Source organism: Microcaecilia unicolor, chromosome 2 (assembly GCF_901765095.1).
Source record: "Microcaecilia unicolor chromosome 2, aMicUni1.1, whole genome shotgun sequence".
Classification (NCBI taxonomy): Eukaryota; Metazoa; Chordata; class Amphibia; order Gymnophiona; family Siphonopidae; genus Microcaecilia; species Microcaecilia unicolor.
In genome coordinates this window covers 586,965,408-587,109,586 of record NC_044032.1, presented here as the reverse complement: position 1 = coordinate 587,109,586, position 144,179 = coordinate 586,965,408, and the positions used below count along the sequence as shown (strand labels likewise).

At 42.8% G+C, this 144,179-nt stretch overlaps 1 protein-coding gene across 1 annotated transcript; it reads left to right on the top strand.

Moving 5' to 3' along the window:
• Positions 1–28,903: 28,903 nt before the first annotated feature.
• Positions 28,904–130,388, top strand: LOC115462204 (15-hydroxyprostaglandin dehydrogenase [NAD(+)]-like). Its single transcript, XM_030192219.1, has 8 exons — positions 28,904–29,060; positions 42,973–43,127; positions 43,340–43,463; positions 52,754–52,860; positions 73,266–73,362; positions 99,819–99,895; positions 122,284–122,447; positions 129,824–130,388. The coding sequence occupies exons 1-8, from the start codon at positions 28,904–28,906 to the stop codon at positions 129,954–129,956; spliced, it is 1,014 nt and encodes a 337-aa protein (XP_030048079.1). The 3' UTR covers positions 129,957–130,388.
• Positions 130,389–144,179: the final 13,791 nt, after the last annotated feature.

Sequence of the window (144,179 nt, the reverse complement as noted above, 5' to 3'; positions counted from 1 at the left end):
AACGATGCCGCCTCGATACTGCAGTCCGGCGATCCAACGTCGGAGCTGGCCTTCGTGTGTGTCTGCAGCTCGATTCTCTGTACTCCACAACTCTCGAGTGTCAGCTGCCGGGGAGTAGAGCTTACGGGAGCTGAGGAGGTTAGCATCGCCGTCTTCCCTTTCCTCTTACCCATGATGTCCGTCGGGTAGGGAAATCTCAACCTAGAGCTTAACGAGAGTCAGGAGCTCAGAGACCAACATCCTCCTCGGACGCCATCTTGCCACTCTCCCATCTCTGGACCCTTTTTTTTCACGAATAAGTCCCAAAAAAGTGCCCCAACTGCCCAGACAACCACCGGAAGAAATCGGGGATGACCTCCCCTGACTCCCCCAGTGGTCATTAAGCCCCTCCCACCCCAAAAAAAGAACTTTATAAACTTTTTTTTTCCAGCCTGTATGCCAGCCTCAAATGTCATACCCAGCTCCTAGACAGCAGTATGCAGGTCCCTGGAGCAGTTGTTAGTGGGTGCAGTGGACTTCAGCCAGGTGGATCCAGGCCCATTCCCCCCCCCCCCCCCACCTGTTACACTTGTGGTGGTAAATGGGAGCGCTCCAAACCACCCCCAAAACCCACTATACCCACATCTAGGTGCCCCCCTTCAGCCATAAGTGCTATGGTAATGGTGTAGAGTTGTGGGCAGTGGGTTTTGGGGGGATTTGGGGGGCTTAGCACCCAAGGGAAGGGAGCTATGGACTTGGGAGGTATTTTAAATTTTTTTTTTAATTGTTACAAGTGCCCCCTAGGGTGCCTGGTTGGTGTCCTGGCATGTGAGGGGGACCAATGCACTACGAATCCTGGCCCCTTCCATGACCAAATGCCTTGGATTTGTTCGTTTTTGAGCTGGGCGCCTTCGGTTTCCATTATCGCTGAAAACCGATACAGCCCAATTCAAATCCGCCCAAATGCGATGTGTTGCATCATAGAGGGTGAGAGGACCGGAAGAGCTGTCAGCGCTGCCATGCGGAGCTCTATGGTTCCGTGCACAGTGTTTGTTTGCCGATGGATGGCCACTGAATCGGAGAGGCAGCGGTTTTGGCGGCAGGGCAGCATGGAAGGGAAGTTCCAGCTTCTTTATCTTTTTGCGGCTAGCCGCTAGGGGAAAGAAAAAAGAGAGAGAAGATAATGCTGGAGGCAGGAAATGGGAGGAAACAGAGAGGATAATGGGAAGAGGCAGAGGCACAATGTTGGATATGGGAGGGGGCAGACAGAGAAGCAAGGCTAGATGTTTTGGGGGAGAAGAGGCAGATGGGCAAAGCTGGATATTAGGGGGAGAGAAGAAACAGAGGAGCAAAAAGCTGGATATTGGGGGGGGGGGAGAGACAGAGGAGCAAAGCTGGATAGTGAAAAGAAAAACAGGCAGTGGAAGAAGAGAGGCTGAGGTGTAAAGTGAAGAGAGTGAGGGAGGAGCAATGCTGGAAGGTGGGGGAGAGACAGAGGTGCATTGTACGGGGAGAAAGAGAGAGAGACAGAGAAGAGATCTGTATGGTATATGAGGTAGGGTGAGGTGGGAGAGAGGAGATCCTGGGTGCCTGGGGCAGGGGAAGAAAGAGAAGCGATGCTGCATGGCAGGGAGGGGGAAGAAAGTTAGATGGAGGGAGAGAAACCTAGGAGATTATGGCAGGCAGGGAGAGAGAGACACACACACACACAAGATCCTGGATGGTGGGGTGGGAGAGAGAGAAACAGATCTGTTATGGCTGAGGGGGAGTTCAGACACACACACACACACCCCCTGGGTGAGGGAAAAAGATGGAAAACAGGGAAAATGAAGCATGGATAAGTCTGAGTGGTCAGAGCGGCAGAAAAATGGAAGAAAGCAGAAAAGAAAGTATCAGTGTCGGAGATGGATGTAGTAGAAGATGTGAAGAAGACATGCGAAGAGAAAAAAATGATAAATGGATAAGAGACATGGAAAGAGTTAAAAGACAGAAAGGCAGTAACCAGAGACTGCAACCTCCACAATTAGAAAAATTAGATGCCAGATAGCAAAGGTAAAATTATTTTTAATGTAGAATGAAGTAGCCATGTTAGTCCACTTTACAGGTTAATAAATAAAAATAAAACAAAAAAATGTAAAATAAGATGACAACTTTTTATTGGACTAAATACATTTTTGACTTGCTTCCAGAGGTCTAAATCTCCTTCCTCAGGTTAGTAAACTCCAAAAAGCTAGTCAAAAAATTTATTAAATTAGTTAAATAAAAAGGTATCACCTTATTATACATTTTTGTTTCAAATATGTATTCAATTTTTAATTTAGTGAGTGGAATGTGTCAGTTTCTGAAATTTAAATCTGTTGGTCTGACTCAGTATGGCTATTCTTATGTTACAGTCAATTTGCTTTATAGGTCCTGAGTGACTTTTTTAAGGTTTTGCATTACTTTTCAATATGCCTAATATTAGAATTTGGACTTAATTTAGCTCATAGCATTCTCAGTAGTAGCTCAACTTTCACTTGCTAACCTTGAATCTCACTAATTGGGATGGTACTTTTCACATTTGGGATGGGACACCCTTGGTATCTCTGCACTCTGGAAATTGGACCTTAGCTCTGGTGCTTTTGTGTTATCAAAAGTTCTGACTGCCTATTCTATAGAAATGCACTTTCCTTCCAACTATACTGTTCAGCCATCAAGCTCTCAGACAGTTTGAGCAACCACTTTATTCTTTGACATATGATACATATCTAATATCTACATTTAATAAAAGGTATTACTTGTTACTATTTTACTTTTACTTATTTTTTTCTGTGTTGTCGGATAATTATGGATGTAAGCCCCACCCATGACCCCGCCCCCTTTATCCTCCCCAAACAGTTGGGCCACCGACCGCCTATGCCTATCTCCCTCATTCTCACAAAGTATTTTCATACATATGGGACAAGGGATTACTGTGGGCTTTTACCTATCATTAAAAAAAAATTAATTACTTTTCCCTGCAAAGTTTCCTGTTCTCTTACTTGTTTCTTAAACTAAAGGAGCTAGGTTGCTTCTTGGAGTGTCTCAACCCACACATACCACCTTACTCACTCACTGAGCCCTCACTACCCTCTTTTGGTGCTGGCTTGTCAAAGCTTATCCAGCAGTTTATTCAGGCTTTTATTTTACCACTCAGAACCAGTATTTCTAGGATGGGTGAGACAAATTGCTTGTTCTTTTGGCATCTGTCGGTGACAGGATTTTGGGCTCGATGGACCCTTGGTCTGTCCCAGCATGGCGATGCTTATGTACTTATTATGTACTTATGTAGTCACAGCAGAAACGGAGCCAGGTTGACGGCGCGGGGGGAGCAAAAGCGGACTTCCGCCAGTGCTGGCACACATTTTCAATGCAACACATTGAGAAAAAAAAAGGCGCTGGAGCTGGCAGAACTCCGTTTGGGGGAGCAGCCGCTCCCCTGGCACCCCCCCTGGCTACGCCACTGAGTCACAGGCTCAGCCTCAGCCTCCTCCCCATTGTGGGAAGCCAGAGGTCAGTTATTAGTTCTCATAACTGGAGCTGACACCTACCAGGCCCAGCCACCACACTCAACCTCTAGTGAGGGAAACATGCTCTGCCACCGGTCAGAATTTGGGACCCTCTGCTCCAAGAGCTGTTCTCATACACATCACACTTTATTTTAAAATGCCCAAGCCCAGATAACACAGAGCTTTAACATTCAAGTCAGCTTTAAATTAATTAACAGTTCCTTTAAAGAAACTGTCTCCCTCAACCTCATGCTATTCAGGAAACCATATGCTCAATTTTCTCAAACCACTTTCCCTGGTTTCACACTTCTGTCACTTCTCTAAAACCCTCAAGCCACAGAAACAGGCACATATGCTTACAGTCTCCCTGATATCCAGGGCTCCTCTGACAACAGTTACAACTGTGGTTGCTTAGGTGATCAGGTTTTGGTTTGGGTCACCTGACCCTCCACAGCCAATCAGACACATGTACATGGAATGTTCAATTTTTTTTTACTCTTTAGAATCTGGTGGAAATTTCCATTTTGAAACTCACTTTCCCCATTGATTTTAATGGGGAAAATGGATTTCTTCATAAAACAAAGTCCAAATTACACAGAATTTAAATAAAAACTATACCATCATCCATGTCCCTTCAAGCTAAAATTCAACGAAAATTTACCAAATTTTCCACATGGGTCAAAATAAATTTACTCGTGTGGAAGCCACCATTGATTTCTGAAACTCCATGCCTCATATGGCATAAGGCACGCTGCACTGAAACTGAGAAAAATAGCCACTAAAAATATATTCAAAAATTTTTAAACACCACAGCACACCTAAAAGGAACCTCAGGACCACTTAGAAGGCCCAAAAAATAATCCTTCAATACCTCTAAATAAAATACAATAAAATTAAAGCAAGGCCCGAAAGCCTCCTACCTTATACTCCACATGCCCATCTGGTGGTCAAATCTGTCATCGGGGCCCCAGAAGACCCCCAATGTCAGCAATGTTCCAGCACAAAAGTTCCTGACACTAAGTGCTATTATATAAACAGCACCTAACTTTTAGTACTTTTTATAGAGTAGTACTAAGCGCTATTTTGGGGGGGGCATTGAATTTTTAGGCACTATTTATAGTATTTAGTCCTTTTTGGTTACATATGAATTAGTCAATTATCCTATTATCAATTTTTATATTGAGTTTCATTGGGGGGGGGTTCATATTTTGTTTTATTAAATCTGTCAAGTGTATTCTTTTTTTTTTTTTTTGCTGTTGTTTTAGTTGTTTGCTGTTTCCTGTCTTAAGCCATTCTGTAGAAAGGCTGGTTATATATTGTTAAGTTATGTTATTCCAGTTCTTGTATTCCACCTATGCCTATTCAGTTCAAGGATGGATTACAGTTAAACAAGAGCTGAACTAATCAATCAATCCAAGAATTACAGATGGATATAACAACTAATGATATAATCTTAACTTCAGATGAATCTTCAATTAGTAGTTCTTAGGTTAGGCATTTGATAGACCAGCCTTACGGAATAAAAAAGGGTTTTAGAAACTTTCTGAATTGAAGATAATGTGTACACAGTCTCAAAAATACTGGAAGTTGATTCCACAGTTTTGCTAGCTGATATGGAACAAACATAGTAAGAGGTGTAGTTGACTTTAGGTTCTTATACATTGGGAATTTAAGCTGGAGGAAGTTGTGGGTGTTATGTCTAGAAAAAGAATTGTGTAATAAAGATACAAGATTCAACATGTAGTCAAAACTTCCCCATTAAGAATTTTGAAGATAGCAATACCTAGTTTAAACTGTATTCTCTCACTAAATGGTAACCAGAGAAATTTAGAAACGTAAGGTTGAAGTGATATATTGAAATAAACAAATATTCTACACTGTGTTATAGTGCTTTAGCTAGATCTAAAATTAACATGATGTAAGATGAGTGACAGCCTGTACTGCTTGATGATTTTTCCCTGTAGCAAGAAACTCTTTAAATATCTTTGCACTGATAAAATGTGTGAAGCACACTGATATCAAGGAAATGCCTATTAGAGCAAGACATTATGTATAAGAAATTCAGTTGGAAAACAAATTTCCTTTTTATGTGAAAAGGCTCATTTTTAGGCACATTTCATGCCTGTCCATCTGTCTGTCTGTATGGATTTGGGTGTCCTATGACTGGTGTGGCCTGGGTATGGACAGCTTTCTATGCAAACAGAAACACTTAGGCAAAGCACAACATAGCAGGCAGGAAATCCAGCCCCCCCCCCCCCCAAACACACCTACTTAAAGAAGATAAGGTCAGAGACAGTGATGTAACAGTATAGTAGGTAGAGCCCAATTAGGAGGTGGCCCAAAATATCAGCAATAAAGTGCTGCAAGATTAGACCATGCCTACCAAAAAGATTGTGGCCCAAACAGTGATCTTACAATCGCGCTCTTTAGATCCGAGTGCTCTGAAGATTTTTTTTTTATTTCTTTTTGGCCTTTCAATTCAAATCATACTGAAAGTTTTGTGGGGAAGGAGTTTGTTAAGAATTGTGTAAAATGCGGAGCAGTGAAACCAGTGCTAAAGAAGGGCTCCTTGGATCCTCATCAAGTTGTGAATTATAGGCCTATTTCAAATCATTCCTTTATTTCCAAGAGTGTTGAAAAAGCAGTTCATGTTCACATGAATACATTTCTCTATAAACTTCAATCCCTTCACTCGTTACAGTTTGGCTTTCAAATTTTTCATAGTGCCAAGGCACTTTTACTGTACTGATCACCATGGGTGCCCTCTGGATTCAACTTGATCTGGCTTCTGCTTTTGATATGCTTGACCACAATCCCCTACACAAGCACTGAGAGAATCTTTTACAAAGCCATGGTAGCATTTTTAGATTGCAGTAAAAAGCAGCTGTCGGTAAACGCTGAGACGCCCATTATATTCCTATGAGCATCTCAGCATTTACTGCCAGCTGATTTTTACCATGAGCTAAAAACACTAGCGTGGCTTTGTAAAAGGCCCCATAAGTTTTGTTGGTCTGGTGTTATTATGATTCAAATCTTTGTTTAGGAGATAGAATGCAAAAGGTTTGCTGAGCTGGAAATATTTCTCAAGAATATTTGATCAATAAGGAGTCCCACAGAGTTCCACCCTGTTTCTTGTTCTTTTTAATTTATTTATCTCACTATTACTCTTTGTTTAGAATACAGAAGGTTTTCTGGGCTGCATATATTTGTCAAGAATGTTTGATTAATTATGAGTCCCATAGAGTTCCATCCTGCTTTTGTTCTTTTTAATTTGTTTTTCTCACCGACATTAGCTATTAGATTGGATTTTATTGTTTTAAATATGCAGATGATATAAAGTTGGTAGCCTTTCATAATTCTAATGTCTAAGGTTATAGTAAAGTTAGATCAATATCTAGAGGCAGTATCGTTTTGGTTGTCTAATTATAGGCTCAAGTTAAATAAAAGGGGGTCAATATTCAAAGGGGTTTGATAGAGTAAGTGACACCATTCACATAAATGGCAGCTTAGAGGCTTTGCTCTTGAGCCATCTGAGTCCATCAGACACCCTACTCTCTTCATCTAGCATTGTTCCACCTTGCTATGGTCCATCGTAAGCTGTGGTGTTAGAGGGCAGTGGATGATGGCAACCAGAAAGAGGCAAACTAATAAAAAAACTTACTCCAATACAAGCACTCCCTAGATCACGCGGCTTGACACAAAGATTGCGGCAGTGGAAGTGGAGCATCAGGCTTCCAGTGAGCTATATGATCTGGAAATTGCTACTCCCTGAGCACAGATGCATAATTAGTTCCAGGAGCTCCACTCAGACTTGATTACTACTCGCACAGAGATCTAGGAGGTTATTGAGGAGCTCAAAAAGGACATTATATTAGAGACATTAGAAGTCGCATTGAGGAGGTGGAAGTCCAACTGGAATCTCACACAGAGCACATTGATAAACTGTAGGAGCTGGTGGGCCAGTTGGAGTGCTTGTAAGAAGAGACCATGCTCAATTAGAAGACTTAGGAAATTGCTGTCCTAACTTTAGCTGCCAAGTTAACCAGACATTGGTTTGAATATTAGCTGGTGTTTAGTTAACTTTGGGTTGCTACACTAACCTAGATATTCAAAGTCAGAGACCAGACATGCTTCAGCACTGAATATCCAGGGTTAATTCAGCCTGCAGCTATGAGTGGTTTACAAGCTGCTTACCGCCGCAGTCTGTACTTCGGGTTCAAGAAAATCAGATGCCTCTTTGGTGTTCAAAAGGAAAAGATCCCTAAATGTGTTACTATAGACCAAAGGGTATGAATTAATGTCACTTTTTTCAGGGTTCAGATAAATATGGATTTGTCAATTTCCAGTCAGATATCTTTGATTGCTCCATTGGTTTTTGGTTATTTGTGTTTTTGATATGTATGTCCTTTTTTAAGAGACTTCTGATTTTGCTACAGATGTTCATTCATTGGTTAGAAGCAACTTGGATTATTTTAATTCATTGTATGTTGGTCTGTCATGTGCTAATTTAAGAACATTCTAGATGTCACAAAATACAGCTGCTAGACCTTTGTCCAATAAAAAGAGATATAATCATGTTACCCCAGTAGAAATGTCTGTACACTACTCTTTGAAAAGAAAATGTTTTTGCTTGCTTGGCATGCAAATTGCTTTCTTAGAGTGTTGTGAAGTCTTTGGCAGATTTGATACCACCATATCTGTGAAAAATAAAATTGTCTGTTAGCAGGAAACTGGATTTATGTTGGCCCAAATATTTAGAATGAGCTTCCCATGAATGTTCACTCGTTACTTTTGTGTATTCTTTTAAGAAAAGTGCTGAAGATGTGGTTTTTCACTTAGGAATTTTCTGTTGGGACGGGTCACTGGTGAGCTCCGAGAAGCATGGCAGCTTAACTTCACAGCTCCCAGTATCCATCGACAGAATCCTGTGAATTTCAACCTTCTGGACTCTTTTTTTTTCTGCTCCTTTTGGTGCCGCAAATATTTACACTTCAACTGCATCCATGGCTGGACACCAATCTAAAATAGATCCTAGTTCTATCCCATTGCCTGCATTGAAAAGGCCTAAACAGGATCCCTGGTCCCCATCCAAGATGGCATCAGATCAGGAACCTGAGGTCTCGTTACACACACTAATTGGTGAGATCCTCCTAATTAAGGGTCTCCTTCAAGACAACCAAGTGTCTTTGTTGGAGATAAAAGAAGAATTAGTGGATGTGAAATCACAACTTACCAGCATAGATGGTCGCACTTCCTGGTGGAAAATAAATGTATAATGCATGCAGAGCTCATACAGGATCTCCAGAAAAAAGCAAAGATAATTGTCACACTAAAGCAGGGTTTAGTGTATTTTGCTGTGGAGTATGTATAGTTTATTTGCATTTACTATACCACCCAAGCTAACTTGTAGATCTAGGTGGTTTACAGGCTAAAAACAGAAAATTCAGAAAAGAACTACAATATTTGATAGGATAGACAGTATCACTCAGCAGTAGCACAATCAGTCAAAGATGAAGGATAAATAGAGGAGATAAGGGGAAGGCAAGGAGGACAGTATATAGAGCAAGGACTGGGGAGAGAGGAGGATTTAATAGTGAGATATGACAACCCAACTCTTCCAATCTTTAATTAATTGAAAGACTGTTTGAAAAGCCAGGTTTTCAGAGCTTTTTTAAAATTCTTAAAGTAAAGTTCAGACCATATAAGTAAGAGCCTCAGTTCCAATGGGCAGGAGCTACAAGAAAGAATGCATGATGGTAGGTGGATTCAATTTGAGCTGTTTTAGGATGTGGAAGGACAGAACAATAGTTGTTTACTACTACTACTAATCATTTCTATAGCACTACTAGACAATAGTCAGCACTGTACACATTATATGCAGGTACTTCTTCTGTCCCTAGAGGGCTCACAATCTAAGTTTTTGTACCTGGGGCAATGGAGGGTTAAGTGACTTGCCCAAGGTCCTGCAGTGGGAACTGAACCTAGGTTGGTAGGATCAAAACCCACTACACTAACCATTAGGCTACTCCTCCCAACTATGAGTGAGTGAAGGAGTCGTACTGGGGAATAGTGAATTGTGAGAGTAAAGAAATCATCAGGAAGACCGACTCTATGAGTCTTGAAAACAAGTGTGAGGAGTTTGAATGAAATGCTTTTTTCTATTGCAAGACAGTGGAGTTTTCGAAACAGTGGAGAAACATGGTCAAACTTTCATACATGACATGAGTTTCATAGCTGTGTTTTGTTTCAAATGAAGCTTCATCAAATTTGAGTGACAGCAACCTAAGTAGACAATGTTATAAGAAGCCCTTGCTTTTTATCCTGTCTGGTTTTGGAGAGAATATAGGATACTATGAATTTTAATACTGTTCATAATTTATAATTTATGTTGTATATGTTATTTTCCTAGTTATTTTATTGTTCCCTGCTTAGCTGCCTTTGCGTGATGAAAGGGTAATCACATCTTAATAAACATAAACCATAAACATGCAAAAGAAGGTGGTGGCCTGACATATCAGCAGTGCAGTGTGATAGGTAAGGAGCGTAGGCCTTGCCTGCCAAAATAAGAAGAGGAAGGATAGAAATATGTGGTGGTGGTGGTAGTGGTGATGGGGGTGGGAGGGGCTTTATTTTGTTTGCTATTGTATATTCTATAATTTGTTCTAAAATACAATTTCAGTTTTGAAATGTAAGCTGCTCAGTCTGCCATGATGAGTGGTATGTGAAATAAACTAGGAACTTGAAAGAAGGAGAAGGATGAAGAAAAGAAAGGTGTTAAGAAGACACTGAGGTCAAGGAGGATATAGACCATCCCAAGTGGACAATGCAAATGTGAGAGTACACCATCACGTTAACCTCTTCAGACCATCCCATACATAACCAATAACCATCCACCCACTTATACAAACAGATGCACCATCCCACATGCCCACACTTATGCACCACATACGCATATATTAAAAATAAGTGTCCACTCAAACCCAAGCACCCCTTCTATTTATGATCCCCCAATCCACTTGCTACCTACATGATCACACACATATTCAAACCTCAACCACACAATGAACAAGCACACCTATGTGCAAGCTTCTAGCATTCACTTTATAACTTGTTTTTCTTTCAAAGTGTTCTTTACACATACTATTACAGAAACATAATGTACAATATGTGTCATTTCTGTTGAGAATCAATGGACCTGAAATGAAATTTTGTTTACTCAATTTGAACTAGATCTGCAATTGAACATTAAACATTTTGAGTTTAAGTAAATGATTGTTTAATTCTTATCCAAATAACACATTACAAGATATTTACTTAGGCAACCATTAGAAAGGTTAAAGCTTTCTCTGTGCCAATCATAAATCTTTAAAGGTGAAATGTAGTTATCAACTATTTATTGTACTTTTAGAACCTGATAGACACATATTTCAGGTTATAGGAATACCTGAAAAATTATGTCTGTGTGAACATAAGAGTATAAGAATAGCCATACTGTTTCAGACTAGTGGTCCAACTAGCCCAGTATCCTGTTTTGCAAACAGTGGCCAAGCCAGGTCACAAGTACCTGGCAGAAACCCAATCGTGGCAGCAATCCATACTACAAATTCCCGGGCAAGAAGTTGTTTCCCATGTCTGCCTCAATAGCAGACTACAGATTTTTCCTCTAGGAATTTGTCCAAAACTTTTAAAACCCAGATACGCTAACCGTCATTACCACATCCTCCGGCAAAGAGTTCCAGAGCTTAACTATTCGTTGAGTGAAAAAATATTTCCTCCTGTGCTATAATCAATGATCCTGCTAAGTATCGCACTTTTACTGGTGTCTTGCTACATGGGGCTGCTACAGAAGTCTGGGGTGGTGGTGGGGGGGGGGGGGTGAGAGAGGGGAGGAAAGGTTAGGGCTCAGCACCTCTCAAGCCATGAGACTGCTGGAATAGTCATGCAGCAGAAGATCCAAAGACATTTATCATTTAGTGGGAACACTCAGTCCAAGAAACCTTACTTATTCTGAGTCTATGTCTAGGACAGGGATTCTCAACCCAGTCCTCAGGCCAACCCCAGACAATCAGATTTTCAGGATACCCGCAATGAATATACATGAGCTAGATTTGCATACAAAGGAGGCAGTGTATGCAAATCTACCTCATGTATATTCATCTTGAAAATCAGAATTGCTTGCAGTACCTGAAGATTGGTGAGAACCTCTGGTCTAGAAAAATAGGTTGGTGACACAAAGTTTGTAGTAAAAGCAAAATACTAAGACTTTCTGCCTTTTTTTAATTCACTTTTTTCCCAAGCCCTCGGGTCATGGGCCAGAAGTCATGATCAGTATTCACTCTTGCACTTAAGTCATGGGTTCAGTTATGGGTTCTTGGTGAAGGTTACATCAAGTTGACTATTGAACTTTTTTTTTTTAATTTCAAGTGGAAAACTAAATGTTATCGCATGCGCACACTAACAAGATTATCAACAGACAACAGGTGAAGTACCATGATTCACTCTCAGGACTGTATGTAGTTAAAATATAATTATTTGTACATTAATGTACAGTGGTAGTAGGTACAAGGGTTGTAAATGTATTTTGAACTAACTTGAGTGCAATCTGAAGAGATTTTCAGCTAGACTTACAAACTTAGGGATAAAGTAGTAAAGGGTATTAAAAATGGCTAAGTCACAATTTTTGAAATAGCAAGGTTTTAATTTTCAGTAACTTCAGGAAAAAAATTATTGTACAGAATCTGATACCATGGCATTTTTGAAACTCAAGGTTGCATTTAAGGATCATGCAAACGCTCTACGATTCTAAGAATACTGTATATCAGTCAGTGATGTACTTGTTGACAGCCTTTTTGTCACGGTCCCAGGCTTTAAACAAACAGTCACAAACTCTGGAACAACGTGAGCCTTTGGCCCACTTTCATTGAGCAGCAGCAGGAGGCAAAACCACACAAGCAGGACTGGACTAACAAGCTAGACTTGGCTGGAACCGGATGCTGGGATGGACTTGGCTTGACAGGAACCGGATGCAGGACCGGACTTGGCTTGACTGGAACAGGATTCAGGATACTGGAACAAGCTTGGCAGGAACAGGATTCAGGATACTCAAGCAGGATTCAGGATTTTCAAACAAGCTTGGCTGGAACAGAAGCTGAAAGCAAACAGGGCAGACACAAGCAGGAAGGGAACTGGAGCTGAAGACAAACAGGGCAGACACAAGCAGGATACAAAGCTGACCCACACAGACAAACAACAGAACTAAGGCTGAAGATAAAGGATAGAGGGGACTAGAACAAGCAAGGTAGACTAGGCAGGACATAGACAAACAAAGAAGAACAGAAGCAGAAGTGCACACAGGCACCCTAAACAAGGAATCAAGACAGAAGTGCCCACGGGCACACAGACAATGAACAAGACAGAAGTGCACACATGCACAAAGACTATGAACAAGGCAACAAGAAATCAAGACAGAAGTGCCCACAAGCACACAGACAATGAACAAGGCAGAAGTGCACACAGGCACACAGACTAGCCTGGAGACCTTTGGCACTGCAAAGGCCTTGAATGAAAGTGCACCATTTCCTTATAAACAGGACAGAGGCCAGAAATACACTGAACACCAAAGGGAGGCTTGAAACACGCAGGAAGTGGAACCCTACAGGACAGAGGCAGGAAATACACTGAACACCAAAGGGAGGCTTGAAACACGCAGGAAGTGGAACCCTACAGGACAGAGGCAGGAAATACACTGAACCCAAAGTGAGGCTTGAAACACACAGGAAAGAAACACTGCAGACAGTAGCCAGCTCAGCAGCTGACCATCGGGACATAAGGTGAGTCAGAGAGGGATCAAGACCACAGTCGTGACACTTTTAAAACTAATTTCCCAATTAATATTGTGCAACAGCTTTTTCACTGCTTTTTATTTACTGTATTTTCTATAATAGTGAGAACATAGTAACATAGTAGATGACGGCAGAAAAAGACCTGCATGGTCCATCTAGTCTGCCCAAGATAAACTCATATGTGTATACCTTACCTTGAATTTGTACCTGTCTTTTTCAGGGCACAGACCGTATAAGTCTGCCCAGCAGTATTTCCCGCCTCCCAACCACCAGTCCCGCCTCCCATCACCGGCTCTGGTACAGACCGTATAAGTCTGCCCTCCCCTATCCTAGCCTCCCAACCACCAACCCCTCTTCCCCCCACCTGCTCTGCCACCCAATTTCAGCTAAGCTTCTGAGGATCCATTCCTTCTGCACAGGATCCCTTTATGCATATCCCACGCATGTTTGAATTCCGTTACCGTTTTCATCTCCACCACCTCCCGAGGGAGGAGTTCTATAAATGGGCTGTCCAAAGAAGTAGTGAAGGGATGTAGGACATCCAATCCAAACAGGATTCCAGAAGCAGATGGATAAAAGATATATTTATTATCAAAGACCAGATACAATAGACTAGACACAGTTCCATGTTTTGGCAGTAATATGTCTGCTTCAGGAGTCAGAGTGTCTGTATAAACAGTAAATATCTTTCCACAAACAAGATGTGGCATGCAGCTACAAGTGCTAAGGTCAATTCAAAGGAACACAAACAGTACCAAATTTCTGCTCAAACTTTTGCCTCTGGAGTCCTGTTTGGATTGGTTGTCCTATGTCCCTTCCCTACTCTCTTTGGACAGTACTTTATTTCATAGGGAATCCTTCCTTGTTCTGTCTGGTGTTGGCTGAAAAAGGGGTGCCAGAAAAGATTGGTGCTAAGCGCTATTCTATAAAGGGCAGTGCATTTTGTCTAGCAAAAAAGGTGCCGGTACTCAAATGCCAGGCCACCCTTCAGGGGTGGAGTGATCATTGAGGGACTCACCCCACAATAGCCAGGACCCCTGCAACCAGTCATAGAATCTATGACAAGGTAGAATTTGTATGTAGAACCTGAGCTCTTTCATTAAAATACGAGAACCATGGATCAAGTTTAACAGACAGTGTAAAAGGTGCCGGTACTCAGTACCCCCATGTACCCCCTCAAAAAAAGCCCTGATAAAGGGTATGTCTGCTGAAACCTGGTGTACATTCTGTTGCCCAAGATGAGTGCGGAGACCCATCAAGAAACTTCAAACAGCCCAAAACACTGCAGCCAGACTCATATTTGGAAAAACAAAATGCGAAAGTGCCACACTCCTAAGAGAAAAGCTACACTGGCTTCCACTTAAAGAACATATTACATTCAAGGTCTGCACTCTGGCTCATAAAATCATTCACGGAAATGCCCCTGCCTACATGTTAGACCTTATTGATTTGCCACCCAGGAATGTTAAAAGATCAGCATGCACATTCCTAAATCTTCACTTCCCCAGCTGTAAAGGACTAAAATACAGACTAACACTTGCGTCCAGCTTTTCCTACATGAGCACGCAGCTGTGGAATGCACTGCCACTTGACCTGAAAACAATTTACGACCTAACCAACTTTCGTAAATCACTGAAGACTTATCTGTTCAACAAGGCATACCACAATGATCAATAATAGGAACTGTAACACATCACCACTTACCTGATATTCTGAATGTTTTCTTTCTATACCTGATTGCTTAATTCTATTATGTCATCCATGCTCTTTATGTAATACCAATTGTATCTTTTACTCTGGAATGGCGAATGCCTGCCCATGACGGAACATTGTAAGCCACATTGAGCCTGCAAATAGGTGGGAAAATGTGGGATACAAATGCAACAAATAAATAAATAATTCTATAACACAGTGTACAACCTTTTGGAATGCTCATGACCTGGCATTGCCCTCCCATGGCCATGCCTCCTTTGGGTTGTACACTATCAGACTTATTTTCGAAAGAGAAGTGCGCTCATCTTTCAACACAAATCGGGAGATGGGCGTCCTTCTCCCAGGATCGCCCAAATCGGCATAATCAAAAGCCGATTTTGGGCATCCTCAACTGCTTTCCATCGCGGGGACGACCAAAGTTCACGGGGGCGTGTCGGCAGTGTACCGAAGGTGGGGTGGGGGCGTGGTTAAGAGATGGGCATCCTCGTCCGATAATGGAAAAAAGAAGGGTGTCCCTGACGAGCATTTGGCCGACTTTTTTGATGACCAAGCCTCGAAAAGGTGTCCAAACTGACCAGATGACCACCGGAGGGAATCGGGGATGATCTCCCCTTACTCCCCCATTTAGGGGTGGTATATAGAATACGCTTAGTTGATATTTATTTATTTATGAACATTTATACCCCACTTCTTTTCACATGAAGCAGACTCAAAGTGGCTTACAATGCACAGGTGAATCAATTACAATTACATTAAATAGGGGAGAAGGAACAGGGTAAGAAGGAAAAGAGAAGAGAGACTAAGATATCCCAGCACCTAACACTATGTGCCTCCATTTATACCAACAAAAATGTGTTGTAAATCCCTGCACATAGATTTACGCACACTGGGCCATATTCTATAATTATGCGTGCAAATTTTGTAATGCCCACAAAATGCCTATTTCCTTGCGCATAGCCATACCCATTTTGAACTGCATGAATTAGAATGTAGGTGCAGTTAATTACAGAATACTTGTATATTCTAATTATTGCTCATTATTGCATGTTAAGAGCTGTTAACACTGATTTGCTTGTTAAGCTAATTAAGTTACACAAATTGTTAAAGGATATGCCTGGATTTCAGCACGGATCTCTATAGAGAATACAACAGTATGTGACATCATGGGGTGAAATTATTTATTGATTTATTTAAAAACTTATATTCCGGGGGCTATCAAGATGGTGTCAAAAGCAGACGCTAGGATTCTCAGCTCCTGAACTCCCATAAGTGATCTGTCGGGCGAATATTTTCCCCATCTTAAAATGGGGAAAAGAAAAGGGAAAATGGCGATAACTACCTCCAAAGTACCGCCGTCAACTCCTGTCCTTCACCAGATAACTTTGCAGGGTTTTCGGACTGGAACCCCTGGAGCGCAGATGTCCACTTCGATTGGCTCAGCGCTTTCTAGCACCGAACGCAGCACTGAGGGAGCGACGCTCAGCCCCCCGTCTCTCACTGCACCTCCACAACCCGGAAGCGATTTGCTAGCTACAGGAGAACAGCGTCTGAAGGCTTTAGAGCAGCATAGAGCCTCGGCGCTAGTTGAAGGAGGCCTCATAACTACATCAACCCCGGGCAAGGAATCATCACTGCAGGAACCCCTTCAGGGAAGCATGCAGATTGCCTTGGCGATCGGAACCGTGAGTAGCGGAGGATTATTAAGACCAAATGTAGTGACTATGGATTCGCTATGGGAAGCTAACCAGGACGTGAACAGCACATTACTTTTGATTAATGCTTCCTTTCAGAAAGAAATAACGGATCTAAAAAATGTAAATCAGATATTGAACGCTCAATTTCAAGAACAGAGTGTCAAGAATTTGAAAACTCAAGAAGATATTACTAAACTTCAGCATATAACGGAAGCTTTGATCAAAGAGCGAGAAGTTCAGGAAAAAAAGATAGAATATCTAGAAAATAATGCTCGCAGAAATAATCTGAGATTTCTTAATTTTCCGAAATCTCCATTGATTAACGCTTCAGAGATGCTTAAGAAGTACTTTAAGGATGTTTTGGGGATCCCAGAGGAGGCGTACCCCCCTATAACACGGACATAATACATAACGGGTGTATTCAGCGGATTTCAAGATAAAAAGCAACCAACTACATCTCAAGATTTAAATTTAACTGAATTTTTGGAGTCTTCTCTGGAGCTGATCTCTGAACGGACGACATTATTGGTCACATTTGTATTTGAATATGATCGTAACAATATCTTAAAGTCTTACTTTAGACATATTAACAAATTATTTTTAGGACAAAAAATTCAAGTATTTCCGGATTTAGTGCGAACTACCCAAAAGAAAAGGAAGGAATTCTTAACTTACAAATCTAGAATTCTGAAGTTGGGAGGTTCCTTTAATTTAAAATTTCCTTGTCGATGTATTTCTTTGCAATCGGTTAATTATCTTTTCTTTAGTCCTAAAAAATTACTCGAATTTATTGAGTCAAAAGAAAAGGCTGTACCGCAAATAGAGATAGCCCCATAGTTAGGAGAGTGCTGTAAAATTGGCTGTGGATGTTTTGCTCTCTTCTGCTGTTTAAATTTATGTAATTTTTTCCATTTGCTTTATATTTCTTAGCTCTCGATTCGACATATTGTGGACAAAATGAAAAAAGTTATTTCTTTAGTTACGGGTGGTATTTTGTAATACCATATGTTATTTCTGATATTTCCATACATTTATGTTCTGTTATTAATATAAATGTGAAATGAATAAAGAATTTAAAAAAAGCTTATATTCCATGCAATCCAATTGATCTTGGCTAATAACAATATATACCTTCATATCTAAAACCAACCACATATAATTACACATAAAAAGTCCCCATACATACTCATCACATAAATCAAACATTTACATATCTGAACATTGCAGCAAATTAAATACCCGTTTAACAGTTCCTGCCCACTTAATTCAATTCTCTCACCTCTTCATATGCTTGTATGAAAAGAAATATCTTTAAATTCCTCTTAAACTGTTTTTCATCTTGAGTTTTTCTTAACCTCAATGGTAGACTGTTACACAATTAAGGACCTGCTACATAGAAAAGTATGATGGAATGTTGACTGGTGAAGACATGTCAGATTCTTTTAACAAAAAATTGTTAGCCCATTTGAGAGACTTCTGTTGTGGTAAATGAAATATTGAAGTTGGATATGTTGAACTTGGGAAGGAAAATATAAATGAATATAACATTTAGGCTGTTTTTAGAAACTGATTAGAATCCTTTCAAAAAAGTTAATTATTGAATGTGTGACAGGTGCTGTCTGTATAGAGATATTTGATATTAGGGCATACCAGGGATGAGGTTGCTGTAATATGACAAAGTGTAAAATGGTTACTAGTTTAGTACTAGTAAGGAGTAGGAACTTTTTCAGCGCTGTTACCCTGGTTACCCAGTTGGTTAAGTATTGGGGGTCGCTGCTTGCTGTTTTTCTTTTTAATAAATTGATGTAATAAAATAGGAAGCTACAGAAGCTTCAGAGGCAGATGATTAGTATGTTTAAAAGTGCTATAGATTTGAAATTGCTGTGGGCTATAAGAGATCCAATAGCTAATATCACTGCTTTATGATGCCTCTTTGCTTCATATGAAGAGTATAGTAAACACTGAATATAAAATAAAAGAGAAAAAAAAGATACTTTCTATAGTAGCAATGTACATTATTTAGAGTAGAGTGCCATTGACAGCTTATGGGTTACTGCTGTAATTTTGTATGACTAATTAGGTTTCTGCCAGGTACTTGTGACCTGGATCTTCTAGAACATGATGGACCAGGATTAATGACTCTCCCTGCCCAGTTAAGTATTTTACTCCACCCTAGCTCTAAATAAAGTACCTTGGTGAGGTTCACTCTGGCGTGTATAATAGATAACAGTCACTTATCTGTGTGCTCTGTTGACTGGACTTTGACCTTGCTTGCATGGGGGCCTGTGAACACCTGCACTCTCAGAGGCTGAAATACCTGTGCTCTATTTAGGGGATTTTCTTCCATTTTATTTATTTAAAAAACCAGTACATGTACTGGGTTACAACACTGTTTGCACACTTTCTAATTGCAAATTTAAAATAATTGTTTATCGCTGAAGAGGCTTCCTTTTCTTTCACTGTAGGTCCTATAATATAAGAGCTTTGGTCTGCTGGTAACTTGGCCCACTCATGCAATGCCGTAGGCAGTCATCAGACTTCACACTCTCTAACCCCGGCTTACTCAATTGCCCAGCAAAATCTTTGAGAGTTGCAAACTACTGAAAACTAGGCCCACTCAATTAGTGCTGCAGGCAGCTACCACACTTCTCACTCCCTAGCCCTGACTCACTCAACTTCCCAGTCAGGCCTTTTTTTGAGAATTTTTTAAACCTCAGCCAGGAACTTTTTCCAACACACACACAGAGTTGGCTAATCTGCTCTCAGCCTTAATCTGTCTCTTTATCACAGCGGACTTTGCCCACTTCTAGCACAGAAGTAAATGGAACAAGTTACAGGTTACTGTGTGTTTTTTGTTCCCCCAAAACAATTATTTCCCAGACAATTCCCTGCCACTTCCTATTTTCTAAGTCTTTTTTAAAGAAAACTCTTTCAGCACTTTTAAACTGTTTTTCCTGTCTACACACAGCAGAGATATAAACATGCATCCACTCTCTTCAGGTTCCTGGGCTCCACTGGCAACTGTTACACAGTGGTGTAACCAGAAGGCAATTTTGGGGAGCACCAGGTGGGATGGGTGGGCACTAGAGTTGCCAACTTTTTGAAAGAGAAAAAAACCCAGTTACCTCATGCATCCATGCTCTGTCCCTATTACACCCCATGCGCCATCTCTACCTCACTCCCAATTACTTCAGTGAGGGTAGCAGTGCAGGCTTCAGTGGCCAATACTCTTCTTCAGCCCCCATTGAGCCATGGTCCTCCAACACACATATGGTATTGAAGCCAAATATATTCCACATGCAGAGAACCTCCTGGCCTTCCACCATCAATGGACGCAGAGCAGAACAAGGACATTTCCCCATAAAACTCACCATACAAAGAAATTTTGGTAATCTTAATAATAGACATATTGTAAAGTAATTTTTAAAAATCTATAAACAAAAAGTCACTCCATGCCAGCACTAACTTCCAAAACAAAGATCCTACCTATGAAAAGGTAGTGCCCTAAATATTACAGTGGGGGCCCTAAAATATTGATACATCTATCGTGAAAACTGAACAAGCCAAACTACTACAGAATGCTACATAGAAATTTCATGGTGACAGAATACCTCGGGGTCACACACACAGAACACAATTGCCAAATACAGAATAAGCGACCACAAACTCTATAAATATAAATTAAACTGAAACACCAAGAAGGTCAGGCCTTGCATGTAGTACAACGCTAGAGAAACAAGAAAGAAAACAAGACCTGATCAACCCTAGCTGTCACAGTTTAAAGAAGGCACTCTTCCAAAGTTGATTTACTTGAGTGTCAAAAGTCAATGAATAAACTAAGACCACACCTAGGATCCTAGATTTGTCTTCAACTGGCAAAGTCTTACCATAAGGTAGTTCTATTACATTAGGGGTGATAATCCCAGGATTTTTAAAGCAAAAAACTTTAGTCTTGTTAGAATTAAACTTCAGTCTATTATCTAAGGCCCATTTTTGAATCTTATCTATATAGAAAGCAATACTTTTAAAAGCGTCATTCAGATCCACAGACACAGGTAACAATATAAAAATATCATTTGCATAAGACAGTAGTAATTCATTAAGGTTCAATTTCATATTTCCCAATGAGGCCATAAAAAAGCAAACAAGCAGTGGAGACAAAGGTAAGCCTTGGGGCACACAGCCACAGCCTGGAGTCAAAATAAATTGTTTTTTCCAAACACAATAACTGCTGTTGCCCAAGAACTTTTGAAACCAATTGAGAAATGAAGTTGCAAGGCTGATCTCACTTAGGGGCCCTTTTACCAAGCTGCAGGAAAAAGGGCCCTGTGCTAGCAGCAGGGGCCATTTTTACCATACACCAAGGCCATGCAGTGAGATAACTTTTACCGCAGGGCCATGCGGCGAGGAGCACTTTGGACTTACTGCCGCTCTGTAATAGGGCCCCTAAATGTTCCAACCAACAAGTTATGATATGCTGCATCAAATACGGCCAAAATATCAAATTACTACTACTACTTAACATTTCTAAAGCGCTACTAGGGTTACGCAGTGCTGTACAATTTAACATAGAGGGACGGTCCCTGCTCAAGGAGCTTACAATCTAAGAGTTGAAGTAATATAGGGGTCCTTTTACTAAGGTTTGCTGAAAAATGACTTACGGTAGTGTAGGCGTGGGTTTTGGGTGCACGTCGATCCATTTTTCAGCGTGCCTCTAAAAAAGGCATTTTTAAAATTTTTGCCGAAAATGGACATGCGGCAAAATCAAAACTGCCACGCGTCCATTCTGGGTCTGTGATCTTACCACCAGCCATTGAACTAGCGGTAAAGTCTCACGGGGTAACCAGGAGGTAATGACCTATGTGCGTCAAATGCCATTTGGCACGTGTCCAATACGCGCATCCGAAAATAAAAATTATTTTTTGGCCACGTGTATCGGATGCACACCGAAAATGAAATTACCATAACAGCCACACAGTAACTGGGTGGTAATTCCATTTTGGCACATGGGCGCATGTAGACGCTTACGTGGCTTAGTAAAAGGACCCCATAGAGGGACATAATTGAATGGGGCTGCCCATCTATAAGGGCGGCCATCTCTGAGGATGGCGCCGCGAAGGGGTGGGGCATCCCGTATAATCGAAAAAGATGGGCGGCCATCTTTCGCTTCGATAATACGATTGGGGCCGGCCAAATGCCTTAGATTTAGCCGGGTTTGAGATGGCCGGCCTTGGTTTTCGCCGATAATGGAAACCGAGACCGGCCATCTCAAACCCGGCCAAATCCAAGGCATTTGGTCATGGGAGGAGCCAGCATTCGTAGTGCACTGGTCCCACTAATTGAATGGAAAAAGCCCTTCTCTTACAGATCCGGAAGGGAACGGGCATGCAAGAAGGAAATTGCATGCAAATGAGCTGCTTGCTGTTAGCTCATTTGAACATGATTTCCTTCCTAAGAAGGGGAAGCAATGACAGTTGAGGACGTCCTTCCCTGTGATGGCAGTCAGGGCCGCCGAGAGACTAGGCCGGGCCCGGGGCTAGGCTGCCCTGCCTCCGCCCCCCCACCTCTGCCCCACCGCTGCCCCGCCCTCCACTGCCGCCCCCCCGCCGCCCCCATGTCGCTCCCCCCGCCGCTGTAGTCCGCGGTCTCACCTACCTGCCTCCACAGCTCCAGGCCCCCTTCATTCAAAGTGGCAGTCGCAGATCGCCTCTCTTCTGGCCTTCCCTCCCTGTGTCCCGCCCTTATCTGATGTAAATTCCGGTTTCCACGAGGGCGGGACACAGGGAGGAAAGGCCAGAAGAGACGCGATCTGCGACTGCCGCTTTGAATGAAGGGGGCCCGGAGTCATGGAGGCAGGCAGGTGAGACCGGGGACTGCAGTGCCGGCGGCCTGACCCTGGTGCTGGGCCCCCCTTGGAGGCCCGGGCCCGGGCCATTTTGCAGGGACGGAGGCATAACGAAGGACATACTCTAAAAAAAAAAAAAAAGACAAAAGTTTTTGAAGTTGTTTTTTTTTTTCAGGGTGGGAGGTGGTTAGTGACCACTGGGGAAGTCAGGGGAGGTCTTCTCTGATTTCCTCCGGTGGTCATCTGGTCAGTTCGGGCACCTTTTTGATGATTGGTCGTGAAAAAAATGGACCAATTAAAGCCAGCCAAATGCTTGTCAGGGCCGGCTTTCTTTTTTCCATTATCAGCCGAAGCCGGCCATCTCTTAACCATGCCCTTGTTCCGCCTTCGCTACCCTGCTGACATGTCCCCTTGAACTTACGCCGGCTCTGATGGCGTCCAAAATCGGCTTTCGATTATACTGATTTGGTCGGCTTTAGGAAAAGGCCGGCCATCTCCCGATTTGTGTCGGAAGATGGCCAGCCTTGTCGTTCGAAAATAAGCAGGATTGTCTGCTTTCTCAAACTTAACTGTCTTTTATCATGTGAAGTTAATACTAATAAAAGAGTTTCTGTACTATGGGTTGGTCTAAACCCAAATTGCGAAAAATGTAAACAATAATACTTGTCCAGATACTCAAAAAATAGTCTATTCACACAAGACTCAATACGTTTAGTGAAACGAGGAACACTCATTACAGAGTGAAAATTAGATGGTACAGATAAATCCAACAACAAACCAAAAAAGTACAAGGAGCCTTCATAGTAGGGGTGTCAACTCAGTGTTTTATTGGTAAGACCTGACACAATCTGTGTTTCAGCAAAACCACCTGCATCAGGTCACAAGTGGTCACAAAGTCCAATTATGTCTAACAATCAATGAAGAATGCCATAGCTCAGATAATCCAAAAAGGCATTGACAAAGGGTACAATTATGAATGTAGTAAAACTCTTGCGCAGTAATCTCTCTGCTGCAGTTGCAAAGATTCGCTATGTGAAGTTAATACTAATAAAAGAGTTTCTGTACTATAGGCTGGTCTAAACCCAAATTGCAAAAAATGTAAACAAGAAATCTTGTCCAGATATGCAGTAAATAGTGTCTACAGGACCACCGTAGAGTGACAGCTTCTCTTTGATCCTGCAAAATTTATAGAGTCTTTAAACATAAGTGCTTTTTGTTTGTGCATTATCAAGGTTTAATAATATATGGACAAAAATTGCCAGAGAACAATACAATGAGAAGTATTATAAAAAGTTCTTTTGGAAGGTTTTTGCCAATGATGAATAAATAAGAGATCATTTGGATCCTTTTAGCTCTTTAAATCTACTTAAGATTTTGAGCTCTTTGAAGCTTTTCTTTCATTTTTTTGAAGTATGCTGTACTAGTTATTTTTCATTAAGTGGATTTTTGAGTGAGGTTATTTTCTATATTATATAACTACATGTGTAAATTTTGGAATGCCCATGGAATGCCCATTTCCCCACCCATAACCACACCCCTTTTTGCCTGCATGCATTAGAACTTAGGCGCACTACGTTACAGAATACACTTAGCAAATTGTGCATGTAAATTCTAATTATTGATGACTAGTGTTCATTATTGCTTGTTAAGTGCTGTTAATAATGCTGATTGGCTTGTTAAGCTAATTTAGTTGCACATATTTTTATAGAATATGGTAGATTTTGGCACACATCTCTAGGCACACTATATAGAATCCAGGGGAAAACGTCCAAGTAGGAAAGAAGGTCATATTTGAGAAATATACTGTTTCAAACAAGGTTTTGTGCTTTGCACATGGTTTTTTTTAAACCATTTTCACACACCCCCATCCAAGTGAAAAACATAGAAAATCAAGCCATTGGGATATAGGAGGAGCCAGCATTCTTAGTAGTCTAGCCACACAGACATCCCAGGAGAGAAATGGGGCACCCTAGGGGGCACTGTAGTGGACTTAAAAAAAAAAACAATGCTCCCAGATACACCTCTCACCATTGCTCACTTTTCTTGCCTGATGCCCCCCCCAAAACCCACTACCCCAACTGTAGACCACTACAATAGCCCTTATGGGTGAAGGGGGCACCTATATGTGGGTACAGTGGGTTTCTAGTGAGTTTTGGAGGACTCACAGTTTCCACCTCAAGTGTAACAGGTAGGAGGAAGTATGGACCTGGGTTTACCTGCATAAAGTGCATTGCACACACCCACTTCTCCTCTTCCTCCACTTTCTATCTCAGTTGATAACACCCTCATCCTCCCCGTCTCATCTACCCGCAACCTCGGAGTCATCTTTGACTCCTCTCTCTCCTTCTCTGCGCATATCCAGCAGATAGCCAAGACCTGTCGCTTCTTCCTCTTTAACATCAGCAAAATTCGCCCTTTCCTCTCTGAACACACCACCCGAACTCTCGTCCACGCTCTCATTTCCTCTCACCTGGACTACTGCAACTTACTCCTCACCGGCCTCCCACTTAGCCATCTATCCCCCCTTCAGTCTGTTCAGAACTCTGCTGCACGTCTCATATTCCGCCAGAACTGATATACTCATATCACCCCTCTCCTCAGGTCACTTCACTGGCTTCCGATCAGATACCGCATTCAATTCAAGCTTCTCCTTCTTACCTACAAATGCACTCAGTCTGCTGCCCCTCACTATCTTTCTACCCTCATCTCCCCTTACGTTCCTGCCCGTAACCTCCGTTCACAGGATAAATCCCTCCTCTCAGTACCCTTCTCCACCACCGCCAACTCCAGGCTCCGCTCATTCTGCCTCGCCTCACCCTATGCTTGGAACAACCTTCCTGAACCCTTACGCCAAGCCCCCTCCCTGCCCGTCTTCAAGTCTTTGCTTAAAGCCCACCTCTTCAATGCTGCATTCGGCACCTAACCCTTACCGTTCAGTGAATCCAGACTGCCCCAATTTGACTGTCCCAATCGGACCGACCGTTCACTTGTCTATTAGATTGTAAGCTCTTTGAGCAAGGACTGTCTCTCTTTGTTAAATTGTACAGCGCTGCGTAACCCTAGTAGCGCTCTAGAAATGTTAAGTAGTAGTAGTAGTAGACTACTCCAGGGACCTGCATGCTGCTCTAATGGACCTGGCTCATTTGAGGTTATCATAGAGGCTGGTGAGTACTATTATTGTTCATATTTTTTAGGGTGGGAGGAGGTCTCTGATCACTAGGGGTAATCCCTGAATCCCTACAATGGATATCTGGTCATTTAGGGCACCTCTTTGTGACTTATTTGTTTTGAAAACAAGTCTAGACCAAAACATTGAAGTTTTTTTTCCCTAGACATTTTGGTTTTGCTCTAGGCCTGTTTTTCTAATGAATAAGACACAAAAAGGTGCCCTAAATGACCACATGACCACTGGAGGGATTCAGTGATGACCCCCTCCTTACTCTACCCAGTGGTCATTGATCCCTCCCACTTGTGGTAGAAACCGTGAGCCCTCCAAAACTCACCAGAAACCCATTATACCCACGTATAGGTACCCCCTTCACCCATAAGGGATATTGTAGTTGTGTAGTGTTGAGGGTAGTGGGTTTTGGGTATGTTTTGGAGGTCTCAACAGACAAGATAAGGGAGCAATGGTGAGATGTGTACCTGGGAGCAATTATATGAAGTCCACAACAGTGTCTCATTGCTCTCCTGGGATGTCTGGGGGACTAGTCTGCTATCAATGCTGACCCCTCCTACATCCCAATGGCTTGATTTTCTATGATTTTCACTTGTGCTTTTCTTTTTTTAAATGGCCTAAAAAGATAAATGCACAGAGCACAAAACCTTGTTACAAATGGTATTTAAAAAAAAAAGATAAACATTTTGCTTTTTCAAAAACGGTTACATTTGCTATTTGGATTTGGTACGGTTAGCATAAAATGACCAAAGTCTGACTTAGACTTCATATTGAATTTGCCCCTTCATGTCAGCATTGGATTAACCCCTCCTGGTGCTTTAATGTTTCGTTATTTGAAGAACCTAGTTTTGTTGACTCCATTTCAAAAGCCATTACTGATTGCTTTATATTAAATAACACTAAAGATGCTAGTGGGATGCATTTAAGGGGAGACTATATATATGGCACCTGGAAAATTCACGCGGAAAACATTTTCACCTAAGCATATTCTATAAGATTTATGCACGGTACATAGAATACGCTTAGTTGATATCCCAGTGCCTAAAACTACACACATCCATTTACACCAATGAAAACAATGCACAAATCCCTGCACATAGATTTATGGACTGGGCCATGTTAAAATAGGAAACACCCATGAAATGCCCATTTCCCCATCCATAGCCATGCCCCTTTTGAACTGCGTGCTTTAGAATTTAGGCGCAGTTCATTACAGTATATGCTTAGCAAGTTATGTGCATAAATTCTAATTATTGCAAATTAGTGCTCATTATTGCTTGTTAAGTGCTGTTAACAGCGCTGATTGGCTTGTTAAGTCAATTAAGTTAAGCACATTATTATGGAATATGCTTAAATTTAGGTGTGGAACATTAGGCACAATATACAGAATCCAACAGTTAAAGCCTATGTATGTGGAATAATTATTACCTTTGCTGTAAGTGTTAAAAAAAATTACATACAGAAATAACTTAAATTGAAAAGTCAGCTAAAGATTTGGAACAAGCTCATCAGCTGGACCTTTCTGACTCTTATTTTTCAACAACTACAAAAAGCCAGATTTAACTTTAACTCCTTATTAAGCAAAAGAGCTGTTAAATCTGTATTCATACAAGCTGTAAATTATTATGCTGAGAATAATAAGAGTGGCCATTCATTACCTAACCATTTGAAGGCTAGATCTGAGAGGTCTTTCATATATGTCATTAAAGATGAAAAAGATGACTTGCTAACACAGGATCCTGATATTCTAAATGTATTTCAGAGCTTTTACAATAAACGATATACTTCTGAACTTAAGAATTTGAATATAGAATTAAAATTCTTTGAGCAATTACCACACAACACCATTTCTGCTAGCAATAACTTGCAGCTGGCACAAGATATAACTGAAGAAGATATCAAAGGACATGGCTAAAAATAAGACTCCTGGACCCAACGGATTGACAGTGAAATTCTACTCTGTGTTTCAATCTTAGCTTATCCTGAAACTTAAAATGTTTTTTTTTTAATTATCTTATCAAGTCTTCTAACATTTCTGGATTGTTTACTGAGCCAACGTTTATATATTACCAAAAGGAGGTCAAGACTCACACTGTATATGCAAAACTACAATCCTTTGTCATTGATTAATGCGGATGCCTCCTGTCCATTATTGCCAAAGACCAAACACAGTGATGTGATAATACACACCTACTTACCAATGAGCTGATACAATAAGCTCATTCATCTTCACCAACTGTTGTATTGGACTGGATTCAAAAAAGGCATTTGACCATATTGAATGGCCTTTTCTATTTTAAGCTTTACATTGATGTGGTTTTGCTTCTGGATTTCATTCAAATGATCAGTCTTGTGTACTGCTCCCATTATTAGAATATGGACCCTCCTATATGGATAAAATTTGAAGTGGAATGATGGTCTAGAATTCCCTTATTCCTCTTACCTTCAATGGTTATTATATCTTCATGATTTGATAATCCTTTCTTGAAAGTCACTCAATTGGTATTCAGAGAGATAGATACTTATACAAAAAAACAAATGGTCTTTTTCACTTATTGTCTCCTTTGTGGCATAATACTCAATTCAAGATAATGACAAAGACTGTAAATTGGCTTAGTTGGCAAAAACATGGAACATGGACTGTGGGTCACCACATGGAATATCACCATTGGTTATCCTTTGAGGTATTACAAAACAAATACAACCTTTCATCATCCTTGTATTTTCAGTGGCTTCAGCTCCATTATTGTTTATCTTCCACACTGACAGCACTTTCAACTTTAGCTACTGAACCGGGTCGTGTTACTTTGTGCAACCAACATCTACTTCCTGGTGCTGCCTCACTAGATCTAAGGGGGCTGACTCTGCCTGGGATTTGGCCCTTGGAATTTCTTTATCACCTATGCAATGGTGTGAAATTTGGTTAGACAGTCTTTGTATTTCCTTATGAATAGAGTTATATGGTCTCCTTACAAATTATCTAAATTGTCCAGCACAAAGGGTTGTAATTGTTGGCCATGTGGTAGATCTGTTGGTATATGTAATAATAAAGTGATCACATTATAGGATGCTGGGAAAGCATTTGAAGCATTAAAGTTGATATTGGATATTGTTGTACCCTTTACATGAAAGATATTGATTCTCAGCCCTCTTGGTTTATGTTCCACTATTACAGAGAACAAAGCAAAATTATTGAGAATTTTAATGGCTTTGGCTATGAAAGCTATTCTGTAATGCAGAAAAGACCTATCCAAATTGGAATTTATTACTTGGTGGAATTTGGTCTGTCTAGCCGCTAAATGTGCGAGTAGCAGCGAAGAAATTGAAGGCCCTGAAATCTTCTGAAAGAACTTGGGTTCCTTTATTGGATTATTGCCATTTGCCTTGACAACTTTATGGGTTTTATCATTTTTTCCCCATTGATGTCTGACTTCAATTTAAATATGATATTCCTATAACAAGCATTCTAGTTTTGTTTATTGTTAGGTTTCTATATTTGCCAAAGTGTAGCAGACACTCTTTTTTGTGATTTCTTTTTTGTTTGTTTTGTTCTGAGAGCATTGATATTGTGTTAATGCTATTTATTTTTCATCCTAGAAATTTCAATTAAAATATTTGAATAAAAAAAAAAAAGAAAACTGATTTTCTTAAATAATCAATACAAGATCAACTATTTCATTCATTGGTAGCTCTTCAATTTATCTATCTGATTTCTCAATTCTTGTTTTATCCTTAATAAAGCACTGGACTTAATGGTAATTCAGAGAATTTGTTTGGCATACTGTAACATCTTTTTTATTTGTTGATTAGAACTGCCCTCAAAGTTACTACCATATCTTGGCAACCCATCTAGAGGCTAAAGTGCCCACCGATGTTCTTCCTATATAATTAACGACCATCAGCCTGGACTGAATTTAGTGAATTGGCAAATATACTTGGAAAAATGCCCCCCCGCAAACAAACAAAAAACCCTTGCCAATCTCAAAAACTTGTCAATTTGATTGACTAAATGCTGTTATGTTAATCCTGCCTCTGTTTAGGATACACACATGACTGCAAGAACAGGATGTCTAAAAAAGATGTGGAAAGAAGAGGGAGCAGCAGTGCAAGAAAGTCCTTTCTTTCATCTTTAATTCCATGACTGCACCTGTTGCACAGTGTTTGGGCACTGTGTGTTCCAGACCTGAGAAGCTTTTTTTTTATTTTTTATTTTATTTATTAGAAATTTCAAATGATTTTACAAGCAAAACATTTACTTGAACAGAAAGTAGGATAAGAAAAAAAGAAAGAAAGAAAGATACAGGAGCTTATCCCCTCTTAACCCCCAATTATGGAGATCCTTCAGAATATCAGAGAGAAATTGAACAAAAATACTATGGGCTCCTTTTATGAAGTTACGTTAGCGATTCCTCTGCGACAAATTCCATAGGAATTGAATGGACTTCGTCACATATTCTGTGCCAGAATCGTTAGCATGACTTTGTAAAAGAAGCCCTATATTGCTATAATAAAAAGGGCCTATGATGGTGACATTACTACAAAGCTCATATTCCCACCCCTGCCTAATTAGGAGAGACTACCCCCCCAAAAAAACAATGAACAGGAAATGTATTATCCAGAAACAATTTTAGTTGTACAGGGTCATGAAAAACATAACATACATTCTGAACTTTTATTTAGCAGAAAATTTAATAAAATATACTCCATTATTTTGCTGTACTCAGGGACGGAGGGTCAGGAAGGATTCACATCACTCCTGAGTCCCTCTGCCCACATCAGGAAAACAGCACAATTTCTGATCAATATACAACTCAGCACAATTTCTAAAAAAACAATTTCAACACTAAATGCTTATCAGATTCAAACACAAATGACACCAAAAGCATTGCTCTGGACTATACCAAGACTTGAGATGTTTCTAAGAATTCAGTTAATCAATAGAAATAAAACAAAATAAAACATGGAAAAGAAAATAAGATGATACCTTTTTTTATTGGACATAATACATTTCTTGATTAGCTTTTGAAGGTTGCCCTTCTTCGTCAGATCAGAAATAAGCTAATGTTGGTAGATGACAGTATATATGAGCGAAACATCAAAGCATTTCAGTGACAATCTATATGCATGGAGACAGGGGATGAGTGAAAACATCAAAGCATTTCAGTGACAGTCTAAGAGGATGGGAGTGGATAGGTGAGAGTCAGGGAGACAGGAGAGCACTGCAATTTACAAAGCAATACAATTTTATGCTTTGTAATGGGCTAGAAAACCCAGATCTTTGTTAAGTCCTGTCTGGTGGGTGTCAGAATATTTAATCATTTTGACTTCATAGGTCTTACGTTCCTGTATTGTTTTAAAGTTCCCTTTCAGGATCCTTACCATGAAATCACTGGTACAGTGTTCTGATTTTGTAAAGTGCTGTCCCACAGGCTTGACATCTTTGTTTGTACTGGCATTTTTCATATGAGGTCTATGTAAATTAAATCTCTTCTTTAGCATCTGACTTTTTTCTCCAATGTAGCAGCCTTCATCGCACTTCTTACACTGAATGATATATACCACATTGGAAGATGAGACAACTTCCAGACCTACATCTGGTACCAACTCCACAGGCTCCCTACTTTGTGTCTTTCTAAATGGTAAATAATACAACTTTTTAATCAGGGGATGGGATTCAATGGGTAGCTTCAGTACTTCAGTCATATACCTTTCAAATAATTCTCTTGGTGACATCAGATCTACCTTAGGGAAATTCAAAAACCCAAGGTTACAAGCTCTTAGGTGATTTTTCCACTTGCTTTAACTTGTAGTATGTATCCATAAAGCTCTTAACAAGTTTTGACCAAATCTCCTTGCTTTCTTTCACATTCCTTTCCATGTCCACAAATCTCCCAGAATGGTCTTCTAAAGTTGTCTCACTCTTCATAACCCATGCCAACATGCTCTCAGCAGATTTTTCCATTTGGTTCATTTTACTACTCACACTGTCATGATTGTCTTCCAAATTGAGACAACGGTAATCTTTGGAACTGCCTCCACTTCCTTCACTGGACCAAGCTCCGATATCATCTACTCTTCTGGGGTCTGTTTAACAACTGGAACCCCTAGCTTGGATGAGCTTGATAATTCCCTGCTCTCTCCAGAATGAACCGAGCAAGGTTCACCAGCATCAGCTGTAATTGGGACACCGACTGACACCAGTTCTATCTTATTTATTTATGTATAGCATTTATATCCCACAATATTCCCAACCATGGGCAGGCCCAATGTGGCATACAACAGTATACAAAAGCATACAATTCAGCAAACAAACATACAATGTCATAAGAGCGTAAGAGAGAGAGATGGTAATAGCTAAGGAGAGAAAAGGGGAAAGAGTAGCGATGAGCAGTATGTCACTACGACAGTTGTAATTCAGAAGTAAGAGATGCCAGGCGGGTTTGAAGCATAAGCTTTTCTGAAAAGAAAGGTCTTGAGGCGCTTCTTGAAGGTCAGGTGATCAGGAGTAAGTTTGACCAAGTGAGGCAGCCCATTCCACAATTGAGCGCTAATATATGAGAAGGTGAATGCGTAGATGGTCTTATACTTGAGGCCACAAAATACTGGATAATGGAGATTTAAGTACGAGCGAGCTGATTTGTGAGAGTTCCTAGGCGGCAGGTTGATTAGGGTGTCCATATAAGCAGGGGCGTCACCGTAGATGATTTTGTGCACCAGAGTGCAAATTTTAAAAGTGATTCGGTCCTTCATAGGGAGCCAGTGCAGCTTCCTGTGACTCCCTCCTGAAAAGCTTGGTGAACTACATGCTAGCGGCTGTGGAGACGTTTGGGTGGGTGGGCTGAACGAAACACTCTCTTCAAGTCCCCCTGGCTCTCTCTGCACTGGGAGGGCAGCAAGGATCCTTCCGGCTCGCTCCTGAAACAAAACATCATATTGAATTGAAACTTGACCCAGCAGTGGAGTATTGGGTAAGGTTGCCCTTACTTTTCCTTGTCTTTTAGGCATACAGAAAATATAACCCGGGCAATGCTCTGGACGTATACATAGAGCATCCAACCTTCTGTCATACAACTTCAGCCATCTTGGATATCCAGAGCCTGAGAACCTTGCCCAACAAAAATTAAGATTGGATGTTAGGAAGATGTGAAAGTAAACTTGTAAAGGGGGAGGGGGACATAATACTTTTTTCTATGCAGTGTAAAGAAATACCACTCAATAAAACTCTAAGGGGGTCCTTTTATTAAGATCCAGTGGGTCTCCAGCTCCCCAACCCCCTAGCATTAAGAAGGGGTCCCTGGTGCTCCAGTGTCAATCCTCCTATCCCCACCACCACCCCCTACCTTGAGTTGGAGGAGGGAGGTAGCCTGCCTCCCTCCTCTTCCTTTAAAGCCGCCTGCAAAATAGTGGCACCCAGCCCTGCACAATGCATCCTGGGATGCGCTGGGCGGGGCTTCACACCATATAAGGGAGAAACTCCAGCCCCCTTTCGCTGGGGGATTTGCTTCATTGGGGGGAATGTGGGCCTTTTAGCATGCAAATGCATGCTGGACAGGGCTCACTATTCCTCCCCAATGGTATGCAAACCCTAACGCCAGCTCAGAGCTGGCATAGGGTTTGCTGTGGCCAGCGACCCAATCTTTGGCGCGCTGGTCGCTGATCATTGGGGATAAATAAGTGTAGCCCTGTTTTGCATGCACTTGCATGCTAGTTGTGTTCAGAGCCCTTGAGCGCGTTGTTTCACGAACTTGGAGACTCTGATCATGGGGCAGTAGCAAACGCAGGCACTAGTATGGCGCTAACAGCCTCTAGCGCCGGTATTTGCTTCTGACCATCCGTATGTTAGTGTTGTCTGTTAGTTGTAAAATTATGTGCCCAAGTTTATAGAATTAGGGGACTTGTGTGTATGCATATAGAATAGAAGCTGGATGTCAGCCTGGTGAAGACTTAAGGGAGATGCGATTCTCCTCTTTTCTCTAGACTCCAGGACTGGTACAGCAAAACCTGTTTCAGTCCAAAAAAACAGTTGTCAAGTGCTTCAAAAACAGTTAGTCAAGACATAATAATTGCTATACTGGGTCAGACTGAAGTTCATGTATCCATGTATCCTTCTTTTAACAGTGGACAAGCCAGGTCATAAATATCTAGCAAAATAGTAACAGTTTCAGTTGTAGTTCTTATATTCTGCTATTACCAAGTTTAGTTCTATGCGGATTGCATAAAAAGTGCTAGAACATACAAGAGTACATTAGTTGTTAACATTACCCAAAACATATTTTTGAAATAGATGAGTTTTCATTGCTTTCTTGAGAAGGTCAAAACTAAGATCTAATCATGACCAGAAACAATGATCAAAGAACAATGCTTCACGGGAAATTACTGTATGAAATATTTTCCAATAGATCTCGTAGACGTAGGCCTACATATCAGCGATGACATATAACCCAGAATATCGCCATGTATTATCTTAAACAATAATGAGTAATTTGGTAAAATGGTATAATATGAGTAGAAATCTTTAAAAAGAAAATTAAAATCCCAGAAAGTAGCAAGATTCCATACTATGAGTTGAGCCAACTCCTGGTGACCATCATTGAGGGACATCCCCTTGTGATTATCTTTGCATAATACAGAATTTGTTTGACATTGCCTTTTCCTGCACTGTGCGAGGCACCACTGTGTTGCTGCTGTCCTACATAGGAGCGAATCAATAATGAGTATCCACTAATCTCTGGTAAATAAGTTGGTTATTGCAGTTTGCTTCTCGATAACATTAAGAGCAGGAGGTCCCCTTAACCCTAGTCCCTGAAGAAAGAATTTTGAAACCCGGGGCGTTGGGTGCGTTCAGGGTAAAGCGAATGGCTGGATATTTATTTACAGATACAACAAGATATTGAGGAGATAGCATGAAAGAATAATTCAGATAAGTGTTTATTGATTTTTCCACAAAAATTGTCACTGGTGAACATTGGAGCAGGTTGCACCTTTTTGAAATGGTATAGATAAGGCTGGTTTGGTATTTATATTATTTGAAAAATTATACCAGTTTGTTAGCACTTAACAGGTGTTTCATCATGTACAAAATGAGCAACCTGATGAACAAAGTGCTACACCACTAAGCAACAGAAATTTTCTGTGTGATCTGTATTGTGGGAATATCTGAGGGTGCTCTTAACAAATTACTATATTGAATTATATATATCTTGTGGCAGTTTTGTAAAGTTGAATTTGCAATAGGTTTGTTATATCCTGGTTCCAACAGTGTGTCCTACATAGGAGCAGTGGCGTAGCTAGGGTAGTTGACACCCGGGGCCGGTCATTTTTTAACCCCCCCCCCCCCCCCCCCCCCCCCCCGAAATCCAGTATTAGGCATACCGAGAATACAAAACACTCAGGACCTATAGAGCAATTCTACCATACCATAAGCAGTAATTTGTACGAGTCACACAAGGAAAAGGAAAGCATCTTAAACACTACAGTGAGCACTAGAACATCAATTCACCTATTGTAAAACGAAAACAGACAGATTAGTACAGATCGTCGATCCTGCACAAGTCAATGCCAACCGAAAAGCCATGTCTTTTTCACAAATAGATACACCCTAATCCACTATAGAATAAGTAATCATAAACTTTCTATTTAGACAAAAATTAAACTGAACCCCCAAGAAGCCAGACTCTGCATACAATGCAACACCACAGAAACAGAAACTGTCCCCTAGTACTGTGCAAAATATAAAGACAGCAGATGTAAATTTGAAAAAACTAACAAATACCAATCACCACTTTACAAATTAACAAATAGAAATAAAACAAATAATATCATTTTATTGGACTAATACATTTAGCTTTCAGAGGCCAAAACCTCCTTCCTCAGGTCAATTCAGTATAGTACTGTTACAGTGTCCTATCCTGATCTGAGGAAGGGGGTTTTGTTCTCTGAAAGTAAAATGTATTAAAATTAGTCCAATAAAAAGATTACCTTATTTACATGTTCTATTATAAACATTTATTAACATAGCTACAATACTACTTTATCCTAAAGCAAAAAAATAAAAATATATATTTACAGTTCGTTGTCTCTGGTTTCTGCTTTCCTCATCTTTTCACTGTCTTCCTTCTATCCAGCATCTGTCTTTGCTTTCTCTCTGCCATCCAGTGTCTGCCCTCTCTCTCTGCCCCTTCCATCCACTGTCTGCCCTCTCTCCCTTCCATCCACTTCTGCCCCTTCCATGCACCATCTGCCCCAGTCTGCCATCTCTCTCTCCCCCTTTCATCAACATCTGCCCTCTATGTCTGCCCCTTCCATCCACCATTTGCCCCAGTCTGCCCTCTTTCTCTCTCCCCTTCCACCCACCATCTGCCCTTTCTCTCTGCCCCTTCAATCCATGTGCCCTCCCTCTCCCATCTGTCCAGGGTCTGCCCTCCCTCACGTGCCCCCCTTCCATCCAGGATCTGTCCCCTCTCTCTCTCTCTGCCCCCTCTTTTCAGCCCCCAGTTCCAGTCCCCTTGATCCACCACATGCCTTGCATCCCCCCCTTTCAGCACCAGACCCATTCTCCCACCTGCCCCAGGCATGGATCCATTTTCCCTCCTGCCCCCATGTCAGACCCCAGTTCCAGCTTCAGACCCCTTCTCCCATCTGAGCACTCCCCTCCCCCCCCCCTCTGAGCACCCCCACCCTCCCCAATCCTCTTCTCCCCCCTCTCTGAGCACCCATCTGAGCTCCCCCACCCTCCCTAATCCCCTTTAAGCACCCCTCTGAGCTCCCCCACCCCTCCCCAATCCCCTTCTCCCCTCTCTGAACTCCCCCACCCTCCCTAATCCCCTTTAAGCACCCCTCTGAGCTCCCCCACCCTTCCCAATCCCCTTCTCCCTTCCCCAATCCCCTTCTCCCCTCTCTGAGCTCCTCCACCCTCCCTAATCCCCTTTAAGCACCCCTCTGAGGTCCCCCACCCCTCCCCAATCCCCTTCTCCCGCTCCTTGATGCTCTCCCACCCCTCCCTAATCCCCTTTAAGCACTCCTCTGAGGTCCCCCCCCCCTCCCCAATCCCCTTCTCCCCTCCTTGATGCTCTCCCATCCTCCATAATCCCCTTTAAGCACCCCTCTGAGCGCCCCCACCCCTCCCCAATCCCCTTCTCCCCTCTGAGTCCCCCCCGAGATCCGTTCTCCTGCTGCTCCTACCCTGTCCTGCCTTTAACATTTTTTTTTCGAAGCGCCGGAGAGTGGCAGGCAGTGTGCCTCACGTCTGCCCTGCTAGTAAAGAAGATCTCGCTGACGTCGTCGTCCTTCCCTGAGTCCCGCCCGCCCTCGCGGTAATAGGAAGTTGCCTCAGAGGGGGGCGGGACTCAATGTGGGAAGGGCGACGACGTCAGCGAGATCTTCTTTACTAGCAGGGCAGACACGAGGCACGCTGCCTGCCACTCTCCGGTTGCTTTGAAAAAAATGTTAAAGGCGGAGCAGCGGGAGCGGAGCACCCCCCCACCTGATGACACCAAGGGCGGACCGCCCCCACCGCCCCGCCCTTGCTACGCCACTGCATAGGAAGGCATGACCTAGACTGGGAAAAGGAACATAAGTAGATAAGTATTGCCATACTGGGACAGACATGGAGGGGCATAATCGAACGGGGCGCCCAGGTTTTCCTGAGGGCGTCCTCGCAGGATGTCCCTGCGAAGGGTGGGGAAACCTGTATTATCAAAACAAGATTGACATCCATCTTTTGCTTCGATAATATGGTCAGGGATGCCCAAATCTCAACATTTAGGTCGACCTTAGAGATGGTCGACATAAATGTTGAGATGGTCGACCTTAGAGATGGTTGTCCTCGGTTTTCGGCGATAATGGAAACCGAGGACACTCATCTCAAAAATGACCAAATCTAACTCATTTGGTCATGGGAGGAGCCAGCATTCATAGTGCACTGGTCCCCCTGACATGCCAGGACACCAACCGGGCACCCTAGGGGGCACTGCAGTGGACTAACTGATGCACTAACTGAACGTAAAAAGCCCTTCCCTTACCGATCCCTTAGCGATTCGGAAAGGAACGGGCATGCATGAAGGAAATCACATGCAAATGAGCTGCTCGCTCCTTCCTAAGGTGGGGAAGCCAGTACAGAGCAGCCAAGCGTTATGCATGGCTGCTCTGTGCATGCCAAAGATGGCTTCATACACGCAGACAAGCTGCATGTATAATAGCTGTCTACAACCTTAAATAAATTGCCGTCTACAACCTTAAAAAAACACAAATCCAGGTGAAAACGTCCAAGTGCTCGTCAGGGACGTCTTTTTTTTTTTTTTTTTGAGTATGGGTGAAGGATGTCCAAAATGTGGATGTTTCTGTGAGAAGGGTGTCCATGCCTTTGCTATGCCTCTGACACCTCCTTTATTTATTTATTTGGATTTTGGATCACAAGTAGCAGCAGTGGGATTTGAACTGGCCACTTCTGGATTGCAAGACCAGTGCTATAGCCACTAGGCCACTCCTCCATCCCCTTGAAATTTGGCCATCCCTGTGGGGGGGCAGTTCAGGATGTCCAAAATGTTTAAAAGAAGGACGTCCATGCCTTCGCTATGCCTTTGCTATGCCTCCGCTGACACACACACACCTCCCCTTACAGGGACCTGCTGCGATGGACCTGAGTATGATATTTGAGGCTGGCAAAAAAAGTTTTTAAAGTTGTTTTTTTCAGAGTGGGATGGGGTTAGTCACCACTGGGGGAGTCAGCGGAGGTCATCCCCGATGCCCTCTGGTGGTCATCTGGTCAGTTCGGGACCTTTTTGAGGCCTGGTCGTAAGAAAAAATGGACCAAATAAAGTCAGCCAAGTACTCATCAGGGACACCCTTCTTTTTTCCATTGTCGCTCGAGGACGCCCATCTGATAGGCACACCCCAGTCCCGCCTTCGCTACGCCTCCAACACGCCCACGGGAACTTTGGTCGTCCCCATGATGGGAAGCGGTTGGGGACGCCCAAAATTGGCTTTCGATTATGCCGATTTGGGTGACTCTGAGAGAAGGACGCCCATCTCCCAATTTGTGTCAAAAGATGGGCACCCTTCTCTTTCGAAAATAAGCCTGCAAAAGTTCATCAAGCCCAGCTTCCTGTTTCCAACAGTGGCCAATCCAAGTAACAAATACCTGGCATGATCCCAAAAAAGTACAAAACATTTTATGCTACTTATCCCAGAAATAGTGGATTTTCCCCACGTCCAATTTAATAATGGTCTATGGACTTTTCCTTCAGTAAGCCGTCCAAACCCTTTTTAAACCACGCTAAGCTAACCGCTTTTACTATATTCTCTGGCAACGAATTCCAGAGTTGAATTACAAGTTGAGTGAAGAAAAATTTTCTCCAATTCATTTTAAATTTACTACTTTGTGGCTTCATCACATGCCCCCTAGTCCTAATATTTTTGGAAAGCGTAAACAGATGCTTCACGTCTACCTGTTCCGCTCCACTCATTATTTTATAGACCTCTATCATATCTCCCCTCAGCCGTCTTTTCTCCAAGCTGAAGAGCCCCTGCCGCTTTAGCCTTTCCTGATAGTGAAGTCGTCCCATCCCCTTTATCATTTTCGTCGTCCTTCTCTGCACCTTTTCTAATTCTACTGTATGTTTTTTGAGATGCGGCAACCAGAATTGAACACAATATTCGAGGTGTGGTCACACCATGGAACGATACAAGGGCATTATAATATCCTCATTTTTGTTTTCCATTCCTTTGCTAATAATACCTAACATTCTATTTGCTTTCTTAGCTGCCGCAGCACACTGAGCAGGTTTCAGCGGTGACACCTAGATCCCTTTCTTGGTTGGTGACTCCTAAAGTGGAATCTTGCATCATGTAGCTATAATTTGGGTTCCTCTTTCCCACATGCATCACTTTGCACTTGTTCACATTAAACATCATCTACCATTTAGAAGCCCAGTCCCAATCTCATAAGGTCCTCTTGTAGTTTTTCACAATCTTCCCGCGATTTGACTACTTTGAATAACTTTGTGTCATCGGCAAATTTGATTACCTCACTAGTTACTCCCATTTCTAGGTCACTTATGAATATGTTAAAAAGCAGAGGAACCAGCACCGATCCCTGAGGGACCCCACTAACTACCCTTCTCCATTGCGAATATTGACCTTTTAATCTTACTCTCTGTTTCCTATCTTTCAATTCATGACACTTCTGACAGTCAGCCAGCAGAGCTGCTAGAACTTCCCTAAGTTCCTTTAGTACCCTTGGGTATATGCCATCCAGCCCAATCGCTTTGTCCATCTTTAGTTTAGCCAGCTCCTCACAAACACTGTCCTCTTAAAATCATTCAGGGATTACCACCCCTCCATTCCTATTTGTGTTTTTCTTCTGTGGTCCTGCTCCCAGCCCTTCAGCTGTGAACATAGAACAGAAATATTTGTTAAGAAATTCTGCCTTATCTTTCAGCTTTTACATATTCCTCCCCTTCATCTTTGAGTCTCACAATGCAACTTTTGCACTTCCTCCTATCACTAACATATCTAAAATAAATATCTTGTCCCCCCCCACCACCACCACCACCATTTTACCATATTGGCAATTTTTTCTTCCATTTGCATCTTTGCTTTGCTGACTACTCAACCAGCTTCTCCTAGCTTTTCTAGATATTGTCACCTGTTTTCCTCTTTCTGCAATCTCTTGTAATAAGAGAAAAAAAAGAAATTAAAGGATAAGGAAGTCTCTCTAAACAGAGACTGTTGGAGGGGGATAGGGATAGGAAAGTGATTAGCGAAAGAAAATAGAAGTTATGAGTCACACACCTATATTCATGTCCTAAGACTTATTTTTGGAACAATAACAAATAATACATGTCTATGTTACAGAGAAAGTAGGTTTAGATATGTTACTGGATCCAGACTTCACCCTCCATTGACTTAAGTACAATTTTAGGGCCCTACTTTCTATGGGGTCCTTTTAGAAAGGGGCTTACTGCAGCACATGCTGAGGTGTTCCACAGTAATTTTGCAATGTGCATGCATAAATCATGCACTAAAAGTATATATTTCTTTGCCATCAAGGGGGCATGTCTGGGGTTGGAGAGTGAGTGTTTCTGCACTAATCAGTGCATCTGCATTCATGCATGCTGATTATCATGTGATCAGCTCATGAGCCCTGATCACCCACAAAATAGGTGGCAGTAAGGGCTCAAGTGCTAATCTTTTTAAATGGCTATGCACAGTGCCGTAGCGAGGGCTAATGGCACCCGGGCGGGTCGCTGCTGCGCACCCCCCCTCTTCGGCGCACCCCCCCCCCGGACCGCATTCTTACCTGCGGGAGGGCCGATCCGCCCTGAGTGCATGTCACTCGGAGCTGTGTCAGCCCCGCTGGTTCCCTGCTCTCTCTGCCCCGGAACAGGAAGTAACCCGCTGGTCCCCTGCTCTCTCTGCCCCGGAACAGGAAGTAACCTGTTCCGGGGCAGAGGGAGCAGGGAACCAGCGGGGCCGGCACCCCCCGATCGCGTGCACCCGGGGCAGACCGCCCCTCCCGCCCCCCCTCCTACGCCACTGGCTATGCACTAATGGCAAAATTAGCGCATGGCCATTAATGTGGAAAACAGAAAATCGGCCATTTTCCAGCTGTGAAAAGTGGCCTTAGTGCACAGGAAAGACCCAAGTAAGGGTTGCTAAGACCACTTTTTAATGCAGTAGTAAAAGGATCCTTAAGCATTTTCCTCATAGCTATGAGATAAATCATTCCGTAAATATACTCCTTGACTGTAAGCCTTCTGAAGGTAGGAAAATTCCTACTTTACCTGAATGCAATTGGCCTTGTACTACCAACTGTGAAGGCTTGTGCCAAATATAAATATATTAATAAACTTAAAGGGTGGGGGGTTGTTTCTTTTTTTAACCTTTGTCACCCTATTGGTCTGTTCTATTCCTTATCTCTCTAGTTCTTTCACCTCAGTCTATTGAAGAATTTGAGAATGGGATTTCAATATTTTTGTTTTAATGCTGATGCTTTTGGCAATGGGATTTAAACGATCTGTGCATTGTTTTATTGCCATGTTGTGTTAATTCTGCTATTTCAAATGTTTAAATTGTGACCTGCCCAAAATGGATCGGTGGGATATAAATATTTTTAAATAAATAATACATTTACTTCTCTTTCTCTCTGAGAACCACCCATTCCCTCCCATCTCAGGTATACACAAATTAAGTTATACTGAGAGCCTCAGGCTATTGCGTATACAGCAGCTGAGTCATAATCATTCTCTGCAGCATCAACTCTTATTGCTTAATTAAATGGTGCTGAATATAAAAGTACTATCATTTACATCATAGTATGATGACCTGAGTTTAGAGCTAAGGTGAATAATGCATTAAAACGTGGACTCCTTTTTGAAAGAACAGGACACACTGTACATAGGTTATTACTCAAGCTGTAAGCTCTTTGAGCAGGGACTGTCTTTCTTCTATGTTTGTGCAGTGCTGCGTATGCCTTGTAGCGCTATAGAAATGCTAAATAGTAGTAGTAGTAAGCTGCAGGTTGTTAAACTGAGGGTTGAAGATATTCATTCTATGTATCTGAATTATATGGAGGACTATTGCCACCTCAGTTTGGATTATGGTCCACTATCTTTATTGGGGGGGGGGGGGGATAAATAACACTGATTTCCCCAGCATTTTCCTTGACTAACAGCAAAAGTCCCCAGGCTTTGGGGGGGGGGGGGGGGGGGTGTTAGGTCCAAATGTTTGTTTTTAATACTGCTTGCAATGCTGCATTTATAAAAATCGGGATCAAGTGAAAAGTTACAGGGTGCCACAAAAAGAGCAGACGGCGTAAAAACACAGGTCCGCTGTTGTACAGCACTGTGCGTTGACCTAACATACCGAGTCACAATGACACTATATAAATATAGTGTAGAGATTCTTTGGACAACCTCAGACACACACTGAGGCTTGGGCAGGGCTGGAAAGGCAGATAAAAAAGAAGAAGCAAAAAGCACGAAATGGCGGCCGTGTGCCAGGGGCAGGTGACACCTGGCTGGCTCCTCAGAGCTTGAGAGCACAAGGAACATCCTCCCCCGCCCCCAAACACTCACACTCCCTGCCCTCTATAATGTGGAGGATGTGAAAAAACATACACTATACATGAGACCGACGCCCACAAGGCAGAAAAGTAAATAAATAGAGAAAAAGGGAGGAATTGTGAGCCTGACAGCCAGACAGGAAGAGCAGAGAGAGTCCCGGAGCAGTACAGTCGGCTCGCAGCGCTGCAGCAGAATTCAAATGGAGGGCAAAGTGGCTCTGGTGACAGGGGGCGCGCAGGGCATCGGCAAAGCTATAGTTAGGGGACTGATGGAGAAGGGAGCTTCGGTGAGTGAGGGCTGACACGAGAGGACAAACTGGATTCTTGCAGGGCTTTCTGGTCTTGTACTTGGAGAGCTCATAGAACTCTTGCAATCGCTTTAAAGCTGACAGCGGAGGGAAATAACGGGGCAGCTGAGCCACACTTCTCTTTCTGCTTTTGCATCTTTCTGTTCTCTTTGAGGGTTTGCTTTTATCCACCTTTTCTTCTCCCCTGACAGGTGGCCCTAATTGATATAGCTGTGGAGAAAGGTGAAGAGTATAAAAATGTACTGGATAAAGAGTTTGGAAGTGACAAGTCTCTCTTCATTAAATGTGATGTTACAAAGAAGGATCAGCTAAAAGGTAAGAGCACGCTGTTCGAAACAGAAAATCCAAGTAGAAGCCTGAAAGATTGACAGCCAACCTTAATGGGACTCTATATTCTAGTTGTTGCTTAGAAATAGTTGAAGGGCAGCCTGCATTGTTTCTGATTATACAGCACTAAAGCACATGCTTTATAGTTTCAATTCATCACAAAAAGATTTGGCCTCTGGAGAGATAATATCAGGAATATTTGGAATGACAGCTGCCAATATTTGAGAGAGACCTGGAAAACCGAAAAAAAAAATACCTACTACAAACAAAGAAAAAAAAAATAATTAAAAAAACAAAAACAGAACAAGGAGAAATTTGTCATGGCCAGAATGTGTAGGGGAAGCAAGAATAGACACCTCATAAGTATCCTCTCTGACAACAAGCATGTCTATAAAAACTCATTCATTCAATAATATATGTTCCTTGCCCTCAATAGCTGTCATGCAAATATATATTTTTCCTAAATGTATTTATTCTTAAAAATAAGTCCATTATAAATAGAAATTAAATTATACAAAAAATTAAAAATATATATATTTAGACGGCCACAGGTATAAATAGCAGGGTTTACACATATAAATGGACTACATGTGTATTGATCTTCAGTGCAGCTAGTTACATGTGTAGACTACCCAAGTCTCACCCAGAACATTGCCCCTTAAGAACATTCCCCCTTCACAGTATCTAATAATAAACTCTGATTTCTGCAGCTGTCACATATGTAACTAGCTGGACTGCATGATCATTACACATGTAGTGCATTTACACATGTAAATCATGCTATTATACCTGTGCTGCTATCATTGCAATAAGAATATATTCTTTCTCAGTATTTACACCTGCTCAAAGAAAGGTATAAGCATCAGCTACTCTTTTTTTCAATGTCTTTCTTTCTAAAAGGGCTATTGCCACTGGGCATGCCAGCAAATACATATTTATTTCCCAGTGTCCTTGTACATATTGTACAAAACATTCTGTGTTTAGAAGTACCAACCTGGATGTTTCCAATGTTGCTTCAAACTAGAGGTGTGCAATGATATCAAAATTAATAGTGGCATTAATAATTTTTTAATCGCATGATTAAGCACAGCTCTGGGCTGAATGGCTTGGTACTAGGAAATTTCCACTGCATGGAGATTTTTAAACCTGCTGAATATAATGAAATGTTGCATACACACACCCAACACCATCACTTCCTGCAAAAGCATAATTGAACATCAACTATTAACTATTTAACTGTTATATATATATATATATATATATATATATATATGCAGTACATAGATAATGAAGGAAATGTACAAAACCAATTTATTCAACTAAATGAACTATTTTAAAATTCCCCACATTCCCTGCAGGTAAAATTAAGCATGGATAGTTCTTTGAGTTACTGTGACTTTAGTATCTAATGTTTTGTGTTGACTGCATCTGCTCTTTGACTTCCCATAGAAGCTGTCACCTTAGATGACCAGTTTGTGTAATGTTTAAGCCTGCCTTGCCCAAGTCCTTTCCTTGACTAAGAACAGAAGTTCCCATACTTGAATGAAAATTACAGTTTTCATGATAACTATACAGTGCCTGTAAGAAAAAAAAATCACAAAGTCCAAACTCATTTTTAATTATTTGTATAATTCTGCTTTTGTAAAACTAAGAATGAAATGCAACTGACATCAAAGCAGAGTGTATGAAAATAGAGCAGGTGATTTTCTCAGAGCTCCCAACGGTATCACTCCATGATACGACCACAGTTTGAGTATTGTGTGCAATCCTGCTTTCAGTATTTCAAAAAAGATATAGTGGAACTAGAAAAGAAATTAGGGAAGGGTGAGTAAAATGATTAAGGGGTGGGATTCCTCTTATGAACAATGGCTAAAAAGGTCAGGGCTCTTCAGATTGGAGAAGAGGTGACTGAGGAGAGATATGGTAGAGGTATACAAAATCTTGAGTGGAGTGGAACAGGTCAATGGGAATCAATTGATTACTCTTTCAAAAATACAAAGACTAGGGGAAGTCCATGAAGTTACATAGCAATTCATTTAAAACAAATAAGAGAAATATTTTTTCACTCAATGTATAGTTAAGCATTGGAACTCTTTGCTGGAGAATGTGGTAAAATAGGTTAATGTAGCTCTGTTTAAAAACTTTAGACAAATTCCGAGAAGTAAAACCTATAAATTGTTATTAAGGTAGAAACAATGAAAGCCACTGATTATCCCTGACGGTAGATAGCATGAAAGCTTGCCACTTGTTTGAATTAATTAATGATTAATGAGCTGCTATAATGCAAAATCATTCAAGCAGCTTATTAATGCAAAAATTATGAACAAGGGAGTGTAAGAATGACTTTGTGAGCCTATTTTCCATGTAAAAAGAACCACAGATCAAAAGCTGTAGTTATTTTACCATACCAAACAAACAAAAAAATGATTACAACCTCATTCATGCAAGAGAACTTACATTTTAAAGGATCATCTGAATCAAATTTAAGGGTCCCTGGAATCCTTTGCCCCAGGAGGACCTCAGATCTCTGATGGCGCAGTGGGGCCCATGCAACCCCCAAGCCCTGTCATGACTCCTCGAGTTCTGAAGCGGAGCTAAAATGTAAGTATGCTCCCAAAGTCCCTACCAATTTCCAAACCATGCCCGTTCCCATACCAGTAACTGGTCCTTCTCTACAGTACCCCATCCACTGCATCACCCCAATATCCCCCTTCAGAACTTCAACTCATCCTAGGATTTGGGGGGGGGGGGAATGAGACAGAAGCAATCCCCACTTGTCCATGCATAGATGGCTGCCTTTTTTCAATGCCACTACTGACCCCCCCCCCCCCCCCCCCCCGTGTTAGTCTCCTGGTACTACCTCTAAGGGATTCAAGCTGCCATATGAATAAATCTTCCCTTATATAGCAGATTGAAGACCCTAGCTGTAGTACCATGAAACTACCACTAGGGGTCCGTGGTGCCATTTTGAAAAAGGCTGCTGTTGGGGGAGAAGTGAGTAGAGAAGACTAACAATTTATCATAGGAAGGGTTGAGGTTTGGAAAGGGGAGAGTCTTCACGGGATGCATACAATTAAGCCCCATATTGGAGCTTGAGTAGTCATTGTGGTTCCACTGGGCCACCAGGGATTTGAGGTCTTCCCAAGGAATGGCATTCTAGAGGGACCTCAGATTTGGACTTGAGAGATCTTTAAATTTTAAATGCCATTATGCAAAATTGTTGGGGCTTGCAAATCTTTTTTTCACTTGTTGCCATAGGCATGAACACTCAAAGCTTTTGTCTATGGCAATGTGTGGAGATTATCATGCCACATTTAGCTAGTGATGTAAATGAGCCAGGTGCTTATTTGCATCTTCATGCTAAAGTTTGCAAAATGGGTACTAACCCATGAACATTTTTGTACATAGAGCCCCATATCTTTTAAATAATGGCAAAAACATGTTACTTTACTTTCACTGCTGTGCTCTCTTCCTTGTGCTGCCACCAGCTCTCTGGCAGGTTTAACTGTGAGAAAAAGAAGTACCTGTTCCAATGTTTAAATGTGCAATTTTGTTGGTGGCAGGCAAGGAAGGAGAGCATAGCAGTTTAAGCAAAATAGCATGCTCTCGACTGGCTGCTCTGAAGGGAGAGTCTGTGGGATAGGCTTTTAGTATCCTGAGTCAGTGTCTCACCTGGTTCTTGTCTTAAGTCAGCCCTAGTAACAGGGGGAGGATGGGGAAGAGAAACAATGAAAGCTGCAGAGGGGAGGAGAAAAATTGAATGGTGAATGTGTGTGTTGGGGGTGGGGGGTGGGGAGGGAGAATGAAAGGTGGGGGTATATGCATAGGACAAAAGGGGCTATTACGTGCAGGAGGGAGACCTTAGGGATAGACAAAATTGATGGGCCGATGTTCAGAAGCAAACGCAGGCGCTAGAGGCTGTTAGCACCATAATAGCACCTGCGTTTGCTACCACTCCATGATCAGAGCCCCCAAGCGTATGAAAAACGCACTCAGATTCTGAATGCAAATAGCATGCAAATGCATGCAAAACAGAGCTCTTAGCGCAAGTAGCATGCTAAATACATTCCTCTCCAATGATCAGCAAGCAGCACACCAAACATTGGCGCACTGTCCGCGGCAAACCGTATGCCAGCTCGGAGATGATGTTAGGGTTTTCAGACCATTGGGCAGGAATGGTGAGCCCTGTCCAGCATGCATTGCCGTCAGATTGGCCCCGGTAGTCGCGCTTCCCCTCTCCTCATGCTCCGCCTGGACAGCCTTGTCAGGCGCGGTGACCGGGTGGAGAGGCAGAGATTAGGTATACAAGCGGCACCCATTTGGCTCTGTGCGGTCGCTCCTGAGGAGAGGCTTGGCCGCCCCTCTCGTGCTACGGCATCGGTCAACATTCTGGGTGGGAGCGCCGTCCACTGCTTCGTTCGCCCTACGGCACTCCCTCGATGATAGATGCTTGCGAGGTGTTCCGGCTTGGGTTGCACTCTTCCACAGTTCCTGGGTGGGGTTGTCCGTCCAGGTACGGGTGGGATTGGTGTCTGACCGAGGCAAGGGTTGCGCTGCGGCCATGAGGTGGGAAGAGAACTGCGGCCACAAGGCGGGGAGAGAACTGCGGCAGGCCCCCAGCACCAGTCTGTTTGTGGAGGAGGCCCGCAAACTGTACCAGAGGCGACCCATTCCCAGCAATGCTCTCCGGGTGTGGGACAGCCAGCCGAGCGGTCCCGTTTCAGGCTGCACTGCGATCGGGTCCCTGGAGCAGCAGCTCCGTGACCCTTTACACTGAGGCTATCTTCATAAACTCAGTACTCCTTATATGTTTTTGTTTCAGGTTAAGTGATGGGTAGAAGATTAAAATTGGGAGGCAGGAATTATTGTTTTTAATAATTCATTCACCAGAAATAGGGGTTGAAAATATTTTATCATTTTCCTCAAGGTTCTACTTCTGGATTATATGTTACTACAAGCGGTACATGTTTCATGGTTTTCCCTTCCTTGTATTGTAGTAGGATTTCTTATATATGGTTTTGGTATGGTAGCCCTTTTGTTAAGGAATTCTGTTAGAACTTTAAGGTGTTATATACAGTAAATGCTGTATATAATGGGTTTTATTTATGTGTGGAGGATGGAAACTGGAACTATGAAGACAGTTGCATCTGCCATTTGGTTTCCTGTATACTGATATTTGTATGTGAACATTTCAGAATGAAACTGCAGTGTCTAAAAAGTTGATACTTTCCATAGAATAGTTCATTTTGAGCTTGATTGGTATGCATTGAAGGAGTTGTAGAAAACATAGTAAATGATGGCAGATAAAGACCTGTATGGCCCTTCCAAATGTTTAAAGTTCTCTTCTCCTTCAGTCCAAATTACGAAGATATCATCTAAAGCAGCAGTTCTTAACTGGTAGGTGTGTCGCAGGGCTGGCACACAGAGCAGCAGGGTTTGTTAAAAGTTTGTGACATGTCTCTCTCTTCTCTTCCCTTCTCATCCCTCCTGCCATGGAGCTAGCACCACTACCCTCTTCCTTCCTCAAACCGCACCCCCCCCCCCCACCAAGTCCAGCAGTGCTCCTTCATCCTCCTAACCCTCCTTCCCAAGTCCACCAAATCTGATTGTCAGCACCTGAAGCAATAACATGCTGCCTGTGCTTTTGCTACATCCTTCCCTCTGCCATGTCCTGCCCTTCTGCCACAACTTTCTGTTTAAACGAGGACAGATGCAGTAATAAAGATAGAAAAAAGTGTTTTATTTTGAATTTATTTGGTGGAATATGTTGCTTTGGGAAATGTACATCACGGGTGCCTTTGTATTTTGTTCAGTACAAGAGGAAATACATTTCTGTTTTTATTTCTCCTATCATGTGGTATATGCCTAGCTTGACTTCTTGGGGTTTGCAGTTCAATTTTTATCTTTATATTTTTGTTTCTAATTTGTGATCCCTTGTTCTGTATTTGGTGATGGTTTTGCTTATGTTTTATGTGTGACTGAGGTGTGGTATTCTGTTTAAATGCAGTTTCTGTGTAGAACTCTGTAGCAGTCTCACTTGTTCTGTTTTACCAGTAGTACATGTATTGGTGTTCTAGGACTTTGTGTAATATTTGTAGTGCTTCCTGTCCTTAAGCAGTGTTCTTCTTTTTCGAATCGTAGGAATCAATGCTAATTTGTTTATCAAAGCATTATTGAACCAACAATCCAGTAGTATTATTACAGCATTTTACTCACTAAGAGCCAGATGCACTAACTCCACAGAAAGAGCCCTTCCCTTACCGATCCCTTAGTGAATTGGTAAAGAAAAGGGCATGCATGAAGGAAATTGCATGCAAATGAGCTGCTCGCTGTTAGCTCATTTGCACGCGATTTCCTTCCTAAGGAGGGGAAGCCAGTTGCCAAAATATAGAACAGGAAAAGTTCTCTACGATGACGAATCACAGAAGGCAAAAGTAGAGTCTAATAGACGATTCACCACTGGAGACGTGAGTCCAACAGTCTTTATTATATCAGAGATAACGACCCGACACAGGCCGTGTTTCGACGCTAAAAAGCGTCTGCATCAGGGGTCAATAAATACACCAAGTAATGAATGCAAAACGAAGAGTCCTACTTGTCAACTCACTGATAGTTTGTATCCAGCATATTCTGTTTGGTGCTACGTGATCAGTGAGTTGACAACACATATACAAGTAGGACTCTTCGTTTTGCATTCATTACTTGGTGTATTTATTGACCCCTGATGCAGACGCTTTTTAGCATCGAAACACGGCCTGTGTCGGGTCGTTATCTCTGATATAATAAAGACTGTTGGACTCACGTCTCCAGTGGTGAATTGTCTATTAGTCTCTACTTTTGCCTTCTGGGGAAGCCAGTTGGCCAGCTGAGCATGCGCAGAGCAGCCAATTGTTATGCTGGCTGATCTGCGCATGCCAAAGATGGCTTCATACATGTCCTTCACTCAAAATAAAAAGGACGTCCCTGACAAGCACTTGGACGTTTTTCCCTTCAGATTTTGTGATGGGCATCCTTCTCTTGGACGTGTTTTTCTTACATGCCCGAAATGACCATGCCGGAGAGAATCAGGGATTAGGATGTGTGACATAAACAACAATTCAGAATCCAATAGAAAACCAAGAGAAAGAAACATTGCTTTGATGAGGACACAAAGTCCAGCAAAAGAGGGATAAAACAAATGTAAGAATCCTATTTTGGTAAGTGACATGCTTCTAAATTCAGCAGATTTAGTTTCAAATTATGAGAAACCAGCCACTCAGAGATGAATGAACTTGGTTCCGAAATACAGAATTCCCAAGTCAGCACAAGTCAAAGATAATTAACATATGAATAGATGCTTAGGAAAAAATCCTGAGTCAATGAACTCCTAATATGTGGTGCAAGAAGGACTTAAAATTAAATGAGAGCTAAAACTAAAACCTGTGGTACACTGCATGTCAAAGAAAAAGCTGAAGAATAAGAAACAATCCCTTCCATACTTGCAGGTAAATGTCTGACCTGCAATATAAGCATAGTTTCTACCACTTACACTAGTATTTTATGAAGACACTGCAGTAACATGACTTGCGGTTGGCTATAGGACCTCACAGACACAGATAATATAAAGTCAAAGGAAAATCTTACAGAATATGCCTAGTTGGAAATATTTTTTCTCTGATTTTTCAGGTGCCATATATAGAATCTAGTCCTATATGTGTAAAATTCAGGCATGACCAATTACATCAGCACTTACCAATCTTTTGGAGACCACAACTCATAGGGAGTACAGGACAATGATATCCTATATAGCACCCACCCTGGTTGTGACCCCAGTGCGGGTTTCTTGACTCTGGAGTTGTGAACCACAGTTTGGAAAGCTCTGACTTACACCAGCCATAGTACTGGTGTAAATGCTTGTGCGTACGTTGGTAAAATATGTAAATAATTATTGTAGTCTATAATTAATATGTGTAACCATGTGCCATGCCCATACTACTACTACTACTACTTAACATTTCTAAAGTGCTACTAGGGTTACGCAGCGCTGTACAGTTTTACAAATAAGGATAGTCTCTTCTCAAAGGAGCTTACAATCTAAAGGACGAAATGTCAAGTTGGAGCAGTCTAGATTTCTTCTTGAATAGAGGTTTAATGGTTAGGTGCCGAATGCGACATTGAAGAGGTGGGTTTTGAGTAGGGATTTTGAAGATGGGTAGGGAGGGGGCTTGGCGTATGGGCTCAGGGAGTTTATTGCAAGCTTAGGGAGAGGCGAGGCAGAAAGGGCGAAGCCTGGAGTTGGCGGTGGTGGAGAAGGGTACAGAGAGGAGGGATTTGTCCTGTGAGTGGAGGTTTCAGGTAGGAACATAAGGGGAGATGAGGGTAGAGAGGTAATGAGGGGCTGCAGATCGAGTGCATTTGTAGGTTAGTAGGAGAAGCTTGAACTGTATGCGGTACCTGATCGGAAGCCAGTGAAGTGATTTGAGGAGAGGGGTGATATGAGTATAACGGTCCAGACGGAAGATAAGACGCGCAGCAGAGTTCTGAACGGATTGAAGGGGGGATAGATAGCTAAGTGGGAGGCCAGTGAGGAGCAGGTTACAGTAGTCAAGGCGAGAGGTAATGAGGCAGTGGATGAGAGTTCGGGTGGTGTGTGCTCAGAGAGGAAGGGGCAAATTTTGCTGATGTTATAAAGAAAGAAGCGTCAGGTCTTGGCTGTCTGTTGGATATGCGCAGAGAAGGAGCGGGAGGAGTCGAAGATGACTCCGAGGTTGCGGGCAGATGAGACTGGGAGGATTAGGGTGTTATTGACTGAGATAGAGAGTGAGGGGAGAGGAGAAGTGGGTTTGGGTGGAAAGACAATGAGCTCGGTCAGTGTATGCCCACCAATGGAACTATGTTCCACTGCATTTAGGCTCCTTCTTATAGAATAGCATGTAGTTGGAGTATTGTCATTTATATGCATATGTGCACACATATGCAAGTATATGTTGTTATTCTGGTCATTTACATATGTTCTTGATGCCTGCTTTATAGAATTATCCCCATAGTGCTGTAGTTCTAGTACAGATGTGCTCCAATGGATCTGGACATCCAAAAGAGAAGGCAGAAAATAGTAACCTGGAAACTTGTTTAAGCAGGGGATGTTTAAATGTTAAATAAGGTCATTTTAGGATTTTTTTTAAAAGAAAAGTAAAGAAAGTAAAGTTAATATAGTGAGAAAATAAAGTATAGTTGGATTGATACCATCATTAATATATACATATGGATATATACATATACATACATTTTTTATATTTTAGATGCTTTTCAAAAAACAGTTGAACGTTTTGGAAAACTGCATATTGTGATTAACAATGCTGGTATAAACAATGAAAAAAACTGGGAAAAAACCATCAATGTTAATTTGGTAAGTATTTACATTTTAAACATATTAGTTCCCAAACAATGTAACTTTCAGCATAGTGTTAGAATGCAAGGAGAGAGTGAAAGAGGAGTACAAATGCAGTAGTGCATTATGCACTGGTAATTATTTTGCATAATTTTTAACCCAAAATGACAGGAAAAAAATGTGCCCCATTATCAATAGTGTGTACAATTGATCAACAGTGCACCCAACTGATCAATAGCATGAGCTTTTGGTTCATAGCATACACTATTTATCAGTAGTTTGCACAATTCATAACATTACATCCAAAGCAAAATAAATAAGCAAATAAATAAGCTGAATAAAATGAAAATCCTGTAAATAACACAGGAAGCTAAGACAAACTGTATATCCCTACAAGACAAGGCCACCAGTCTGCAATCTTTTTAACCTTGCATCCTTTTCCCTTATATTTGGAACCAAGTAGAAGATGGAAGTTGGCTGCTGGCCACAACCTAGTACCTTTGATTTTTTTTCTAAAAGTTCACTGTATGTACAGAGGAGAACTTTGAAAGTAAGATTCCATTTCTGTTGACATAACAGAGTTGAATCAACGATAATGTTTTGTATTTTGACATTAGACATCTTGGTGCCAATATTCAGTTGGTACAGTGACTGAACACACTTAATTGTTCACACTGTTATGTATACATGCATGACCCATAACCCAGAAACAATGATGCTGAATATATGAACACTAAGGTCACCGTGCTAGCACTCTCTACTTAGCAGACCTAAACCAAGTATATTTTGTTATCCAGAGAGTAGCTGAACTATGAAGATAATTTTAAATCTTATTCTCGATTCAACTCAGACTTGGCTCCATATTATATAGGTAGTATCAGGCAGTTCATTACTATTGACTACAGTTATAGCAAAGTGCTGCAGTGAAACTTATATTGTTCATATGATGAGTGCCTCTGCTGTTAAGGGATCTACACTGGTTGCTAGAGGAAGCACACATTGAATTCAGTCTACTATGTTTTGGTTTTAAGCTAATGTTTGAGCAATTACCTCTCCTATTTTGTGATTCTTTTGAGAGTAAGGTCCTATCAGGTATCCGATCGATTGACACTCGGTAACAAATTTGAGCTTCCAGTAGCTTCCTTTGTTCATTTAGCTTCAGTATGCAAGAAAACGTTAAATACAGCAACACCCTAGTTTGTGAAATTCAATAACTGCAGACAGATGTGAAAAGATTTATTTGAGATATAGGAAACTGTTGAAATCTTGGTTATTTGCCAGTTTTGTTGGGTAGATACCAATTTTATGGACATGTTAAAATACTTAGATGTATTCTTAAAATTTGTACTCTTGCTTTTGGAAAATATAATATATTTTTTAGCTCTTATTAAATTGTAGCTTGAATAAGCTCTGAGTTGTGAACCATCTAAAGCCAAGGTACAATGGTATATAAAACCTTTGTTTATTTATTTATTTATTACATTTTTAGCCTGATACTATACTTGTAATTTTCAAAAACATATAGATAAACAAGTTATACATTTACCAGCTGCTAGTGAATGTATAACTTCTTTCTGCAAAAAATCTGGGAATGGAGTAAAAAAAAAACAAACTTTCATGTGTTCTGTTTTCATGTATTATGAATCAGTGTCCCACACATATTTAGTAAAACATATTACTATTGGAATTATCACCTAGTTGTTGTGGAGGAGCATAATCAAATGGCGCCAGCCAAATAGATGGCCGACCATCTATTTTGGCGGCACCGCAAAGAGCTGTCCGGAACCGTATTATCAAAAAAGATGGCCGGCCATCTTTTGTTTCGATAATACGGTTGGGGCTGGCCAAATGCCATAGATCGCCGGGTTTGAGATGGCCGACTTCGTTTTTCAGCGATAATGGAAACTGGAACCGGCCATCTCAAACCCGGTCAAATCCAAGGCTGTGGGAGGGGCCAGCATTCATAGTGTGCTGGTACTTCTGGATGTTTAGATCTTGCTTATCCTATGACTTACTTGTTCTGGAGGGCTGTATTTTGTGATACTGTTTTGAGAAATGTTCAATAAAGACTTTATACAAATTTAAAAAGTCCCTGAAGTGCACTTTCCCTTAATGGCCGTCTTTCTCCCTGAACGGGGAAATGAAAACTATTTTTGCTCACAGCTTTTTTAGTAGTAACAGTGGGATTTGAATCATCCACCTCTGCATTACAAGATCAGTGCTGTAACTACTTGGCCACAGCTCCACTTACTTGGATGAAGGGGCGTAGCCTGAGGTGGGGGGGGCACTGTTTAGCCACCCCCCCCCCACCGTCGCCCCCCCTAGCCGCCGCAGCCACCACATTGGACCCCGCTCCCGCCACCAAACCCCCCCACCGTTGCCCCCCCAGCCGCCGCAGCCGCCGCCACATTGGACCCCTCTCCCACCACCAACCCTCCTCCGTTGCCGCCCGCCCCGCCGCTGCAGCAGACACCTCGTTTGCTGCAGCCGAAGAGAGTCTTCTTTAGTTCAGCGCCGGAGTAGTGCCTTCGTTCAAGGAAGTTCCTGCTGTGATCAGCTGTTTCTGATGCCTTACATCCTGCATGTAAAGCATCAGAAACAGCTGATCACAGCAGGAACTTCCTTGAACGAAGGTGTTACTCCGGCGCTGAACTAAAGAAGACTCTCTTCGGCTGCAGCAAACGAGGTATCTGATGCGGAGGCGGGGCGGACGGTGGTGGGGGAGGGTTGTTGGTGGGAGGGGGGGTTGAAGGGGATTGTTTCCGGGGGGCCAGGGCAAAATCTACGGGGGCCCAGGCCCCCTCAGGCCCCACGTAGCTACGCCACTGCTTGGATGTCCCTCCCTTTTGATTATGCCTCTCCAGGTCTCTCTCAGCCACTCACAGACAGCTAAACGTGCTGTGATTGGCTGAGAGAGACCTGAAGGGGTATAATCAAAAGGGAGGGACATCCAAGTAAGTGGAGCTGTGGCCAAGTAGTAACAGCACTGGTCTTGTAATGCAGAGGTGGCCTGTTCAAATCCCACTGTTACTGCTAAAAAAAGCTGTGAGGAAAAACAATTTTGATTTCCCTGTTTGGGAAGAACGGCGGCCATTAAGGAAAAGTACACGTGTTTGTCTGAAGTCTTTATTGAACATTTCTCAAAACAGTATCACAAAATACAGCACTCCAGAACAAGTAAGTCATAACATAACTGATCAGCAAGATCCTTTTTTTTTTACGAGCTGGCCGACTGGCTTCCCCTCCTAGGGAAGGAAATTCGCATGCAAATGAACAGCTCATTTGCATGCGATTTCCTTCATGCCTGCCCTTCCCTTACCGATTAGCTAAGGGATTGGTAAGGGAAGGACTCTTCCGTGCAGTTTAGTGCACGTGGCTTTATATCTGCTCCAGGGACCTGCATACTGCTGTCATGGAGCTGGCTGGCAAAAAATGTTTTAAAGTTTTTTTGGGGGGTGGGAGGGGATTGGTGACCACTGGGGGAGTATGGGGAGGTCATCCCCGCTTCCTTCTGGTGGTCATCTGGTCAGTTTGGGCACCTTTTTGAGACTTGGTCGTGAAAATAAATAGACCAAGTAAAACCGGCCGGTTTTCTTTTTTCCATTATCAGCTGAAGCCGGCGATCTTGTAAGCACGCCCACATCCCGCCTTTGCTACCCTGCTGATACGCCCCCTTGAAGTTTGGCCGCCTCCGTGACGGAATGCTGGCGAGTGTGTCCAAAAATCGGCTTTCGATTATACCAATTTGGCTGGTTTTAGGAGATGGCCGGCCATCTCCCGATTTGTGTCGGAAGATGGCCGGTGATTTCTTTCGAAAATAAGCCTGATAGTGAACTCTGGGCCTTTTTTAATCAAACCATGCTAGTGGCTCTCCATGCAGTAATGCCGACAAAGCTTATTCACTTTGAATGGACTCCGTTGACATTGCTGCACGGGAGTCAATAGCGCAGCTTGGCAAAAGAGGCCCTTTATTTGTTACAGAAATCTACTCATTCAAATTAGGACATTTCATGTATCATGCCTTACTGTGATGAGCAAACCAAAACCAGTGCCATACCCTCTAACAGGTTTTTGCAATAAAAAGTTCTTTGATGCTTTTATCATGCTTTTAATTCTTTAACCGTTGGGATATTTTGCCTAGTCAGAACAGCCCATTAAAATCATGCATATTATCCTTCTAATATGGATAAAAAGAAAACCTAAGGGCCCTGTTTACTAAGGTGCACTAGCGTTTTTAGCGTTTGCTAAAAATTAGCACACACTAATCATGTAGATGCCAATAGGAATATTATGCAATGCAAAAAATGGTAGATGTTTGTGTAGGAGTAGACAACTATCATATATAGTGTTTTAAGGGGAAAGTCGCCAAGGCCTCTTGTGTTATTGCACTCGCCAATGAGGTAAACCCCTACAGGTGACGAATGGAGGCTAACTGAGAAGGAGGTTGAGTTAATATCCGGTGCTACATTATATCCCTTGACAAAGATCATGGATGCCTTGAGGGAGCAAGACCTGTTTCCCAGGGCCGTGCCTAGGGTCTCTGGCGCCCCCCCCTGCAGCCTATCAGTTGGCGCCCCCCCTGCAGACTATCAGTTGGCGGCGGCGGCGGCACCCCCCCTCCCCCCCCCCCGTGAAAATGATCACTCACCACTTGCCACACTGACAGGAATTGTCAGCAATATTCTTAGAAAGAAATTGCTATACATTGCAAAATAAGATAGCAGATGTAAATTCTCAAAGTGGACATATTCCAAACACTAAAATGAAAATAAATGATTTTTTTCTACCTTTGTTGTCTGGTGACTTTCTTTTTCTGATCATGCTGGCCCAGTATCTGATTCTGCTGCTATCTGTCCTCTTAACTCCATTTCCAGGGCTTCCTTTCCATTTATTTCTTTCCTTTCCTCCTTTCTTCTTCATTTCTGGTCCTCAGCTTCTGCCTATTTTCTTCATCCATGTGCAGTTTTTCTCCTCTCTTCCTTTTCCCTCATTTCATCTCCTTCATCTCTCTTCCCTCTCCTCTAGGTCCAGCAATTTCTCCTCTCTCCCTGACAGACCTGCCCTCCCAATCCATGCCCATCCATGCTCCTCTGTCCCCTGGCCCCTCCATTCATCCCTTTCCAGCAATTCCCCTCTCTCCCTGAGCCCTGCCCTGCAATCCATATCCATCCATGCCCATCTGTCCCCTCCATTCATCCCTATCCAGCAATTCCCCTCTCTCCCTGAGCCCTGCCCTCCCAATCCATGCCCATCCATGCTCCTCTGTCCCCTGCCCCCTCCATTCATCCCTTTCCAGCAATTCCCCTCTCTCCCTGAGCCCTGCCCTCCCAATCCATGCCCATCCATGCTTCTCTGTCCCCTGCCCCCTCCATTCATCCTTTTCCAGCAATTCCCCTCTCTCCCTGAGCCCTGCCCTCCCAATCCATGCCCATCCATGCTCCTCTGTCCCTTGCCCCCTCCATTCATCCCTTTCCAGCAATTCCCCTCTCTCCCTGAGCCCTGCCCTCCCAATCCATGCCCATCCATGCTCCTCTGTCCCCTGCCCCCTCCATTCATCCTTTTCCAGCAAGTCCCCTCTCTCCCTTCCATGACCCCCCCTCGCATCCATGCTCCTCTCTCTCCCATGTCCCAGCCTGGCCCGCCCTCTTCTCCCCCCCTTCGCATCCATGCCCCCCCCCCTTCGCATCCATGCTGTCGTTTCTCCCCTGCCCTCCCGCTCCCATTGTTCAACTGCTCACCCTCTTCTCTCCCCCCAACATCCCTTTTCTTTTTTTTTTCTTTTTAAATTTACCTCCGTGGCGGTTCCGGCAGCGCAGCGTCAGGGAAGGAGGCGGCGCTCCCGACGTCTAGCCTTCCCTTCGCTGTTTTCCGCCTTCTTCTGACGTCATCCTTGACATCAGAAGAAGGCGGAACACAGCGAAGGGAAGACTAGAGACGTCTGGAGCGCCGCCTCCTTCCCTGACGCTGCGCTGCCGGAACCGCCACCACGGAGGTAAATTTAAAAAGAAAAAAAAGAAAAGGGATGTTGCGGGAGGGCGAGCGAGGTGAGCATGGTGCGGCGGCGCCCCCCAGAGGGAAGCGCCCCCCTGCCATGCTTACCTCGCTTACCGGGTTAGCACGGCCCTGCTGTTTCCTTTGCTCTCCAGGACCCTCCCTCCTTAACATCATTAAAGTAATTGCCTTTAACACCTAATCAGCATTTTATTGCTGTAAATTTGCAGCTCAATGGACAGATATTTGTCAGCCTTCCCGAGCAGTATGGTAGGGAAAGGAAATCAAGGAGAGAAAAAGAAAGCAAAGCAAACCGGAAATATGGAGGCAAAAAAACAACAAGAAGGGCAGTTCTTCTCCCCAGAGCAGCTGCAGCAGCTAACATTAGCAATGTAGGTGAGAAAACTGACAGAGCAATTTGCTTCATTTGAGACACTTTTGGCTGCAATGGGAAACCGGACAGAAGACCTAGAGCGGAGGGTCTCTTCTCTGGAAGATGCGGGGCCTTCAGCTGCGGAAGAAAGAAGCAAGCTGGCCAGCACAGTGAGGATGTTATCAGAAAAGGTGGACGATCTTGAAAATCGCTCCCGGAGGTCGAATTAAAGGCTTATTGGAATACCAGAATCGATCGGAGACGCGGTGCTTCCTACTCTATTGGAAGCTTGGCTGAAGAAAGAGTTTTCCTTATCCGACAGTGCGGGGCTGCTGTGTCTGGAAAGGGCACACCGATTGGGCAAGAAGCAAGATGGCCGCAGAGCACCAAGAGCAGTGCTTATTAAACTACATAACTATGTCCATAAAGTGGAAATTACGTGGCTACAGAGTAAAGAAGGACACCTTACAATATGAAGAACACCAAGTTCGCATTTTCCAAGATTACTCGTTTACTGTGCAGGAGAAACGGAGGCAGTTTACACCACTATGCCGTCAGCTGTATGAGAAAAACATCAGGTGCATGTTGTTATACCCGGCCACACTAAAAATAATGCAGAATGGACACTGGCAACTTTATGATTGTGCAGAGACTGCAAAGGCTGGCGTGGCAAAAATTTTACAAAGTTTGCCGGATGCTCAGGCAAAAGGCTGAATCGGGACATGCACAGTGAGTGTAGAAGGTAACCTGTGAGTGTCGCTAAAATGACAAAGTTATTATATGTAAAAATTGGTTTATAGACATGTTGAGTTTGAAGGTATGTTGAATTTAGAATGTTATTTGTAGGGCGCGGGGGTCCCTGGCAAATTGTATGTGATCTCAGTATCTATCTTGTTCGGAGATGGATAAATGCAAGGGTTTAGGTGGGGGATGGGGAAGAGTGGGGAGGGATGGGAGGGGAAGTGAGAGGGGGGATGGGAGAAGGACATAACACTGTAGAGAGTACATGAGTGGAGGGGAAGAAGTAGAGGCAGAAGGAAGAGTGGGGGGACTGGGTGGAGCTGGGCGCCTAGACCCCATACTGTTAAGTTTGAACGTGGAAGGAGAGTAACCTTACAACATTATGACCCAACCTAACACAACGAGATTCATAACATGGAACGTTGGGGGTTTCTCATCACCAATTAAAAGGAACAAAATTTTAAACGCACTTAAAAGACATAAGGCGGACGTAGCTTGTCTGCAAGAGACACGACTAACAGTGGAAGAGCACCAAAAGTTAGCTAGAGACTGGGTGGGAGAGGTGTATGCAGCTTCTTCAGAAGGGAGATATGGGGGAGTAGCTATTTTAGTGCGCAAAGGCCTGGCAGCCAAAACGAAACTGCTGGTACAAGATCCTCAGGGCCGATACGTGTTGGTGCGCATGTGGCTCCAGGGCCTGGATATGTTAGTTGCGGCAGTATATGGCCCCAACACATATAACCAAAAATTTTACCATGAATCCAGCACTGTAATCAATATTCGGGACTCCAACGGTTGATACTGGGAGATTTGAATATGGTAGCAGACCCCCAGTTAGACTGCTCACACCCACGGAAAGCCCATAGGGGGGGCCCTAAATCTAGAGCGCTATCCCGCCTCATGATAGCAACAAATACAGAGGATGTTTGGCGTGTCCTGCATTCCGGTGAAAAAGACTTTACACATGTCTCGAGAGCCCATGGCACCCAATCTCGAATAGACTATATTCTAGTCGGGCAAAAACTATTTCAAAAAGTTTATGCAGCTGAAATAGGGCCTGAAGAAATAACAGATCATGCCATGGTATGGCTCGATTTAGAGGCGGGAAAGTTTTACCAGGGGCAAGCGGGGTGGAGATTCCCAACTTATTTGGCGACTGATGCAAATTTTAAAGCATATGTGAACAAAAAGTGGGAGGAGTTTGCCAGTCATAATAAGCAACATGAACAAAATCCAGAGTTGTACTGGCCGACGGCAAAAGCGGTGCTGAGAGGAGATATAATAGCATTTGCCTGTGCGCGGAAAAGAAAACTAACCGCAGCTATAGTGAGGTTAGAGGCAAAGGTGAGGAGGGCCAAACGCAAGTACACCCAAACACCAAATAAAGAGCATAGGGAGCAACTGCAAGCAGCACAAGTGGCACTTAATTCCCTGCTGCAAGAAAGGGCACTTAAGGGGGCCATATATCACAAGTACAGGCTGCATAGGTTTGGCAATAAAACTGGGACCCTGCTTGCCCGAGTGGTGAAAACATGGGGAGGAAATAGAGTGCTATCAGCCATAAAGGACGAGAAAGGTAAAATACATACGAAAAGCGAAAAAATAGCAAATATATTCCGAGCACATTTCAGCCAAATATATCAAAAATATAAAGACATAGATAAAGAATCCCTCATGAGTTATTTAGAAGCCTCCAAGTTGCCAAAACTCTCTGTACTAGCATTACAGACACTGAATGGCCCAATCACTGGTAAAGAGCTCCAAGCCACCATAAAGTCATTACCACATCACTCTGCCCCGGGCCCTGATGGATTCACGGGAGAATTTTACAATATGATACCCCAGAAAGCGTTATTGGCACTGCATGACTATCTAGAGGACGCAGTGGAGACAGGAAGGTTTCCCATTCACAATAATATGGCATTAATATCATTATTACCCAAACCAGGTAAAGAAAGGGACAAACCGGAGGCCTACCGACCAATTTCATTATTGAATGTAGATATAAAAATATTAGCAAAAATCTTGGCCACCAGGTTGGCTCAATACTTACCAGATATAATTGGGCCTGAACAAGTGGGCTTTGTGAAGGGCAGACATTCTTCTACTAATGTGCATAAATTGCTGATGGCAATGAGCTACAGCCAAGTAAATCATGTACCTGCAGTCCTCCTCAGTCTCGACGCCGAAAAGGCATTTGATAAAATAGGATGGGAATTTTTGTTTGGGGTGTTAAAGTATATGGGCATGCATGGCTGGTACCTTCAGGCCGTACAGACATTATACACTAAGCCGACGGCCTCTGTATTAATTAATGGAGTGCGAACAGACCTTATAGTCATAGAACGGGGTACTCGTCAGGGGTGCCCCCTCTCACCCTTATTGTTCTTGCTGTCTATTGAGCCACTGCTCCGCACGTTGAAGACGGATGAGCAGATAAAGGGGCTAGAGGTGGGTGGAGAGGTAGTGTAGACTTTGGCATTTGCGGATTATCTGTTGGTGGTGATGAGGGACCCCCAGAATTCATTGAGGCAGCTGTGGGCATGGATAGAACAATACAGTGCTCTTTCAGGGTTTAAAATAAATGCACACAAATCACATTGGCTCACCATCTCTCGTGGGGTGGGAGGCACAGGGTTAGAGGAACTGGGAGTGGAAGAAGCTGAAGAGGCAATCAAGTACTTAGGAGTCCAAATCCCCCAGAACCTGGCTCAAGTGTGTGCCCAAAATGTGAGCAGGCTATTGGAGGATATGGCGGACAAGTTGAAGCTGTGGCAATCCCGCCCGCTCTCTTTGCTTGGTAGAATAGCGCTATACAACATGATGGTTATATGTGTTCCAAACGCTCCCACTTTATCTTCCAAGGACAGTGGAACGGCAAATAAACAAAATATTGCAGAAATTCCTTTGGAAAGGAAAGAAAGCAAAAATTGCTCTGCGGATTCTGCAGATCCCAAGAGAATACGGGGGCCTGGGCCTCCTGAGTTTGCGATACTTAACGGTAGCCTGTGGAATCAGGCACCTAATTGACTGGTTTCGAAAGACAAGTGAATACTCTGTTGCCACTATGGAATTAGGCTTGTTTGGCCCAGACAACTTTACAGGATTTCTGCATGGTAGCAAGCAACATCCCCCAGCAGTCCTACAGAAGTCACATATTTTGCCTACGATGAAAGCGGTGTGGAAATGGATCTGCCGCATGCATGGCTTTTCGCCTAAAACTACCCCCTACCTGTCGATTTGTGGCAACCCGGGGTTCGAGCCTGGGACAAGTTATACTGTATTCAACAGATGGAAGGAAAAGGGGATAGAATACCTATATCATGTGCTCACAGATGAAGGGCGTATCAGAACGTTTCCAGAACTGAGAGCTCAGTTCAAAATAAATTCAGCGGACTATTTCCATTATTACCAGCTGAGGCACTATGAGGCTCATTTTCAAAGTACTTAGACTTACAAAGTTCCATAGGTTCCTATGGAACTTTGTAAGTCTAAGTGCTTTGAAAATATGCCTCTATGTGTCCAGTCTGACTTGGACAGACCTCTCCGAGGACGTGAGGGAAGAACTGGCTGCTGCTATGTTGCTGGGGGCGCAATTGAAAGTGCCCATGGCCTATCATCATCGCCACATCCGAGATACAATGCCAGAATTGGATTACATGGGCTACGCGGCAAAATGGAGCCAAGATCTGGGAAGCCAGATAACTGAGACTATGTTTAAGGACCATGTGTGGTCGCTCTGGTAGACCACAAAACTGGCAGAGCACTGGGAAATACAATATATATTCACACTAAGGATATATGTGGCGCCTAGAAGAGCTTTCCATATGGGAGCATCACCGGATGGAGCATGTGGGAAATGCCATCAAGAAGGCGCTACATTGGCTCACATGTTTTGGACATGCCCAAGAGTGGTTTGGTTTTGGAAAAGTATACTGCAGCAAGTGACAGAACTCTGGTCCCGAAGATGGACATATGATCCAAAGTTGCTTTTTGGACACCCAAGGCTAAGCAAGCCAACGCCGAAGGGATTCACAGACTTTGTAAAAAGAGCTACAGTAGTAGCGAAAAAAGCAATCCTGCAGGAGTGGCTGGGGAACAAACCACCATCACTGCAATATTGGCGAACTCAAATGCTTATACATTTACGTACAGAACATCTGGCAATGCGGAACCAGCCACGGATAAGAAGACAACAATTTGAATGCAGATGGGCACCCTTTTGGGAAACCTTGACCCCAATGGTCCGGAGCCAGATATTGAACCTATAATCCCCGTTGCAGCTGCTCCTGTAACCTCTGCTTGTTATTGGATATATAAGGGGAAAAAAGGGGGGGGGGGAGGCTTTGGCGTGGAAGGGGGGTAGGGAACAGGGAGGGGAGGGGGAGTAGTTTAGGGGGGGAAATACTAATATCAATAAAAATACAAAATGTGAAGATATGCCAATTGCTGTTATGGAACTTGCTTATGTAATGTGAAATGTTACAACTGATTATGTTCACTTAATAAAAAAATGATTGAAACATATCCCGTGACAAAGCTTGAAAAATGAAACAGGCACCTGTCGGGGTCCAGCGTTTTGTATGCACAATGGAACACTCAGATAAGTGATTTTGAGCCTGCCATCGTTAGCATAGTGACGTTTAGAAGATATGCAGAGTGTGCGAGGGTGATTGAATAAGTGCACTAAGCAACACAGCAGCAAAACAAAACAAGATAAAGATAAAAACAAAAAATAAATTTTTTGCACACTTAGGAAGGAAGGGGGTTTTATCTATGGTTAAAATCGTCACCTGTAGGGGTTCACCTCATTGGCGAGTGCAATAATACAAGAGGCCCTGGTGACTATACGAGACTTTCCCCTTAAAACACAATATATGATAGTTGTCTACTCCTACACAAACATCTACCATTTTTTGTATTGTATTGTATAAGTTGACTAATGAGCTCTGCAACATTAATATTTGGGTGCTAACAACCAATTATTGATGTTAATGGGAAGTCTTAAAATTTTGTGCACATCTCTCTGTGTGCTATTCTGTAAAGCACGGCACCTAACTTCAATCGCACTTATGTGAAAAGGATTGTGGACAGCGGTGTGTCAGAGACATTCCAAAAAGTTGTACACAGATTTACAGAATTCACTTGAATCACGCCTAAGTTGGGCACTGGCATTTACACCTGTTTTTAGCAGGCATAACTATGGCACCCAAAAGTTAGGAGCAGAATCTGCACTGAACACTAGTCTTTAAAGGGCACACTCCCATCAAAGAATAGTGCTTAGGGCCAGATTCTCTATATGATGCTTAAAAACCTGTGTGGAAAACATTTCCGCCTAAGTGTATTCTGTAAGATTTAAGCATGGTATATAGAATTCACCTAGTTGATATCCCAGTGCCTAAAACTATACACCTCCATTTACACCAATGAAAATATGATGTAAATCCCTGTGTTTAGATTTACGTGGAATGGGCCATATTCTTTAACAATGCGCGTACATTTTGGAATGCCCACGAAATGCCCATTTTTCTGCCCATGACCACACCCCTTTTTAACTGCATGCATTAAAATGTAGGCATAGTCCATTACAGAATACACGTAGCGAGTTGTGCACGTAAATTCTAATTATTGCCAATTAGTGCTCATTATTGCTTGTTAGGTGTTAACAATGCTGATTAGCTTGTTAACCAATTAAGTTATGTGCGCTGTTATGGAATATGCTTAGATTTCAGTGTGGAATGCTAGGCGTGCTATATAGAGTCTGGACAACCAAGTTTTTCGGCATTGAACTTTCAGCGCTATATGTTGAATTCCCTCTTAAGAGTATTTTGTGTTGGGGATTGGTAACTAGGCAGGGCCTAGGTGGTGAATGTGCATGGAGAGCAAATTGCAGGTAGCATGTGGCACATACTGCGCATTAACCATCATGTGTGCAGTTAGCACAGGTCTAGTTAGTGTCTCCTAAATAGACATTTTAATATGGGAGCTGCAAAGTAAGTGCTGGGCACACCCCTAATTCTTCCTGCGTTAGATTTTCACTTGCCACACATTAATTTTTTGTGTGGTTACTGCAAAATCTAAGAAACAGAAAAGGTACTAGGAGCCTTCAAAAGTGGGACAAGTCCTTTAATTGTATGAATCTTGTACATCAATCTTTCATCATTGACTCGACAGAGGCCGTGTTTCGGCGCACAGCTTTTATTGTGTGTGGCAGCAAGAATAATTTATGTATCATCAAATTTGAGCATCTTTTCATTGGCTGAGTGTTAGAGCTAGGGTTCTGTTCAAGCTCTCTTGTTTTGTTTATAAGATTTAATTTGGTGTTGCTTCAGTTTATGTATCAAATTTATTGCTTGTCTGGTTAACCAACTTTTTTCTCAATTGAATAATCAGTATTGTTGTCTTTCCCTTCCTGTAGGGGTGTTTGTTACCAAAAAAAGTCTTCAAATATTCTTTTTTATATCAGACTGTGCAAATTTGGAATACCTTAACTTTAATCATTAAACAACAATCTTTATAATCATTATTTTGAAAGTATTTGAAAGCCTTTCTTTTTCAGAAGCATCTGGAAGTAGTAAGATGAGTTAGAATGATTTTTCAGTTACATTTTTCATTATTAATTTTGTTTCTATTATTATGTGTTTAGCTGTATATCACTTTGAACCAATTTTAATTGGGATAGAGCAAGTTATAGATAATGGGGCCTCTCCTGCTCGGTTAAATCACCTGTCACTGCCTAACCATGGATATTCAATGGCACTAAAGCAGGGAGTTCTGCTGAATATTGCATTTGACTGCCCCCCCACCAAAAAAAATGGGCCATTCTGGGGCAGGCCAAGGGTCAGCACTGGGGAGCAGCCAGGGCTTATGTGGGCGCTGGCAATATTCAGCTGAGGCCCACATAAGTTAAGCGGGTGAAATTGGGACAGCTCAAAACTTCAAAAGCTTTCCTATATTTACCCACTTATCCTTATGCAGGCCCTGGGTGAATATTGGGCTGGGACCCGCATTAAAAAAAGGGTCTCTCTCTGTCCCATGGCCCCTGAAAACAGCCCCCCCTGACAGCAGTCCCATCCCACCCCCAACCCCACCTCCACCTCCTGGTCATGATTGGACCCCCCTTGGGCCTACCTGACCTCCATGGTGGTCTAGTGGGGCATCAGGAAGTAGCAAGCCCCCCCCCCAGCTCCTACCCCTAGAGAAAGTTGCCGCAACCTCTCACGGTACTGCAAGACAAACATCTTAGGTCTGTGACCCTTAAATGGCAAAGGCAAGTCAGGATCAAATATCAGCATCATATCACATACATATCATATGCCAAAAGTGCATCTGTGTATCTTAGTGGAGAAGGGGAAGACATCTTCAGGTTGACATTAGGTAATAGAATGCCATCAAGATTGTTGGTTTAATTATGTATTGACAATGAATGTTACTTTGCTGTAGGCACAATAATAATATGGCTCTGGCTGACTTCTTGGACAGACTGGATGGATTGTGCAGGTCTTTACCAGCTGTCATTTACTATGAAGCTTATTTTCTAAGCATACGGATATCTCAAAATGCCCAAATGAAGGACCATGTGTTTGAAATATCCAAATCTCGATTTTACAAAGGCAGAGTAGGGATGTCCAGAACTAGTACATCCAAATAGCAAGGAGGTGTGTTGTGGATGTGTTTTGGGTGGACGAGGGAGGGCCCAAAATCAGGACATCCAACAGTGGTTACCAAATGGAAAGAAACGTCTAAGCCCAAAAAGAAGGACATCCTAATTTAGACTTGCTTCAGTCTGTCAAGGGTACAAAAAGTGCTCTGATTGAGCAACTGACCACTGGTAGGATTGAGGCATGACACCTCAATCCCCCAATGGTTGCTGTCCCCCTCCTCAGGCTCTATGACAGCTTCTTAGCAAAGTAGGTAACGAGTCTGAGTAGCCTAGGGATTAGTAGAGTGGATGTTAAACCAAGGGACCCAGGTTCAAATTCCACTTTAATTTTTTTGTCAGCCCTCCAGGAACAGAAAAATACCTACTGTACCTAAATATATGTCACTTGCAAGCCTGAAGGCTATTGAAGTAGTATACATTCAGGTACAGTGAGTATTTTTCTGTTCATGAAGGGCTCATAACTACAAAATAAAAGCATTAAGGACGGATTTAGACCTGTGTCCCTTGGTTTAAATGCCATTATACTAACCGTTAGGCTACTCTTCTGCTCTGCGGGGATGTCTTTATGGCCATTATTCTATGAATGCTACCAAACTGATACCTTTGTTCCCTGTTTTTTTCACCATTCATATGTTGGACGTTCTAGTTTGCAAAATGGCTGTTCATGCTGGACGTCCTCCTTTTACTATTAACACTGAATTTCAGTGATGAGCTGCTTCAATAGCATCAAGTGTGACATTATTCCTTACAGTTATATAGCTGTTTGAACTACCGAGTATATATTATTTACAATCTGTTGGGAGTTGGCGTTTGCCATGATTCTCCCCATTGTTTATCAACTCCTGGATGCAGGCCTAGTGGCCAAAGCACAGCCCATGTCGAGTTTTGGATTTTAATAAATATTGGAAGTTTTAGAGCGTCATCTTGTGATATTTTTGTCTCTTTCACTATCTTTGTGTATCCTTTTTCTATTAACACTGAATTTCAGTGATGAGCTGCATCAATAGTTTCAAGTGCAACATTATTCCTCACAGCTATATATATGTTTGAGCGACCGAGTGAATATTATTTACAGTCTGTTGGGAGTCGGCATTTGCCGTGATTCTCCTTGTTGTTTATTTGAAACTCAGATATGAGATTGTTTTCTCCGCAGTTCGTCTGAATCACATGGGGTCATGTTTTGGGTGGGATTTTGGCGGACCCAGAATTTGAACATTTTTCTGGGATAATTGAACAAGATAAAAATGTCTAGAGCAACAACTGGGACATTTTTTATCTAGACCTATTTCAATCACAACTATACTATCAATAAAGCAAAATGAATGAGTCTTCCAACCTTTGATCACACATCAATATGATGAGTTATCAAGGATGTAGTTTATTAAAAGGCAAAAACACGGGACTGTGTTTCAACTTCAGAAAATCCTGCCTCAGGAGCCTTTTTGCAGATGAAATCTAAAAATGTTCTTCTTCAAAGTAAAAAAAACACAGGGAACATCCCAGAGAAAAACATACATCATGTTTGCAAATGCTGTCACTGGTCAAAAGTGCTGTAAACAGGCCACCACCTGCTACTTGAAAACCCCAAACCCACCTCCCCGCTCCCCCCGTTTTCTTTTTCTGTTGATGGCTCTCTCATTCTCCCTGTCTCCTCAGCTCGAAACCTTGGGGTCATCTTTGACTCTTCTCTCTCCTTCTCTGCTCATATCCAGCAGATTGCCAAGACCTGTCGTTTCTTTCTTTACAACATCCGTAAAATCCGCCCCTTTCTTTCCGAGCACTCTACCAAAACCCTCATCCACACCCTTGTCACCTCTGGTTTAGACTACTGCAATCTGCTTCTTGCTGGCCTCCCACTTAGTCACCTCTCCCCCCTCCAGTCGGTTCAAAACTCTGCTGCCCATCTCGTCTTCCGCCAGGGTCGCTTTACTCATACTACCCCTCTCCTCAAGACCCTTCACTGGCTCCCTATCCATTTTAGCATCCTGTTCAAACTTCTTCTACTAACCTATAAATGTACTCACTCTGCTGCTCCCCAGTATCTCTCCACACTCGTCCTTCCCTACACCCCTTCCCGTGCACTCCGCTCCATGGATAAATCCTTCTTATCTGTTCCCTTCTCCACTACTGCCAACTCCAGACTTCGCGCCTTCTGTCTCGCTGCACCCTACGCCTGGAATAAACTTCCTGAGCCCCTACGTCTTGCCTCATCCTTGGCCACCTTTAAATCTAGACTGAAAGCCCACCTCTTTAACATTGCTTTTGACTCGTAACCACTTGTAACCACTCGCCTCCACCTACCCTCCTCTCTTCCTTCCCGTTCACATTAATTGATTTGATTTGCTTACTTTATTATTTTTTTTGTCTATTAGATTGTAAGCTCTTTGAGCAGGGACTGTCTTTCTTCTATGTTTGTGCAGCGCTACGTACGACTTGTAGCGCTATAGAAATGCTAAATAGTAGTAGTAGTAGTAGTAACTGAATCATTTAGGAAATAAACACAACTTTTCAGCTCTTTTCATCCAAAAAGAACTTTAGAAAACTGACTTAGTTAAAGTTAGGTGCGGTTTATAGAATAGCACATATACCCAGGAATTGCACCTAACTTTAGGCGTGGCCGTTTGCACCAACTGAAACATGGTGCAAATGTACATGCCTATATTAGGCGTGTATCCCCTTTATTCTATAACAATGTGCATAAATGCTAGAGACGCCCCCATTCAGTCCATGACCCTCCCATTTCCATGCCCCTTTTTAAATCACATCTAAATTTACATATGGCCATTTGCACCAACTGAAACATGGTGCAAATGTACATGCCTAGATTAGGCGTGTGTCCCCTTTATTCTATAACAATGGATGTAAATGCTAGGAATGCTCCCATTCAGCCCATGATCCTCCCATTTCCGTGCCCCTATTTTTTACTTACACCTAAATTTAAGAGAATAAATTCCAATTAAACCTAATTAGTGCCAATAATTGTTGTTAAAAAGCCAATTACTGGTGCTAATTAGGTCATTATTCAATTAAATTGCACATTTACACCCTGCTCCTCTTTCATGCACAAAACATTTTCACCCCCTAAACTGTACTGTTGTCTCATTTTTTAGCATGAAATTTTAGCTGCCAAATTCAAGACCATTCCTCTAGCATTGTTAAGTTCTTCCTCATGTTATTCTACTCTATTGCAGATTTTAGTATCATCCACAAAGAGGTAAACCTTACCAGACAGCCCCTTACCCTTAGAGAACACATATTTTCTCAGCTCCTAGCAAGAACTGTAAGTGCCCGAACATGGTGATCAGTGAAGAGGAAAGAGAAAATGTGCTGTTTCTGTTCAGGCATGTAAAATAGTCCTCATTACTGGGCAAATCCTGACAGATTTCAACACACTTTAATGATTATATCTTAGTGCTTTTCTTATTTTTTTTTTTTTTTTTTTTTACCCTTATGTAAACAATCACGGAAGACAGATTTCTATTAGTGGAAATACATCAGATTCAGTCCATATCTTAACGTTATGTTTTCTTTATATCATACCTATTTATTTATTCATACAAGTTTTTTTATACCACTTACATGTTAATGGAAACTATTAAAGCAGTTCACAAATGAAATCATCATTCAAAATCTCACCCTCTCCTCGGGGCTTACCTTATCTACCCTCCCCTCATTAATAAAACCTTCCACTCTTCCTGATTACATACATTTTCCCTAAATCCTGCCCTTTCTCAACCTAACCCCTTACTACTATCAAATTTAAAAATAGATGAAGGAGGATTCAAGATAGTGGTGATACAGGTTGGCTGTTAAGAACGCTTTCCTATTAATTTTTCTAATCTTGAACATTACCTCTTATTCTTGTTTGAGCATGCCAAAGAGGAAGGGAAAGCTAAAGGGACTTCCCCTCCTGAAGCCAGAAAGTCCTCATATTCATCAGACTTCTATAACAGCCTTTGCTGTTTCTTCCCCGATATTGGGCTTCTCTGCTTCCATTACTAGGAAGAGTCCCAGATTGGAAAGCATTTCATCGCTTAGCCCAGCAGGACCAGCAACCCCTCCATTCCTTCAACCGGATGAGGTTAATATGCCGAGACTTCACTTAAAGGAAGACTTGAAGGGGAAGCAAACTTCATCTTCAGAAGCGTCAGAAAAGATTGCTGCTGTAGTTTTAACCCCACAGCCCTTTTTGGAAGGGATCCAGCATTCTTTAGCTATGGCGTCGGGAGGAAGCAACAGAGGAAGCTATTTCTACAGCATATACTAAGGATGAAATTGCTCTTTGTGCTTCTGCAATTCAGCCAATAGTGAGGCCACAAGAAATTTCGCTGGAATCAATATGGACAGCCCTTGAAACCCTGCATAAGGTCTGTACTTCTTTTGTGTCTGTTGCCTTAAACAATGCTGTGCAAATAAGAGAAGTTAAGAAAGTTACTGAAACTATTACTACTAAACAAACTAAGCTGGAAGCTGAGATGGCTAAAATACAAGAAAACCAAGCTCAGTTTACAGGAGATAGACTTTTACTTCACCGTAAAGTGGAAAATCTGGAGAACTCATTGAGAAATTTAAATTTACGAATACCTAATTTTCCATATTCGAGATTTGTTTCACCTAGAGAATTCAAAAATTCTTAAAGGAGAACTTTAAATATCCAGACAACTCTCTTCCACCTGGTCAAAAATTATACTATATGGCAATACCATTGAAATTAGAGAAAGTTCAAGAAAAACAGGATGAACAATCTCCACAAGAAACCTCACTGGATAATTTGGATGTTTCTACATTGAAAGAACAGGCGGTGGAGGAAGTTAAAACTAGAGCTACACTCTTGGTTTCCTTCATGTTCTTACAAGACAAAGAAACTTTATTGAGACTATCAAAAATCTCAACCTACCTTTCTAGGAGCATAAATTCTGATTTTCCCCAACATTTACAAATGGACTCAGGAAAGGAGGAAGAAATTTACAGGAATGAGACAAGAGGTGTTATCACTAAATGCTTTCAACTACGTTTTCCCTGTAAATGTATTCTTCTCTTTAAAGACAAGAAATATATGTTTTTTGAACCTCTCCAGTTACGCAGTTTTCTGAACTCTCAGGGTAGAAAGGGTGTAGATCCAATTGTTTAGCTAACCAAGATAAAATAGGGAAGATTACCTGTATTTTCCTTTTTATGATTTTCTTTTAGTCCAACTTCCTTTGGAATTTCATCATGAACCCTCCTAATTGTGTACTACTTAACCAAGCATTTTCTTGTGTTTTTGTGATTATTTCCTCAATTTTGATTTTTCTTAAAATCTTGGTGTTATTTCTTTCAAAGATTATTTTTCTTTGTAAATTTAATTGCATAAATAAAAAAAATAAAAAAAAATATGAAAACACAGGCACCTACCCCAGTATATCCACTATTCTGACATTATGGGTAAAGACAAGTTTTTAACTTGTAGGAGAAAATATATGCTATGTGTGTCTCCTTGAATCACAACCAATATCAAATCAAGTTGATGGAAGAGGACAGTAGTAAATAGTAAACCATATTTACTTAGCATTAGCATTCTTCCTTCATAGAAACTTTTTATTCTATATACAGTAATTGAGCAAAAGAAAAGTCATTTTCAGGTCTTTCTTATTATACCTTTGATTTAAATTTCAGACCGGGATGATACGAGGAACACATCTTGGCCTAAAGTATATGCGCACACAAAATGGAGGTGAAGGGGGTCTTATTCTTAATATGTCATCATTAGCAGGTAAGACTAATTCTTTACGTAACCATAAGAAAGTTTATCTCAACCAATTAATTCTTTCTACAGTAGTACTTGGGCATGAACCTTGTGTAACACCCCCTCCAGTGTGTTTTCTTGATTTGGGGAGGGGGGGGGGGGGTTGCCTGACAAATGTCCCTACTGGGGCCAACTCTGTTGTTCCCTCCCCCTTTATATATCTCTGGGGCCCTGATCGTTTACCCAAGGAGAAAGAGTATTAAAGGGTTGGTTTTCTTCCCTTTCCCTCAGGAACAACTACCAAATGTCAGTGAATTCAACTCTGTCAAATCTCTCACTGCTTTTCTCATCACTAAGCTCCGTCCTCTTTGACATTCTCCCACAACTACCTCAAAACCTCTCACACCTCTGTCATCTGTGATCTGCTCGCTTTGGCAGACATCACACAACTCCATTACTGAGCCAAGGAAACATCCACTGATATTTCCCTCCACAGAAACTCATCTCTCTTCTTTACGGCCTCAGTTGCATGCAGAAGTCAATTAAATACATTCACTGACAGCCTGTTTAAAGTTGCCATGTCTGTGGAATTGGACTGATTTCTGCTTCCTCCCGTGGGAATTTTTCAAAAGTCGCGGGTCACGGCTTTTTGGGCGAGTATGCCGTGTTTCACAGCCGCAGACCCGTGGGTTGGCTAAAACCTGCTGTTCACCCTCCTATTGGTCAATCTCACAAGCTGTGCTATTCATATTGCCCCAGAGTATCAGACATAAATCTGCAGCCTGATGGACCTGAGCTGCATTTTAAAAAGGCTGGTGATTAGGTATTTGCCCTACTCCAATGACCCCCAGAAGATACATTCCATAAGAACATAAGAATTGAAATACTCAGTCAGACCAGTGGTCCATCTACCCAACATCTTGCTTCCAACATTAGCCAATCTAGGTCACAAGTAACTAGCAGAATCCTAAAGAGTGAGATTTCATGCTACCAACCCAGGGGATAAGTAGTGGCTGTCCCTATGACTATGCTGTTTTTACCACATTCTCCAGCATTGGGTTCCAGAGCTTAACCATTTGTTGAGTGAAAAAATATTTTCTCCTGTGCATTTTAAAAGTACTACTTTACACTTACCCATTCTACTCTATTCAGGATTTTGTAGGCTTCTATCATATCCCCTCTCAGCCTTCTTTTCTCCAAGCTGAAGAACCCTAACCTCTTAAGTCTTATTTTCTATTACTTTCCTAATAATTCCTAACATTCTGTTTCTTTTTTTTGGCCTCCAGCAGACAATAAGCAGAAGATTTAAACATATTGTCCACGTTGACATTTAGATCTTTTTCTTGAGTGGCGACTCCTAATATGGAATCCAGCATCAAGTAGCTATGATTTGGATTATTCTTCTCAATGTGCATCACTTTGCATTTGCCCATATTAAATTTCACCTGTCATTTGGATGCCCAGTTTTCCAATTTTCCAAAGTCTTCCTGCAATTTCTCAGTCAATATATGATTTAAGGAGTTTGAATAGCTTTGTGTTATGAATTTAATCACCTTACCCATCATCCCCATTTCCAGATCATTTATAAACATTTTTAAAAAACACCAGTCCCAGTACAGATTCATGGAGCACTCCACTTTTCACCTTTCTCTATTGAGAGAAATGGTCATTTAATCTACCCCCTATTTTCTATCTTTTAAACAATTCCCAATTGACAGCAGAACTTCGCTGCTTATCCCATGGCTTTTTAATTCTTTTAGGAATCTCTCATGAGGGACTTTATTAAAACCTTTCTGAAAATCTAGATACACTGCTTCAACTGGCTTACCTTTATCCACCTGTTTATTCATGATTTCTTATCATTTCTATAGAGCTGCTAGATGTACGCAGTGCTGTACACTTGAACATGAAGAGACAGTCCTTGCTCTACAGAGCTTACAATCTAATTAGGACAGACAAACAAGACAAATAAGAGATAAGGGAATTACTAAGTTGGGGATGATAAAATAAGGGTACTGAATAAGTGAGTAAGGGTTAGGAGTTAAAAGCAGCATCGAAAAGGTGGGCTTTTAGCCTAGATTTGAAGACGGCCAGAGATGGAGCTACTCTGGGGTGTATACCATCTGGCCCAGGTAATTTTCTGCTCTTCAACTTGTCAATTTGGCTGTGTTGGTTTGTCTTTAATTTTTTTATGGTCAGGACCCTCAATATATGACACCTTTCATCACAGTGTTTGATAGGAATTATTTAAAAACTTATAGACATTTTTTGTTGCTTCAATTTCTCTCCTCCCTTGGGGTACATTATAAGACATTATTTTTGTTAAGGTTGCCTATCAAGGTGCAAAATGGGGGAACTCACTCCCAGCTTTTGTTCTTCATGAGTCCAACTATAGGATTTCCTGTAACTGTTAAAAACATGGTTGTTTTTAAAATTTGGAAAGTCTTGATCATTTGTAAGTTTTCATGTTTATATTTTGATGTAAGTTTGGGAGATTTTCCTTATTGTGTTATAAGCTGCACTGAACTATTGTATAAGGTATGTACAGCCTGTAAGCTTTACCCATAATGTAATGTAGGTTCTCGAGATTTGATTCAGTTCTTCTGTATTATGAACCTTGAACACCATTTCTAGCACAAGGAGATCTCTTCCATTTTAGTATAGGTTGAAGCAAATAATTTGTTTAGACTCTTTGCGATGGCCATGTCCTTTTACTGCTTAATGTTCTAACAGTCCCACTGATTCCATCACAAACTTTCTGTTTGTGATATACCTGAACAAATTATTACTTTGAGTTCTTCCCTGTGTGGTAATTTCTTTTCAAATTCTCTTACAGCCTTCCTTATCAATACTTTGCATCTAACTTGCCAGCACTTATGCTGCTTCTTCTTTTCTTCATTGGATACTTTTTCCACTGTTTGAAACATATTCCTTTGCCTCTAATAGCCTCTTTTACTTCATTTTTTTAACCATCTCCCATTACATATCCCCCTAAGAGCCCCCCCGCCCCCCCCCCCCATTACCCATCTTCCCTCGAATGGCATCCCCTTTCCTTCAAAGTCACCCCATCTGCCTATAGCCTCCCTCCCCAGGCCTACTTTTACAAATTTTGGGGATACAGTCACTCCTGTCTCTGCCTATGATGGGTTCAAAATGGCACTGGTGAGCTCTAGCAGTAGTCTTGCTTTACTTCCGATAGGGATCAAGCTGCCATATAAGACAAAAGGTGTTTATATGTCAGCTTGACCCCTAAATGGGGCCCTTTGTGAAGGATATATGAAAGGGGGGCTTTAAGGGGAATCTGATAAGACTGCTCTTTGAAGAGGGTGGTAGAATGTGATGGGGGGGGGCTTCATGGGAAGGGGAGTTTAGGCATTATTGCCTGGCCCCTTTATGAAGTGGCTTGTTTCTCCCAACCAGGAAAAGTATTGGCTGCTTATAGCTGGCATTATTTTTCCAAGAATAACACAACTTGCAGTGTTCACCGAAAGTTGTGTTATATAATTTACATGATAAAATGAAATGTGTTATGGCTGTGATGCCCCTTATAGCCCTAATTTCCGAACTCTGGAAGAGCTACTCTGCCCTAATGATGTATGTTGACCCCAGCCATTTGTGTGCCTGATTAGTCCTGCTGTCTACAAAAAACATCCGTTACAGGTGAGGAACGATTCTTAACCAATGCATCTGAATTAATTTTCTGAAAACTGACAGACTAGAAGGGATTTGCATTAAGAACATTACAATCAGGACAGAAATATTAGTGGATTTTTGAAGAAATAACAAGTGATTTCACATAAAAATGACTTTTGGGGTAGTTTCCAAAGATGTGCAAATGGAAAGTCCATTGATAAATTTACCTATGGATTTTATACCATTTTTCAAATTTGCACTAGATTTTTCTCTAGGTAGTATATCCAATCAAAGCAAAGAAGACAGTTTTGAAAATGCTTGTAAAAGTTTCCAGTTACCACAAAGTAATCGCCTACATTACCACATAGGAACTGCAAAGCTTCTGTGTTAATTGTTGGGGTATTCCAAGTGTCTGCCCATGCAGTTAATGCAGAAAAAAACCCCATTTTGCATTCATTAAGAACCTTACAGATAATATGGTTGTACTTAATGTCACCTACTGAGGTACCATTTCTCACGGCTCTGTGTAGCTCCAGCCCTGACCCCGCTGGAGTTACCAGGGAGGCCTGTGTGACAGCATCTTCCTGGCATTCTGTGCCCATACACACCCTCCTAGGGTGCCGCAGTCTGCTGGATATAGGGCTAGTGGTGGGACATTGGGGGGTGGTGCATTTGGGTGTCATGCTGGGACTGAGCACTTTTAAAGGAGCTCAGTCCCACCCACTGGCATAGCAAGGGCGGGGCGGTGGGTGCGGTCTGCCCCAGGTACACGCTGCTGGAGGGTGCAGAGAGCAGCCGCGCACCTGTCGACTCCGCTGGTTCCCTGCGCCCTCTGCCCCAGAACAGGTTTCTTCCTGCTCTCTGCACCCTCCAGCAGCCAAGAATGCACCCGGGGGGGGGGGGGGGGTTGATGCGCCAGGGAGGGGGGTGTCATTGCGCCGCTGCTCCCGGGGGGGGCACAGCGGTGATCCGCCCCAGGTGGCAGCCGACCTAGGATCGCTACTGGTCCCACCTTGTGTGCATTCGCAACTGGTTCCTCCTGGTTTCTGCTATGCCAAGTTCCACTTGTCTCCTGGTTCCTGCTTGCAAAGTCCAGCTTGTCTCCTGGTTCCTGCTTTGCCAAGTTCCTGCTTTGCTGCTGGTTCCCACCTTGACAAGCTTCAGCCTTATCTCCTAGCTTCTTTCTGTGCCAAGCTCTTGTCCTGCCTCCTCTCCTTCCACTCCAGAAGTGACCTGTCTGCTGTGGCCGGGAATCTGGCTGTGATCCTAGGGCTCACCATCCAGCAGTAATGGTTAATATCATGAGTTACTTGCAAGATGCAGTCTACACCCAGTTCCCTATCCATTCCCTTACACAGTTAACAAATTAAGGAGGGAATTATATTTAGGTGCCAAAGATATGCATAAATGACCAGAATACCATCATATACATATGTATGTGTGCACATATCTGTGTAAATACCAACATTTCAACACTGCACTATTCTATATAATGGCACCTAAATGTGATGGCTCCTCATTTGAAGTTCGGCATATGCATGGGCGAAGTCTGGGTGAAACGTGGGTGGGGCATACAGTTACATATCTAAATTATAGAATACTATAATTTAGGAAAAGATTTTTTTAGCATCTAGGTGCGAGCATTTACATCTGCTCTATGGCTGGTGTAAGTGGTCATGCCTAAAATAAACACATGCATTTGTCAAGCTATGCTAGTATTCTATAAAGAAAAGTAGGTGCCTACTTTCCTTTATAGAATAGCTAAAAAAAAATGACCTGGTCCTTCTTGATGCTTTAAAATAGGTATCCCTTTATAGAATTACCCTCCAGGCTACCCCCTAACAACACACACTTGGGAACAGTAAAAGATGAGTATCAGGAGAACAGGACAATATCTGTCTTTGAAGAATTCAGTTTCAGACCATTTGTAGCTAACCAGTCTGCTATTTTATCTGGTTTATGGGAAAGAATTGGAGTCATATTTTAATATTTTGTCTAATTTTCCTTTATTTAAGAGAAATTTGAAGACCATGCTTTTTAGGAAGTTTTTTTGATGTGATTTCCCAAGGGCATGATTTGGATATTCTTTTCAGTTTTGTAAACTGCTTTGAACTTTATGGTATTAGTGGTATAGAAATATAGTACAATGTTATGTAATATTTCAAGGGGGAGCCCATACAAAGACATTTTCCAGGGGAAAAAAAAGCTGAATATCATCTGCATGTTTGAAGAATATCTTTCTTAGGGACTGAATGAGAAGGGCAAGAGAGATTAGAAAAATATTGAAAAAGGACAGATCCTCTTACAATGCATTTATGAAGAGGCAGAGTAGAAGCCAGACCAAAAGACTCTGAGTAATCTAAGCCCCAAGTAGGACTGAAACCAGTGGAGAATGGCACCTGAGAGTTGGAGAGAGTCTCTGAAGAAGAAGAGAATGATCAATGAGATCAAAAGCAGCTGAGAGACCAAGGCTCAGAAGGAGAATCTCCTGACTCTTTTCTAGCTTGATCTAAACAGAATCCAGCAGTGCCCACTCAGTGCTGTAGTGATGGTAGAAGCCTATTTGCTTTGGATGTATGTACAAGATTAATTGTTTAGCTACAAGTTTCTCAGTGACTTTGGATATTATGGAAACTTAAAAATTGGATTAGAAGAAAAAGTTGGGTCAGCTTTTGTGTTCCTCAGACAGGAGTAAATGACAACTTGTTTCTAAGCAGAGGGGAAATGACCAGTCCTGAGACTTGTGGTGACAATGGAGTGGAGATTAGGGAGGAAAGCAAGAAGAAAGTTCTTAAGTACATGAGTAATAGGAGGATCAGTAGGGGCAGTGGAAGACTGTATCCCAGAGACCACTTTCCTAACTTCCATAGTATTGGGAATATTGAACGAATAAAACCCACCACTCAGAGTAGGATACTGCATGGATTACAGTTCCAAATCAGAAGAAAGGGGAGTAGTGGATACAATGAAGGAGGGGTAGTTACTTTGCAAGCAAATGCTGCAGATAACAAATGAGCAGTAAGACTGGTAGGCACTGATGATACAGACAAGGGATCACTCAATTTTTTGACCATGCAAAAAATACAAGAAGAATTAGGGTCTTGGTTGAGTAGAGAAAGGAAGTAATCCTTTTTCACTGTTTCCTATTCAGTAGGAGCTGAAAGGGCTTTGAGTTTAGCCAGGAGTGTAACATGCTGGGACTTACTTCAATAACATCCAAGCCGATAAAGCTGTTGTTTCATTAAGTGCAGACCATAGTGGAACTAAGGGTAGGATTACTTAGAGGATGGGGTGAGTTCCTGGATTGGGGCAGCCCTATCTAATGCAGATTGCAATGTAGATTGCCAAATATCCACCAGATAGGACCAAAGGAGGGAGTCATAGTTCTCAGAAAAAGAATTACAGCAGGATATGAAAGAATCAAGGATTAGGCCAACAGTATTCCTAAATTTCTTAGTGATAGGATGAGTCTGATGAAAAGAAAAGCAGTAGCAAAATAGAGGGAATTCACAGTACAGGAAAGCAAGCAAACCAGGAAAAAGGTGCCATTTTAGCTGCTCTATGTTATGTGCAGCATTTTTTGAGTGACTTGAGTAAAGCTGTTTCCAGCTCACATTGTGAATGCCTTATTTATGGCTATTAGCAGTATTTCACTCAAAATTTCTTACAATGGCTGACCTCTGACACAGATGTTTATGCCAAAACATGGCCCATGTCATGTCCCTCATTAAAGATGTGTGGGTTACTCATTCTTGAAGGTCCTTGATGCTTTTTTCTTGTTTGATGAGAAGAAAACAGTTTCATAGGCCACTGACATGAAATACGACAATGATCAGACCAGGGGATAGCAACAGAGTAGATGGTATTGAAAGGTGACAATGTGGTGAACGGGACAATAAAGAGATCCAGAATTTGGCCTGCAGCGTGGGTGGGGTTTTAAGTAAGTGGCCTAAAGTCATGCCAAAAGGACAGGAAATCTTGTGAGAGGTCACTTTATGGATCTGATATCTGGAGGTTGAAGTTCCCCAAGAGACTAACGAGTGAAGAGTTGGGAGGTGACATAGGAGCCGACTCTGTGGGTGCTGTGGGTGCTTGAGCACCCTCAATATTGAGAAAATTCCTTGTATGTGTCCAGGAAGGGGTTATTTCCACTGGGCTTAGCACCCCCAACAATTTTTAAAAGTTGGCTCCTATGGGAGGTGAGATGAGGAATCATATAGAGTTTGCAGAGATAACTGAGATACTGGTGCAGGAAGATAAGCCAGAGAGAAGAGCAATGCTTGAGCCCTGTAGGCAGAAAGATAATCAATCAAATACTGAATTGGTGTAAGATATAGGGGGATGAATAGAAAATGTATTGGCATACCCCTTCTCCAACATGAGTGGAATATATAAAGTGATAGTTAAGGGGCAGGTTGGGTGGAGGTAGCAGATGTCAGCCTCAGAAAGCCACATTTCAGTAAGACAAAGCATATCCAAATGGGAATCTGTATTGAGGTTTTAAACTACGTGATGTTTATTTATTTATTTGTTACATTTGCATCCCACATTTTCCCACCTATTTGAAGGCTCAATGTGGCTTACATAGTACCGGAGAGGTGTTTGCAGACTCCGGTGAGAACAAATACAAAGTGATGTTATGTTAAGATAAAGTTCATGGTGCAATGATCATACATTTGAGAGTCCTATGGTCAAAGGGGAGGCAGATGATTGAGTGATGGTGGAATGAGTACCAGGAGAAACATGAGAGACAGGAATTAATACCAAGGATCTTATATTCCAACAAGCAGAATGAGGCTATGGGGTTGGATATCAGTAGCTCCAAATAACAAGAATATGCAAGCCCATCACCTGAGTCAGGGTTAAGGGAGCCAGATAAGTAAAATACACTGGGGCAAAGTAACTAAATAGCACACTCAGAACACACAATGGAATACAACATGCACATTAACTCCCAGATTCTATAAATGGTGTCCAAATTTAGATGCTCATAATTGCATACAATCTTGAGATCTATATGCAAATAAATTAGTTAATGAGCCATTAACAATCAATAATTGGCTATTAACAATGAATTATTGATATTACTTTATTCTAATTTGGATTTACATGTGGATATGGCTGTGCATAACATAGCAAAAAAAAAAAAATAAAAGATATGCATATTTCCCAGACTGACACATTGCAATCCCTAAAGATATAAAATATTACTTTCTTTTCTACTGTTGTAATCCAAGCATTTTATCTTTCTTATAGGACTGTTCCTTGTATCAGTCTTCTAAATTATTTTTCCAGGGTCTCTTTTCCAATTTTTCTCTCTCTCCTGTCTTCCTCCCTTTCTTCTATACTGTTTGACCCAAATCTTCCATTTCATCTTTTTTTCCCCCCATTTCTGTCTTCTTTTCTTCCCCACTCATCATTCTCCATCATTCTCCAGTTCTCCAATTCTCACTGTCCTTCATCTTCTTTCTCAACTTTCTGATGTGCACAGCCAATAAAAGTTTGGTTGATCATAATTTTAAACTGTTTTTTTGATTCCAAATGAATGTTTTTTTTAAATAGTTTTTTTTCACACATTTGTGATTTTTGTGCATATTATCCCCCAGATCCTATATATGCTGCTGAAAATTATATGGCGTTTTGCCTCATGTACCTTGCCATATGATTCCCCAAGGCAGTTGCCCCACTCTGCGCCTCTTGGTAAAAATCAGTAAGCAGTAAATGCTGAGAAGCCCATTATACACCTATGGGCATCTCAGCATTTACCACCAGCTGATTTTTACTGCGAGCTAAAAATGCTAGCTCAGCTTTGTAAAAGGCTCCCTTAAAGTTTCTGTTTCTTTTGTTGCCTTTCAGAAAAAAAAAAAAGGATAATCAAGTGTTGCACAATCTAAAGTTACATATTTGAGTGTTCTGTTTCAAAATAATCTGACTCCTTGTAGGGCTTATTTGGGTGCCTACATCAAGTAAAGATCTGCTTCTGGGTATATTTGTCATGTCAAGTTTTGTTGTACTCATTCATTTTACTATATATTTGAGTACTGAGATCACTTTTTAATTTTTGGTTGAATTCTCTTTTAGGGCAATTCTAACAGAATTGCTCACTGATTTGATGACATGTCCCCAAAAATAGACCAAAAAGCAAAGTATTCACTGGTGACTTCTGTACACAAAATTATGTTCTATAGAAAGAAGATAACTATATAATATGGGGGTTATTCTAGAAGCTTTATTCATAATTTCCACATTAAAATTTCCAAGTGTAGACAACAACAGATCCGATTCATTCTTCAAATGTGTTACAAAACAAAACCCACTGTGAATCTTGCATATGCACACTGACATACAACTGTACTCCTATAGGCAAGATTCACAGTGGGTTTTGTTTTGTAACACATTAAAATTTCAACATTTAAACATATGTAATCCTGAGCACACCTCCAGCTCAGCTTTCCACCTCCCAGGGTTTCACACTTTACCCTAAGACCAGGGTCGCACAAATGATACTTCTGCACACACACACTCTCCCACTGGTTGGATCACTCAAGTAGGGCGCAGGCCAGGGCTGGAATAAATTTGGAAGTCAGAGGGTACTCTTTCTCTGGGCACTCTCACTGAAAGATTAGTCAGCAGTCTCAGTATTGAATTTCAACTTGCTTCACTAACAGAAAGTTGAAAAACAGTTCATAAATGTGTCAACTTGGTCTGTACAATTTAGGGTGTTTTTCTTAGATAGTCAGCATAGCGCAAAACATAGTCTCCACATGACATCAGGGCATTCAAGCCCAGAGATCAGTTTCCTCTATTTGCAAACCAAACCAATGTACTTGGTAATCTCCACTAAACTCTCAGTCCACAATCATCTCCATATAATCTCTTCTGTTATTCTTTATTCCATCCAGGAACAGGAGTCATTTGCATGTGCAATCAAAGTCCTGCCAAAAGTGAGGCACTCCCACACCTACTTCTAGATGGGATTTATTGTCCCCCAAGCACTCATTCTTGTTCGAGAACTCCCTGCAAGCACCCGCTATCATGTTGCAGAGGCTTTCAATTGCCACACACTGCCTTGATACCCAGGACTTCCGCCTGGGTGCTATGGGTCTTGGCGGGGGTGGGCTACTAAAAGTCTGAATTTTCTCCATGCAATGCCTTTTATTACTTCTTGGACCTGCCCCCTAGGGCTGTGATTTGTTCTGATTCTCCCTCCAGACTGTCAGTGTCAGCTCTGTTTCCTTAGTGACCAATCTGAAAATCCTTCCTCCCATCCTCCAAGCAGGGGCATTTTCAGAGGGGGTCACTCATATAAATAGTAACAAAGTAACATAGTATATGATGGCAGAAAAAGACCTGCATGGTCCATCCAGTCTGCCCAAGAAGATAAATTCATATGTGCTACTTTTTTATTTGTACTGTCCTCTTCAGTGCACAGACCGTAAAAGTCTGGCCAGCCCTATCCCCGCCTCCCAACCACCAGCTCTGGCACAGACCCTATAAGTCTGCCCAGCACTATCCCCACCTCCAAACTACCAGTCCCGCCTCCCACCACCAGCTCTGGCACAGACCGTATAAGTCTGCCCAGCACTATCCCCGCAGCCCAGCCCCGGCACAGACCGTATAAGTCTGCCCAGCACTAGTCCCGCCTCCTAACCACCAGCCCTAGCACAGACCGTATAAGTCTGCCCAGCACTAGCCCTGCCTCCCAACCACCAGCTCTGCCACCCATTCTAGGCTAAGCTCCTGAGGATCTCTTCCTTCTGCACAGGATTCCTTTATGTTTATCCCACGCATGTTTGAATTCCGTTACCGTTTTCATCTCCACCACCTCCCGCGGAAGGGAATTCCAAGCATCCACCACCCTCTCCGTGAAAAAATACTTCCTGACATTCTTCTTGAGTCTGCCCCCCTTCAATCTCATTTCATGCCCTCTCGTTCTACCGCCTTCCCATCTCCGGAAAAGGTTCGTTTGCGGATTAATACCTTTCAAATATTTGAACGTCTGTATCATATCACCCCTGTTTCTTCTTTCCTCCAAGGTATACATGTTCAGGTCCGCAAGTCTCTCCTCATACGTCTTGTAACGCAAATCCCATACCATCCTCGTAGCTTTTCTTTGCACCGCTTCAATTCTTTTTACATCCTTAGCAAGATACGGCCTCCAAAACTGAACACAATACTCCAGGTGGGGCCTCACCAATGACTTGTACAGGGGCATCAACACCTCTTTTCTTCTGCTGGTCACACCTCTCTCTATACAGCCTAGTAACCTTCTAGCTACGGCCACCGCCTTGTCACACTGTTTCATCGCCTTCAGATCCTCAGATACTATAACCCCAAGATCCCTCTCCCCATCCGTACCTAGCAGACTCTCACCGCCTAACACATACACCTCTCTTGGATTTCTACTCCCTAAGTGCATCACTTTGCATTTCTTCACATTGAATTTTAATTGCCAAACCTTAGACCATTCTTCTAGCTTTTTCAGATCCTTTTTCATGTTTTCCACTCCCTCCGGGGTGTCCACTGTGTTACAAATCTTAGCATCATCCGCAAATAGGCAAACTTTACCTTCTAACCCTTCAGCAATGCCACTCACAAATATATTGAAGAGAATCGGCCCCAGCACCGATCCCTGAGGCACTCCACTACTTACCTTTCCCTCCTCCGAGCGAACTCCATTCACCACCACCCTCTGGCGCCTGTCCGTCAACCAGTTCCTAATCCAGTTCACCTCCTATGGGGAACCGTGTCAAAAGCCTTGCTGAAATCTAAGTAGATTACGTCTATAGCACGTCCACGGTTCAATTCTCCGGTCACCCAATCAAAGAATTCAATGAGATTCGTTTGGCACGATTTCCCTTTGGTAAAACCATGTTATCTCGGATCTTGAAACTCATTTTCTTCCAGGAAATTCACTATCCTTTCCTTCAGCATCGCTTCCATTACTTTTCCAATAATCGAAGTGAGGCTTACAGGCCTGTAGTTTCCAGCTTCTTCCCTATCACCACTTTTGTGAAGAGGGACCACCTCCGCTGTTCTCCAATCCCTCGGAACCTCTCCCATTTCTAAGGATTTATTAAACAAATCTTTAAGAGGACCTGCCAGAACCTATCTGAGCTCCCTCAATATCCTGGGGTGGATCCCATCTGGTCCCATGGTTTTGTCCACCTTTAGTTTTTATAGCTGTTGGTACACACTCTCTTCCATGAACGGTGCTATATCCACTCCATTCTCAAATGAACTTTTATTTACGCATGGATGTTCATAATATGTTGAAACAGCAAGGGGGCATATTGAGGGTTTAGTTTGATTATGGCCTTGGTGAATTAAAAATCACATGCATTCCTCATTGCATAAAGGGAATGCATATGTAGGGTTTAATATTTCCACATGGGAATTTACAGATGCTTCCTGACACATATATGATTCTTTTCTTAAATGCTTGTTTCAGGCAGCCCTGAAGAAGAGGGATTAAGGGGGGATGTTCCAACATGGGCTGCCATTAAGATGTGTTATATTACCACTAACTCATGCTATTTTATCACAGGTCTCATTGTATGCAATGAAATCTAGTTACTAATAGCTGGGGTTAAAAGTAAAATTACACATCTTAACAATAGCCCATGTTGATAACTTCCCCCCTAAGGGAGGAATCCTCTTTTATCACCAATTTTTTATTTCCCCTTCCAAATTTAAAATAAAGTAAGGCTGTGGCCTTTTTATTTAATTAGCAGTATTCACATATATAGGTTTGCAAAATGAATGACAGACATGTAGGTATTGGCACTTACCTGCATTTCATCTGTTCATACATTTACATGTGCATATTTGTAAAATGGAACTTACAAAAAAATTAGAACTTTCGAGAACACGACGTCGCGCTGGTGAAGACGCACCGCGCATGTTCGAGCAAGTTCCCGCCCGCGACGCAAGCGTGTCTCCATTAGTTAATAAAAAGCAAAAAAAGGGAAGGAACAACTCCAAAGGGGAGGAGAGTGGGTTGTGATACTATTCAGCCTGCTGTCCTTGGAGAATACCTGCTACAGGTATGTATCTTCATTTTCTCCGAGGACAAGCAGGCTGAATAGTATCACTGATGGGGTATCCCTAGCCCCCAGGCTCACTCAAAATAATGAACATTGGTCAATTGGGCCCCGCAATGGCGAGGACTTAGATTGACCTAAAAAGAAACACAACTAAGTGAGAGTGCAGCCTGGAAGAGAACATAAATGGGCCTAGGAGGGTGGAGTTGGATTCTAAACCCCAAACAGATTCTGCAATACCGACTGCCCAAACCAACTGTCGGGCTGGGTATCCTGCTGAAGGCAGTAGTGAGATGTGAATGTGTGGACTGATGACCACGTTGCAGCCTTGCAAATCTCCTCAATAGAAGCTGACTTCAAGTGAGCCACTGACGCAGCCATGGCCCTGACATTAAGAGCCGTGACATGGCCCTCTAGAGTCAGCCCAGCTTTGGCATAAGTGAAGGAAATGCAATCTGCTAGCCAATTGGAGAAGGTGCATTTACCGATGGTGACTCCCCTCCTATTGGGATCAAAAGAAACAAACAATTGGGCCGACTGTCGATAGGGCTTTGTCCGCTCCACGTAAAAGGCCAATGCTCTCTTACAGTCCAAGGTGTGTAACTTGCCCTCACTAGGGCGGGTATGTGGATGGGGAAAAAATGTTGGCAAGACAACTGACTAGTTCAGATGGAACTCCGACACCACCTTCAGCAAGAACTTAGGGTGAGTGCGGAGGACTACTCTGTTATGGTGAAACTTGATATAAGGTGCATGAAGTACCAGGGCTTGGAGCTCACTGATTCTACGAGCTGAAGTAACAGTCACCAAGAAAACGACCTTCCAGGTCAAGTACTTCAGATGGCAGGAATTCAGTGGCTCAAAAGGAGCTTTCATCAGCTGGGTGAGAATGACGTTGCGATCCCATGACACTGATGGAGGTTTGAGAGGGGGCTTTGACAAAAACAAACCTCTCATGAAGCGAACAACTAAAGGCTGTCCAGAGATAGGCTGACCTTCTACACGTTGATGATAAGCACTAATTGCACTAAGATGAAACCTTACAGAGTTGGTCTTGAGACCAGACTCTGATAAGTGTAGAAGGTATTCAAGCAGTGTCCATGTAGGACAAGAAAAAGGATCTAGGGCCTTGCTGTCTCACCAGACGGCAAACCTCCTCCACTTGAAAGAGTAATACTTTTTCGTGGAATCTTTCCTGGAAACAAGCAAGACTCGGGAGACACCCTCCGAGAGACCTAAAGAGGCAACTTCTAGGCTCTCAACATCTAGGCCATGAGAGCCAGAGACTGGAGGTTGGGATGTAGAAGCGACCCTTCGTTCTGAGTGATGAGGGTTGGAAAACACTTCAATCTCCATGGTTCTTCGGAAGACAACTCCAGAAGAAGAGGGAACCAGATCTGATGAGGCCAGAAAGGAGCAATCAGGATTATTGTTCCCCGGTCTTGCTTGAGTTTCAGCAAAGTCTTCCCTACTAGAGGTATGGGAGGATATGCATACAGCAGGCCTGTCCCCCAATGCAGGAGAAAGGCATCTGACGCTAGTCTGTCGTGGACCTGAAGTCTGGAACAGAATTGAGTGTCGCGTGCACGAGGACCTTGGCACACTGTCAGGCTTCTTCCCCGGGAGCACTGGTTTCGTGAGTCCTTGGACCACTACCGTGGAGCGGCAGTGGCAGGCAAGATCACCTACAAGGTAGAGATAAGACAAGACTGGACCGGAACTCCGGACTGGAGTTCTACACTGGAACACTCGGAACTGGAACGCACCGGACGGGTGCGCACTGGAGTGGGGCCCGCTGGGCTGGACACACTGGAGTGGCCCCACTGGACAGGAACATACAGGAGTGAAACCCGCTGGACTGGAACACACTGGAGCGGAACCCGCGGAACTGGAACACCCTGGACCTAGGCTTCACCTACACTTGACTGCCTTCCCCCTCGGGTTGAGCCCTCAGGTTCTGGCAGCCGGTAGGACTTACAGGAACAGCAGGGATAAAGGTCCAGGGGTGCCCCCTGGTACCTAGGCGAAGGCAAGGCAGAGAAAGTCTGGGTTCCGGCAGCAGGCAGATTCAAAGCAATGGTCAGGACAAGGAACAAGACTACAGCTGGAGCCTCAGTGTCAAGGAGTACTGGCAACAGATAGAACAAGGGCTGAAGCTCCAGAAGCAAAAGACACACACACAGAAAACCAGCAGGCTAAACACAGGAAGACTAGTCAACTGTACAAGCTAGTAGGAAAGCAAGCCCAAGCAAACCAGTCATACCCACGAAACATACATAAAGCAAAACACAGGAAAGCTGTACACAGGCAGACAATGCAAAGCTGTGCCCAAGCTACCAAGTCATACACTAGGAACAAACACAGAGAACTAGCAGAGCAAAGCACAGGCAACAAGCCAGACGGTGCCTAAGCTAGCTAGTCAAACCAAGAAACTCACACAGAGCAAACACTGAAACTGTGTACAGAGCACTAAACACAGAAGGGCTGGAAACCCACAAGCGATAAACACAGAAGGGCAGAAAACCCACAGCGCAATAAATACTGAAGGGCTGGAAACCCACAAAGCGATAAACACAGAAGGGCTGAAAACCCACAGAAGGGTAGGAGACCCACAGAACAAATAAATACAGAAGGGCTGGAAACCCACAAAGCGATAAACACAGAAGGGCTGAAAACCCACAGAAGGGTAGGAGACCCACAGAACAAAAGACAAGGAAAGCAAACGGTGCTAACAGCACACTAACCTCGGGACCTAAGGCACTGCGGAGGGAATGGCAATGCAAAGGCCAGGACTGTAGTTTCCAAGTCACTAATAAAGCCCTTCAACACCAGAGCCACAGGTGCAGCAATCACCTTGCAACCAAACAGAGGCTTGACACACAAAGCAGTCATCCCATAGGAAGGAACAGCGGGAGCCATCTTGGATACTGGCAAGCAGGAGGAAGCGGCAGCCATCTTGGAAGAGGCAAAGCCCACACAGGTGAGATTCAGTAGGGCAATCAGCACACAGAGCCAGAGAGAAACTAAGACAGAGACAGACACAGAGACAAGCAGAAGCCAGCACAGCCACTGACTCCCAGAAACAGGGTAAGTATGAGGGTGGTCACGGCCACAGACGTGACAGTACCCCCTCCTCAAGACCCCCCTCTCGGTCTCCCTGAGGAGGTCAGGTGTCCAGGGGTAACTGTGGTGAAACCTTCTGATCGGTTTCAACCCCCAGACATGGATCACTGGACTGGAAGTCACAAAGAAGTTCAAAACTGGCAGACAGGAGCGGAACTTGTCAACAGGAGGCTCCTTCCAATCACCGCTGGGCCAACTCAGGAACTTGGATGCATCAAGAGGAACCACATTCAAAAGGCACCCTTCTCCGAGGGAACCCAGACTGAACTCAGGAAGCAAACCGGGACGGGGACCCGGACTAGAGTCAAAAAGCAAACCGGGCCTGGGACCCAGGCGGGCGTCAGAAGCTTGACTGGAACTGGAACTCAGAGCAGGCTCAGCATCTTGGCTGGAAGTGGAACTAGGAACGGACTCAGCATCTTGGCTGGAACTGGAGCTCGGAGCAGGGTCAGCATCTTGGCTGGAACTGGAGCTCGGAGCAGGGTCAGCATCTTGGCTGGAAGTGGAACTTGGAACGGACTCAGCATCTTGGCTGGAACTGGAGCTCGGAGCAGGGTCAGCATCTTGGCTGCAACTGGAACTTGGAACAGACTCAGCATCTTGGCTGGAACTGGAACTTGGAAGAGATTCAGCTGCAGGGCTGGACGCACCCCTCTGGCCGGACTGGGACGTCTCTCTAACATTAGCTTCAGGCGGCGTCTGCCGAGCAGGGTTCAAGAGGAGACGGCCCTGGTATCCCCAGAGCATGCTAGCAGGCTGAAATGCAGAAAATGGGTTTCTCCGGGCCCCAAGCCGTTGAACACACCTTCTCTCAGCTATTGCTTCGGAGGTCTTCTCCCAGGCTGAATCAAAACAAGGTCTCTCATAGTCCTCTTGGAACGTCATCTCATCCTCAAGAGCAGACTCAATATCTTGGCTGACCTCTGCACTCGGTGCAGATTCAGCATCTTGACTGGAACTACAACTCGATCCAGACTCAGCATCTTGGCTGGAACTGGAATTTGGAACAGAAGTTGAACCGGGACTGGGACCCGGACTGGAATCAGAGTCTTGACTGGAACAGGAATTCTGAACAGGAGTTGAACCGGGACTGGAATCAGAAGCTTGACTGGCAGGGCCCCTCAAACTGGACTCAGGAGCTTGGCTGGGAGCGCCCCGCGAACTGGACTTTAACTGAGGCTCGGTCTGAAGCACCACTCGAACTGGCCTTAGGAGCTTGATAGGAGGTGCCCTCTGGACTGGAAGCGGAGGTGCCACCTGAACCACCCTGTGGACTGGCATCGGAGGCTTGGTTAGAAGCCCCCCTCGAATTGGACTCAGTGGCTTGACTGGACGGGTCACTTGAACAAGAACCGGAGACTGGACCCGAAGCGCCACTTGCACAGGAATCTGAGGCTCCATCGAAGGCTTCCCTCGGACTGGACTCGGAGACTTCAAAGGGCGTGCCCCTTGAACGAGGACTGGAGGCTCGACCTGGAGCGCCACTTGCATAGGAATCTGAGGCTCCGTCAGAAGCACCCCACGGACTGGACTCAGAGGTTTCAGAGGGCGTGCCAGTTGAACGAGGACTGGAGGCTCGACCTGGAGCTCCACTCGAACAGGAATCCAAGGCTCCATCGAAAGCCTCCCTCGGACTGGACTCGGAGCCTTAAGTGGCATCGTTACTTGGACTTGAATTGGAGGTTCAGTATGAAGCCTCCCCTGGACTGGACTCAGGCTCTTAAGCGGCCGCGCTACTTGAACTGGGGTCAGGGGCTTGGTAGGAAGTACCCCTCGGACCGGCTTAGGAGCTTGGCTGGACTTGACATCCCGAACCGGAGCTGAACTGCGAGGGGCACCCCGATTGTTCTGTACCACCCGCTGGGAAGCCCCAAGCATGGGCCTTCCACAGCGTATTCGTTCAGCCTCCGCTTCTGGAGTATCCCGCAGGGCTGGCTCCTCGAGGAGTCTGTAGCGGTATTCATAAAGCTGAGTCAACGGATCAATATCCGAAACTGGGCTATGACGGACCCTACACCTCTGGAGACGCTTTCGCTCAGCTGCCGCCTCCAAAGTATCTCTCAGGGTTGGATCAGACAAAAGTTTCTTCCGGTAGTCGCGGAGGGTCAAAAAACGATTCACAGAAAAAATTGGGTTGATATAGGGATCGGACCACAAATTAAGGACTACCTCCAGATGGTTCGTGAGGAACTCGGACATGGACGGTAGTCCCCGCTGGGCGGATGACCTTGCCGGACTCATGGCCTTTGCATTCTGTCGCGTGCACGAGGACCTTGGCACACTGTCAGGCTTCTTCCCCGGGAGCACTGGTTTCGTGAGTCCTTGGACCACTACCGTGGAGCGGCAGTGGCAGGCAAGATCACCTACAAGGTAGAGATAAGACAAGACTGGACCGGAACTCCGGACTGGAGTTCTACACTGGAACACTCGGAACTGGAACGCACCGGACGGGTGCGCACTGGAGTGGGGCCCGCTGGGCTGGACACACTGGAGTGGCCCCACTGGACAGGAACATACAGGAGTGAAACCCGCTGGACTGGAACACACTGGAGCGGAACCCGCGGAACTGGTACACCCTGGACCTAGGCTTCACCTACACTTGACTGCCTTCCCCCTCGGGTTGAGCCCTCAGGTTCTGGCAGCCGGTAGGACTTACAGGAACAGCAGGGATAAAGGTCCAGGGGTGCCCCCTGGTACCTAGGCGAAGGCAAGGCAGAGAAAGTCTGGGTTCCGGCAGCAGGCAGATTCAAAGCAATGGTCAGGACAAGGAACAAGACTACAGCTGGAGCCTCAGTGTCAAGGAGTACTGGCAACAGATAGAACAAGGGCTGAAGCTCCAGAAGCAAAAGACACACACACAGAAAACCAGCAGGCTAAACACAGGAAGACTAGTCAACTGTACAAGCTAGTAGGAAAGCAAGCCCAAGCAAACCAGTCATACCCACGAAACATACATAAAGCAAAACACAGGAAAGCTGTACACAGGCAGACAATGCAAAGCTGTGCCCAAGCTACCAAGTCATACACTAGGAACAAACACAGAGAACTAGCAGAGCAAAGCACAGGCAACAAGCCAGACGGTGCCTAAGCTAGCTAGTCAAACCAAGAAACTCACACAGAGCAAACACTGAAACTGTGTACAGAGCACTAAACACAGAAGGGCTGGAAACCCACAAGCGATAAACACAGAAGGGCAGAAAACCCACAGCGCAATAAATACTGAAGGGCTGGAAACCCACAAAGCGATAAACACAGAAGGGCTGAAAACCCACAGAAGGGTAGGAGACCCACAGAACAAATAAATACAGAAGGGCTGGAAACCCACAAAGCGATAAACACAGAAGGGCTGAAAACCCACAGAAGGGTAGGAGACCCACAGAACAAAAGACAAGGAAAGCAAACGGTGCTAACAGCACACTAACCTCGGGACCTAAGGCACTGCGGAGGGAATGGCAATGCAAAGGCCAGGACTGTAGTTTCCAAGTCACTAATAAAGCCCTTCAACACCAGAGCCACAGGTGCAGCAATCACCTTGCAACCAAACAGAGGCTTGACACACAAAGCAGTCATCCCATAGGAAGGAACAGCGGGAGCCATCTTGGATACTGGCAAGCAGGAGGAAGCGGCAGCCATCTTGGAAGAGGCAAAGCCCACACAGGTGAGATTCAGTAGGGCAATCAGCACACAGAGCCAGAGAGAAACTAAGACAGAGACAGACACAGAGACAAGCAGAAGCCAGCACAGCCACTGACTCCCAGAAACAGGGTAAGTATGAGGGTGGTCACGGCCACAGACGTGACATTGAGGGACTTTGTGATTGATCTGAGTGGCAAGAAGATCCACCGAGGGGGTGCCCCACTCTCAGAAGATCTTGTGGACAACATCCATGTTCAGAGACCACCCATGAGGTTGCATGATCCAGCTCAACCTGTCAGCCAGACTGTTTTTGACGCCTGCAAGATACGTGGCCTGGAGAAACATGCCGTGGTGGTGGGCCCAAAGCCACATCTGGAGGCTTCCTGACACAAAGGGCGAGATCCGGTGCCCCCTGCTTGTTGGTGTAGTACATTGCAACCTGTCTGTCTGAATTAAAATAATTTGATTGGACAGCTGATCTCTGAAAGCCTTGAGAGCGTTCCAGATCGCTTGTAATTCCAGGAGGTTGATCTGAAGATCTTTTTCCAGAAAGAACCAAGCCCCTTGAGTGTGAAGTCCATCTACATGAGCTCCCACCCCAGGAGAGATGCATCTGTCATCAGCACTTTCTGCGGCTGAGGAATTTGAAATGGACGTCCCAATGTCAGATTGGATTGAATGTTCCACCACTGAAGGGATCTGCAAAACTCGGTGAAAAGATGAATTACATCCTCTAGATTCCCTGTGGCTTGGCACCACTGGAAGCTAGGGTCCATTGAGCTGATCTCATATGTAGGCGTGCCATGGCAGTCACATGAACCGTGGAAGCTATGTGCCCTAAAAGCAGTGGTGTGCCAGTAAATGTTTAACAATAGGCTCTCTCGTTGGTCCCCCTCTGCGCCCCCCCCCCGGTCCCCCTCTGTGCCCCCTCATCCCCCTCTGCACCTCCCCTCCCAAATTGCAGAGCTGGCTATGGCCGGGGAGAGAGCCTGGGGGGGGGGGTGGCAATGCATTCCTCCAGGAAAAAAAATTAAATGATCCCAGGTTCCAATCTAATTCATGTTTTATGTGCGATGAAATGCCGTAAATAAATATAAACTTTTAATGTTGAGCACCTGATTCTCAAAGTGAACATATTCCAAACACTATAATGAAAATAAAATGATTTTTTTTTCTACCTTTGTTGTCTGGTGACTGTTTTTCTGATCATGCTGGCCCCGTATCCGATTCTGCTGCTACCTGTCCTCTTAACTCCATTTCCAGGGCTTCCTTTCCATTTATTTCTTTCCTTTCCTCCTTTCTTCTTCATTTCTGGTCCTCAGCGTCTGCCTATTTTCTTCATCCATGTGCAGTTTTTCTCCTCTCTTCCTTTTCCCTCATCTCATCTCCATCCTCACTCTTCTCTCCCCTCCATCCATGTCCAGCATTTCTTCTCTCTCCCCTCCTCTCCCCTGCCCTGCATGCACCCATGTCCCGCAGTGACCCTCCTCTCCCCTGCCCTGCATGCACCCATGTCCAGCAGTGACCCACCTCTCCCCTGCCCTGCATGCACCCATGTCCAGCAGTGACCCTCCTTTCCCCTGTCCTCCATCCACTCATGTCCAGCAGTGACCCTCCTCTCCCCTGCCCTGCATGCACTCATGTCCAGCGACCTCCTTCATCCACCCATGCCCAGCAGCGACTCCCTTTTCTCCCCTGCCACCCCCTCCCGAGTTGTTTGGCGAATTCTCCTCCCTCCCGATCTGGTCCCTCACTGACCGCTTGTTCTTCGAATTCTTCGGGGCAGGCAGTCTTGCCTGCCCGCTTCCAGCGCTGACTGCCCCCACTGCCGATTCGCGCTTCAAAATGGCCGCCGAGACTTCAGCAGAAGTCTCGCGAGGCTGCCTCTGGAAGTCTCAGCGGCCATTTTTAAAGCGCGAACCGGCAGCGGGAGACAGTCAGTGCTGGAAGCGGGCAGGCAAGACTGCCTGCCCCGAAGAATTCGAAGAACAAGCGGTCGGTGAGGCGGTGAGGGACCGGATCCGGAGGGAGGGAGGAGGGAGGGAGGAAGAGAGGAGAGCCAGAGCCGGCTCGCTGTTTTCAACAACTGGCTCGCAAACCGGAAGAAAATTTAACAACCGGCTCTTGCGAGCCGGTGCGAGCTGGCTCCAGCACACCACTGCCTAAAAGTCTCAACATCTGCCGAGCTATGATCTGTTGAGACGCTCGAGCCAAGGACACTAGGGCCAGGAGACTGTCTGCCCTTGCCTGGGGGAGATAAGCTCGAGATGTCTGTGTGTCCAACAGAGCTCCAATGAACTCCAATTTCTGTACCAGGACCAGGTAGGACTTGGGATAATTTATTACAAACCCCAGTAGCTCCAGTAGTCGAATAGTCATCCGCATGGACTGTAGAGCCCATGCCTCTGAGGTGCTCTTCACCAGCCAATCGTCGAGATAAGGGAACACATGCACTCCCAGTCTGCGTAGCGATGCTGCAACAACTGCCAAGCACTTTGTGAAGACCCTGGGTGCAGATGCTAGGCCAAAGGGCAGTACACAGTACTGAAAGTGCTGAGTTCTCAGTTGGAATCGAAGATACTACCTATGAGCTGGGAGTATCGAGATGTGAGTATAGGCATCCTTTATGTCCAGAGAGCATAGCCAATCGTTTTTCTGAATCATGGGAAGAAGGGTGCCCAGGGAAACCATCCTGAACTTTTCTTGGAGAAGGAATTGGTTCAGGGCTCTTAGGTCTAGGATGGGACGCATCCCCCCTGTTTTCTTTTGCACAAGAAAGTACCTGGAATAGAATCCCAGCCCTTCTTGCCCTGGTGGAACGGGTTCAACTGCATTAGCCTTTAGATGGGTGGAGAGTTCCTCCACAAGTACCTGCTTGTTCTGGAAGCTGAAGGATTGAGCTCCTGGTGGGCAATTTGGAGGCATGGAAACCAGATTGAGAGTGTATCCTAACCGGACTATTTGAAGAACCCACCTGTCGGAGGTTCTAAGAACCTTTGGTGAAAAAATATCAACCTCTCCCCAACAGGCAAGCCGTCCGGCACAGACACTGTTATTGAGGCTATGCTGCACTGGAGCCAGTCAAAAGCTCGTCCCTTGCTTTTGCTGGGGAGCCCTAGGGGCCTTAGGTGCACGGCATTGATGGGAACGTGCATGCTGAGGCTGAGCCTGAACCGGCTGCCGAGAAGTAAGAGTGTACCTATGCCTATTATAGGAATAGGGAGCACTCCTCTTCCCTCCAAAAAACCTCCTAGAAGAGGAGGTGGTAGCAGAAGACATCCGGCGGGAGAGAGAATCCATGGCGTCATGATGCTTTTTTATCTGATCGACCAAAAATATTATCCCCCTGGAAAGGAACATCCGCCATTCACTGTTGGGTCTTCTGATCCAGGTCAGAGACATGCAGCCATGAGAGTCTGCGCATCACTATACCTTGAGCAGCTACTCGGGATGCCACATCAAAAGTGTCGTAAGACCCCCTGGCCAGGAATTTGTGACACGCCTTCTGCTGCCTGACCACCTGGTAAAAAGGTTCAGCAAGCTCCAGAGGAAGGGCTTCAACTAAACTAGACAGTTGCCTCACCGAGTTCTGCAAGTGGATGCTCGTGTAGAGCTGGTAAGTTTGAATTTTGGGGGCGAGCATAGAGGCCTGATACGTTCTCCTCCCAAAAGAGTCCAAGGTCCTAGACTCTCTGCCTGGGGGTGCCGAGGCATAGTCTCTAGTACTCTTGGCTCTTCTGAGAGCAGAGTCCACCACCATGGAATCGTGAGGAAGTTGGGCCTTCACCATTAAAGGCTCTCCATGGACTCTGTACTGGGACTCGGATTTTTTGGGGACAACTGGATTAGAAAGAGGGCACGACCAATTTCGCATAAGCACTTCCCTCAGTGTATTATGCAAGGGGGCCGTAGCAACCTTAGCAGGCAGAGAAGGATTATCCAAGACCAAGAGCCCAGGGCTCATCCACAACCTCCATAGGGAATGGAATGTCCTTAGACATTTCCCTAACAAAAGATGAGAAAGAGAAACTCTCAGGTGGAGAATTTCTACTCTCAAATGGCGGAGTAGGATCAGAGGGAACCCCACATGACTCTTCCTCTGAAAAGTATCTGGGGGTCTTCTTTATCTTCCCACGAGCGCTCCTCATCGGTATCGGACAAGAGCTCCCTAAAAGCAGCCTGAACCTGAGCCTGTCTCGATGTTGAGGATTGACGACCTCATGGGGGGTGTTGAGAAGTCGACCCCTGCCTGGACTCCGGCGAAGCTTCCTCCACCGACGTCGAGGGGGAATCAACCCGGGTGGCAGCCGACACCGGTACCGCAATCGGTACCGAGGATGGGAACCTTCTCACAGGTGATGGCCCAGATGCCGCCTCGGCAGTCAATATGGAAGGCGCAAGCACCCCTGACATTGAGGCCGACTGGCGAATCAAGCCTTCCAGAAGCTCCGGAAGAAGGGCCCGGATACGCTCGTCGAGAGCTGCCATCGATAAAGGCTGGGGGGCCGGTGCAGGAGTCGGTTGCAGAGTCTGAAGGGGCTTGGGAGCCAGTACAAGGCTGCCAGATGACTGACGCATCAGCACCTTTTGAATGGAGGATGAGCGATCCTCCCGGTGCTGACGCTTCTCGGGTGCCGACTTCCTCGGCTCCCCGGAGCTCTCGGCACCGTGCATAGAAGGAGAACGATGATGGTGCTTCTTAGCCTTCGCTCGACACCTGTCATCGAGACTTCTCGGTACCAAAGAGGAGGACGTGGAACCCTCATGCCTCCTCGGGGCCGGGTCTGACTCAGGTCGGTCCCGGGGGGCCTGCGTAGCAGTAGGTCTCGAGATAGGTGGGGACCCACTCGATGCCTCGCTGCTCCCAGCTCGATGCGGTCTTTCGGCAGTCATTACCTGGACTCCCAATGTCGATGCCTCCCTCGACGTCGGTACCGATGTCGATGCTGACGTCGAAGGACCTGACCGATCTGAAAAAAGTTTCTCACGCTGAACCTCTCGAGCCACTTGGGTCCGTTTTTTCATCACACAGCTTACAAGCAGTTGGGAGATGATTGGGCCTAAGACACTGGAAACACCACGCGTGGGGGTTGGTACTGGAGATGGTCCAGTTGCACCGAGTACAACGCTTGAAGACGCTGGGTGTCCTCGATGACATGGAGGAAAAAACAGCGGTCGCAAAATCAAAAGGCTCGATGGTGCCAAGGAAAAAGGGGCACAAAAAGGAAAAACAGCCCGACCGAGCAGCCTAAAGGCGGCCGCGTCGAAAAATGAAGGAAACTTTAAAGGGGAATAAGACAAATTAATAAAATAAAGGAAAAAAAGTTTGTTTGTTTTTTGACTAAACTACAATTAAATCAAAAGAAAAAAAGAGGTAAATTAGGCGATGAACGCCAAAACCGGGTTCTCCTGAGCCGAAAACGGGAACGTGTTAGAAAAACAACTTTCCCAGTTGCGGATAGAAAAAAACTAAGGGAGACACGCTCGTGTCGCGGGCAGGAACCTGCTCGCACATGCGTGGTGCGTCTCCACCCGCGCAACATCACGTTCTCGAAAGTTCTAATTTTTTTGTAAGTTCCGGGCTCCTGGGCCGTCGTGGACGACGACCCATCAGTGATACTATTCAGCCTGCTTGTCCTCGGAGAAAAAAGGTATCATCTTATTTTCTTTTCTGTTTTATTTTATTTCTTTTGATTACATTCTATGTAAAATGGGGCTCATTATGTCTTAGCTGAAATGTTAATTGTTGCCCAGCTCCTACTCTGTGAGAAAAGAGAAGCTTCAGCATAGCTTTAAGTCTGTTCCATGCTTAGGCAGAAAGGTTGTGAAACAGTAAATCTAAAATCTACACACATGAATCCATCATCCAAGGTGAACAGAAATAATGTCACCAGAAAGTAAATTATGTTTATCCCATCTGGCAAATATACTTACTAATGTGTAACAATGTCAACGTTACAGATCAGACTCACATGACACTAGTTGATAGCAATAATCTAGGTATGCATTTATTCCAATATAATTACTGTTTTTCTTCTAATTTTAAAGGAATTATGCCTGTTGCACATCAGCCTGTATATACTGCCTCAAAGTTCGGTATTATTGGGTTTACACGAGCTATTGCTGTGAGTACAATTAATATTTTTACATCTTTGAGTTATCTTTCCATAGGGCTTCTTTTGCTAAGCTGCTGTAAGCAGTAGTGCATGCATGCCACTGCTTAAAAGGACTTACTGCCCAATGCACTAAGGCATCCTGCGGTATGTTTGCAATCTGCGCATGCAAACCACGCTAAAAACACTGTAATTTTTCTTTACAGAAGGGGTATGCCTGTGGGCAGAGAGTGGGCATTTGTGCGCTAATTAGCACATTTGCATTACCACACGCTAACTGATTAGCACAGGATAAGTGCTTGAGCCCTTACCACCTACAAAATAGGTGTCAGTAAGTGTTCATGTACTAATTTGTGTTAACGGTCATGCGTTAATGGCAACATTAGCACATGGCCATTAAGTCAGAAAATGGAAAATTGGCCATTTTCCAGCTACGCTTAAAATGGCCTTAGCACATGGGAAAGACACATGTTAAAGGCACACTAAGGTCGCTTTATAGTGCAACTTAGTAAAAGGAGCCCATGGTATTCTACTAAGTTGGACTGTGTAAAGCAAAAATTATATTTGTTTTGATGTACAAACACATTTATAGAATTACTATAAAGATATCTGTTATATTCTAGTCTTTTTTTACCACCACTCCAAATTATTATGTACCAGCCACCCACAATTTGGAGTGATAAAAGACCAAGGCCACGTATGAGGAAAGCAATTTTATTATTTACCAAAGTACAGATACAATTAATAGTTTCTCATGGGAGGACAGCACTGCTACACATAGGTGTTATCTGTAACAGTCTCTCCAAAGTAATGTTCTGATTCAACTGCTTATATACCTTTATTTTAAACAATGCTTCACATAGGTTTAGCAAGTTCTTCCTCAGCGATCATCCTGTTTTCTTTCAACACCATCTGTTTCCCCTCTGTTGCTAAACCACATTATTTTGTCTATTCATAATTGCTCCTTTCTCATGCCTGCTTGCACACAGGAATGTCTTATCAGATCATGAGTTCCTAGTTCACATGCTTATCAGTTTTTGCCCTTTGGCCCTGTTCCATGGTGCATGACCTGTGCTTACTATTTACATATCCCTCGTTGTTGCTGGTTTGCCCTTTGAAAAATACATAAAGAAGAGCCATGGCTAGCTGTAAAATGTGACATTTCTTTTTTGTAATTATTTTCAGTATTTTGAATATTCCCAAATGCTTCTCTTTCTGGCTGTCAGCAGGATTCTGAAGCAAATCACAGATGTATTATAGGGATGGAATGTATTGAACTCCACCCTTTTTGCTTCCTTTTAAGGGCAAAAGAGACAATGGTGAACCATAGAGAATGCTGAAGGATATAGGGCTATTTGCAGGGATTCATTGTGGGGCATCATTTGCATAAGTCAGTAGGGGCTGAAAAACAGAACAGAACAGTATGGCCATGTGTGAAAAACACAGTTGTTCAATGAAAGGGTAGCCCTGAAAAGAAAGGCAATAAACTAGAAAGACAGAGACAGAAATTTCATAACATAGCAAATCACTTCTTACCAACACAGCAGGAAGTGAGACTAAACAAAAAAATAAACAGAAGATAAAACTTCCACTGAAATGTAGATGGAAAGCCATGACCACAAATGCTCGCAGTCTAAGCAATAAAGTTCATGACCTGCAAGCCCTGATGTTAGAGGCAGATTTAGACATTGTTGCAATCACGGATACATGGCTCAATGGTACTCATGAATGGGATGCAAATGTACCAGGCTATAATCTATTTAGGAAGGATAGAGATGATTGTAAAGGTGGAGGAGTAACTCTGTATGTGAGAAATGATATTGCAGCAACTGAAATGACAGGGGCCTGGGGAAAGGAAGAAGTGTTATGGATCACCCTAAAAAGAGATGATAAAACCTCTGTCCACATGGGTGTTGTCTACAGACCTCCAATACAATCAGAGGAACTAGATAAAGATCTGATTACAGATATCCAAAAGATGGGAAAGAAAAGAGAGGTGCTGTTGCTGGGAGATTTCAATCTGCCAGATGTAAATAAGTAGAGAGATCGTGGATGCTTTTCAAAGTGCTCTGCTCAGACAAATGGTGACGGAACCCACGAAGGAGGGAGTGACGCTGGATCTGGTGCTCACAAACGGGGATAATGTATCAAATGTCCGAGTGGGTGCCTACCTTGGTAGCAGTGATCATCAAACAGTTTGGTTTGATATAACAGCTGAAGTGGAGGGCAGCCACTGAAAACTCAAAGTCCTGGATTTCAAGCATTCTGACTTTAGACAAATGGGGGAATATCTGAGGAAGGAGCTGATGGGCTGGGAGAACATACAAGAAGTGGAAGGACAGTGGTCCAGGCTGAAAGAAGCTATAAATATGGCTGCAAATGTTTATGTAAGGAGAGTAAATAAAAGCAAGAGAAAAAGGAAATCGATATGGTTCTCCTAGCAAGTGGCTGAGAAAATAAAGGCTAAAGGGTTAGCGTTCATGAAATACAGAAAAACTCAAGAAGAGGAACAAAAAGAGGAATACGGTTGAAACTGAAAGAAGCCAAGAGAGAGACACATCTGGTGAAAGCGCAAGTGGAAGAACAAATGGCAAGAAATGTAAGGAGGGGCGACAAAAATTTCTTCAGGTATTTTAGTGAAAGGAGGAAGACTAAAAATGGAATTGTGAGACTAAAAGAGGCTGTGAACTGCTATGTGGATAATGATGAAGAAAAAGCAAACTTGCTAAACAGATACTTTTGTTCTGTTTTCACTGAAGAAAATCCTGGAGGAGGATTACGATTGAATGGCAAAAGTACATATGAGAATGGAGTGGATATAGCACCAATCCCAGTAAAGAGTGTGTATGAACAACTTGAAAATCTAAAGGTGGACAAAGCCATGGGACCGGACGGGCTAACAAGGTAGGCCTCTGGATTAATTTGCTGCAACTAAAGGAAAGAAAATTATCAGGTAAGACATAATTTTTCATTCCTTAGCATCAGCAGCAGATGAATCAGATACTTGTGGGATGTAGCAAAGCAGTCCTGAAGTAGATGGGGGGAGAAACTGGAAGCAGCCAAGGATAACAGTAATACCCCAAAAGAGGTATCTGACCGAGCGGAAAAATCCAAACAGTAGCGAGAGGAGAACATTGCAAGGAAAACCATATCACCACTCTACACAGTCCTTTAGGGAGAACAAAGCATGTCTGCCCCAGATGATGCGACAGCTTATGTAGAAGGCACCCAGAATATGGCTGGAAGTGGGTACCGCTAGAAAACACATGGACACAACAGCTTCCTTGACCCAGCGTGGAGGTAAAATGCTCAGCACTCCCTTGATGCTCCGACCAAAGCTCGAAGAAAATAAATCTGACCAACATAACTTGCCGGTCACCTCCAACTAGAGCAGGGTACACGGCGAAAGTCAAGCAAGGGAGAAGAACCCAAGGTGGAGGGAAATGACAGGGAGACACCACCTGAGGAAGACAAGATGGTCCAGTACGCTCCCACCCCCGCTACAAAAACTCTGGAGCACGTCAGAGCGAAGTCTGGAGTTCTGAAATCCAGCTTAGACTTAAACTTGGATTGCTGAACAAAACTAGGCTGCCCTGGGTGAGAGCACCTGGCATCCATAAAACAAGGGTGAGCCTGACCTGGCTAAAAAGAATGTGGAAGCTTGTCCATACGAAGATGCTGAGGTTTTGCATCCCCCAACAGCACAAAGCCCTCACCAAAAAACAGCTTGCCCACAAAAGGGAGCTAACCCAGCCTCCGTATGAATGCACAGTTGCTGCCCAGTGGCACAAGCACTGGAAACGACAGGCCGTGTCTGCCAAATATACCCGCTTGGACCATGCTGGAATCAAGACATACAAGGAATCCATCACACATGGCCGCCCCGACTCCACATATGACCAGACAGAAGGAGGGGGACTGTCGGCCTCTTGGAAGAATCTGAAAGCTGATGCACCCAGCTAAGGTCTGCTCTAGCGGAATGCAAGCCACAGATAGCCACCCACAGAACAAGAGAGAACTGCCAAATCATCTGAAGGAAGCTGTGCTGAATTCTCCAGGGGTTTGGAAGACCTAAGAAAGATGAAATACCACATTTGTAGCAAAAGAGAGAACATCTGGATTGTTAGAAGAAGGACGTACTGAATCCTCCAGTAACCAGGAGAGTCCAAGAGAAATGAAAATCACCAACTGAGAAGGGACCATCGAACTGACCTGATGTGGAATCTGGGCCATAGGATACTGCCTAAGATAAAGGCCATTGTGCCTTGCACTGGTATAAAATCCCAGACTCCAGGACCTGGCAGGGGAAAGAAAACTGGACTTGGGAGTGAATCATCTGCTGATGCATAACAGAAATAAATGGCTTTAATAAGCCACTGCAGAATATCCCACTCAAACATATCAAGAGTTGAGTAGGAAACAACTGCTGGGAAGAAACTTGCAATTCCAGGAATAACATGTATAGAATGTTTGTACATTTGGGAAGCTTGCCAGGTGCCCTTGGCCTGAATTGGCCGCTGTCGTGGACAAGATGCTGGGCTCGATGGACCCTTAGTCTTTTCCCAGTGTGGCATTACTTATGTACTTATAACCTTCTTGAGAGGAAGAGGTGCATATCATCCAATCATGAGAAACAAATGAACATGAAAGTCATCCTCATGAAGAAGGGGCTGCTACTATTACCCTATCCTGGAAACAGCATGTCCTTGGCGATATGGAAAGGGTGGAACACCGTGTCAGAAATTGTGAATGGTGTCCAAGGATGGTAACTACCAGAAATCTTCTGAGGGAAGATTAATTTAATCATTTATTTATAATTTTTCATTTTACAAGGGTCACTTGCAAACAGTAATACAGAGATGACTGTACATTAATACAATATTAAAGGAAAACAATCTCAACTAGATAAATGGATTATATACAATCTTTCTCTTTCTTAGACCACAAAATGAAATATGGAGAGTGAAACAAGACAAGGAGACCAATTAAACAACAGTAAACAAAGAAAATGTGGTATTAACCTGATTATCCCCAGTTATTATTTATCTAAATCATTATTCCACACTGATCGTCTGGTTGGCTTCTTCAAACCCAAAATGGTGTATAGTCAATTAATTTAGTTGGAAACATACTTATTGTCCAATATTAGTGGAAGTAATACACCTGATTTCATTTTTTTCTCGTTTAAACCAGAAATTATTTAACAATACAAACACTTGAATCTCTAATCCAATTCCCACTGATTAAGGTAATCCCAGTTTCACAGGCTTCACTCCTTTTGAATTAATATACTAAGAGGAATCATTTCAGAGGAAAATATTGTAGGAATCATACCCAGAATTCTGGGAAAACAACAATCTTGATATTAATCATCTGTAATAATATTCATTTTGTTCAAAATTTTCTGGTCTATTATCATTTTCAAAGTCTTAACCGTTTCCTACTCCTGTAGAACTTCATTTGCTGTATCAATTTTTCATTCTCAAAGGATTAGATTCAAATATCCATGTGGCTCAATAATAAGATTATATCTGAAGCAAAATTATTTACTACCACCGTTAGGTCCTGGAGCGCCTTCCAGATGATATTCAATGTAACCTCCAAGGGAGCCAAAAACTCCAAGCTGATAGCTCTTACGGGTTTAGGAGTGGCACCGCCGACACGAGTTCAGCTGTAAACGACTTCCGTTTCAGCATACACTCCTAACTCACTCCTCCACTCCTTTGGACATGGTGGTTAAATGACTCGGGAGCGATGAAGTTGTTTCCAGGTCCAAGAGCATTGACGCTCCTTCACCGGCGCTAATCAAAGGACTCATCAACCCAGTCAGCTGTGGGCAGCTCGTCCCACACTTACTGCACAGGGAACAAAACGCTGGTCATCGGCGGATGACCTCCCATTGTCCCCTTCCTCTCAGTTAAAGTAACTGCAAATGCAGAGAGGAAATTTCAAGTAAACAAAGAACTTCAGAGGATAGCTGGGCCGTTGAGCGTACGAGCTTCAGGTCACCATCTTTCCACTATCCCTAATTTGGGACATTCTTTGTCTGGTTTCTCCTCGGAGGCCTGTCTGATATGGGTAACCCTTCAGCATAGCCCTCTGAGTCATTGAAACTCAGAAGCCCCTCCACCACTATAAGGTGGTGTCCCTTCGGAGTGGTGGTAAGTAATATTTTATTGATTTGAAATAAAGACCTTGTTTAAGGAAATACCACTTGTGAGAGGACTCTTTTGGATCCACTGTTTGTTTCGGCGTTGAAATGAGACATGCCACAGGCAGAGTTGGCTGTGAAAGACTAGTGCTTTCTGACAGCACAAAAGGAAGTTTGTTTAAAGAAGTGGGAACCTTACCAGCAGATATGCCAGAGCTGCAGCACCTGACCTCACAAAACTGAAGCTGAGACAAACAAGAGGCTTGTCGTCTAGCAAACTCTGAAACCTGAAGTTCTCTAGGACCAAAACCAAGCACTCCAAATCCTCTGCAAACACAAGTTTGCCTCAGACAAGTATGTTTCTGGAGGCCCCCACTTTTTTCCAATGTCTAATTTAGAGCCAGACATATGCTGAGAGTGACAAGGAGCGACTGACACAGCTGAGCCCAAGAACTGGCCGGCACGGCTGCAAAAGGGATAAAACCAGTAAGACACCAAGCCAGAGCCAGAGGGTGCAGCAGAAAACAGCTGAATGTTCCAAGGTACACTATTGATGTCAAGGAGCGGAAAAAAGTGCCCCAGGGACCTCTGGAACCCTGTGTTCCCTTGCAGTGGGATGTAGAGACCAAATAAGTTCTATACCTAGGAATAGTTCTTAAAGGTCTAGAAGTGAAAGATTATGAAAGGGTATATAAGAATTGTGACAGAACAGTGTGTTCTTAAGCCTATGATAATTGTTTTGATATTTTACTGCAATGTATTTCTCTAGTTTGGCCAGCAGGTGGTGCATATGTTATGCTTTAAGCTGTTGCAAAAAAGTGAATGATTCCTTCTTTACTTTAAGCACAAAGAGGAAGTGATGTGGCCAGCTATTTTCAAATGTTGTTGCTCTGGGCTCTGATTGGGCAGGAGTTTGAAGTTACCCAGCAGTTACTGGTTTTGCCTCCATTTTCAGCCAGAGAGAAGAGATAGAGATTTCTTTGCTGAAGCCCCTTCGTTATATTTCATAACTTGTGAACAGCTATATGCAACCAGAATTGAACACAATATTCGAGGTGCGGTCGCACCATGGGCCGATACAAAAGCATTATAATGTCCTCACTTTTGTTTTCCATTCCTTTCCTAATAATACCTAACCGTCTATTTGCTTTCTTAGCCACCGCAGCACACTGAGCAGAGGGTTTCAACAATGGCGCCAAGATCCCTTTCTTGGTCGGTGACTCCTATTGTGGAACCTTGCATTACGTAGCTATAGTTCCGGTTCCTCTTTCCCACATGCATCACTTTGTACTTGCGCACATTAAACATCATCTGCCATTTAGATGCCCAGTTTCCCAGTCTCGTAAGGTACTCTTGTAATTTTTCACAATCCTCTAGCGATTAATCAACTTTGAATAACTTTGTGTCATCAGCAAATTTAATTACCTCATTAGTTACTTCCATCTCTAGATCATTTATAAATATGCTAAAAAGCAGCGATCCCAGCACAGAACCCTGGAGAACCCCACTATCTACCCTTCTCCATTGAGAATAATGACCATTTAACCCTACTCTCTGTTGTCTATCTTTTAACCAGATTTTAATCCACAATAAGACACTACCTCCTCTCCGATTTCCTCTGGAGTCTTTCATGAGGTATTTGTCAAATGCCTTTTGAAAATCCAGATACACATATCAACTGGCTCACCTTTATCCACATGTTTGTTCACCCCTTCAAAGAAATGTAGTAGATTGGTGAGGCACGATTTCCCTGAGCAGAGTCATTGTGGAAATTCGAGAGAGCCAAACTTCAGCCCAGGAGTGCAGCGGCTGTGCTCCTAGCCATGCCATGCCATGAGCTGAAGGCCAAGGCTAGCCAGACAAGAGAGTGAAGAAAACATGCTCTCTGGGAAGAAATGCACCCACTAGCTCGGTGCCTGTGACCCGCAAACAAAGGCTAGGTACCTTCCTGAAGAAAAACAATCAGTAGGTATCTGGGACCCTGGAGAAAGGCACACAGATCTGCAGTGGGAAACAATCCTAGTGCTCCAGGGGCTTAGGTAGCTGCACTAAATATGAGGATACCCTTCTAGGCCCAGAGGCACTGCCCAAAGGCACAAATAGAGAGAGTAATACAGCGTACACAGAAAGTATATGAACAAAAGAAGCAACACTGGGCCTTCAAGACTGGGACAAATAAAATTCTTTATTAATGACCCGACACGGGCCGTGTTTCGGCGTCAAACAGCGCCTGCCTCAGGGATCTAATAGGGGTAAAAAGCAAAGTGAACCCCTAAAAGTAGTCATAAAACCACCTTACATAAGTGCTTCCCAAGCTTACTCAGCAGACTTCGCAATGCTATGTTGACTGGCAGCATTATTCTGGGATGTATCCCATCCAACCCCATAGCTTTATCCACTTTCAGTTTTTCAAGTTGTTTATAAACACTATCTTCCATTAACGGAGCAATATCCACTCCATTCCCAGATATACCCTTTGCAGCAGACCTCTGTCCTTTTCCAGGATTTTCCCCTATGAAGACAGAAGTACAGTGCACTCCATTTAAGTGCACGTCGGATAAGTGCATGCTCTGTTTAACTGCATACCGTACTTCGGTCCCGTTTTTGGCACCATCAATTTCTATGGGGACAAAATTTGGTTTAACCACCACTGATAATTGTAAAATTTGCTTATATGCATGGTTTCAGACCGCTTCTCTGCAGGAAAAACTCCACATAAGCAAGCGCACGGAATATGGAAGCCGATTGGCGCATGACAACCAATGAGATTTCAAATTTACTGCCCCTTTGCCACAGGCAGAATAAGCGAAAGAATGTTGTTAGAGTGTACACTGGGGTTGTCACGGCAGAACTGTAAGACTAACACTGGCTGAACGAAATAGAAGTTCTTAAAAAATTAGAAAACAAACAAAGTCAAGCAAAACAATACAAATCCACAACGGAAACGAAAACGGGCAGGAAAAGCTAAAAAGGTAGAAGATGCTCTTCTTCTGTGGTTTTCTCAAGTCAGGAGCAGACAGTTTCCTCTCAGTGGTCCACTGCTTATGGAGAAAGCTAACCAGCTAGCTGAAAGTCTTGGACTAACTGAATTGAAAGCCACTGTTGGATGGTTGGAAAGATGGAAGGAGAGGAACAACATAAAATTCAAGAAACAGCATGGTGAGAAACAAGACGCTGATGACTTTGGTGCTGAAAATTGGATTGGTTCAGTTCTTCCTACCATCTTGAACGAGTTTGCACCTCGTGACATTTTCAATGCTGATGAAAACGGTCTCTACTGGCGAGCAATTCCTGATGGAACACTTGCATTCAAACATGCCGAAACTACAGGAGGTAAAACGTTGAAGGACCGACTGATGATCCTCCTTTGCTGCAATATAGATGGGAGTGAGAAGTTGGGACCTCTCGTCACTGGAAAGAGCAAACAGCCCCGTTGCTTCAAGAAAGTTAAGCGACTTCCTGTGTCATATGAGGCTAATGTAAATTCATGGATGACTGAGGAAATTTGGAAGCAGTGGCTAGGGAAGTTAGACACTAGAATGCAGGCACAAAAGCATCAGATTTTGTTACTTTGTGATAATTGTGCTGCACACAGGGATGATAAGTACATAAGTAATGCCACACTGGGAAAAGACCAAGGGTCCATCGAGCCCAGCATCCTGTCCACGACAGCGGCCAATCCAGGCCAAGGGCACCTGGCAAGCTTCCCAAACGTACAGGCTGTTTAAAGTCAAGGTGGTCTTCCTGCCACCAAACACTTCCTCTCTGATCCAACCTATGGATCAGGGCATAATAGCCCATTTCAAACAACATTATTGGGTTTGTTGTGCTACGTCGTCTGATGAGCGTTATGGATGACAGACTGGTAAGGATAAATGTGCTGTTGAACTGGCTCGTAATCTATCACTATTGGATTCCCTACATATGCAGAAAGAAGCCTGGAATCATGTTACACAGTCAACTATTGTGAACTGCTACAAGCGGGCAAGCTTTGTTAAGGATGTGGAGAGGGGTGAAACCAGGGGCGTATCTGGACTCTGGCAGTAGGGGGGGCCAGGGCCAGAGGGCGGGGGCACATTTAGCCCCCCCCCCCCCCGGCACCACCGACCCCCCCCCCCACCATTGCCAGAGCTCCCCCTGCCACCAACGACTCTCTCCACCTCCTCTCCCGCCGCCAACCCTCCCCCGCTGACGTTGTTTACCTTTGCTGGTGGGGACCCCAACCCCCGCCAGCCGAGGACCGCTTCCGCCTGCTTTTAAAAATAATTCTTCAGCTGGCGGGGGACCCGAACCCCCGCCAGCCGCCGAGGTCTTCAAAGTTCTTTTTCGTCGTCCTCCTCCGTGGCCATGCTGTACGCTGCTGATTCGGACGTCTGTATGACGTCGCACCACGTTGTACGCACGTACAACGTGGTGCGACGTCAGACAGACTCCGAATCAACAGGGTACAGCATGGCCACGGAGGAGGACGACGAAAAAGAACTTTGAAGACCTCGGCGGCTGGCGGGGGTTGGGGTCCCTCGCCAGCAAAGGTAAACAACATTAGTGGGGGAGGGTTGGCGGCGGGAGGGGGGCCAGGGCGAAATCTGTGGGGACCCAGGCCCCTGTGGCCCCACGCAGATATGCCCCTGGGTGAAACAGATGCAGCTGTTGCAAACGCATCAGATGAACAGGCTATTGACATCCCAGCCTGTGTTACTGAAGAGGAGTTTCATCACTACGTAGCTGTTGATTATGATCTACAAACAGCTGAAGACAGTACTAATGTCGAGATATGCGCCTACACGCAGGCAACAACGGCTGATGATGAAACAGATGATGAAATGAGCAGCGAGGCACATGCTGACGAAATTCAACAACATCCTCCTCTCACTTTTGCAAGAGCGCTGGAGAGTCTCAACACCGGGCAGGCCTATCTGGAGGCCACTGGATGTCAGTGCTATGACAGTTTTTACCGTCTGGCAGACATAGTCTATGGAACTCACAGACACAATAGTGTACAGAGGACTATAACTGATTACTTCAAGTAAGCCTAACGTCAGTTAACTGAGACTGTATACTGTATGTATAATAATAAACAATAATGTGCATATGTTTATCAGATGTCAAGCTTCTTTGGGTCACAACGGTTAAGTGCACACTCCGGTTAACTGCATGCATTTCTTTGGTCCCAGACCCTTGCATGTAAGCGGATTGCACTGTATTTGTTTAACATGTCCACTTTATCCTCATCACTTAGCATTTTTCAGTCTTTCTAGCCTTCCTCCTTTCCCTAGTATAACTGAAAAGGTCTCACCACCTCTCTTTATATCCTTAGCCATTTTTTCTTCCACCTGTGCTTTTGATTGTCATATTTTCCTCTTCATTTCTTTGAGTTTTATCCAATAATCTTTTCCTTGGTCCACTTCTTGCACTCTTGCACTCTTCTGTATTTCTTGAACACCACCTCTTTTGCTTTTATTTTTTCAACTACTTGTTTGGAGAACCATATCAATTTCCTGTTTCTCTTGTTTTTGTTTACTTTTCTTATATAAATATCTGTTGCCATATTTATAGCTGTTTTTTTTTTAGTATAGACTAATATCATTCCACTTCTATGTCTACCCATCCCATCAGCTTCTTCTTTATATATTCCCCATTCTACTAAAATCAGCATGTCTGAAATCCATTACTTTGAGTTTTGTGCCTCTGCACTCAACTTTGGTTCTTATATCAAACCATATCGTATGACGATCACTATTTTTTAGGTGGGTACCAACCTGGATGTTAGAAATGCTTTCTTCATTTGTAAGCAGCAGATCCAACATCATCCCTTCCCTCTTGAGTTCCGTCACCACTAATCTGATCAAAGCAATTTGGCAGGCATACACAATTTCTTTGCTTCTTTCTGATTTTACTGATGGGATGTTCCAACCCACATCAGGCAAGTTGAAATCTCCCAGCAACAGTACCTCCCCTTTCATTCCCAGCTTATTCAATTAAATTCAGATCTTTTATACCGCTAATATCCTCTGTTCAGGGTTCAGTACGGTTTACATTATGGATGGGTCTAGGTTGGGTATAGTTTTATAGGAAGGACATTGGTTAAGTACATAAGTATTGCCTTACTGGGACAGACTGAAGGTCCATCAAGCCCAGTATCCTGTTTTCAACAGTGGCCAATCCAGGTCACAAGTACCTGGCAAGATCCCAAAAAAGTACAATATATGTTATGCTGCTCATCCTAGAAATAAGCAGAGGATTTTGCCCAAATCCATTTTAATAATGGTCTATGAACTTTTCCTTTAGAAAGCCATCCAAACCTTTTTTAAACCCCGCTAAGCTAACTGCTTTTACTGCATTCTCTGACAACGAATTTGAGAATTTAATCACACGTTGATTGAAGAAAAAATTTCTCCACTCCACTCATTATTTTATAGACCTCTATCATATCTCCCCTCAGCCATCTTTTCTCCAAGCTGAAGAGTACTAGCAGCTTTAGCCTTTCCTCATAGGGAAGTAATCCCATCCACTTTATCATTTTCATTGCCCTTCTCTGTACCTTTTCTAATTCCACTATATCTTTTTTGAGATGCGGTGACCAGAATTGAACACAATATTCGAGATGCAGTCACACCATTGAACAATACAAAGGCATTATAACGTCCTCATTTTTGTTTTCCATCCCTTTCCTAATAATACCTAACATTATAGTCTTATCCTTTCTGAGTACCGCTTTCAGCCCTAGATCAACTAATGGTTCAACCACAACTTCACAGGCTTCTTGCTTTGAATGTATCTGAACAAAGTAGTATTATGATTTTTGACTCTACAAGTAGTTTCTTCTCAAATTATCTTTTGCCTGCCTTATCAATATTTTGTACCTAACTTGCCAGTGCCTATGCATCTGTTATAGTTTCCAGTTTTTGAAAGGTGTTCTTTTACCTCTCCTTTTCACCAATCTTGTTGGTTTAATGTCTTGTTGGTGATATTGGAGGACATGGTGGGAGTTCATTTTTTTCTTGGTCCTATGGGCAGACTGGGACATAGTGTGATGGTGTTTGTTATGTTGTAGTCTTTGGGAAGAGGTAAGTTTTTAACCTTTTCTGAAAACTAAGTACCGTATTTTTCGGACTATAAGACGCACCGGACCATAAGATGCACCTAGGTTTTAGAGGAGAGAAATAGGGTAAAAAATTTCAGACTATAAGACGCACCTTTTTCCTCCTCTAAAACCTAGGTGCTCCGGTGCGTCTTGTCCGAATCTCTCCAGTTTCCAGGGTCCACCCGTCTCCCTCCCTCCCTCCTGCCAAGTTCCGAGACCCCCGTCCGCCCTCCCTCCGAGATCCCCCACCTGCCCTCCGAGTTCCGAGATCCCCCTCCCTCCCTTCTTCTGAGTTCTAAAATTAATTTTACCTTGTCGGGGCAGCAGCAGAAGCAAAAACCATGCAGACTCAGCACGTCACTCTTCTCTTCTGTGTCTCTCAGCTCTGGTCCTGCCCTCAAACAGGAAATGAGGGCGGGACCAGAGCTGAGAGAGACAGAAGGGAAGAGTGACGTGCCGAGTCTGCATGGTTTTCGCTTCTGCTGCTGCCCCGACTAGGTAAAATTTTAGAACTCAGAAGAAGGGAGTGAGGGGGATCTTGGAACTCGGAGGGAGGGCGGGCAGGGGATCCCGGAACTCGAATTTCTCTACTTTCGGACTATAAGACACACACCCCATTTTCCTCCCAAATTTGGGGGGAAAAAGTGTGTCTTATAGTACGAAAAATACGGTAGTTAATTTCTGTTCTAGTGACCAGGGGAAGTGAGTTCCACAAACAGATTCCTAATACAGAGAAGAGCGAGATGAAAATCTTTCATAATCGTATTCCCTTGTAGAACAGTGGGGCTAAAATTAGTTGTTCTTTCAGTCAGAGTGAAAAATGCAGACAGTTCGAAGGTGGCACCTTGTAGTATTTGAAAGATTAGTTGAGGCCATTTTAAATCTGATTCTTTCTTTCAGCTATGAGTAGCCAATGTAATTTAGCAATATATTGTGAAGCGCTTGTATATCTGTTCATTTTGAAAATTAGTCTTGCCACTGTGTTCTGTATGATTTGCATTTTTTCTGGTTTTGTGTCTTAAAACCAAGAAATAGATCGTTATACTATTCCAAGTGGGGTAGGATTAGCATTTGGACCAGTGGCTCAAAAGCTTTGTGGTTAAAGAATGACCTGATTAGTTGTAGTTATCTCATTAACATTGTGGTCTTCCATAGTTGGTTGATATGGAATGCGTATGATAGGGAGGAGTCTAGGAGGACTCCCAGCACTCTTGTTTATGATTTGATTGCGAATGTGCTGTCGTTGGATAAAGTTATTGAAGTATGGGCTTCAACTCCTTGGTTCCGGAACCATAGGATCTTAGTCTTTTGCACATTCAGTTTTAGTTTATTTGCTGAACCACAGGTTTGAATCACATTCAACTCAGTTGCTATAGATCAGATTGGATCTTGGTGAGTGGTTGTCAGAGGTAGGAGGTCCATGATGTCGTCTGCGTATCATAACACTAGCTCTCCTGATTTCAGGTGTATTGAGCTGAGTGAAGACATGAAGAAATTGAATAGAATGGGAGAAAGTGGGGATCCCTGGGGGACAACACATACCAAGATCCAATAGTTGGAGAGGTATTTGTTTTGTTTTACAGAGTAGCTTCTGTTGGAAAGGAATTTTTTGAACCACTTGAAGACAAAGTACCGCCAAGCCATAACAGCAACCAAAAAACAATATTTCTGTCAATGCATTGAACAAGCTGCCAATTAAAACCAAGCACCTGTTCAGCATAATAAACAATCCACTGCAACCCCCACAACAGAACCAGTCTGCCTAGTCAAAACTGAACTGCAATGATTTTGCTGCATACTTTGCCAACAAAATTAAAAGTCTCTACCAGGATTTACAGGCAGCCCCAACCAGTCGCCAATCAGCTAACCATAACAGAGAAACTGAATGAATTCTTTGCTTCGGTCTTTACGGAAGAAGATGTAAGAGATTACTACTACTAATCATTTTTAAAGTGCTACTAGACATAGCAGCACTGTACAAATTATATGCAGATACTTTCTCTGTCCCTAGATGGCTCACAATCTAAGTTTCTGTACCTGAAGCAATGGAGGGTTTAGTGACTTGCCAAAGGTCAAAAGGAGCTGCAGTGTGAATGGAACTCAGGCTACCAAGCTAAAAGCCCACTGCACTAACAATTAGGCTACTCCCCCACTCAATTTACTTCTACTCATTCTACAGTACTCAGGATTTTGTAGACCTTAATAATATCTCCCATCATCCTTCTCCTTTCCAAGAGATCTGCCTACAGCGGAAATCGTTTTCAAGGGTGATGATGTGGAGGAACTGAAAGAAATCTCAGTGAACCTGGAAGATGTCCTGAGCCAAATTTACAAATTAAAGAGTAGTAAATCACTTGGACCAGATGGCATATATCCAAGGGTATACAAAGAACTCAAAAATGAAATTTCTAATCTGTTAGTAATATGTAACCTGTCATTAAAATCATCCATAGTATCTGAAGATTGGAAGGTGGCAAATATGTCGCAAATTTTTTTTAAAGGGTTCCAAAAATGATCAGGAAATTACGGACCAGTATGCCTGACATCAGTGCTGGGCAAAATAGTGGAAACTATTATAAAGAATAAAATTAAAGAACACATAGACAAACATGGTTTAATGGGACAGAGACAGCATGGGTTCAGGAAAGGGAAGTCTTGTCTCACCAATTTGCTTCATTTCTTTAAAGACGTGAATAACCACATAGTAACAAAGTAACATAGTAGATGACGGCAGAAAAAGACCTGCACGGTCCATCTAGTCTGCCCAACAAGATAAACTCATATGTGCTACTTCTTGTGTATATTTGTATCTGCCATTTTCAGGACACAGACCGTAGAAGTCTTGCCCAGAACTAGCCCCACCACCCAAACACCAGCCCCGCCTCCCAATCTCGGCTAAGCTTCTGAGGATCCATTCCTTCTGCACAGGATTCCTTTATGTTTATCCCACGCATGCTTGAATTCTGCTACTGTTTTCATCTCCACCACCTCCCGCGGGAGGGCATTCCAAGTATCTACCACTCTCTCCGTGAAAAAAATACTTCCTGACATTTTTCTTGAGTCTGCCCCCCTTCACTCTCATATCATGTCCTCTCATTCTACCGTCCTCCCATCTCCGGAAAAGGTTCGTTTGCGGATTGATACCTTTCAAATATTTGAATAATCACTTGGATAAAGGCAAGCTGATTGATGTAGTGTATCTAGATTTTCAGAAAGCTTTTGACAAAGTTCCTCATGAGAGACTCCTGAGAAAATTAAAGAGTCATGGAAAAGAAGGCAAGGTTCTGGTGTGAATAAGGAAGTACACAAGTATTGCCACACTGGGACAGACCAAAGGTCAATCAAGCCCAGCATTCTGTTTCAAACAGTGGCCAATCCAGGTCACAAATACGTGGCAAGATCCCAAAAAAGTTCAATAGACTTTATGCTGCTTATCCCAGAAATAAACAGTGGATTTTCCCCAAGTCAATTTAACAATGGTCTATGGACTTTTCCTTTAGGAATCCGTCCAGAACGTTTTAAAACCCCGCAGAGCTAACTGCCTTTATCACATTCTCTGGCAACGAATTCCAGAGTTGAGTGAAGAAAAAGTTTCTCCTATTCATATTAAGTTTACTACCTTGTAGCTTCATCGCATGCCCCCCTAGTCCTAGTATTTTTGGAAAGAGTAAACAAACGATTCATGTCTACCTGTTTTATAGACCTCTATCATATCTCCTCCCCTCAGCCGTTTTTTCTCCAAGCTGAAAAGCCCCAGCCGCTTCAGCCTTTCCTCATAGGGAAGTCATCCCATCCTCTATCATTTTCATCACCCTTCTCTGTACCTTTTCTAATTCCACTATATCTTTTTTGAGATGCGATGACCAGAATTGAACACAATATTCAAGGTGCGGTTGCACCATGGACCAATACAAAGGTATTATAGCATCCTCACTTTTGTTTTCCATTCCTTAACCTAATAATGCCTAACTTTCTATTTGCTTTCTTGGCCACTGCAGCACACTGAGTAGAGTGTTTAAACGTATCATCAACGACACCGAGATTCCTTTCTTCGTCAGTGACTCCTAACGTGGAACCTTGCATTACATAGCTATAGTTCGGGTTCCTCCTTCCCACATGCATCACTTTGTACTTGCTCACATTAAATGTCATCTGCCATTTAGATGCCCAGTCTCCCAGTCTCGTAAGGTCCTCTTGTAATTTTTCACAATCCTCTTACGATTTAACAACTGTGAGTAACTTTGTGTCATCAGCAAATGTAATTACCTCACTGGTTACTCCCAACTCTAGATCATTTATAAATATGTTAAAAAGCAGCGGCCTCAGCACAGACTCCTGGGGAACCCTGCTATCTACCCTTCTCCATTGAGAATACTGATCATTTAACCCTACTCTCTGTTTTCTATCTTTTAACCTTTGTTTTTAATCCACAATAGGACACTACCTCCTATCCCATGACTCTAACGCCTTTTGAAAATCCAGATACACAATATCAATTAGCTCGCTTTTATCCACCTGTTAATTCACCTATGGTGAGGCAAGATTTCCCTTCACTAAATCCATGCTGGCTTTGTCTCATTAATCCATGCATTTGAATATGCTTGGTAATTTTGTTCTTTATAATAGTCTCTATCATTTTGCCTGACACTGTTATCAGGCTCACTGGTCTATAATTTCCCAGATCTCCTCTAGAACCTTTATTAAATATCGGCATTACATGAGCTACCCTCCATTCTTCCAGTACCACGTTCAGATTTAAAGATAAATTACATTTTACTAACAATAGTTCTGCAAGTTCATTTTTCAATTTTATTTATTTTATTTGTTACATTTGCATCCCACATTTTCCCACGTACTTGTAGACTCAATGTGGCTTACATAATTCTGGAGAAGTGATTACAACTCCAGTAAAATGGATACAAGGCTGTTGTTGTTGATTAGTTAAGTGAAGCTAAAGTGGGTTAACCATGTAAGGGATCATGAGACGGAAGTTATGGGTTATGTTCCTGTCGTGTTTCAGTTATGTTATGTTGCAATTCTGTCAGTACCCTGGGGTGAATACCATCCAGTTCAGGAGATTTGCTACTCTTCAATTTGTCAAATTGCCTTTTTATATTCTCCAGGTTTATAGAGGTTTCATTCAGTTTCTCCGACTCATCAGCTTTGAACACCATTTCTGGCACCATATCTCTCCCAAATCTTCCTCAGTGAAGACCGAAGCAAAGAATTGCCTCTTTTATCCCTCGGTCATCTAGTGGTCCAACCGATTCTTTTGTTGGTTTCTTACTTTTAATATCCCTAAAAAAAATTTACTATATGAACTAGAGAACATACCTTAAATGCGATGCTTTCTTTAAGTGGAAGCCAATGTAATTTTTCCCTTAGGGGTGTAGCACTTTCATATTTTTTTTTATTTATTTATCACTTTTACAGTTTAAATCAAGTACAATCTTGAGTTCAGTTAAGATGACTATTAGTCATAACGATATACAGGAAATACAAAAAAAAAATCTAAATTCAATCATATCATGATCTATTGCTCATCTTTAGTCCACAATATGGAGGCAATACAAAACTATACCACAGGAAATTATCTTAATATTTGCTAAGGAAAAAGGTGGCAAAGCAGACGAGCCAAGTGTTACACTTTTACGGCGTAGAAGTTATCACAGGTCTTGGTAGCGAGACGGATGAGCCAGCTAGCTTAGATTCCAAAAAAGAGGTCAGTTGTTTAGAATCAAAAAATATATATTTAACAGAATTTAATTTTATAACACATTTGCATGGAAAGTTTAGCCAAAACAACGCACCCAGATGCAATGCTTTGGGGCGATGTTTAAGAAATTCTTGTCTTTTTTTCTGCGTTGCCTTCGAGACATCTGGGTACATTCTTATTTTATAACCAAGGAAATCCTGTGCTCTATGTAAGAAATATTGCTTTAGTATCCAATCTCTGTCGGGCTGCAGAATAAATGTAACTTTGAGTGTTGCTGCTGTAAGGCCTGCTGTATCATCCTCTATCATTTGTGTCAGATTTATGTCTCCAGTCTCTACTGGGGGTATTACTCTTTCTCCTTGTTCAAGATCTCTTTTCAGGAAAGGTGTTATGTAGAATATCTTTGAAATAGGAGGATATGACTGTTCAGGTACTTTCAGTATTTCTGTAAGGTATTTTTTAAAGGTAATAAGAGGTGGTATGAGCGGCTGCTTTGGAAAATTTAACAGTCTAAGCGTGTTTGAACGTTGATAATTTTCAAGCATTTCAACCTTATTTTGTAAATACAAATTTTCCTTGATCAAATTGATTCATATTTTGTTTTTCCAAAAATGAGTCTAGCTGTGGTGTTTTGGACGGTCTGAAGTTTCTTGATGATTTGCTCCTTACAGCCAGCGTAAAGTGCATTGCAGTAATCTAGGTGACTAAGCACTATTGACTGTACCAGGTTACGAAAGATGGTCCTTGAGAAGAAATGTCTTACTCTTTTTAGTTTCCACATTGAGTGAAACATCTTCTTGGTTGTATTTTTCGCATGACTTTCAAGTGTAAGATGTCGATCAATAGTAACTCCAAGAATTTTCAGGGTGTCCGAGATGGGAAGGGATAATTTTGGTGTGTTTATGATGGTGAATTTGCTCGTGTTATTTTGTGACGTGAGTATAAGGCATTGTGTTTTTTCTGCATTAAGTTTCAACTGAAATGCATCCGCCAATGAATTCATGATATGGAAACTTTAGTTGATGTCGTTGGTAATTTCCATTAAGTCATGTTTAAACGGGATGTAAATCGTTATGTTATCTGCGTATATGTATGGATTGAGGTTTTGTTTGAATAATAATTTGGCCAAGGGTGTCATCATTAGGTTGAAGAGAGTCGGCGAGAGGGGGGATCCTTGGGGAACTCCACATTCAGGTGTCCATGTGTCTGAGGTGGTCGAGTTAGAAATCACTTGGTAAGATCGTGTGGTTAGGAAGCCTTAGAACTCATGTTTAGATTTAAGGAAAATTACAGAATGCTTGACAATTTCTCTGTTTTGGTAAACAAGCCATACAAATTATGCTTGAATGTGAAAATGTGGTCACGTTTCTCTGTCCAGGTGGCCAGCCTGAACTCAAAACATGCTCCACCTCCTTGTACCAAATTAATTAGAGCCACATCTTATCTTCTTACACATTCCAAATCATTTTCACATGAACAGAATTATCACTTTAATGAGAGAGTGCACTGTCGGTCAAGGCAGAGTTGAAAAACAATCTTTAAAATCTTCCATTACAAATGGGCACTCCCTGGCTCCGATCCCATGCTCCCAAGCTAGGTCTCTCCTCTGCCCACCCACAGCTCTCCTGCTCCACAGTTGCCATTTAGCTAAGCCACAACTCCTCTTTACAACCAGTGGTCACATTTCTCCTATTTGGGATTCTCCTTACTCCTCTAGGTCAGTGGCAGGAGATTGTTAGGCAACCAAAGACCCCCCCCCCCCCCTAAAGGGTATAAGACCCCTCCTTATCTCCTTCTAATCAACTCTCTCCTGTCACTCTTCAGTCCCAGGGCACTATTCCTCTGCATTTTATTCCAAAACTATTCCCCTTGGGCTGGGCTTCCTCCCACCCGGGGACCTCCCAGTCACTCTCCTCAGTGTCTCTCCACAGAGACTTACTCTCTTAGTAATCCCTAGCCTAACAGGGGATTTCACTTATGTTTGACTTATTCTTGCTATATACCACCTTGAGTGAAATCCTTCAAAACGGCAGCAAATAAATCCTAAGAGATAGATAAATAAATAAATAAAGGCCCTGTTTACTAAGCCACTCTATATGTGCGCTAGTGTTTTTAGCATTCACTAATGCTAGAGACACCCATAGGAATATATGGGTGTTTCAAGCATTAGCACATGCTAAAAAAAGTAGTGCACCTTAGCAAATATGGCCCTAAGGGACCTGTTTACTAAGCCGTGATTTGGCGCATAAGCATTTTTAACATGCTTTAAACATGTACATGCATTAACCATGTACATGCCTACAGTATCTCTATAGGCACATACACGGTTAGTGCGCACGCTAGTTGTAGGTGCATTAAAAACGCTAACGCACCTTGGTAAACAGGGCCCTAAGTTTTAAAAATATATTTGAATATTTTAAATTCTGTAAGTTAAATTGTTTTTGCAACAGGAAGGATATATTATATGAGTGTGAACTTTTGTGGAGTGTCTATAGATAGCCTTCCTATTGAAAAATAAATAATTTTTAGATTTTAATTTTTCAATGATTTTGGTATACCCAATTTTTCTTAGAATTGGCCTCTGCTGTTTACTTTGAAGTGAGTTTGTGGTACATTTACATTGGATTATATATAAGCACTACAGTTTTATGGTAATGAGCCCTTTTTATGTTGTTGTTATTGTCACTTAATGTGAATCTCTGTTATTTGATTGTTTTCTATCCGGATGATATTCAGCCCATGGGAAGCAGGCCAGCTAACTGCTGTGATCGGCGCTGAGCCTAGATATTCAATGGCAGGCAATTTCAGGTGCCTGGCATTGAATATCTAGGGGGTTTTGTCCTGCTTAAATTTAACCAGCCAAGTTAATATTCTGCACTTGCCAGTTAAGTTTATAGCAGCCAAAGAGAGGACTGCTATTTAGGAGATCCGATTTGGCCACTAAACTTAGCTGGCGAAGTGCTGAATATTCGCAGCTAGCTGGTTATATCGCACAATATAGCCATTTTGCCACTATGCACAAAGTGTTAATATTTATTGGAGATAACTGGCTATCCCACGCTGAATATTAGTCTATACTATTAGGAGAGAAAAAAGGGATGGAAACAGGTTGAAAGAATTATAGAGTATGCACAGTGACTTTTCTAATTTTAGTGGATTGTTTCCAGGACGTACTGTTCCCTGCTCCTATGTACTTTTGTGCTCATGTTTGAGCACTAACTAGATTTTCAAAAGTAAACTTCATGGGAACAAAGCCTCCTATTCATGTTAAGTAATCAACTGAACAGGTAAACATCTTCAAAATATGTGATATAAAATTTATATGATTATTGGATGTTCATAGCTGTTTGAATCAATTCATTCTGCTTTCATGTTTGTCTCATTGTTGTACATGTTTTATTAATATTAAAAACTTGCTTCCTCATTTACATGTTTTAACGTGTTTTTAGGCAGCTTCTGATGTTGGACAGTATGGTGTGCGAATAAACACCATTTGCCCAGGTTTTGTTAATACGGATCTTCTTCAAACAATAGACAAAGAAGAAAATATGGGAGAATATTTTCAATACAGGGACAATATCAAAGCGATGATGGATCAATATGGTATACATGAGTAAGTAAAACAGCACTAAATGTGAACTCATGGGTTAACTTTTCAAGAAATCTAAAATGGGCAATTCTATAATTTGGCCCCTCAAGTTAAGTGCTTTGATGCCATGTGCTGCATGCCAATTCTATAAAGGCCGCTTGACACCAAGATTCTGTTATAGAATACTAGTGAAAATCAGCATCATTAGGGTTACATTTAGGCATGACCACTTAACTTCAGATGTATGGCTGGCATAAGCTGGCACTCCTATGTGTGCCATGCAGTGCATGTAACTTATAGTATTCTATAAATCGTGCAAATAGGTTGGCACCAAACCTATGGCTCCACTTATACTCCTCCCACATGTACACCCCTATTCCACTTACATGCTACCTTATATAAAGATTTGATTTGAATCCCACTAACTACCCTTCTCCATTGAGAATAATGACCATTTAACTCCACTCTCTTTTTTCAATCTTTTAACCAGTTTTTAATCCACAATAGAACATTACCTCCTATCCCATGACTCTTCAATTTCCTCTGGAGTCTTTCATGAGGTACTTTGTCAAACGCCTTCTGAAAATCCACATACACGATATCAACCGGCTCACCTATATCCACATGTTTGTTCACCCCTTCAAAGAAATGTAGTAGATTGGTGAGGCAAGATTTCCTTTCACTAAATCCATGTTGACTTTGTCTCATTAATCCATGCTTTTGAATATGCTCTGTAATTTTGTTCTTAATAATAGACTCTACCATTTTGCCCGGCACCAACATCAGACTCACCGGTCTATAATTTCCCGGATCTCCTCTGGAACCTTTTTTAAAAATTGGCGTTACATTGGCCACCCTTCAATCTTCCGGTACCACGCTCAATTTTAAGGATAAATTACATATTACTAACAATAGCTCTGCAAGCTCATTTTTCTGTTCTATCAGTACTCTGGGATAAATATCATCCAGTCCAGGAGATTTGCTACTCTTCAGTTTTGTAGAACTGCCCCATTACATCCTCCAGGTTTACAGAGAATTCATTAAGTTTCTTTGACTCGTCAGCTTTGAATACCATTTCTGGCACCGGTATCCCACCCAAATCTTCCTCAGTGAAGACCGAAGCAAAGAATTAATTTAATCTCTTTGCTACGGCTTTGTCTTCCCTGATCGCCCCTTTTACTTCTCGGTCAACTAGCGGTCCAACTGATTCTTTTGCCGGCTTCCTGCTTCTAATAAACCTAAAAAATATTTAGGTTTATGTGTTTTTGCCTCCAATACAATCTTTTTTTCGAAGTCCCTCTTAGCCTTCCTTATCAGCACTTTGCATTTGACTTGACATTCCTTATGCTGTTTCTTATTATTTTCAATCGGTTCCTTCTTCCATTTTCTGAAGGATTTTCTTTTAGCTCTAATAGCTTCCTTCACCTCACTTTTTAACCATTCCAGCTGTCATTTGGTCTTCTGTCCTCCTTTTTTAATACGTGGAATATATTTTGCTTGGGCTTCCAGGATGGTGTTTTTGAACAGCACCACACCTCACAGCCGCTCCTATAAGTTTTTTTTCACCATTCTTCTCATTTTATCATAGTCTCCTTTTTTAAAGTTAAACGCTATTGTATTTGATTTCCTTTGTATACTTACTTCAAAGCTAATATCAAATTCGATCATATTATGATCACTGTTATCAAGCGGCCCCAGCACCATTACCTCCCGCACCAGATCATGCAATCCACTAAGGACTAGGTCTAGAATTTTTCCTTCTCTCGTTGGCTCCTGTACCAGCTGCTCCATAAAGCTGTCCTTGATTTCATCAAGGAAATTTACCTCCCTAGTGTGCCCCGATGTTACACTTACCCAGTCAATATCAGGGTAATTGAAATCACCCATTATTCTTGCGTTGCCCAGTTTGTTTGCATCCCTAATTTCCTTTAACATTTCTGCATCCATCTGGTCATCCTGGCCAGGTAGACGGTAGTACACTCCTATCACTATCCTTTTCTCCTTTACACATGGAATTTCAATCCACAGTCATTCCAAGAAGTGTTTTGTTTATTGCAGAATTTTCAATCTATTTGATTTAAGGCTCTCGTTAATATAGAATTCTACCCCTCCCCAATTTGATCCACCCTATCACTATGATATAATTTGTACCCCGGTATGACAGTGTCCCACTGGTTATCCTCCTTCCACGAGGTCTCAGAGATGCCTATTATATCTAATTTTTCATTTAGTGCAATATATTCTAACGCTCTCATCTTATTTCTTAGGCTCATGGCATTCGCATATAGACATTTCAAACTATGTTTGTTGTTCCTATTTACATCATGCTTAGTAATTGACAGTATTAATTTGCAATCTTTTGTCTGATTTTTATTTTTATTTAAGGCCACCTGATTTACTATAGTCTCTTTTGCAACTTCACTATCAGGATACCCTATCTTCCCTGCTTTGGTGATATCTTTGAAAGATACCTTATCCCGAACCATGCGCTTTTGAGCGACTGTCACCCTTCCCCCCGTTTCTAGTTTAAAAGCTGCTCTATCTCTTTTTTAAATGCCGATGCCAGCAGCCTGGTCCCACCCTGGTTAAGGTGGAGCCCATCCTTTCGGAATAGGCTCCCCCTTCCCCAGATTGTTGCCCAGTTCCTAATAAATCTAAAACCCTCCTCCCTGCACCATCATCTCATCCACGCATTGAGACTCTAGAGCTCTGCCTGTTTCTTGGGCCCTGCGCTTTATGGGGGAACCCAGATCACCAACATTCCAAGTAATTATTCTGTCTGGTCTCATGGCAAACACAAATATTTGTATTAGGATTTATTTACCGCCTTTTTGAAGGAATTCACTGAAGGTGGTGTACAGTAAGAATAGCTCAAACATGAGCAATAGGCAATTACAACAGTAAAAATATTCAAAAACAATGCAAAGTATGGCACAGTACACTACTTACAATGTCAACACAATAAGTAATAGAACAATATTTTTTTATTTTTTATGTATTTATTGCATTTGTATCCCACATTTTCCCACCTATTTGCGGGCTCAGTGTGGCTTACAATACATTGTGTTGATGGAAATACAATTTGTTACAACTCGATTATGGTTACATGTGAGGAGTTAGGTTAGAACAAAGATAGTGAAGGGTAAAGCAAAGGTGTAATATATAGATAGGTAAGAAAATAGGAAGAGTTAGAAAGTAAGGTGATTGATTTAAAGAAAGTTTCACATGAGGTCAGTGATATGGTTAAATATGATCTCAGCTAAGGTAGGAGTGGATTAACATGGCCTGCTGCAGTATGTGCAGCCCAAGTCAGTCCTTGTCTGTGTAAGTGAGACTAACAAGTTAGTTACTTCTTCCATTAAAGGCCTGGATGAAGAGTCAAGCTTTCACCTGCTTCCTGAAGTAGAGATAGTCTTGTGTTAAGCAGAGCCTCTCAGATAGTGCATTCCAGAGTTTGGGGGCTATTCCAGAGAAGGCTCGCTTGCGGGTATCACATCGTGTAATCTCTTTTGGAGAGGGTGTGGTTAGTGAAAGTCCTTGGGAGGATCTTAATGTCTTGGCGGTGTGTGCAGGATCATCCTATTTTTCAGGTGCTCAGGGCCATTTCCTTTCAGGACCTTGACGATCAAACATAGTTTTAAATTTAGCCCTGTATTGTACTGGTAGCCAATGAAGTTTTTGCAAAAATGGTATGCTGTGGTCACATCGCTTGCAACCTTCTATGAGTCTTGCTGCTGTATTCTGAATCAACTGAAGCTGGTGCAGGCCCTTTGTTGTCAGACCATTGTATAGTGCATTGCAGTAATCCAGTCTTGATGTTACCATGGCATGCACAACTGGGATAAGATTTACCTTCTCGATGTAAGGAGAGAGACAGCGTAGCTGTCATAAATAGTAGAAGCAGTTCTTGAAGGTTGCTTGGATTTGGGGAATCAGAGTAAGTGATTATAACTGTATTCCAAGGTTCCTGACTTGTGATTTGAGGGGGAGTTCATACTTCCCAAAAGGGATTTTGATGTCAGGTATGTATCCACTTGGGTTAGAGACCCAGAGAAGCTTAGTTTTACTTGGGTTCAGGCAAAGTTTGTTGTGTTTTGCCCATTCTTGAATTGATGTTAGACAGGTACTCGGTTTATTCAGAGCTGTAGGTAAGTCAGGTTCAATGGGTATGAGTAGCTGCACATCATCCGCTTAAATGTAGAACTGAGTGTCCATTGACCAAATCAGCTCAGCTAGTGGCTTGAAGTAGATATTGAACAGAATAGGTGACAGTATCGATCCTTGTGGTACCCCGCAGGTTAGTGTCCATGGTGGTGATAAGTTGCTGCCAAACATTATGGATTGTTGTCTGATAGATAAGATCTGAACCAGGCAAGTACTGTTCCATTGATACCTGTTTCTGTCAGTCATGCTAGCATGATATCATGATCCACAGTGTCAAAAGCTGCTGAGAAGTCAAGCAGTACTATGAACTAAACATCTCCCTCCCTCCCAAACCCACCCAACCGGCCCAGCTTTTATCCCTATGTGCACTAAAATAATTTATTTTATTTATTATTTATTATTACATTTGTATCCCACGCTTTTCCACTCAAAGCAGGTTCAATGCGGCTTACATAGTAAAAGGAATACAGAATATTATTGGAGAGAGTAAAAGTTAAGTATACCAGAGTATTAGGTGAGATGAGTAGGTAGAAATAGGCAATGTAAAGGGGAGTAAGGTGGGAGATGTAGTCTGGATTAATGTCGTTATCATGGGGTATGTGTTAGGTAGATGATTCATAAGATTAATATAAAGAAAAACCCCTAAAAGTAAAAAAACAAGGCAGTTGACTCATAAACCCAGCAGCATACATTCCAGGCACAGGTCACAGCCACCACAAGAAATATTGAAAGAGAAATGATCAATATAGTCCCATCCACTTCCCATTCAAAAAACAACTTCAAACAATCTGTCACACTAATACATTACACAGTGCAGTGTCCAGTGCAGTACCAAAGCAGAAAAGTATAAAATTCAAAAGAATAGCAGCTTCAGCTCCCAACAGTTTGTTGTGTAAGGCGCCTACAGTGGGCAGACACCCGCGGCCACATATTAGATCTGTCCCTCTGACGCCTCGGGGGGTTTCTCCTCCATTTCCGTTGGCACATTCAGAACTGCTTTGGTAATGGCTTGCTTTCCTTTTTCCAGAGATTTAGCTTTATATATATCTCCTCTTATAGTAAATTGTTATCCAAAAGGGAAAAGCCAGATATATTGTACTGCTTTTTTGGAGATCTTGTGTTACAATTTGAAGTCAATTTTTTAAACCTTTAAATTGTGAGTCCTGCAGAAACAGAGATATATCTACTGTACCTAACAACACCTGCAAGCCTGAGGGCTACTGAAGTGGTGCACATTCAGGTACAATAGGTATTTCCCTGTCTCTGCAGTGGAATATGAACCTGGTGCCCTGGATTAGAGTCCACTGAATTGATTTCTAGGCTGCCCTTCTGCTCTGTAGGAACATTTATGTGGCCATTTTTGTGTAAATGCTGTTAGACAGATGCCCTGATCCCTGGCCTTTTGGTTTTCATAATCTGAACATTTTTTTTTCGGGGGGGGGGGGGGGGGGGGGAGGAAAGGACATGTTCACATATTTTTGAACAGGAAACCTTAACATGTTTCCTGTTCGAAAATGGTTGTGAGATGGTTGGATTTTTGGGCATTATGAGCGGGACGTCCCAATTCTGACTTGGTTGTTCTTTCAAAAATGCCCCTTCATCCCTCCAAAGTTTCTGGCTGAATAGTTGCCCTTCCAATTAGGTTAATGACAGGTGTGCCCACTGTTTGTGGAATACTATGATTATCTTTATTGTGAATACATCCAATATATCTGAACTGTATATTAAAGATGTGCAGGGGAAAATTAGGGGTCCTTTTACCAAACTACGGGGAAAAGGATACTGCGCTAGCGGCAGGGGCTGTTTTTTCCGCGTGTCAGGGCCCTTTTTACTGCAGCGGATAAAAAGACCCCAGACACACATGGAGCAGGGAGTCCTTATTTTCATACTGCAAAAGACCAAAAAACAGGCAAACACAATCTCAAAGGGTTGTGTGAAGTGAACATACAACAATGACTAACAAGTGGGAAATACCCTCAGAAACCAAGGTCTCCACCAAGGTCTGACCACCAAAAGCCAATACTCCAGAACATTATAAAGTATATAATCTTTCCAAGCTACAGCATAGCATGAATAAACTTAGCTTTTAGCTGGCTTGATAACCCCACAGTCCAACTGTTGACTTTCATTCAACGGGGCCCAGATCGTTTCACCCACTTCACGGCTTCATTAGGAACCACTCAGTTTAAACATAATTACAGGGGTATAGATCTAAAGGGAAGGCAGAAATTAAATTCAGATGGTTTAAAATAGTCAAAAAGAAGGGCTAAAAATACTTACAAAGTTACGGAGACTCCAAAAACTACATAGTAAAAAAACGCTAGGCAAACTCTAGTCGTGTTACGTCAGAATGTCACTGACGTCATCATGTGGCCAAATAATCCACGTACTCATATAGTGATGAACATTCACAGATTATAATAAGCTAAAATAGCGCTGTTTGTCATTCACAAAACAGATACATGCAAAATGTTCAAGGAACTGAAGATTAAAAAGCCATCTCTGCACCATTAAAACACTTACGTGCGAGATCGCGCAATGACGTCACTATTTTGACAGCTGGTCAACGTGACCATATCACAAAGTACTCTGTCGTAAGCACACAGCCAGATCTTATACACTATTAGACAAGACATCTAAATAATGTATCAAACATCTTCATAAAGTGCATTGTGTAACAGATAAATACACTTTATTTTCACCCATTGAGTTGGTGATAAAGCACTTAGTGGTGCCCGGTTACCACCAGGTTAGTGCCGCGCAAGCCATTTCCCCCGGATTTTCTTTTTCTGCTGGTAGTGGCATGCGCTCAGGTCAGGGCTACTGCTGGCGACCGCGTTGGGCCGACAGTAGTCCTGGAAGAGTGAGCGGTATGCCCACGTTGGGCTTACCACCACTCTGTGAAAGGGTCTCTTAGATCTTAACTTTTTTGTTTCATTTGATTACTTTCCATTTAGCAGGAACTATTTTACTATTTGGTATTAGCCTGTGTTAACAAAAATAGCATGTGCTAAAAATGAGAGTGCAAACTATCTTTGATTAGTAAATGTTACTTTACAGTAACGTACTATAGTAGCAAGTGCTAAAATGAAGCAAAATGCACATGCCTACAGTACATGAGAAAGAGTAGAAGTATGAATGTATCTTTGTAAGCCTAATAATGGTATTATTGATCTATCCAGATTCTGAAAGATAACAAACCTTTACAATTAAAATGTATGTTAATTTTCTTATAGACCAACATCTGTTGTACAAGGGGTGATTGATCTAATTGAAAATGAGAATTTGAACGGAGCAGTTATGAAAATCACAGTGTCAGCTGGAATTCACTATGAAGAATATGGACCGCAGTATCAGCCAAAGATGTAATAAGTGTTAAATTGTTAATTTAATCACAACCTATTCTTTATATATATATTTAACAATGCTTCATTTCCAAATTAGGCTTTAAAAATTTATTTCAAGGGACAGATCTAAGGATTATGAGAAAAAAATCAGGCATATCATATGTGACATATTTCAGTACATGCAATTCTTGCTTAAAAGATTTTAAAGTGCTAAACATGGTTTTTGAATATTATAAAAAACATGTATGTGCATAAAAAAGAGGTTATGTGCAATTTTCAAAAGTGACACAGACTATATGAAGGTAGTTTGCCTGTGTATAAATAAGTTTACCCAAACTGAGTGGAGGCTTTCCTGGGGGGTTGAGTTGGTCAGAGGGTAGCATTCATTAACCCCCAGATTCTATATAGAGCGCCTAGAGATCCACATTGGATACTATAACAACATGCGTAACAAAATTGGCTTAACAAATTAATCAGTGTTGATAACAGCTATCAACATGCAATAATGACCACTAATTGGCACTGATTAGAATTTATGTGTACAACTTGCTAAGCGTATTCTGTAATGAAGTGTGCCGAACTTCTAACGCACACAGGCAAAAAAGGGCATGGTTATTGGCGGGGAAATGGATGTTTCATGGGTTTATGAAATTTATGCATGTAGTTATTGAATATGTCCCAGTGAGCATAAATGCACAATGAAGTTGTATCAAAAAATCAAGCAATTAAATACTGAAGTTAAATTAAAGTATTAAAGTCTTTTCAGACCAGTGAGGAGGCAAGATGAGTCAAGAGCGGTTTTGCCCTTGTGAAAAGAGTCACCACTGAGGTCTGTGACTTATTAAACTCATATATTATCTAATTGATTCTAATAGCATTGAAGACGCTGGGTTATGTGTTATCCATTCTTACTTTATGTCATATGCATAATGATCTTGCAAGATTGTGTACATTTAATTTTTTGCAGTATATAAGCAGATTTTATGTGCACCATTTCTCAAACTGCAAAGCAGTGCATGTTATTTGTTAACTTGCGCAAAACAAGATTTACTAATATTTATTTTGCATAGGTAGATTTCAGGGAACACATTGTTAATAACGTAGTCCCTAAATCATTCAAAAGTTTCCCCATTAATTGTAAAGGTATTTATTTTTTACATGAACCTGAAGTTATGCACAAATGGAAAATTCATAGCATATGCAAAATTATTACAATTTGGGCAGGTTTTGTGATTTAATTTCCTAATCTTTCAATCTGGCTCTAAGAATACAATAAAAATATGATTTAAAATCATAAGTAATATAGGTTAGCCAGCAGCAAGAATTAAGATTTCTCATGCAGCATCAATGCAAATTTGCTTCAATGTAAACTAATCATAACCTAATGTTTTGTGGCACATAATCAATATGTAAAGTAGCAAAACAGAGGGTCTAAAAGTATGCAAATAAAAAAAAGCACAAAGGAGCCTTCAAGTCTGGAAAAATAGAGAATCCCTGTTTGAAGACCTGACACAGGCCTTGTTTCAGTGCAGTGTGGCTGCCTGAGGGGGTCAAAACAAATATTCTCTGCAATAGCAAAAAAAAGGCCAAAATGTCCATCAAACAGCACTGCATAAATGTTGGTAACAGCATTAACCGAATGCATTCAAACACCTCGTAATTTGTTTGTAGCCCTTATTGCATTTGAATGTGTTCAGTGTATGCTGCTACCAACCTTTATACAATGCTGTTTGAAGGACATTTTGGCCTTTTTTTGCTATAGCAGAGAACATTTGTTTTGACCCCCTGAGGCAGGCACATTCTGCACTGAAACATGGCCCATGTTGAGTCTATTTCATTAAAGGATTCTCCATTGTTCCAGACTTGAGGGCTCATTTCTGATTTTTTTTTATTGCACATAATCAAAATGACCTGAAAAAAACATATATGATTACTAAAATTCATGCCCTGTGGAAGAGAAACAACACATTAGTTTCCAAGGTAATCTGAATATTGTTTGGGAAAGGAAGGGATTATGGCATTATAATAAATGCTGCATTCCAAATATCTTCAGCTGCTTGGTCTTTTAGGTGACTCAAAAATGTTTCAGAACTGAAATTAATATTGGTGTGTTAATGTACCAACTTTTTCTACTGGTTCAATCTCATACAGTATGTAATGTACAACCAATATAGAAGTTTCTGTAGTAATGTACATTATTTCTTAAACTCACTGTAAAATCTAATATTATCACAGCATGTGGTTTTTGTCATGTTTATTTATTCGTTGGTTGAACATATGTTTGACAGACATTTTATGGACCAATAGCTGATATAAGGAAATGAATGTTTTCTTCAAATAAGGAACTATTGCTATGTCTAATAAAACTGAACGGCCTAAAGAATGTAGTGCTTTTTGAAATGCTAATCATAATTTGAATATTAACAGTGTAGTTTACAAACAGAAAAAGTTCAGCATGGGCAAAAAAACTCCAAGAAACCAGTTTATCAATTTTTCTTATGGTTGCTGATGCCTTTGTCCTTTAGATTGTAAGCTCCTTTGAGCAGGGACTGTCCTTCTATATTAAATTGTACAGCGCTGCGTAACCCTAGTAGCGCTTTAGAAATGTCAAGTAGTAGTAGTAGTAGTAGTGATGCCAAAAGAAATTGGGATAAAGGCCAGCATAAATTCACAAATACACCCAGCCTTTGTTTGTGATTAGTCTTGTGAAGTATAATAGAAAATAACCCAATACCATATTTCTATTATGGAGATGGTGTTTATCACATACTTTTAGCTTAGCAAAAAACCCAGTTCTATTTCAAACCCATTTGAATTATAAAATTCAAGAAATTAAAGAAAATGGCAAATCGATAATTAATAAAAACTTCACTAGTAACATAGTAATATAGTAGATGACGGCAGAAAAAGACCTGCACGGTCCATCCAGTCTGCCCAACAAGATAAACTCACATGTGCTACTTTTTGTGTATACCTTACCTTGATTTGTACCTGTCCTTTTCAGGGCACAGACCGTATAAGTCTGCCCAACACTATCCCCGCCTCCCAACCACCAGCCCCGCCTCCCACCATAGGCTCTGGCACAGACCGTATAAGTCTGCCCAGCACCATCTCCACCTCCCGCCACCGGCTCTGCCACCCAATCTCGGCTAAGCTCCTTAGGATCCATTTCTTCTGAACAGGATTCCTTTATGTTTATCCCATGCATGTTTGAATTCCGTTACCGTTTTCGTTTCCACCACCTCCCGCGGGAGGGCATTCCAAGCATCCACTACCCTCTCCGTGAAAAAAAACTTCCTGACATTTTTCTTGAGTCTGCCCCCCCTTCAATCTCATTTCATGTCCTCTCGTTCTACTGCCTTCGCATCTCCTGAAAAGGTTTGTTTGCAGATTAATACCTTTCAAATATTTGAACATCTGTATCATATCACCCCTGTTTCTCCATTCCTCCAGAGTATACATGTTCAGGTCCGCAAGTCTCCCCTCATAAGTCTTGTAACGCAAATCCCATACCATTCTCGTAGCTTTTCTTTGCACCGCTTCAATTCTTTTTACATCCTTAACAAGATACGGCCTCCAAAACTGAACACAGTACTCCAGGTGGGGCCTCGCCAACGACTTATACAGGGGCATCAACACCCCCTTTCTTCTGCTGGTCACACCTCTCTCTATACAGCCCAACAACCTTCTAGCTATGGCCACCGCCTTGTCACACTGTTTCGTCGCCTTCAAATCCTCAGATACTATGACCCCAAGATCCCTCTCCCCATCCGTACCTATCAGACTCTCCCCGCCTAACACATACGTCTCCCATGGATTTCTACTCCCTAAGTGCATCACTTTGCATTTCTTCGCATTGAATTTTAATTGCCAAACCTTAGACCATTCTTCTAGCTTTTTCAGATCCTTTTTCATGTTTTCCACTCCCTCCGGGGTGTCCACTCTATTACAGATCTTAGTATCATCCGAAAATAGGCAAACTTTACCTTCTAACCCTTCGGCAATGTCACTCACAAATATATTGAACAGAATTGGCCCCAGCACCGATCCTTGAGGCACTCCACTACTCACCTTTCCCTCCTCCGAGCGAATTCCATTTATCACCATCCTCTGGCGTCTGCCCGTCAACCAGTTCCTAATCCAGTTCACCACTTCGGGTCCTATCTTCAGACCATCCAGTTTATTTAAGAGCCTCCTGTGGGGAACCATGTCAAAAGCTTTGCTGAAATCTAAGTAGATTACGTCCATAGCTCGTCCCTGATTCAATTCTCCTGTCACCCAATCAAAGAACTCAATGAGATTCGTTTGGCACGATTTCCCTTTGGTAAAACCATGTTGTCTCGGATCTTGCAACTTATTGGCTTCCAGGAAATTCACTATCCTTTCCTTCAGCATCGCTTCCATTACTTTTCCAATAACCGAAGTGAGGCTTACCGGCCTGTAGTTTCCAGCTTCTTCCCTATCACCACTTTTGTGAAGAGGGACCACATCCGCCGTTCTCCAATCCATCGGAACCTCTCCCGTCTGCATGGATATATTAAACAAATCTTTTAAGAGGACCCGCCAGAACCTCTCTGAGCTCCCTCAATATCCTGGGGTGGATCCCGTCCGGTCCCATGGCTTTGTCTACCTTTAGCTTTTCAAGTTGTTCATACACACTCTCTTCCGTGAACGGTGCTCTATCCACTTCAATCTCATTTGTACTTTTTCCAGTCCATTGCGGTCCTTCTCCAGGATTTTCTTCTGTGAAAACAGAACAGAAGTATCTATTTAGAAAATTTGCTTTTTCTTCATCATTATCCACATAGCAGTTCGCAGTATCTTTTAGACTCACAATTCGCTATTTAGTCATTCTCCTTTCACTAATATACCTGAAGAAAATTTTGCCACCCCTCCTTACATTTCTAGTCATTTGTTCTTCCGTTTGCGCTTTCGCCAGACGTATCTCTCTCTTGGCTTCTTTCAGTTTCATCCGGTATTCCTCCTCATGTTGCTTTAGCCTTTATTTTCTCAGCCACTTGCTTGGAGAACCATATCGGTTTCCTTTTTCTCTTGCTTTTATTTACTTTTTTTACATAAAGGTTTGTGGCCCTATTTATAGCTTCTTTCAGCCTGGACCACTGTCTTTCCACTTCTTGTATTTCCTCCCATCCCATCAGCTCCTTTCTCAGGTATTCCCCCATTTTACTAAAGTCAGCATGCTTGAAATCCAGGACTTTGAGTTTTGAGTGGCCACCCTCCTCTTCAGCCGTCATATCAAACCAAACCATTTCATGGTCACTGCTGCCCAGGTGGGCACCCACTAAATCCACTTGATATATTAAGAGGGATAAAAAGACAATGTTATGTTTAAGCAGTGGTCAGATGATTTGATTGACTTTAGTTAAGAAGATCCCCTGAAGAAGCAATTGGCGAAACAGATGTCTGTTAGAATCTTTCTTTAGGATAAGTACCACGCTATTTCAATCCTCATCATATATAAAATTGTTCTTAGAGAAATGGAATTAAATGAAAAAGTAAGATGAAGAGTAATGATCATATCTTTGGACACTAATGGTTACCAATTTAAAAATATTTTTTAGGGGGGGGGGGGGGGTTGAGACCAGTGATTGAATTATCGCTAAAGATATATTTGAACTACCAGAATAATTTTGTGGCTGTTATCTTGCAATTTCTGAGGTCCTTTTTTCCCCTCTTAATATATAAAGTGAATTTGGTAAAGTTCTCATTGATTTGAGTTTTGCATTGTTTTTTGGTGAGAACTATTACAAGCCATTTTCTTGTATTAAAGGAAATAATTGACATTCTGTCTAGTCCATTAAATGGATTTTAAAATTGCCTTCTTAGAATGTATAAAACCAGCCTAGGCTCAGGAAAAGTCGAAGCAAAATTATAAGGGAATCAGGTAGACAATGCAAAACACAATAAGTAAACAAAATGGTAATACAATGAGAAAAAAGGGGAGGAAAAACTTACAGCACATTCCAAAAAGGGATGATAGGGAAAGGCCACAATAAGGGGGAGGTAAGATATCTTTCATACAGTTTGGATTGCAGGCCATGTATGCAGGTAGAAGTATGCTTCTTGTCACTAAATTCTATATATGGTGCCTAAAAAAATCAATGCCAAAAAAAGCACAATTCTATAAGCCATGCTTAAAGTTAGGCACGGTTTATAGAAAAGCGCTTACACCTGGGACTCATGCCTAACTTTAGGCGTGGCCATTTGCACCATCTGAAACATGGTGCAAATGTATGCACCTAAATTATTATTATTATTATTATTATTATTACATTTGTACCCCGCGCTTTCCCACACAATGCAGGCTCAATGCGGCTTACATAGTAATTTGAAATACAAAGTTAATAGAATTTTAATAAAACAGTAGTAAAACAATGTAAAGTTGGGCTTAGTAGTGTATGATAAGTTGAGCTAGATAATATATGACTAGGATAAAAGAGGGTAGACAGGATAGGATAGTGTAAATTATGAGTGTATCCCCTGTATTCTATAACAATGTGCGTAAATGCTAGGAATGCTCCCAGTCTTCCCATGATCCTCCCATTTTAGTACTTTTTTTTTTTTTTACTTGTGTTTAAAATTTATTCAAATCCACCTATGCAACTAACATTTCCTACCTAAGCGCACAACTTTGGAACGCATTGTCAAAAGCAGTAAAAACTACGCTCGACCACCTAAATTTTTGGAAAGCACTAAAGACAGACCTGTTCAGAAGAGCATACCCCACCAACCCAACATAAAAATACCTGGTCACTTGCGACACAATGTAACCAAAGACCGTAACGAACATTACCGGACCTTTCCCCCTTTTCCTCTCTAAGTTCCCTCCAACTGTACGTAGCATACATGTACCTCATTCTACCGCAATATCACTTGTATCCATTCATACCATGTATTTGTTCAGACCATAATCGGCTAACACCGTTAATGGTTATATGTAAGCCACATTGAGCCTGCAAAAGGTGGGAAAATGTGGGATACAAATAATAATAACCCTCATTATTAATTCAGACATATAAAATTACTGTCCTGAAAAGTTAGGATTGGTTACCAGCGTACTGGTGCTGTCAACCCTAGTTACCATAGCCAGGAGTTGTCCTGCTAGATATTTGCCAGCACCGGCACAGATGTTTAAATTAAACAAGACCAAAATCCAGAGTTCAATTTTCTTCTGAATGCCTATCAATTCTCTCTGAAACAGAGAAAACATTTTGTTTCTTCCCAATCCCAAATATGACATTTGTGCCAGAATATTAAGGGGCACTTTTATTAAACCTATTAAGCATTTCAAGTGAAGTTTATCACATGGTAAGAGCATAAGAATATAAAAATAGCCATACTGGGTCAGACCAATGGTTCATCTAGCCCCGTATCCTTCTTTCAACAGTGGCCAATTCAGGTCACAAGTACCTGACAGAATCCCAAATAGATCTATATTAAGGCACTTTGTGGTAATTTAGCAGTTACCCTGTGGTAAACTACATGTTAAATGCTTGGGGTCTGGCATGGGCAGAGAGTAGACATGGAAGGCATTTGGTAGTTAATGCACTGTACTTATCATATGCTAACAGAGTTAATACAGAACCACTGGGGACTAACGCCCAAATTCTATATATGGTGTCTAGAGTTATTTAATTGAATAACAAGCCACTCAATGATGATAATTGATAAATAATTATCAACATTAATTAGCCCTAATTAGGATTTACATGCATATTGTGTTCTATAATGATCTATGCGTAAATCCTAATGCGCTATTTGGGGGAATGCCTGGGGTGTTTTGCGGGCATTTCAAGGGCATTCCTAAATTTTATTTGCATACATATTGAATTGCACTTAACTGTACTTGGCCTAAAACTAGACCTATTCATAGCAGGCCTAATTGCAGGTGCCTACAGTTAGGCACAGTTATGCACTAAGCGTGATTCTATAAAGGGTGCAAACCTCTTATAGAATCATGCTAAGCGCATTAAAGTTTCAGCACTGATTTTTAGGTGCTATTTATACAATTTGGTCTTAAGTGCTTCCGCGTTAACTGGGAGCAGGTAGTGTATGTAAATATAAATGTTAACACATGACCTACAAGAGAAAATACTGGGAATGCATTATATTTGCAGCTACTGTCCGGTAACGTCCTGTGTTAAGCTGTGGGAACTGCAAATTTTACTGCGGTTTAGTTTCCTAGCATATACTTACATCATGTACAGCCATAAAGCCATACCTTCCAAAACACTTTTTACATAGTAACATAGTAGATGACGGCAGAAAAAGACCTGCACGGTCCATCCAGTCTACCCAACGAGACAACTCATGTGTGCTATTTTTTGTGTATACCCTACTTTGATTTGTACCTATGCTCTTCAGGGCACAGACCGTATAAGTCTGTCCAGCACTATCCCCGCCTCCCACCACCGGCTCTGGCACAGACCGTATAAGTCTGCCCCGCACTATCCCCGCCTCCCAACCTCCAGCCCCGCCTCCCACTACCGGCTCTGCTATCCAATCTCGGTTAAGCTCCTGAGGATCCATTCCTTCTGAACAGGATTCCTTTATGTTTATCCCACACATGTTTGAATTCCGTTACCGTTTTCATCTCCACCACCTCCCGCGGGAGGGCATTCCAAGCATCCACCACTCTCTCCGTAAAGAAATACTTCCTGATATTTTTCTTGAGTCTGACCCCCTTCAATCTCATTTCATGTCCTCTCGTTCTACCGCCTTCGTATCTCTGGAAAAGGTTTGTTTGCGGATTAATACCTTTCAAATATTTGAACGTCTGTATCATATCACCCCTGTTTCTCCTTTCCTCCAGGGTATACATGTTCAGGTCAGCAAGTCTCTCCTCATATGTCTTGTTAAGCAAATCCCATACCATTCTTGTAGCTTTTCTTTGCACCGCTTCGATTCTTTTTACATCCTTAGCAAGATACGGCCTCCAAAACTGAACACAATACTCCAGGTGGGGCCTCACCAACGACTTATACAGGGGCATCAACACTCCCTTTCTTCTGCTGGTCACACCTCTCTCTATACAGCCCAACAACCTTCTAGATACAGCCACCACCTTGTCACACTGTTTCGTTGCCTTCAAATCCTCAGATACTATCACCCCAAGATCCCTCTCCCCGTCCGTACCTATCAGACTCTCGCCGCCTAACACATACGTCTCCCGTGGATTTCTATTCCCTAAGTGCATCACTTTGCATTTCTTGGCATTGAATTTTAATTAAATGTAAACTAATAACCCCTTCTATTATATAACTTATACAGTGTATCTTACTAAGTAACTCTACTTCACCAATCACCAATCGTTTTTTTATGTATTTTTTCTCTTGCATTCAAAATAGTGCTCAGTGACTGGAAAAACATTTCTAGACTGACTAGCAGCCATATATAATGCTTTCCTTGTGGTAAATCATTGCACTCCACCTCCTACCTATCTTATATGATGTTTTACTTCGAGTGTAATGAATCTACCCACTTCTATGTGTAGTTCTTTTATATATTATGTGTATACTCCCACAACTATACAGCTGCTTATCTTAATATTTTACAGAGTGTTCCCACTCTCCAGAAATGTTCTCAGTCACTTTAAATAGTGCAGTGCTATAAATAAAAAAAAAATTTTGGAGATCACTGAACCAGTTCCCGGTTGTCATCCATTGTTGGTGCCCATTGAATTTTAATTGCCAGACCTTAGACCATTGTTCTAGCTTCTTCAGATCCTTTTTCATGTTTTCCACTCCCTCCGGGGTGTCCACTCTGTTACAGATCTTAGTATCATCCGCAAATAGCCAAATTCTAACCCTTCGGCAAGGTCACTCACAAATATATTGAACAGAATCGGCCCCAGCACCAATCCTTGAGGCACTCCACTACTCACCTTTCCCTCCTCCGAGCTAACTCCATTCACCACCACCCTCTGGCGTCTGTCCGTCAACCAGTTCCTAATCCAGTTCACCACTTTAGGTGTAAAGGCCCATTTTACGTAGAACATTGATGTGCAAGTTGAGACATCCAAATTAGAAGAGTCAAATTTTCCCTGGTATATTACAAAAGGCTCTGCCAAATGAAGTGTTATACAAAACACTGTAAGGACATGAAAGAATGCTTATGTATTTATAGCATATCCTCAGTAAAACTTGGGCGCCTCTTTCAATTATGCCCCTCCACATTACCTCTAATAGAGAAAAGAGAACTAGCTAAGCCTGAATACAGAAAGGATCAATAAGTTACGACAGCCTAAACAAACGTCTTCTACTGCCAGGCTCATTGTGAAATATAAATTGTGTCTTACCAAACCCTCGAACAGCATCAATATTCCAACCATACATATGAAAAGGCATAATTACAAATAATATACCACATCCCCCTCTTATTTGAAAACTAGATTAAGTCATATTGATAGAGATGCCTACACTGAAACTATGCATCGGTATAATCCTTTATCTCAGTGACACAGAGTGGAGGAGTGGCTTAGTGGTTAGGGTGGTGGACTTTGGTCCTGAGAAACTGAGTTCAATTTCCACTTCAGGCACAGGCAGCTCCTTGTGACTCTGGGCAAGTCACTTAATCCTCCATTGCCCCAGGTACAAATAAGTACCTGCATACAATATGTAAGCCACATTGAGCCTGCCATGAGTGTGAAAGCGCGGGGTACAAATGTAACAAAAAAAAAAACCACAGACCTTCCCCCAGAACAGAATAAGAGACCACAAATTTAAAACATACAAATAAAAACTGAAATGGAATTTTCAGAAGCCAGATTTTGCATGTAATGCAAAGCTGGATAAACAGAAATGCATTTTTTCCCTGTTCTGAGCAATACACAAAGATTAAAAGGTGCATATTGCCAAAGCTGATATACTCCATACAACAAAGTGAAAATAAAAAAAAATCTACCTTTGTCATCTAGACATTATTTTTTTCTAATCACTTTGGTCTTTGCCTCTCTTTTTGGTCATTGGTCTTTTTAAACTTTACCATGGTCTATCTTTTCTTTTCTTTTTTTAACTTTCTTCTCTCCCCTACATCTAATTTTGATCTTTCATTTTTCATCTCACTTTCCTCTTTTTCTCTCTTCTCAGAACCTCCCTCAACCTCTTTATCTACTCTTAATCCCTGTCAGTCACAGAGCTTATTTTCTTGTCACCTCCCATTTCTCACCTGCTGCTGCTAGACTCTGCTGGGCCTACAGCTGTCACCTCTACCCCTGGGTCTGCCAGGCTGCCACAACTCCAGCGCTGAAGCAGAACTTTCCTCCACAAGCCCAGGCTTCAGTACTAACACATCCTGCCCCCTCAGATGACTTCACAATTCTTGCTGGCCTCCTTCCAGTCTGCTCTTTCACTTGCCAAACAGGACTATTACATCCAATAGATACATTTTTTTGGCTCAAACCTTTGACGTCTCTTTGCCACACTGAACTCTCTCCCAAAGTGCCTTCACTTTCTCCCCAGACTCTGGCATAGAGTGAGATGAGAAGGACATGCAGCATGAGCCTGGTGGTGCAGTAAACAAAGTAAGAGTGGTTCTCTCCAGGGCCGTGCCTAGGGTCTCCGGCGCCCCCCTGCAGTTGGCGCCTCCGGCGCCCCCCCCCCGTTGGCACCGTGCCGCCGCCCCCCCGAAAACAATCGCTACACTGCCCGCCCTCTTCTCCCCAGATCCTTTTCCTTTTTTTGTTTTGTTTAAATTTACCTCTGTCCAGCGGCAGCGTAGCGTCAGTGAGAAGGAGGCGGCGCTCCCCCACCCCGACGTATCTACTAGTCTTCTTTTCTTCGCTAAGTGTCCCGCCTTCTTCTGACGTCATTTCTGATGTCAGAAGAAGGCAGAACACAGCGAAGGGAAGACTAGTAGACATGTGGTGGCGGGGGGGAGCGCTGCCTCCTTCTCACTGATGCTACGCTGCCACCGGACAGAGGTAAATTTAAACAAAAAAAAAAAAGGAAAAGGATCTGGGGAGAAGAAGGCGAGGTAAGCATGGTGCGGTGGGGCACCCCCCAGAGGATGGCACCCTCCTGCCATGCTTACCTCGCTTACCGTGTTGGCACGGCCCTGGTTCTCTCCTCCCCAAATGTTGGCACCCCTTTGCCATGCTTACCTTGCCTACCGTATTCCAATGGCCTTAGACTTGGTCCTTCCCTCTCTCCAATGACTCCTTTTCACTATAAGAGCATACGAATGGCCATACTGGGCTCGGGCAAACACTCCCCCAGGACCACCCCCTCTCCGGGCGGACCCACACCCCCTCTCTGGGCCCGCCCTGCCCCGCTTACTTGTTCTGTTCTGTCCTGTCAGTTTGCATAGCAAACTTCGCAGGGCCCAGTGCGAGCATTGCTCTCCTGTTCCTGTGCGTGGCAGCACCACAGAGCAGAGTTCTTCCTTCCATCTTGCTGCATCCAAAGAGGCTGTTTGGACGCAGCAGGCATAGGCGCCCGGTATAAGAGGCTTGGGGAGGCTAAGCCTCCCCTGCTGCAGCAGGATGGATCAGCTGTGGAGTCCTGCTGCTCTGGGGGGGTTTAAATTGTTGATTTACCTCCATCCTCACAGCAGGAGCTGCAGTGAAAGCCCAGTTGTAGAAATTGGTTTATGGTTTAATTTGTTTACCTTACTCCTGGGAGAGCAGGGGGGGGGGGTTGGCTGGAGGTGTCCTGGGTTGCCAGGGAGATATTTAAGGAGGATGACTTCCTGAACTGCACATGAGCAGTTCATACCAAAGAGACTTGCACTGACACCTGAGGATAGATAGCAGCAAAATCAGATACTGGGCCAGCATGATCAGAAAAAGTCACCAGACAACAAAGGTAAAAAAGATCATTTTATTTTCAATATAGTGTTTGGAATATGTCCACTTTGAGAATCAGGTGCTCAACATTAAAAGTTTATATTTATTTACTTAGATATGGCATTTTATCCCACATTAAACATGAATTAGAGTGTTTTGTGGCTCTACATGAGAATTGTGATGATATGATCCCTTGTTTCATATTGTTGACGGTCTGCATTTTCCGTATGGGTGGTATATTGGTGTATTAGGTTCTGCCCAGTGTAATATTTATGGTACAGTAAGGTTCTGAGTGTGTTTTTGCACAAAGTTGTGCATAGTGTTTTGCAGTTGAGCGATTGTGGTTAGAATATGCTTTGAGCAACCACTTTATTCTTTGACATATGATACATATCTAATATCTAAATTTAATAAAAGGTATTAATTGTTACTTTTATTTATTTATTTTTTCTGTGTGTTATCAGACAATTATGGATTTAAGCTCCACCCCTGGCCTCACCCCTAACCCCGCCCCCTTTAGCCTCCCCAAACAGTTGGGCCACCAACTGCCTATGGCGGCAGGATTCAAGAAGGAAGTACTCTGCTCTGCGGTGCTGCCACGCATGAGAATGGTAGCAAGATTCACACTACTGATTCCAGGGACTAGCAGTGGTTTTCCCCATGTCTATCACAATATCAGACTATCCCCTGTGAAGCCTCTTAACAGTGGCATACCAAGGGGGGGGGGGCGGTGGGGGCGGTCCGCCCCGGGTGCACGCCGCTGGGGGGGGGGGGGTGCTGCACGCCTGTCGGCTCCGCTCGTTCCGTGCTCCCTGTGCCCTGGAACAGGTTACTTCCTGTTCCGGGGCAGAGGGAGCATGGAACAAGCGAAGCCGACAGGCGCGCATCCCCCCCCCCCCCCAGGAGGTAAAAATGCACCCAGGGGGTGTCCTTTCACCGGGGGGAGGTGTCCTTTCGCCAGGGAGGGGGTCCTTTCGCCGGGGGTGGGGGGGGCGAATCGGCGATCCGCCCCGGCTGTCAGCCACCCTAGGAACGCCACTGCCTCTTAAGACTTGTTAACTGTAAAGTCTAAATATCTTGAAGTATAACCTTGGCACACCAGCACACACCTGAAGTCTCTTATTTTCTGAAGTTTCCTTTATTGAATAAACAAAGATAATTTACTCACAGTCAGATGTTCAGAAGTGTGGCCTCAGGGCACAGAGACTCCATAATTCTGAGAGCTGTATCAGTGGTTGGAGATAGAAATCTGAAGAGAGGCAGCTTTATTGCAGAGGTGAGAAAATAGTTGAACAGGTAGAAGTGGCTCAGAGCTGGGTGACTGGAGAGTGCAATATCTCATTAGGAAGATATATTCAAGGTAAAAAACCAAGTTCATTCCAAGGAGTGAAGCAGGACAAGTGCTGTCTGAAGCAAGATGGAGAATGCCTCATGGCGAGA

What these genes read in the sequence shown, in the direction of transcription:
- LOC115462204 (XM_030192219.1), top strand. Translation starts at nt 28,904, where the DNA reads ATGAAAGATATTGATTCTCAGCCCTCTTGGTTTATGTTCCACTATTAC. An exon ending in TTATTACTTGGTGGAATTTG is followed by an intron (nt 29,061 to 42,972) that starts GTCTGTCTAGCC and finishes TGAGCCTGACAG; the next exon opens with CCAGACAGGAAGAGCAGAGA. An exon ending in TGATGGAGAAGGGAGCTTCG is followed by an intron (nt 43,128 to 43,339) that starts GTGAGTGAGGGC and finishes CTCCCCTGACAG; the next exon opens with GTGGCCCTAATTGATATAGC.